Here is a 144,179-nt window from a genome sequence, read left to right on the forward strand (position 1 = left end):
ATTCCATGTCATTTATCTTAGCTTCTGTTAGCTATTGTGAGAGTGACATTTGTTGCACTTGTTCTTGTAATTTTGATATATCATGTAGCATTTCTTCCTCTTCTTCATGAGTCATGCTAGAGCTTTCAGGTTGCTTACTAGGTGTTTGCATTTTCTTTCCTCAGGGCATCAGTTACAGATAATAATTCTCTACTATTCCCTTTGAATTCCTTCAAAATAATTTTTCAAACCAAGCTTAAGCAAAACTTTAAAAAAATCTACACACCTTTTTTCACTTTGTATGAGCTCGATATTGTCTCTGATGTATCTCTATACTTTCTAATCATCTAGTTCTGAAATTGTGATCTATAGTAGCCCTCTGTGTCCTCTTTCCAATGCCACCAGTCTGACCCAAATTGGATTCTCCAAGGAAGAGTTATGCGAAATCTCCCACAGTGACTTGATTATAGACTAGTTCAGTAGAGCAAACTTTTACGACATGCCACGATTCACTGTTTTGACCTTTGGCTCTAAAGAATATCTACAAGAAACTAAAGTCCATCCTATTTCTATAACTTCTTATGAAATTTCAATCTGATGCTCAGAGAGAAAGTTATGACGATTTTCCCCAGGTCACCTGTTTGGAATGTAATTCAGGAGTCTGCAAAAAGACCAACTTCCTCAAATCATATCTCCGTAAATATAGCGCGCAAATCTTAGAAATTTGGACCCAAGGTTTAGTGTGATGTCTTCTCAAATGGTTTTTTTTTTAAGCTTCTGAAACATCGCAGAATAAAAGTTATAGCGAAAATGCCATGATGACCTATTTGGAGCAACGAAACCCTAGAATCCAAAGCTCTGATACCAAATGTTATGAAACTAGCTCAAGAAAAGATAGAAAAGATAGAACAACACCTTAGAATTCAACCTCTTCGAGGGCAAAACCTCCTTTACATTACGTAAATGAAAAATTCTTCGATGATTCAAATGATAAAACCTCCTTTCTATATATAGGAGTCTAAGGAGTCACAATATAACCCAACCAACCTAACAATAATAATATAAAGCCACAAAAATAACAATAGAGGGATTTTATGGGGCACTGTGATAACAATATGGGGATAATAGGGGCACAACAATATTAATAATGGTTGCAACTACAATAGTAATGGGGTAATCACTAGTATTATAGGGACCCAACAGCCTACAGAAAGTCACACCCATAGGGAGTGAAATCATCCATGTAGATCTCTACAGAGTCATGAAACGGCTTAGCAAAGATGCTTAGAACATCAATTTGAAAAGTGGTAGGGGATTTACATAAACCAAAAGGAAGGAAATTTTAAGAAAAGGTACCCCAAGGATAGGTGAATGCAGTTTTTTCTTGATCCTCACAGTTGATCTGGATATGATTGTAACCACTGAACCCATCCAGGAAAGAGAAGAACTTCTTCCCTGGAGGACAATATAAAACTTGATCAATGAAAGGTAGAGGGAAATGGTCTTTCTTGGTGCCTTTGTTCAACTCTCTCTAATCCACATAAATCCTCCACTTCCCATTCTTCTTTGGGGCCAAAACTAGAGAGGACACCCAATCACTATCTGAGATGGGGTATATGAATGCTGAATCCAACAACTTTTGCAACTCTTCCTTTATTATGTTCTTGATGGCCAGGTTCATTCTCCTCTGAGGCTGGCACACAAGTTTTCATCCCTCCTTGATGTAGATGTGATGAGTACAAACCGAAGGATGCACCCCCTTCATTTCTTTATAGCTCCAAGAAAAACCATCTAAGTGTTGGGACAGGGTCCCCTGCAGTCAATTTTGGGACAAAAGCCCAAGTTTGGGGTAGAAAGCCCAACTTTTTGTTATTTAAAGCGTAAAGTTTCTGCAAGTTGTGGTCGTGGAGAATGTAGATAGTAAGTGTCATAAAGGGATTTTCCCTTCTTTTATGTATGTTGTGTTGGCTTTATATAAAAAGGAGAGTCTTAGAGAGTCTAAGGATAGTAATGAAGAGATCAATGAATGTAATGGGTCATTAGAAGTGAAGAGTGAAGAGTATTAGAGTAGAAGAAAGGCTCTACACCTGTGTGCACAGAGGCCTAGAGTAGAGTCTGCAGCTAAGTGCGCAGACCCCTGCAGCTGAGTGCACAAGGTAGTCTTGAGTCTGTAAGCAGAACATAAGCATTAATAAAGAAATTCTTCTGGAAATATATTTTTTTTGTCCATTTACTTCTGTTATGAATGATTGCATTTATGTTATGATAAATGATGGGTCTATGATTTAATACTGTATTGATGTGCGATTTTGCATGGTTTACATTGTTATATGAACACAAGTACTAATATCTATTTATGTGAACAATATATTAATACATGTTAAATATATCTGATACTTAGGCCAATCTAGGTAAATATAGAACTAAGGGTAATTACAGAAGCACGTAAGTGGTTGATTCACCTGTTTAGGGTCCATGAAAGACAGTCGTAGACCTTCACGAAGGTCTAGAGGCTGATAAAAGGAAGTTATATTGATAAGCCTTAAAGTCTTATCAATCTGCACGAAGGTAGAGTTAGGGCACAAAACGACATCATAATCGTCTTTGGGTGCAAAAAATTGGTTCCAGCATCCCCCCATACTGCTCTGGGTGAGACTTCAGTCCACGCTCTGCGGATTGATGCCAAAAGGGCCAGTAGTGTAGGGATTTGTTGGCTTAGTGGGTACTGACCCAGGTTCAGATTTAAGTTTTCCAAACAACAGAACCATTTGTTGGCTTAGTGGGTCCTAACCCAGGTTCACAACTAAGTTTTACGTACAAATCCTTACACTACTAGCCCTTTCAGCATCAATTCCTTTACATTTCAACCTTGCAACCATACTCCCCCCGGAATCCAAACACTCAAATTTCTTAAAAGGTGTAGGGTAGAGCAATGTAGCATCAACTAGTTTTGGGCTAGGGACCACTCAAGCAGAAAAGTTGCTTCGATCCTTGGATCTCCTGATAATCGCACTACTCAATGGAGCTCTGAGTGTGGAGGTGCAAGCTGACAAGGCTAATGTCAGCGCTTTGGGGAATGTTGGCCTCAACTTGGCCATGCTCCCCAGTGAATTCCTTCACACGCTACAAATTAGTGTGATTACAAAGCTTAAGGTCTGAGAGAAGCATGCACTGAGCATGATCAACAACCAAAAAGTCAACAACGAACAAATATTCATCAAGAAGACAACAACACTTGAAGTATGGAAGAGGGTTCAGTAGAAGAATGAGTGAACTGCAGCAGTGGTAGCCAAAGCATGCAGAACTGTTCATAACTACACATACCTGAAAAAGTACCATTGAAGGCTAAGATTTGGAAATTGGCTATAGGTGTGTGCGATGCAAAGACATAGATGGCCAAGTTTAAGTTTGAACGAAACCTTAAAATCACATATCTTGAGTTGAAGTCACAACCTTCAACTCCACCAGAGGTTAGAGAATAGCGCGAGGCAGTTGCAAAGGATGTAGTTGCACCAATAGATTCTGCGGTGATAGATTGTACCACACTCTTTGAGCAGACTATGGAGGTCGTTATGACTCTCCAAGACAATCTTAACTTATAGAGGTTGAACATAAAAGCCCATGACTTGGCGAAACAGTATGACAAAGAAAGGGCAATGACGCGCACTGTCGCTATATCATAGCGATTGGATAATCTGCATGAGGTAAAGTAGTTGCTTGAGCAGGTTGAGGCAGTGCAAAGGAAAGAGGCGGTCCTCAAGGCCAGACTGGGGCCTTGGCTAGACAAGGCCTATGTTATCTCTGCCACCATTGAGGAGAAGCTGGCGAACCTACAAAGGACACATCATAAGGTAAAGGAAGACATCGCAAGACCAGAAACCGAGCAGTTGGTGGAGCAGATCAAGCATGCAACCACACAGAGCGTAGCTGAGACATCAGTGGTTCAAGTCCAGCTGGGAGGTCTCCGCACTAAGATCTCTACACCAATAGAGTGACTCGAGGGTGAGTCATGATATTTGTGTTGGGGTCCTATTGGGACAGGATCCCTTGAGATCAATTTTGGGGCAAAAGCCCAAGTTTGGCGTAGAAAGCCCAAGATTTTGTTATGTAAAGTGTAAAGTCTCTGCAAGTTGTGGTCGTGGAGCGCATAGATAGTAAGTGTCATAAAGGGATTTTCCCTTCTTTTATGTAAGTTGTGTTAGCCTTAGTAGATCTACACATGGTCTGTGGACCATGGGATTGTATAAAAAGGAGAGTGTTAGAGAGTCTAAGGATAGTAATGAAGAGATCAATGAATGTAATGGGTCATTAGAAGTGAAGAGTGAAGAGTCTTAGAGTAGAAGAGAGGCTGTAAAAATTTGTGCACATAGGCCTAGAGTAGAGTCTGTAGTTGAGTGTATGGACCCCTGCAGCTGAGTGAGAAAGGTAATCTTGAGTCTGTAAGCAAAAAAAAAGCATTAATAAAGAAATTATTCTGGAAATATATGTGTTTTTTCCATTAACTTATGTTATGAATGATTGTGTTTATGTTATAATATATGATGGTGATGAGCCTCATAAATGGGTAATTATATGGGCTCATTTTACCTCCTAACCTAGTCAAATCAACCATTCTCTTAGCTTATTGTATGATTTTTTGATTATATTTATGCTTAAAGGGTGAGTTGAGTTAGTTATTATGCCAGGTGGTCTAACATGTATTTAATGCAGATTATTAATGGATTTCAAGGTCAAAGTCAAGGATTAAATGGTCAAACTGCAACAATAACTCGAAGTAGATAGAGGAGAGGACTTATAGGAGGGAATCCCCCTCGTTTATTTCTCCTCACTTCAAATTCCCCTTCATTCATCTCGGAGTACAAGTAGTCGAATCATGCACTAGAAGGCAGTCGAGCAAGTGGAAGATGATTGATAGTTATCTTGAGTTTTGGGAGCAAAGCCTCCCTGATTTCAAGGAAGTTGTTGATAGCTTTAGATGTATAAGTAGAGAGGCCTAGGGCCTCACTAGGGTCAGATTTTTTTTTGCTTATGTAAACTCTGCTCAAATTTCGAGCTTACTATTTTGTGACAGTTTTATATAATCTTGCTATTTTTTTTATAATGAAAATGGAACCCTTTTTGAGCTAGCACCGAGTTACCTCAGAGGGCTAAATCTCTTGGGTTAGGACCCAATCCAAGCAGCCAAGCTCTCTTTATTTTTATTTGTATGATTTACTTTAGTCGGTAGATCAGTTAGCTATTAGATGTATTTCTCTTATGGTTAAGAATAAGTTGCTTTTGATGATTTAGTAGTTTGCTTCCATTTGTGCTTTTTGTAGCAGGTTCAGCAGTGATCAGAGAAGATTGAAAAGGCTATAAATAATTCCTTGACCTCTCTTCCTCCCTCTAGGACTATGATTTGAGGAAAAGACTCTCTTGCTACCCCAAAAACACAGATTTTCCTCATTCATAGGACTCCTAGTGTTTGCAGCTCTCTAGTAGGTTGATAGTCCAGTTTTGATTTACTTTAGATATTGTTTATCATGTTCACTTCCTGATTTACAATAGCCCTTTTGCATGCTTTCCTTTCTTACAGCATTTCCCAGCATTTCCTTCTATACATCATAGTTTAGGCCATTGTAATGCAAAACTCTGTTTTTCCTAGGATGCACTCATTTCATGGGTTGCTTGATTTTCTTGATTGACTGTCAGTTTCTATGTAGTAGTAGGCCAGCTTACCAAAAATCACACCCTCTATCTGATCCATGCCCTATAGGTCTCCCAAACCTCACCTCAATTCTGCCCTAGTTTCCTGCATTTTTCATAGAACTTTTTCCTCTCTCCTTGAGCAAACCCAATCATCTTTATCTCTCTTGGTGATTCATGGCAGACCATAGGTGCCCTAACACCTCATTCCAACCTTCATCCACCTTTTCCACCAACACTCACACCCTTGAAACAACAAAAATTGCTCTCGGCCTCCTCCCATTGGCCTCCTGTAGTTTCCATGTTTTCCTCCTTTAGTTTTCCTGTGTCCTCCTGTAGTTTTTACTGTAGGCTTTCTTCTAAAGGCTGAGTGTGGGAAAAGCCTCCACAAGGCCACCTAAAACCTACTAGGACCCATCCACACCATCCTACATCCTCCCAAGCTCCAAAATGGCCCTCTAACGCCGCCTGTTCGCTGCCACACTTACACACAATAAATTAGATGCATGTTGAATTCACATAAAAACACATAAAAATCCAAAAATATGTTTTTTGCTTATTTACTTCTAGAAATAGCATGGTTAGATGTTGTTTATTTCATTGAGTAGGTAATGGAATCTCTTTCATGGTTTTCATAGTGCTTTTGGCAAAAGTAGAATTAGCTTGTTAATTAGGGTTTACTAGGTTTTGCTTTACATTCCAGTCTTTCTCCTTTCTACAGTTAGAATAGCATTTGTAGAGTAATATTTATTTCCTTTCATCACACATAGAGCTTCTTCTGAAATATATAGAAGTTGGCTTGAGCTCCTAGTGATCTTGCGCCAGCTAACCAAGTGACAACTTGCAGTGAGAACTAGTACTTATGCATACAGCATCGACGCTTCCAAGTTTGTTATGAACTACCGGGTTGATAAAAGTAAAGTTGGCAGCCTAGGAGTTGCAGCATTCTTGTTGCAATACTGGCGTTCACCACTTTTTGGTGTCGTTTCTAGGGAATCATCAGAGTATTTTTTGATTACTTCTTTCTTCTATTTCCTATTACAACATTCTGCTAATAGTTTATTTTGGCAAAAGTAGACTAGTCATTTCTTTTCTTTCAGTTCTGCATTTCCTTGCTTTTGTTTTCAATTCTGCAAATTTCCATTCAACAAGTTCATTTCAGCTAGTTGCAATTTGTTCTGTTCAATCACAATTTCAGTTTCTGCAGGTATTATCAGTGTGGGGAAAAGAAACAAAAAACCAACCAAAAGGATTTCCTTTCATGCGTCGTAGGAATAGAGATAACTCAGGAAATGTTTTGCCCAACACCGCCACTGCTTCACACAACCAACCTTCTCTCTTCTTCGATGGCTGCAATCAAGAAGAACCCTTAGGTGAATAGCCAGATATATTTGAAGAACCTATAGGGGAAGAAGAAGAAGAAAACATTCCTCTGGAACCAATGGCTGAAAATAGAAATGCTAGGGGAAATGGAGAGAGATTAGAGGGTACCTTCCCCACTCAGGAGACCAATGGGGACACCAAAATGAAGAATATAAGTCCTTCAACCCTAACTCACTTCCATGGTATGACTATAGAAGATCTTGACACCTTCTTGTTTGAGTTTGTTGTCATCTATCTAACTTATGACTATGCAAAAGACAAGCAAAAGTTGAAACAGTTCCCTTCTACTCTCAAGGACGCAGCACTGCGCTGGTTCATGGGATTACCTGGAAATAGCATCACAACTTGGGCTTAGATGCAGCAAGCCTTTAACAACAAGTATCAAGACTATTGTAGGTCAAAATATACTAAAGAAGAAATCTTTCGAATGACCATAGGAAGTGATGAGTCCCCGAAAGACTATGAAAAGAGTTTCCAGTTCAATTACAAAAGGGTCAGGTGTACACTTGACCCCCAGTCTCTAAAGTTGGTCCTGCTCAGGGGAATTCGGGAAGACCTTTTAGACACCCTCCATCTACTGGCCGGGGAGAGATCTACCAATTATCCTATGAATACATAAATACTATTTTTAGAAACCATTCTAGAGCAGCCAGAAAGAAAGGTAGGGGGAGTCAACCCATAGCCAGTGCCTCTTCTTCCAATTCATCCATTAAAGGTGAAATTGGAAACATGCTGGAAGAATTCAAGAGTGAGATGGTGCAGACTCTTGCCATGCAAATGGATACCTTACATATCAAAAGAAAACAAGAGGAAGCAGAGAGGGCTTTGGCCATTTTTTGCCCTAGATGCATCAAGAGGCATCCTAGGAATGAATGCCCATTGAAGTCTATAGAGGTTTGTCCAGTATGTGAAGAAGATAATTCTATAGATAAGTGCCCTTCCTTGCCCAGACTTAAAGCTGTGTACCAAGGGGCCGAAGGAGTCACTAAACAGATCTATTACATGAACCAAAGGAGGCTGCATGGACCTAGACCATACCAGCAAGGGATGCAAGGGACAACTCAGGCATACTACAACCCCAACCAAGTCACCCCCATACCTTCTTGGGGCCCCCCTGCTCATCCTTCCTAGTCCACACCTCCTCCTTGGTCCTTCACATCTCAATATCATGCCCAACCAGCCACCCATTCATTTCAATCCTATGCTCAGTCACAACTTTAGTGGAATGCATCTCATCAGGGGTGGAGGCCCCAATACAACTCTCTTCCTACTCTTCTACCTCCACCACCTGCCCAACCACAACCGTTACCTTCTACTCCACTAAGGCAACCCAAAATTCCTACCCATCCAAATCTGAACCCGAACAACAGACAAGCTCAACAAGTGTATAGTGGGGAAACATCATGCCCAATTTATGGTGTGGAGATTCAAGAAATTAACTTGTGATCCAGGAAAATTCTCCTAGATAGCCAGCCTCCACCTAGGGAGGTTGAGGAAGATAAAGAGGAAAGAGAAACTAAAGAAAATCCACCCTTTCCTGAGAGACTATCCATGACAATCCAGCCTACCCCAGAAGAGACTGAACTCCTGGGAGAATTGAAACACTTATGTGTGAAGATACCACTTCTCCAAGCCATAAAAGATGTGCCTATCTACAATAGGTTGATTAAAGAGAAGTGCTTTAGGCATCCAGGAAGGTGCAAGAGAGATGCCCCAAACATCAATGTCATAGGACAACTGTCTGAACTGATGTCAGTGCAGATAATCTGTCAAAAATATCTGGATCTTGGAAGCCCAGTAATTGATGTCCACATCAATGACACAACAGTCCCACATACCTTGATTGATATAGGAGCTGCCATTAATGTGATAACAAAGGACACAATTCTCAAACTTAACCTCCAAGGCTCCTTGAGGAAGACCACAACAGTGTTGTAGCTAGCAGACCTCTCCAAAGTGTCCCCTAAGGGGATTGTGGAAGATGTGATGGTCTCCATTGATTCTTGGGATTACCCTACTGATTTCTTAGTTCTCCAGACAAAGGCAAAGCTCATGGGGTATCTTGTCATTTTGGCAAGACCCTGGTTGGCTACAGCCGACACCTACATCAGTTACTGAGTTGGGAATATGACCATAAAGAACGGGCACATGTCCAAGCAGTTAACACTCTATCCTCCTGCCCAACCCTTGCTAGAACATGATCTACCTCTCTGGTTGGAGGAGGAGGATGAGGATGAAGTTTATTCTGCACCACTTTGTACATTAGGAATCGCTATTGAGGGAAAACCGCAAGATGAGGATGATATGATTGAAAATTTGATTTAGATTCCAACTCCCAGTGTATCACCATTAGAAGACATAGCAAAAGAAACCCAAAACAACCCATCAGATGATCTCTGTGTGGCCGATCCTACTTCTCTCGGTGTTAAAAATATAGAGTTCGACCCACAAAGAACATTGAAAATCAGTCCATCCCTATCTACTTCCCAGTTGAAGGAGCTATGCAACATACTGAGAAAACATCTAGATGCCTTCACTTGGAGTTATAAGGAGATGAAGGGAGTGCACCCTTCAGTATGTACTCATCATATATACATCAAGGATGATTGCAAGCCAGTTAGGCAACCTCAAAGGAGGATGAACCCAACACTTAAAGATATTGTTAAAGAAGAACTGCAGAAATTGCTTGATGCAAGATTCATTTATCCCATCTTTGACAGTGAATGGGTCTCTCCTTTGGTGCTAGTGCCAAAGAAAAATGGTAAGTGGAGAATCTGTGTCGACTATCAGGAATTGAACAAAGCCACTAAAAAGGACCACTTTCCTTTACCTTTCATAGATCAAGTGTTAGATGGTCTGGCAGGGAATTTTTTTTCCTTCTTAGATGGGTTTAGCGGGTACAATCAGATTCAAATCAGCCCGGAAGGCCAAGATAAGACCACTTTCACTTGTTCTTGGGGTACCTTTGAATATCGGGTCCTTCCTTTTGGTTTGTGCAATACTCTAGCCACTTTCCAAAGAGCAGTATTGAGTATATTTTCTGAACTAGTTCATGATGCAGTAGCAATATACAGGGATGGTTTTACTCCTTATGACTCTGACTTTCAAAAAGCTTTATCTAACCTAGGAGAAGTTCTAGATAACTGTATTGAGATGAACCTATCCCTCAGTCTAGAAAAATGTGAATTTTTGATGACTGAAGAGTCTGTGCTAGGTCGTGCAATATCTCAACAAGGACTGCAGGTGGACCCCAAAAAAATTGCCATCATCCAAAGGGTCCCACCTCCTCAAAAGGTGAGAGATGTTAGAAGTTTCCTAGGCTTAGCTGGATATTACAAGAGATGCATTAAAGGCTTCAGCAAGATAGCCTCTCCTTTGTTTGGCCTCCTAGGCAAAGATGTTGAGTTCATATGGTCGGAAAACTGTTAAGAAGCCCTAGATACCTTGAAGAGCAAGCTAGTGACTGCCCCAATTCTCAGAGGCCCAAACTGGGCCTTACCCTTCCACATTCACACAGATGTCTCAAACAAAGTAATAGGAGTAGCCTTAGGACAATTTGATGAAAAGTTACCATATGCCATATACTTTATAAGAAAAAACTTGTCGAAGGCAGAGCTAAACTATACAGTGACCGAGAAGGAACTCCTAGCTGTCATGCATTCCTTAAACAAATTCAGACATTATATCACAGGCTATCAAGCCTTTTTTCACATTGATCATGCTGCAATTAGATATTTAATGAACAAACCAGATGTAAATGCTCACATTATTAGATGGTTTCTTTTACTGCAGTAGTTTGATCTGACCATTATTGATAAGCCTGGTAAAGAGAATGTTGTTGCTAACTTTTTGTCTAGAATAAATTTGCCTGCAGGTGAAGAAGGAATGGTGGATGACCAAATGACAGATGAACACCTATTTTCTATATCAGTACTCTCTCCATGGTTTACTGATATAGCAAACTACTTGGTTTCAACACAGTTCCCACCACACCTATCCTCAAAAGAGAAGAGCAAGATAGTAAGGAAAAGTGCCCCTTTCACCTGGATTGGAGGCAATCTCTTCAAACTTGGCCTAGATCAGATCTTGAGAAGATGTGTCGGGGAGGAGGAAGTCTTTGACATCCTCCTGACCTGTCATGATGGGCCTTGTGGAGGTCATTTTGCAACAAAAAGAACTGCCATCAACATATTGCAAGCAGGCTACTACTGGCCCACTCTTCATCAGGATGTGAAGAGATACACGAGACAGTCTGATCGGTGTCAGAGGATGGGGAAGCCCACTCCAAAGGATGAAATGCTCATGCAACCTCAAGTAACCTTTGATCCATTTGAGAAGCGGGGCATGGACTTTGTGGGGCCTATCAACTCCCCTTCAAAGTAGAAGCAATACATCATTGTGTGCACTGACTACCTGACAAAGTGGGCAGAGACAAAAGCAATCAAAGCAGCGACAGAGGAAAAATTAGCTAAATTTTTGAGGGAAAACATATTCTACAAGTTTAGGTATCCGAGAGAGTTGGTCACAGACCAAGGTAGCCAGTTCACTTCCAACTTGATTGAAGACTTGCTCACACATCATAAGATCAAGCACAAGACTTCCACCCCTTACCATCCACAAGCCAATGGGCAAGTGGAGGTCACTAATAGAGCATTGGAAGGGATCCTAACCAAGGTTGTGAGTAGCAGCAGAAAATATTGGGCGGACAGATTAGTTGAGGCCATTTTGCCTACAACACAACATGGAAGACCACCACTGGGTTCCCACCCTATGAACTGGTCTATCAGAAGAAAGCTTTGTTGTCAATAGAGTTTGAATTCAATACCCTAAGGATGGCAGCTTAGCTGGACCTAGACCTTAGCCATGCACAGAAGGAGAGATTACTTCAGCTCAATGGATTGGATGAATACAGATTGCAATCCCTTCTCCATACAGAGGTAGTTCAACTTCAGAGAAAGATATGGCATGACAGAAATATCAAGGAGAAGCAATTCCAAGAGGGATATTGGGCACTACTCTCTGATTCAAGATACAACGATTTCAAAAGCAAGCTGAGGACAAGATGGCTGGGACCCTATACTGTGGAGAAATGCAATGACAATGGTTCAGTTCTGATCAGAACCATTGATGATGAATCCAACCCCATGCTTGTCAATGGACTGTTGAAAATGGAAACAAGAAATGCTAAAAATAGAAGTGCGAAAAATAGTACTGCTATAAATAGCAGTTTGGGTACCAGTGCTGGATTGGGAAACAGGGAATGGAAAATGGAAGTGCTAAAAATAGCATTCTATTTTTAGTAGTTTGGGATGGATTCCTATTTTTAGTTAGTTCCTGGACTAAAATAGGAAGTAAAATTAGAAGTTGAACTTAACAGCTATTTGAAAATAAATTAATTAATTCTCCATGAGTTAATTAGTTGAGAAAATTCAAACATGAAGTCTATGTGAGGGCATGCAACAGTTTCTCTATCAATTGAGGAATTTATCCATCATTTAAAGAGATAAGGATGAGTTCTAATTTGAGTAGTAATTAGTTGGATTAGTTAACTGAGTCAAGTCCAGTTATAATTGATTTAAATAGTTTTTTTGAATTAAGTAAGTTCAGTTAGTTAATGCATGCTTGCATATAACTACTGCACTTTAGATAACTAATGATTCTCTCATGAATAACTCATGCATGTCAGTTCAGACAGAGACACAATTGAGATTAGAGAAGAGACAGTGTACTATCAGTTGGATGAATATTTTTCCTATAAAGGAAGCTCATCCATGATGATGATTTATCTTCTTCAGGACTGTGTGGTTGGATTAGAGGTTAGTTGTTATAGACATTTTTGTGCCTTACAGCATTGAGCATGAAATTTCCATAATCTAAGGGATCCAAAGTCCCTAAACATGTTGTTCCTACCCCTAGAGGAACAAGGCTAACTAACCACAGCAATTCACAGAAGTTCTCCACCTGAAGCCACTCAAAAACAAGTCAATTCAGGATCATGTCAACTGCTCCACTGAGCATCTGCGCTGAATGTCAACTGCTACACTGGCTACCCGCGTTGAATGTCAACTCCAACACTAGCTACCTGCGCTGAGCGAGTTTGGACATGTGGCAGAGTCATTCCTCAAGGTGTCAATACTCAGGAAGCTTCCAAAATGACACTTGTATCAGGGAATTCGACTGGTGATGAGTAGGAGGTTCCAAATCTCCAAGTGGAAGCAAGAACCTCCAAGTGGACTCAAGAACTGACAGAGGGAGAGGACACTAGTCAGATCTCAAGCTGACTCATCCTCTCTCCAAACATCTATATATGGATCTCACCTCCATGAGATCTAAAGGCTGGAATTTTGTGAATGTAAAGAATTGTTGTTGGTTTGAGACTGGAAACATTGGGTGCTTAATGCTTTGAAGGGAGCTGAAGAAGGAATTCCATTCTGCTGGGAAGGAGATGCTGGATTGGAGCCCTCTGGGTTGTATCTCTTCCTGAACCTTGTTATCAATCAATAAAGCTATCTTGGTTTTCTCCTATATACTGGTGTATTTGTATGATTGCATTAGTGTATTTGATTTACTTCTAATCCTGAATCATTTATGAATATGTATATTTGCCTTTGTGTTGTGTTCTTCTCTTGTCGCAAGTAGCTGTTCTCTTGTCACAGGTAGCTGTTCTCTTGTGATCTCGTGGGAATCAAGTAGTTGTTCTCTTGACCAAGCGAGGAGGCAAGTAGCTGTGAACACCCAAAGAGGAGAGGATCTAGATCGAGGGACAAACGGAAGACAACGGTAAGTCTATCGATCTCCCCTCTTTCATATTTCATAAAGGAAAGAACCAGAATAGCTGTATCTGTTTGTTGCTAAGGCACTGTCACACCTTAGGTTGATAGGATCATCCTGCATAGGCATTTTTCCCCACAACAAATTGGCGACTCCACTGGGGAAGAACTTGTTTATTCATTTCATTTGTGTTTCCGTCATTTTTGTTTACTTCATAGACTTGACAGCAACAATCAAACTACATCTTTCCTGGATGCAAAGTAGAAAGTTGCTACTTTGATCCAGTTGCTGGACTTGTCTATGGTCTAAACAATAGATCCCCAAATGATGTGATGATCCTTTGTGATAGTCTTTAGTACCCTCTCAAATCATCCCTCTGTTTATACCTTGCTTGTGTTTCTGATTTGGCCTGAAACAGTTGATTTTTGAGCATTTTATGACCCAGAACCCAGGGGAAACGAGAGTTTCTCCTTCAGCGCAACTACTATGAAGGCAGTCTGCATTTCAATGCAGGTCCCGTGAGCGATACCTTGCTGAATGTCAAGTCCTCAGTGTTGGACTTGCGTTGAACCAGTTTAGCCTTGTGCAGCTGGGGTTCTCTGTCCTCTGTTGCCCTGTTTTGATCTCTGTTTTTTGCAGCCTTTAACCAGCATAGGTACCAGTCTGATAACTCCTTTTCTTTGCTTAGATTCCACCTCCTTTTGTACAAAAAGACTGTAAGTGTTTTTATGTGTTTGTGGAGTCATTTACAGTTTTCCTTTGCATGAGTAAAGTGGTCATCCTGTAGCCTTTGATTCAGATCTGATTGATTGTGATCTTAGAAGAGAGTTCATTGGCTGTTTGCAGATTGATTATAGATTTACTTTTGCTTATTGGTTTGAATTTGTCTCTTTTAAGTGTCAAAACAAGTCTTTATTTTGAAAGTAGCAAAGTGATTGTAATCTCTTCTACCCTTGTTGTTTTCGAAAGAGTGAACTTGTTTGTATTGATTATTTAAAAGCAAATTCAAAGTTGTACAAAAAGCTTTCTTTGTAGGCATATATACTAAGAAAGTGGAAAACAAACACCTGCATTGTGCATTTGCATTTGATAAGTTTGCATGTTGGATTTAGGAAAAGTGCATTAGAGTGTGCTGATTGCTCTTTGAGAAAAGATAGTTCCTTTTCCCTTAGTAGCTAGGATTTTCAAAGTTGAAAAGATTATAAAGCTTGCTTATCATCTTTAGACTGCATTTAGGAATTTGTATCATACATCTCGTGGTGAACCTTGAAAGGCAAACTTTAAAAAGATCAACCTAAAATAAACTGAATGAACCTAACAACGCTTTGTAACATAACGCACAACATAGAGGTCTAGGCTAGAGACGTGTTCCGGCGTCGTTAAGCCTAGTGACTGTCGATCTCGTGGAAGGTGGGTGATTCCTCCTGAGGGACGATAGCGCTAGTACGGATTGTGCTCCCACGTATCGTCTCATATATATTGGGAGACCCCTATAGGCATATATCTTTTATCCTTAGGAAGCCGTGTTGGCCGCCCTACTGATCGCAATGCAGTGAACACAGCATTCACGAAGATTGACCGCCTGTACCCTAAAAAGTATTCTGCGGTTTTGCGAAAAGTTTGGCACACCCTCTGCCTAGAACTCCAGAGCAGTTTCTTTTGGCCTTTTTCAGACTCTATAACAGAAAAAGTCCATCCGAGCATTTGTCACTTCGGGCTCGTTAAAACATCGAAGGAGACTAGAGTCATCTTTAGCTTTTTCTCGACTCTTTAAAAGTGAAAAAGCAAGTTGTGTCTAAAGCGTCGTTAACAATTTATTTTAAACGGAACAATCACCCTTTAATCCTACGTTGATCTTTAGGTTGAAAAGATGGAGCACACCAACCAAGGAATTCCTCTTGGTGGAAATCCTAGTCCCTTCTCCTCTTGGGGAGATGTTGGTGCACCCCACATGGCCACATTGTCGCTTCCAGGACTGACGATTGGCCTACCAGTTTGGCTCTTTTCAACCAATGTCGTTCAGAATATCGCCATTCCTGAACAGTCGAGTCAACAGTTAGATCAGACAAGAGTTGCCTCCCAGCCTTCCACTTCATCTTCCTCCCCTCCTTCCTCTTCGCTTGACGGAACTGGTAAATCAAAAAACCGTGTTCCTAAGGAGAAGAAGGAGAAGAAGAAGAAGGAGCCTAAGGCGACTGGGGGCAAACAAGTGTCATCTAACAAAAATCCACACACAGCACTCGTAAGGCCTAAATCGCCATGCGTCATATGCAAGGGAGACCACTTCCATAGAGATTGTCCCTGTATCCCCCGGATACTAAGAAACTGGTCCCCCCATTTGCACAATTCGGTAGCATCGACCTCTGATAGCCATGTCGACTACTCACCATCAACTAGCGGGAGTGAAGCCCCAGGACAGAGCGGGAAAGCTAAATTTCCCTGCAGACTGTGTGAAGGCGATCACGCCATCCACCGTTGTCCCTTCTTAGATGAGGCAAAAAGAGTTCTGGAAGATCGCCCGATTTTACGAGCACAACTTCCTCTTGGATATCAAAAACTCTTGCCAAATCCCTCGCTAGTTGAGAATCCGACTAACCCACCCAGGTGGTCAGCCGAAGCACCTGTCATTGAAGATGAACCGTCTGGATCCATGCCTGACGAAAGTCAAAAGGTTGATACGGCAGTTGACCCGGTTTTGCCTTCAGAGGCTCTATCTTTGAATGACACCGTCACAGAGGAGAATCAAGACGACACCGTCCAGATTCTTTTCATCAGCACTGACTCTGATGATCAAGGGGGCAATGCCACCATTCCTTTATCGCATGAAGGAAGTTCATCAGAGCGCTATCCGGCCGTATATTCGGTCCCACCACCAAGCAACCTAGTTGTGTCCTTTGACTGGAACCAACTAGGCAGACCCTGGTTGCCAGCCAGTATACCATTCAGAATTATTTGTCAAATATACAGAATGGTAATGGCTGGCACTATCATTGATGAGGGGGCATTTGTGAGTATCCTTTCCTCTATTGCTTGGAAAGCGCTTGGTTTTCCAGCGCTTTTTACTGAGATGAGAAGTCTATCGGGCTTTGATAAAGGAACCAGTCGACCTTTAGGGATCCTCCCCAATGTGCCTATAACATTGAAAGGGAAGACCGTTCAAATGAACGTGATGGTCGTTCAAGGACCCTTGGATTATAACCTACTCCTTGGACGAGACTATATATATTGCATGGGAGCTGTAGTCTCCTCACTCTTTAGAGTAATGTGTTTTCCGCATGAAGGAAGAATGGTCAAGCTCGTGGACCAACTTTCGTTTCCCGGATCACGCATCGCAAATAGTCATGCACCATCCCTAAATGGTCTATTCATGCAAGAAGTGTCTCAACCCACGGTCCGTCCTCCTGATGAGCGCGAGTAATCCGAGAGGATATGACTGGAACCCATGGGGCATGCGTCCTGGCCTGCTTCGGCAGGAAAACTTTGGGTATAGGGTAGGTTTCCGCGGGAGAATATGACTAGTCCGTACCCCGTCCGTGGATGGAAGAGGGGTTGTTCTAGAATAGGATTCTTTTGTCAAAGTTACGTGTTTGGCACCAGAGTCATTCACCCTTGTCTATTTCGGTAGACATTGCCGAGGAAGTGTTTTGTTTGAAAGAGTAACGAGACAATCTTTGGGTAACCTGAAAGAGGTAAGCCTCTCTCGATTAAAACAAATGTTTTGGCGGAAGAGAAGTAGAGGTAACCTTGAAACTCTGTTTTATACCTGGGGGCATGCAAACCTTTTGGAATGCAAGCAAGGGGCAACTATTTATTTTTTAAATTTTTAGGACCTCTAACCCTTTAAACTCGTAGGATTAGTCATTTCCGAACTTGCATAAAGAAAGGATAGGGAGCAAAGCTTAGTGAGATGAAGCTCCATAAAAAATAGAATCTTGATGAGACACTCTTATCTTATGACTAGGTAATCGAGCAGTTTTAGCATAAAGTTCATGCTCGTTAAAAAATAAACGCAAGATCCGAGCAGTTTTAACGCGGTCTTCATGCTCGTTAAAAAATAAATATAAGCAGTGAGCAAGAGTTTCCTCCAGTGTTTAAGCTCATTTTAAAATAAAAAATGAACCTATCCCGGTAAATAACCACTGTGATCGTAAATTTATCAGCCATTAAAGCCTTGGTCGTGTTTGCACCTGCCACCTCCACTTTTCATTTGGCCGATCGTTCACCTCCATATGATTGTTTACCCATTTTTGAGGAACAACTACGAAGAGTGATTTCACCTAGCCATCCTTGTGACACTGCCGTGATTGGAAAATTCCAACTTGTACCTGGAATCTGCTGCTATCCCTGTTTATCACTCGTTCCTCAAAAGATGAGTCTTCTTTAAGCTCTTTTCAACTGACTCGTAAAATATGAAAAGATTGCCGAGTCTTGGCCTTCCAGCTCGTTAAAGGACCGGAAGTGCTATCCCTCCTCTAGATTTTAATCTTTTTGGACCTGAGGGATTATTGCACAAAAAGATCGAGCGCTTGTTTTGTTCGGCTCGTTAAAACTATCGAAAACTCATCCCTTCTATATTGTTTTATACTTTTTCGGACTTAAGGGATTAGATGACGAAAAAGGAATTTTGGAGTTGACTTTATGTATCTTTTCAGACTCTCTAAAAGTGAAAAGAACCGAGTCATCCTTGTCGTTAGACTCGTTAAAATTATTAAATAGCGACAAACTTGTCTTTAGACGAGAACGAGTTTCCCTATTGCTAGGCTCGTTAAAACATAGCGATGGGCTTGCCCGAAGGGCAGGTTATAGAACAAGCATATGTTCTCCTCCTCAAGCTTGACAAAAATAAAGAGGTACTGATCAGCAATGACTGGGGAAAAATTGGGAGAAAACTAAAGAGAACTTTGATGGTAGCAGGTCGCTCTTGAACATGAAACTTTTCCTCCGTACCACAATCAGGTTGGGTTGTCTCATTCACCGGTCACATCACCATGGTCTCGCCATACCATCCATATTTGGGGTAATGCTACTGATCCATCGCATCAGTGTCGCCATATGTTCAAGAGAAGTCATTCAGAAAGAGTCAGTCGGGTCCCATCCACTGCCATACATTATCCTTCATCCATTCATGACCGCCACCCTGAATCATATGTCACAGATCGTTTTCACCTCCATTAAAATCATTAGCTCCGTTCCGTGTCACTGATGTGGGATTCATCAAGGCCCTCCTTTGACGGATCGCTTCTTGTCGACATCAGCTCATTATCCAAGAAGTTGATCTAGGAACAACCCCTTCAGTACTTTGAAGCTTGCATGCCTCAATGGCAAGTTTCTCACTTCCGGCGATAGGTATACATCAATGACCTTCGACTAGAAGATTTTGCGTGGTGTTCGACACCAAGTCCTTTATTCACACCACGTGAATTGTACTGCAGTACCTTGAGGGTCATTATCATGGATCGACTTGTACTTAGAGTGAAGATCGAATGAGTTTGAAGACCCCGGATCTAGTTTCTTCCATCCGGGCTGCGATATATATTCAGGAAAAATAAAGACATTTGAGATGTACATCATTGCAGCAGATGATCATCCTATTCAAAGGATGATAGTTTCGCCAAAATTATCAGTCTACCATCAGACGATCGTCTGTTCTATGTACAAAAATGAATTTATAAAGCTGAGCATGGGAATGCCCGACTCAGCTAGACCATGAAAGCAGTATGAATCATAAAGTATTGTATTGTATCTTATTACAGGTCTCCTCCCAGCAAATGGATGAACTTCGGACCCTCCTGGATAAAGCATTTCACCCGATAAACGGCCTCATACTTTAGGGGGCAACTGTTATAGACATTTTTGTGCCTTACAGCATTGAGCATGAAATGTCCATAATCTAAGGGATCCAAAGTCCCTAAACATGTTGTTCCTACCCCTAGAGGAACAAGGCTAACTAACCACAGCAATTCACAGAAGTTCTCCACCTGAAACCACTCAAAAACAAGTCAATTCAGGATTGTTGACAATAATACTGAGAGGGGGGGTGAATCAGTATTATCTAATTCTTTTAATAAATCTTCCTTATTTGTTCTTTGAATTATTTTTGCATGTCAGTACCATAAAATAATGAGCATGAACAAAGAAAAACAGATAGTCACACCAAAGAACACAAGATGTAAGGTGGAAACCCAATGTGGGTGAAAACCACCTGCTGCAATATGTCTCTATCTTCTTTCAAATTAGAAACTTCTTTTACAATGGTTTTATACTGGTGCAGTCCTTTACCAGTACGCAGGCTGCAACCTGCAGAGAGCTACAACTCTCTCTCTCTCTCTTGTTTTCCAGTCTCTCCTGGAAGGGAGCTACAACCCCCTACTTCTTTTCATAAAGCATCAAATGATCATCAAGTACATAAAAGTTACAGTCCACTACAGTTATCAGATCAGCAATAACAGAACTAACCCAGAATCACCTTATCAACAGAAAAATTCAATCAACAGAACAGATACGCAGTTTTCCCTTCTGTGGCCTGCGTCGCTACGCAGTTCACCTTCTGCTTCCCTGCGTATACCCGCAGAGATCCTTCTGCTGCACTGCGTGCCCACGCACTGTTCCTTCAACCGCACTGCGTACTATTACTGCAGGGACGCACCTAGAAACATTATCGCGCCACGTATTGTTACTGCAGGGACGCACCCAAGAATACTATCGCGCCGCGTACTTTTACTATGCGGACGCACCTGAACCTTAGTCGCTCTGCGTACTGGCAGCTCTCCTTCTTCTGCTCTGCGTACCGACGCGGGTCTTCTTCTTCTGCTCTGCGTACCGATGCAGGTCTCCTGTTTCTGCTCTGTGTACCGACGCAGATCTCTTGTTTCTGCACTGCGTACCCACACAGTTCTTCTGTTAAACACCTGCGGCCTTCTGATTAGGGCAAAGTAGGCAGTCCACCAGAGTGGCACAGTTGCTCAGATCTGATCATGCGCTCGAGAGATCACCCTTCACAGATTCGCCTTCAACTTCCCTTTTATATAGATCAAGCTTTTAAGACCATAACCCAATATTTCAGATCTAAAGATATTCAATTGCAAAAGATGCTTAGCCAAGTGATCTCCTTTGCTTTATATAGGCAAGCTCCTCCTAAAATCATGGAACAATACCACGAGCCGACACCATAATAACCCAATACCGTCGGCTAAATACCAGGATTAAAACATAAGAAACCCCACATGTGCTTTTCTCTGCCTTGAAATGTGTGCACTGGGGGGACGCACCTCCTGAACGGCTGGCCTGCGTATCTGGACACGGTCCCTGCATGGTGTACCTGCGGGTACGCACCTTCTGAACTGATTTCCTGCGTACTTCTTAATTTTCAATAAATTGAGAGCCCTGCCACGGGAGTTGCCATCAAGTACAACATCTGTAACATATAGCCATACCAGTAACATAATGCCAACAATCTCCCCCTTTGGACTTGATGGCAACCTCACAAACTTCAGCTTCATTCTCCCCCTTTGACATCAAGGGCAAAGGGGTATGCTCCCCCTAAGATCATGCTCCCCCTGAAAATGAACCAGATCTGCAACAAAGAACCATAATCCACCATGAAAGAGATAGAGACATATTGCAGCTATTTCCAAGATCTCCTTCTGACCATCCTCCATAATGCCAACAATGCATTATATGCTCCCCCTGAACCTGTACCATCAATCAGAAGAGGTTCAACAATAAGATGATGCATCAACAACCCCCAGCTTTTGCCTGAGGTATTCAAAAGTGTCCCTGGGCAATGGTTTGGTGAGAATATCAGCAACTTGTTCCTTAGAAGGAACATACTCCAACTTGACCTTCTGTTCAAGTACTTGTTCCCGGAGAAAATGGTACTTGATTGGTATGTGCTTGGTTTTCGAATGCATAACCGGATTCTTTGAGATGCTGATTGCACTTGTATTATCACATAAGATGGGGATAGGTGGTGTACAAGTGATTTGAAAATCCTGCAAAGTCTGCATCATCCAAAGGAGTTGAGTGCAACAAGATGCAGCAGCAACATATTCCGCTTCAGCTGTAGACAGGGCAATCGAACTCTGTTTCTTGCTGAACCAAGATACCAGTCTGGAACCCATAAAGAACGCACCACCACTTGTACTTTTCCTGTCATCCACGCTTCCGGCCCAATCTGCATCTGTATAAGCATGAAGTGTAAGATCTGTATCTCTAGGATACCATAAGCCATAATTTTGAGTCCCTTGAAGATATTTGAAGATTCTCTTCACTGCCTGAAGATGAGTCTCCTTCGGATTTGCCTGAAATCTTCCAACTATTCCAACTGCATGCATGATGTCCGGTCGGGTACCTGTCAAATAAAGTAAACTTCCAATCATAGATCTGTAGGTTGGTTGATGTACTGCTGCAGATTCATCATTTGCACTGAGGCTACATCCTGTGACCATGGGTGTACGTACGGGTTTTGCATCTTCCATACCATATTTCTTCAAAATCTATTTGAGATACTTGGTTTGAGATAAAAAGATTCCTCCTTCTTTTTGTTGGATTTGCAAACCAAGGAAATATGTCAGTTCTCCTAGCAAAGACATTTGAAATTCTTTCTGCATGACCGAGGCAAAGCTTTGACTCATAGCTTCTTCATTGCTCCCAAAAATAATGTCATCTACATACACAACAAGTATTAGCAATTTGTCATTTTCAACTTTTATGTAAAGATTGCTATCTGCCGATCCTTTTGAAAAGCCTTGTTGATGAAGATATTTGTCCAAACGGTAGTACCAAGCCCTTGGAGCTTGTTTGAGACCATAGAGAGCCTTTTTCAATCTGCATACAAGATTTGGATCATTTCCAAGAATGAAACCATCTGGCTGTTCAATGTACACTTCTTCTTCCAAGTCTCCATTCAGAAAGGCTGATTTCACGTCCATTTGAAATACTTTGAAGTTTTGAAAACTTGAGAGAGCAAGGAACATTCGGATGGCCTCAAGTCTTGCAACAGGAGCAAAGGTTTCTTCAAAGTCTATTCCTTCTTGCTGCGCATACCCTTTACAAACAAGTCTGGCTTTGTTTCTAATTACTTCACCATTTTCATTCAATTTGTTTTTGAAGACCCATTTTGTCCCGATAACATTCTTATCTTTTGGTCTAGGAACCAACTCCCAAGTGTTGTTCTTTTCGATTTGCTCAAGTTCTTCATCCATTGCTTTCACCCAACATTCATCTTTGCATGCCTCTTTCACATTTTGTGGTTCAGTAGAGGAGAGTAATGCCAAATAGCTTGAAGCTTCTGCAACTGTTCTTCTTGTTTGTACACCTGCTTCTTTCTGCCCCATAATCTGAGATTTTGGATGGTTCTTCTGAACATATCTGGATGGAGTCTGTTATCACTGAAAATATTTCAAAGGAAAAGGAGAGCAGAAATCTTCATCAAATTCAAGCAAGGCAGCTCCTCAATTAAGCAAGGTATTTTCTTCCAAGTTGTTTTGTCTAAAGAAATTTCAAAGGAGAAAATGTCAAAAGAAAGGAAAATATCATCATCAGTACAACCATCACCAATGTACAAGAATGACAGAAACAAGGCAGCCAGCAGTCAAGAAGAAAGACAGAGCTTTGAGGAGGATAAGGAGAAATTTTGAAACTAGCTACGAATCCACGTTTTCGTAGCGCAGACAGTGTAAAAATCCTGTTTTGCGCTACGAAATCAGTGTTTTCGCAGCGCGCTGCGAAACCCCTGTAGCAGCCTGTTTCAGCTGAAGAAACTCTGTTTTCTGCTTTTACTAGTCAATTTCTAAAAGCTTTCCTGAGCAGCTGAGAACTTAATTTTTCAAACTGAAAGAGGATTTTCTTCCTAACATGCTTCACTACAAAAACCTCTTTTCGTTTCTTCAAATTCGTTCTGAGGTGGGAGTAATTTATGGTTACACTTGTGCTATGAAACTGCAGAAAGTCAAGCTTTGTCTACTGGTTTTAGTAGTGTTTTTCAAAATCAGTTTCTGGTCACATGAAAGGCTATCCTGGAATTCTGAAGGAGGTTTCTCTTCCTAACATGTCCAGCTACAATAACCTATCTCACTTTATTCGTATGTGTTTTCAGTTGGGAGATAAGAAGCTTTCATTGAGACCCTAATTTCAGAAAACGGATTTTTCCCTGTTTGCCACGTGTTTTTCAAGGACAGGTTCTGGACAGCTGGAGAAATATTTTAAAAAACCAGGAGAGGTTTTTGTTCTAGACATCATGGGCTACAAAAACCGCCTTCATTTTCGTAAAATGTGTCATGGATGAAGAGATAAAGGCTCTGCAATTTTCAAGGATCTAACCCTAAAAACAGGGAAACATGTTCCCTAAATTCTAGGGTTTCTCATCAACAGTTGGGTGACCACGTGGGAGGCTTCATCAAATTCGACCTCATGGAGTATTAGGTGTCAAAGAATGCTTTAAATGTTTAGATAAGTTTGTTGTAATCATAATAAGGAGTTACACTCCTAGTTGTATTAGGTCTCTAGGACTACTAGTTAGGTGTCAAATACATTTAATGGTTTGTTTTATGGTTAGAATAGGTGTCACTGATGGCAAATTCGAATTCTCTTGAGGAGGGATGATGGAATCCTAATTGTAAATGCTTTATATAGAGCAAGAGGTCGAATTAGCAAAGGGTTGGAGACTTTTTGGCTCAATTTCTGCTCTATGTGCAGACTGTGTATATTTTTAACCTAATGCAGAATTTCTACTTAGACAACTCAAGATTCATGAAAAGTTCTTGTATGTTCTTGTTTTGATGGCATATTCCAATACTTACATTGCAGTGAGGTTTACTTATGATACTCAGAATTCATCAATGATGCTCTGACTTCCTTCATAGATAAACTAATTGTGTTTCACTGTTTTATATTTGCATTTCTGCACTTGAACTCTATAATGCCTTGACTTCCATGCTAGGTAGAATGTTTTGGCTTCACTACTCAGGATTCAAAGAGGGTTTTTAATGTCCTATTGTCTCATGGCTTTCCTCTTTCACTTACTTGCAGTGGTATGAATACATGTTACTTAGAATTCATCAATGATGCTCTAACTTCCTTCATGTATTTATAAACTGTGTTTCCTTGCATTGTATCTTTTTTTTGTTGATGTATAAAAACTCTCTATGCCCTGACTTCATGTTAAAGCTGATCTTGCTGTGGTACTGAACATACTTTGACTCCATAGCCCAATGGTAGCCAACCTTCATCTTTCAACCTATAAACATATACAATCACAAACTATAGAGTTAGCCATCTATCTTATTCTTTAATCAAAATCTTTAACCCTTTGAGAGAGCCCTCTCAGGCTGAGGAGGCTAAGCCTCAGCCAAAAGTTTGGTTTGAAATAGTTACTCAAAGTCTTCCTGATCAACAGCCTATCAGGGGCATGATTTTGTGATAACATTTTGGTGCGTCTGCCGGGAGCCTGAAGATTACTCATTCCCGAAATTTTAAGATTGAACTTCTGAAGGTAGCAGGAGCTCAAAAAGGTTTTCGAGGCTGCAAAACTACCTTGGCGACTCCACACATCAAATAAGAAATTAGAAGGTGACTCCACTGCTAGAAGATCAGTAGCTTGATGAAGTTACAAGATGAGTTCCACTGCAAGAATGAATGCCAGGTATGCTCCTATGAATCGGTCTCATATCCCTGGTTTTCCAAATCCTATGCCAAAGGTTGATTGGTTAGAGGATCTTCCGATATTCAAAGATGAAAAGAAGGACAATGCTGCTCTTCATTTGGTTAGGTTTCATATGCATGTACGCAGTCTTAAGGTTCACTTTCCTGAGGATTGTCTCATGAGGATGTTTATGGCCACTTTAGAAGGAAAAGCATGGTCTTGGTATAAAAGTTTGGAAAATGGTTCATTATCTTCTCTTGCTGATTTCCATAATGTGTTCTATGACATGTATAAAGAGCGCCATCCTTCCTTATTGTTGCTCAAAGATTGTTGTAGACATTCTTTAAATCTCATTCAGTACTTGGAGGATTGTTATGATGATGATGAGTTTATGGATGAAGAAATTTTAGAGGCTCTTCATAACAATGCATTTCAGCATCAAGAAGAAAGTACAACATCTCATGAAATGCAGCATGAAGATCAGCAGGGGTTTACTTATGAAAACCATGTTCAATCCTCTGATATTGATGTAGAGATGCAGCAGACTTGTCAGTCTTCGGATCATTATCAAAATGAACATGATTACAAACACCAAGAAGAAATGTTGGAAGAAATTTTTTATGACCCTCAGGCAGAGGAAAAGATTGTTCATTTTTGTAATTTCTTGCAGCAGCTTACACCAAAGAATGATGATAATAATGAGGAAAATTTCATTGTTTGTTGGAATGATTCAGAAAAGCAGTTGGATAGCTTGTCAAATAGCAAATTGGATAGCACATCAAAGGGGTTTTGTGTGGCTAAGGATCAGTTGTCTAAAGAGATAGAATGTTATGATGATTATCAAACTAACCATGTGTTTTTTGACCCTATAGCTGACTACATGGAAAAGATTTACTGTTCAGGCTTCCAATTATATGTTCATCTTGAAGAACAGTTGCACCTCATGCTTCCTTGGTTATTTCAGTATCTGGTTTATTTATGCTTCAAGCACAGTAAGGAGATCCAAGTTTCAGATCAGATTGATGACTGGATTTATTGGAAGTTTCATGTTCCTTGAGCTACAAGTGGAGCTTGCAGCTGATAGGGTAGGTAGGTAGGAAAGTGCAAATAAGCTCAAGGTGACTGAGCATTTTTATTTTTCAGTAGATATAGACTTCTTTCTCCTACAGTGATCATCAAGCTTAAGCCAGAGGTGAAGGCCCAAGGAACTTAAAGAAGATGTTTGTCAAATAAATTTTTGTTCATGATAAGAGGATAAGGCACTGGAACTGCAGGTTCTTAGTGTACCACAAGGGCACACTATCCCAAGTGGAGCCACTGTTATCACTGAAAATATTTCAAAGGAAAAGGAGAGCAGAAATCTTCATCAAATTCAAGCAAGGCAGCTCCTCAATTAAGCAAGGTATTTTCTTCCAAGTTGTTTTGTCTAAAGAAATTTCAAAGGAGAAAATGTCAAAAGAAAGGAAAATATCATCATCAGTACAACCATCACCAATGTACAAGAATGACAGAAACAAGGCAGCCAACAGTCAAGAAGAAAGACAGAGCTTTGAGGAGGATAAGGAGAAATTTTGAAACTAGCTACGAATCCACGTTTTTGTAGCGCAGACAGTGTAAAAATTCTGTTTTGCGCTACGAAATCAGTGTTTTCGCAGCGCGCTGCGAAACCCCTGTAGCAGCCTGTTTCAGCTGAAGAAACTCTGTTTTCGGCTTTTACTAGTCAATTCCTAAAAGCTTTCCTGAGCAGCTGAGAACTTAATTTTTCAAACTGAAAGAGGCTTTTCTTCCTAACATTCTTCACTACAAAAACCTCTTTCCGTGTCTTCAAATTCGTTCTGAGGTGGGAGTAATTTATGGTTAAAATTGCGCTACGAAACTGCAGAAAGTCAAGCTTTGTTTACTGGTTTTAGTAGTGTTTTTCAAAATCAGTTTCTGGTCACATGAAAGGCTATCTTGGAATTCTGAAGGAGGTTTCTCTTCATAACATGTCCAGCTACAATAACCTATCTCACTTTATTCGTATGTGTTTTCAGTTGGGAGATAAGAAGCTTTCATTGAGACCCTAATTTCAGAAAACGGATTTTTCCCTGTTTGCCACGTGTTTTTCAAGGACAGGTTCTGGACAGCTGGAGAAATATTTTAAAAAACCAGGAGAGGTTTTTGTTCTAGACATCATGGGCTACAAAAACCGCCTTCAGTTTCATAAAATGTGTCATGGATGAAGAGATAAAGGCTCTGCAATTTTCAAGGATCTAACCCTAAAAACAGGGAAACATGTTCCCTAAATTCTAGGGTTTCTCATCAGCAGTTGGGTGACCACGTGGGAGGCTTCATCAAATTCGACCTCATGGAGTATTAGGTGTCAAAGAATGCTTTAAATTTTTAGATAAGTTTGTTGTAATCATAATAAGGAGTTACACTCCTAGTTGTATTAGGTCTCTAGGACTACTAGTTAGGTGTCAAATACATTTAATGGTTTGTTTTATGGTTAGAATAGGTGTCACTGATGGCAAATTCGAATTCTCTTGAGGAGGGATGATGGAATCCTAATTGTAAATGCTTTATATAGAGCAAGAGGTCAAATTAGCAAAGGGTTGGAGACTTTTTGGCTCAATTGCTGCTCTATGTGCAGACTGTGTATATTTTTAACCTAATGCAGAATTTCTACTTAGACAACTCAAGATTCATGAAAAGTTCTTGTATGTTCTTGTTTTGATGGCATCTTCCAATACTTACATTGCAGTGAGGTTTACTTATGATACTCATAATTCATCAATGATGCTCTGACTTCCTTCATAGATAAACTAATTGTGTTTCATTGTTTTATATTTGCATTTCTGCACTTGAACTCTATAATGCCTTGACTTCCATGCTAGGTAGAATGTTTTGGCTTCACTACTCAGGATTCAAAGAGGGTTTTTAATGTCCTATTGTCTCATGGCTTTCCTCTTTCACTTACTTGCAGTGGTATGAATACATGTTACTTAGAATTCATCAATGATGCTCTAACTTCCTTCATGTATTTATAAACTGTGTTTCCTTGCATTGTATCTTTTTTTTGTTGATGTATAAAAACTCTCTATGCCCTGACTTCATGTTAAAGCTGATCTTGCTGTGGTACTGAACATACTTTGACTCCATAGCCCAATGGTAGCCAACCTTCATCTTTCAACCTATAAACATATACAATCACAAACTATAGAGTTAGCCATCTATCTTATTCTTTAATCAAAATCTTTAACCCTTTGAGAGAGCCCTCTTAGGCTGAGGAGGCTAAGCCTCAGCCAAAAGTTTGGTTTGAAATAGTTACTCAAAGTCTTCTTGATCAACAGCCTATCAGGGGCATGATTTTGTGATAACAGAGTCTTTTCTTCTATTCTTGTTTGCTCCTCTGGTTCTTCTTGAGGTTCTTCTTCATCATTCTGTCATTGGGGGTAGCCTTCATCTTCTTCGATGTCTTCATGATGTACTTGCCTAGGAATGTATCCCTTCTCATCAACCACTACATCAATGTTGTCAACAATTCTGCGAAGTCTTTTATTGTAGCATTTGTATGCTTTGCTATGTGGAGAGTAACCAAGAAGAATACCTTCATCTGCTCTAGGTTCAAGTTTGCCAAGCTGCTCATCAGTATTCTTGATATAGCATTTGCTCCCAAAGATTTTGAAGTGCTTTACTGAAGGAGTCCTACCACTCCAGAGCTCATGAGGAGTTTGAGTGTTGTTCACCCTAACATTTGTTTTGTTAAGAATAACAACCGCAGCATGTGCAGCTTCACCCTAGAAAGTTGCGGGAGTTCCTGATTCATCAAGCATAGCACGAGCCATTTGTTGGACTGTTCTGTTCATTCTTTCCACAACTCCATTTTGCTGAGGAGTTCTAGCTGTAGAGAATTCTCTTCTAATCCCATGTTCTTCACAGAAATCGAAAAATTCATTTGAGGTAAACTCCCCACCTCTGTCGGATCTGAGGCACTTAATTTTGTGACCTGATTCATTTTCCACCAAGGCTTTGAAGGATTTGAATTTTTCGAATGCTTCATCTTTGTGCTTCATAAGTCCTAGCCAGACAAACCTGGAGAAATCGTCAATGAATAATATCAAGTATTCTTCTCCTCTAGGTGTTCTTTTCCTGAATGGACCGCATGTATCTGTATGTACTAGCTCAAGAGGCATGCTAGCTGATCCTTCCTTCTCTGGAAAGTTAGTTCTGGTTTGTTTTCCAAACTGACATGATTTGCATATGGTGTTGTCAAGAATTTTGATATCTGGAAGATCGCGAACTGCCTAATATTTGCATGCTTTCCTTATTTGTGAAAAGCTTAGATGCCCCAACCTCCGATGCCATAACCAGTGCTCATCATCCTTGCTCAGATAGCATTGTTGTTGTCCTTCTTCAAATATGTACAGATTATTTGGAGTTCTTTTGCCTTTGATCACTGTTTTACCTGTATCAAGATCACGAACAAGACATCCATTTGATCTGAATATAACCTCGGTTCTTTGATCACACATCTGGCTGACACTTAGAAGATTATGCTTCAATCCATCAACATACAAAACATTTCCAGCCTTGACCTTTTCTTTTAACTGAGCAATGCCTTTTCCTTTTATAGTTGCAGGAGTATCATTTCCAAAAGAGACTTTCTTTCCCTTTTCTAGAGCAGAATAAGACTCAAGTTTTTCTTTATCACCTGTCATATGCTTCGAACATCCACTGTCAATGTACCATAGATTTTCCTGTCCCTCTGCATAAAATGCTATCCCACATCTTTCTGTTTCTGGTTCCTTTATTTTCCATGTTTTGGTGCTTGAGGCTTGTTCCTTTTTCTGCTGTAACCTGCTCCTGCATTCAGAGTCTTCATGACCAAAGTTATTGCAAATAGAGCACTCAACTTCATTTTCAAGAACCGAAAAGTTGTTATAGGTTCTTTTTGTAATTCCTGTCATACTTCTTTGTTTTTGAGCTTCCCTAGTCATGATCGTTTTATATGCAACACATTGAGCTGCTTTGTGACCAAAGTTATGGCAAGAAAAACATTGTCCATTGAAGAAACTTCTGCGGTTATCGAATCTACCAGCCAACTGATTGTAATTTCTATTTTCATCTATTCTTGAACCAAACTGAGAAGATTTAACCTGTGGCTGGTTGTAGCTTTTTTTCACCCTTAATATGGATTGCCCCTGATAGTTTCTGTTTGTAATTCATCCCTGCTTTACCTGATGATCTTCATTGTGCTTTTTCTCATTTCTTCTTGCTGCATCAAGATAACTTTTTGAGGTGGATGCTTGAGAAGTTTCTCCATTATAGCCCAGACCTGTTTTGTTTAGTGGAGACCGCTGCACATTGATAATCTCATCCAAAGTTTCAGATCCTTTGACAAACTTGAGATTAATAGCTTTTGTTTTCTCAATCTCTTTTCTAAGACCAACAATTTCACCTTCTAATTTTTCAAGATGTTTTTCCTTTTCATCAATTTGAAATTGTAGAGTATCAATGATCATGTTCTTTTCTTCTATACATCTCTTGAGTCTAGTAATTTCATCATAAAGATTATCCACATCTATAGCATCCATATCATCATCATCTTCAAATGCCATTAACAACTTATATTCATTACCTTGTTCATCTTCATCACTGTTTGATAGACCATCACTATCTTCATGAGTGTAGTAGCTTTTCTTATTTGCGTTCTGTTTCTTGTTCCATCTAGCAGGTTCCTTTCCTTTATCCTTATAAGGACATTTTGCAGCATAATGACCTACTCTTCCACAAGAAAAGCATTTAAAAGGTAACTTACCTCTGAACCTTCCAGAACCCCTTTGAAGATTTCTGACAAAATTTGATTCTTCTTCCTCTTCTTCTGGGACGTGGCTTGCTTCATAATAATCTCCTTTGCCTGATGCCTTGAAAGCAGCTTCTCTTCTGTCTGATGGACCTCCCTTTCTCATTTCATAAGCAGTTAGAATTCCATGTAGCTGAGACATAGTAAGAATTCGTAGATTTTCCTTTTCTTCTATTGCAGATACTTTAGATTCAAACTTGGGGGATAATGATCTTAGGACCTTTTCAACCACAATAACCTCTTTTATTTCTTCACCCAAATTTTTCATACAATTAACAACCTCATCTACCCGAAGAAAATAGTTAGCCACACTTTCATCATTATACATTTTGAGAGTCTCATACTGAATTCTGAGAGTTTGAAGTTTAGCACATTTTACCTGTTCGTCTCCTTCATAGCTCGTGACAATTTTGTCCCATATCTCTTTTGCGGATTTATAGTGCATTACCTTCATGAATTCTGATTGAGATATACATCCTAATAGAGTACTGACTGCTTTCGCATTTGTTTCATACTTCTTTTTCTCGGCTGCATCTGTAGGAGTAGCTGAAGGAAAAGCATAGCCTGTCTCTACGATGTCCCAAACTTCTGTACCAAGAGATTGAAGATAGGGAGTAACTCTTACCTTCCAATAATTGAAGTTTGTCCCATCAAAAACCGGTGGCCTAATTGATGCTTCTCTCTCGTAGTTGCTCATGATGAACGATCTACCTTCAAGCGATCAAGCTTCTTTGAAGGACCTGCTCTGATACCAATTGTTGACAATAATACTGAGAGGGGGGGTGAATCAGTATTATCTAATTCTTTTAATAAATCTTCCTTATTTGTTCTTTGAATTATTTTTGCATGTCAGTACCATAAAATAATGAGCATGAACAAAGAAAAACAGATAGTCACACCAAAGAACACAAGATGTAAGGTGGAAACCCAATGTGGGTGAAAACCACCTGCTGCAATATGTCTCTATCTTCTTTCAAATTAGAAACTTCTTTTACAATGGTTTTATACTGGTGCAGTCCTTTACCAGTACGCAGGCTGCAACCTGCAGAGAGCTACAACTCTCTCTCTCTCTCTTGTTTTCCAGTCTCTCCTGGAAGGGAGCTACAACCCCCTACTTCTTTTCATAAAGCATCAAATGATCATCAAGTACATAAAAGTTACAGTCCACTACAGTTATCAGATCAGCAATAACAGAACTAACCCAGAACACCTTATCAACAGAAAAATTCAATCAACAGAACAGATACGCAGTTTTCCCTTCTGTGGCCTGCGTCGCTACGCAGTTCACCTTCTGCTTCCCTGCGTATACCCACAGAGATCCTTCTGCTGCACTGCGTGCCCACGCACTGTTCCTTCAACCGCACTGCGTACTATTACTGCAGGGACGCACCCAGAAACATTATCGCGCCGCGTATTGTTACTGCAGGGACGCACCCAAGAATACTATCGCGCCGCGTACTTTTACTATGCGGACGCACCTGAACCTTAGTCGCTCTGCGTACCGACGCAGCTCTCCTTCTTCTGCTCTGCGTACCGACGCGGGTCTTCTTCTTCTGCTCTGCGTACCGACGCAGGTCTCCTGTTTCTTCTTTGCGTACCGACGCAGATCTCCTGTTTCTGCACTGCGTACCCACGCAGTTCTTCTGTTAAACACCTGCGGCCTTCTGATTAGGGCAAAGTAGGTAGTCCACCAGAGTGGCACAGTTGCTCAGATCTGATCATGTGCTCGAGAGATCACCCTTCACAGATTCGCCTTCAACTTCCCTTTTATATAGATCAAGCTTTTAAGACCATAACCCAATATTTCAGATCTAAAGATATTCAATTACAAAAGATGCTTAGCCAAGTGATCTCCTTTGCTTTATATAGGCAAGCTCCTCCTAAAATCATGGAACAATACCACGAGCCGACACCATAATAACCCAATACCGTCGGCTAAATACCAGGAGTAAAACATAAGAAACCCCACGTGTGCTTTTCTCTGCCTTGAAATGTGTGCACTGGGGGGACACACCTCCTGAACGGCTGGCCTGCGTATCTGGATGCGGTCCCTGCATGGTGCACCTGCGGGTACGCACCTTCTGAACTGATTTCCTGCGTACTTCTTAATTTTCAATAAATTGAGAGCCTTTCCACGGGAGTTGCCATCAAGTACAACATCTGTAACATATAGCCATACCAGTAACATAATGCCAACAAGGATCATGTCAACTGCTACACTGGCTACCTGCGTTGAATGTCAACTCCAACACTAGCTACCTGTGCTGAGCGAGTTTGGACATGTGGCAGAGTCATTCCTCAAGGTGTCAATACTCAGGAAGCTTCCAAAATGACACTTGTATCAGGGAATTCGACTGGTGATGAGTAAGAGGTTCCAAATCTCCAAGTGGAAGAAAGAACCTCCAAGTGGACTCAAGAACTGACAGAGGGAGAGGACACTAGTCAGATCTCAAGCTGACTCATCCTCTCTCCAAACATCTATATATGGATCTCACCTCCATGAGATCTAAAGGTTGGAATTTTGTGAATGTAAAGAATTGTTGTTGGTTTGAGACTGGAAACATTGGGTGCTTAATGCTTTGAAGGGAGCTGAAGAAGGAATTCCATTCTGCTGGGAAGGAGATGCTGGATTGGAGCCCTCTGGGTTGTATCTCTTCCTGAACCTTGTTATCAATCAATAAAGCTATCTTGGTTTTCTCCTATATACTGGTGTATTTGTATGATTGCATTAGTGTATTTGATTTACTTCTAATCCTGAATCATTTATGAATATGTATATTTGCCTTTGTGTTGTGTTCTTCTCTTGTCGCAAGTAGCTGTTCTCTTGTCACAGGTAGCTGTTCTCTTGTGATCTCATGGGAATCAAGTAGCTGTTCTCTTGACCAAGCGAGGAGGCAAGTAGCTGTGAACACCCAAAGAGGAGAGGATCTAGATCGAGGGACAAACGGAAGACAACGGTAACTCTATCGATCTCCCCTCTTTCATATTTCATAAAGGAAAGAACCAGAATAGCTGTATCTGTTTGTTGCTAAGGCACTGTCACACCTTAGGTGGATAGGATCGTCCTGCATAGGCATTTTTCCCCACAACATTAGTGAGTGTGTAAAGAGGCCAATTCACACAAGTGACTGCACTCGACCCCAATAAAAACTGCGCAAAGAAATAGGAGGCTTGGAGGGCAGAATAGAGGTTAGATAGAGGCCTTTGACTATCTATGAGTAGCAGAGGTATTGCAGAGAGAGTAGGATAGCTTTTGAGCTGATTCTTTTCGTAATACTGGCTATATTTCCACTTGTATGATAATATAGAGTTGGGGTTTTAGGCTAAGGCTTTGCCCAGGTAAATTCTTCTGTGTTATGTGGTGAGCCCCAGTATTGTAGCAATAATGCTGCAACTCCTGGAACTTCCTTCTCTATCTTTATCAACCCGGTAGTTCGTAACAAACTTGGAAGCGACGGTGCTGTATGCACAAGTACTAGCTCTTGTCGCAGCTGTCACTTGGTCAGCTGGCACAAGTCCGCTAGGGCTCAAGCCAACTTCTATGAGCTCTCAGAAGAAGCTTTTTAACCGATGAATGAAAGCTAACTCAAAGGAAATTAACCTACTTTGCAAAAATGAACTGAAAGCCAACAAGAAATGAAAACCCTAGCAAACCCTAATTCTACCAGCTAGTCCTACTGATGCAACGGTGAGAATGCAAACTACTGAAAGTGATGCCATTACTTCTAGGAAGGTGAGATGCATGTGTCTAGACTACTTTGATCTAAAGAAAACATATTTTTGTATTTTTGTTCAAGTTGTTGGAATTATTATGTGTGTGCTTCTAACTGGGTCTTGACTGTGCAGGGATAGATCAAGGAGGGAAATGCTTGGAAAAGGTCAGGAAGGCTCAGAGAGGGTCTAAGGAATCCCTAACATCCTTTCAGAGAAGTTCACCAAGTCTGGGTGCCAAGCAACCGTGGTTATGAGCTTCTACAGGAAGTCTGCAGGGGTTCTACAGGATGTTCAGGATTTCTACAGGAAGTTCAGTAATTCCTACAGGATGTTCTACAATCGGGTTTTTGGGTGATGGATGAGTGGAAGAGGTTGTATGGATGGATAGGGAGGTAGGAGGGGAGCTTGTGATGGCTTATGGACAGAGAGATGAGATGAAGAGGGGGTGTGCAAAGCTGGTTGGTCTAGAGGAGGGTAGAGGAAATGGAACGCCAAAAAGGTAGAATCACGTGGGTGATAGAAGAGTTAGGAGGCAAGTGGTCTAACTGAGAGATGAGTGGATGGCCTAGGCACGCTTAGAAAGATAAGGGAGTGAGGGAGTAGTACTGCACAGTGTAAATGAAACAAATCATTCATGTCTTGCACATAACCGAAATTTCATCAACCTATTCTAACTGTTTTTATAAAACCAATGAACAAAAACGTGATTTTGTAAGGAAAATCATGCATGGTACTGAAGCAAAGATTCATTCCACAAGATCTAAATGCATGGACGCTGCTACAAACAAGAACATTGCATCAAAGCTTGTATGAACATGTAAAACAGTGTTTTTGGTGGGTGGCACGGTCTGCAATTCCAGTCCCTAAACAGAGGTGGAAGTGAGTGTGCAGTCAACCCTTTTTGGAACTCTGATTAACTCCAATCTCCTTACTCTAATCTAAACTACTGAAAGCAACTTTGTTCATAAAACTAACCTACTTAACCACACCAAGAAATTCAACTCAACAAACTGTGTTTCCAAATGCATGTAAAGGAAAAGAAATACAATGCTGAAAGAAAGGTAACAATACAAAGGAAGGAGGCCTATTGCTCTCAGGTTGGGCCCAACCCCGAGAGCTATGGCTCCTCTAATAACTCAGAGCTGAACTCAAATCTGTCTGCTTTTCATTAAAAGATAATAGTCATAAGTCGAATAACATGCCAAAAATGGCTTACAAAGAGCAAAACAGAGCTATCAGCTCGTAGTTCAGAATATGCAACAAGGTTTCAAAAGTCCCCATCGAAGGCTACAACCTCATCATTTATACATTACGAGGGCCAAGCTGGCCTCCTAAATTAGTGGGGTTTGGCTGACCAAACTAAGAGTAATCTGTTGGAGCTCAGAGTTGGGGGTGAAAATCACGAGGAAGGCCATTCAATGTTGTGGACAACCTTCTTACAAAATCTCGATCCCATATTGGCTGTCTCCTAGCCCTCATCTGCGTGGTTTTGCTCCATTAAATGTCAAAAAAACCTGAAATAAACATGTGTTAGCCACCTAGGAATAGTGACTGCCCTCATTCGTACAAATGACATAAATATACTAAAAAATGATGCATAAGTTATGAAAAATGAAGGGTTGAGCAAGGGTAGTTAGGCCAAATGAGCCCAAAATGTTACCAAATTTGGGGCTCATCATCACCCCCCAGCTAAAATGATTGCTCATCCTTGAGCAACTAATCCAGCTCCTCATCCTTCATTGCCTTTACTGCCACCCTCACATCCCAAGCTTCTGCAGTAGTGTCCTCCTTACTGACATGGAACCCAGCCTTTCTTTCCACCTCTTCCCACTGTTCATGCTCATCTTTCTCTGTGATGCCTTCCATCAATCCTAACAGCAGATGTGGGCTTAGCTTGAGGCCAATCCAGCTGGCCTAGAGGTTTTGCATGGATTTCTTATAAACGGGCACCCGTACTAGAGCTTCCATCATTCGAGTTGGAGTATGATATTCTCTGATTTTTAGACTGTGGGCCAATGTATTCCATCGTCGGGTGCAAGATTGAACACAGTTGTCCCCTAACAGTCTCTCCATATCCTCGAAATGCGCTATGGCCTGGGCCTGCTGATCCATATATTTCAATGAAGCTTGAGGGTCGGTGGATAAGTATTGGTGTGCTGATATTAATGCAGTTGGATCCCCTGGTTCTGCTCTAATTAGTAATAGCTCATTCAGCTCTCAGTTCATGACCGCTTTGGCTTCTGCTGCTCTTTTGTCTTCATGGTTCAACCATGAGGCAAATGCCATTAACTGCATATCCCCTAAGACCGTGTTGGGATCCCATGAAGTCACATTAGGAAGGGCCAAATTATGGAGGTAGAACTCCGATAGTTTGGCCTTATCCTCTGATGAACTGGTATTGCATAATTCAGTGAACTGCTGCGGGTCTTGGAGCTGAGAGATACCCCTTTGTGCCAAGGTATTGATTTGAAATTGTAGCCATTGGTCTCTCAGGTACAAGCCATAGGATTTGGCCGGCTGTCTACATTGTATAGCATCCATGGCCCAACTGGCCATCCAGGCCAATTGTGCCTCTTTCTGCTGCAGCTGTTGTTTGAGAGCTTGCACCTCAATTTGTGCTTGCAGTTCTGTTTCCTGTAGATGCGTGGTTGGCTCCCCAAGATCGATTTGCAGTTCCTTTCTGCCTTGCTGTTCTGCTGTGATGTCCCCTGAGGATGTGCCTGTTCCTCTCCTCAGCTCCTGTAGCTGCAGTCTAAGTTTTTCGTTTTCTTCTTGTAGGAACACCCGCTGGCAATTTGCCACGTGTTTAGCCATAGCTAATTCCCTTCTTGCCTCCTTGAGTTTCTCCTCCAAGGGGCCTATGTCTGCCACACCTTTTGATTTGGCTATTTTCATCCACGTGTGTGTTTGTACTCTCTCTTCCTCCAATGCAAAGAACAGTGGCACAGTGAATTTCTGTGGTATAATTTTGCCAACTTCTAAGAAGTTATAGTATGAGCTCAGACTTTGCTGAGGGCTAGGCTCTAGAATATGCTCTTTCTCTTCCTCTCTTGGTGGCTCTACTTCGTCCTCCCTCGGTGGTGATGAGGGTGCTTCTCCTTCCATCCTCTCTGTTTCCTTAAGCCGGGCTAAGGTTTCCTGTAGAGCAGCCTCAGCATCCTGTAGCCGGGATTTTGAAGCCAATTGGTCTAACCTTTCTTTCCAAGTAGTTTTTTTCGGGCTCCCCCTCTCATAGGTGACTAATATCTTTGAGGGGGACCTCTCCCTAGGCGAAGTAGGGGCATCCTCTATAGTGATTGGGCTGCTGGATGGAGGCTGTGGCTTGCCCGTTTTTATTCTCACACTTCTCCGAGCTTTAAAATATAGAGGGGCCTCCCTCTTTCTCTTTTCCTTTGGCTTAGGAGGTGTACTGAGGGCAGCCAGCACGGCTGCTGCCTCCCTTGCAAGAATGTCGGCTTTCTTTTCCTTGGGTTTTCCTTTCTCAGGGCTTCCTGTAGAAGGCCCTTTTTCAGTTGATTTCTGGCTTCCTGTAGAAGCCGGTTTTGGTTTTCCTATAGAAACAGGTGGCACCGCTTTATTTTTCTTTGCTGAGGGTGTTTTTCTTTTTAACTTTGTCAAGGCTGCTGTCGAGGTGCCTTTGCTGACGTGGACTGGCTCAGTCCTGTCCACCCTACTTTGTAATCTTTTCTCTCTGGGCGTTAATATGGGTGTGTCATCCTTCTCTTTGGCACCCTTTTTCTCTTGTTTCTCCTTTTGCTCTGTCTTTGGTGCTTTGGCCATGGGTCTCTGGCCTTTTTCTTTCTTCCCTGCGGGTACTGACTCCTTCTCCTCGCTGCTGGAGGAACCAAGCTCTTCAGTCAACATTTTTATATCGCCATCCTTAGTCAAATTTCAGAAGGCTTCCCACGAGAGAGGGACTTTGTATGTGTGGAGTGCATCCTCCACGAGGAGCTTAATGAGCCCGTGATGAGCTACCTGGTCTGGTGTGCCTTCTCTCAACTTGGTGGCACATTCAGTCATAGACTGCAGTAGAAAGTAGGGAATACTTAGTTTGTTCTCTGCAGGTAGGTCCATCTGATGCCTTAATTCTGTGAGTAGCCGAAAATGGTACCCATACACAATGCTAAACCGTCCTTCGCAGGTGATGTATTTCATAATTTGGAGGCTGACTTCGCTCCAAAGTGGCAGTAAGCTGGTTCTGCGAACCCCGTTCTTATCCTCTGAGAATTGCTCCTCTGGTGGAAAGAATTCCTTCTTAGCCTTCTGGCCTAATTTCCTCTCTTCTTTGTCCCATGGTACCCCCATTGGGAGCTCAGTAACTCGGCTGATGAACTGTGGGGTGAGTCTGAGACTCAAACCCCTGAAATTGACGGTGGCTAATGTCTTTGATTTTGGCTTCAGAGCCCGCAAGAACTCCTCTGCCACCTCATCATCATACCCTTGCAATTTGTTGTAGAATGACATCCATTGAGCGCGAGTGAACAACTCTACCACCTCAGGGTTCTCTCTTAGTTTCTTTGAGTCGGTTGGTTCCTTTCTGATGAACCCACCCGGCATGGTGAAAAACTGCTACGTTAGCTGGAGGTGGCGGATGCGAAAAAACTAGCCTTTTGGGACAGAGCGTAGAATTACGCCTCTGCCACGCATACAATTCATGAAGACTATCTCCATATGCACCTTAACAGGGCTTAATTACAAATCATATCCTGTAGGAAACCTTACATACCTTTCGACGACAATTCATGCAAACGGTAGACAACACTTGCAATTCTTTTATGAGCAGACTGTAGAACGTCGACTCCGCCACCCTCGAAACCAATTGCATGGGAGGCAAGGTTCAGGCTTACCTTTTTAATTCGCCACCTTTGACGTGAAGAGCCCAATTTTCCTCGTGGCAGTGAGCTTCCTGTAGCGGAGCTTTCCTGTAGAAGCAGCACACGGGTTCTGGAGAACACTGCAGTGGTTCTGCGCCCTCTGTGCTGCTATCAGATGTTCGAACAGGCTGAAGACTTGGAGTGTCGAGCTTCAGAGGAATCCGGGTGCTCACTCGACTTCTAAACGACTGATGATAAATGCGTGGGGTGGCAATCTAGCCGATAGATTTGAATCCGACAGAATCCGTGGCACGGGGGTGAGCTGTCCCTACCGGACCGTTGGACGACGTCACTTAATCATTCTACTGCAAGTTCCCTGACTGCCGCATCATTATCCGCAGATCCGCCGCCGCCATTTCTGTTAAAACGCTCTTCTCCCCGACTGGATGGCTCTCACGTGTCCACTACCCATTCTTCTTGCCACGACCACCTTTTACACATCCGACTAGCCCATCTGACTGGTCGATGTGGCCAGTCGAATGGCCATACGACCGCTCAACCCATTCATTTCATACTTGCAAACATTTCAAAGTAGTATTCATGTAATTCGATGAAAGAAAGGGCGAGGCACTTACCTGTGCGGCCGCGACATGATTTTCCAGGCTTCAGGACGACGATGACTAGATTTGCTTGCTGCTGCTTAATTGCACAGGCCCAGAGGTTCCTCTTCACAGGCTGCTGATGATGAAGCTTGTGACTCGGCTGCATGTGCCCGCTTTATTATTGCATGTTGCAGGCGATTGAATGGTGTACACTCTAGTTGGCTTAACTGCTACGGGATTCCTGTAGGATGTCCTGTAGCAGTTTTTTCTCCTCGGGTGCATGTTGAACGGTGAAGACAGTTGCATCACGATCACGCTCGCAGGGCCCTTGGATAACTGTGATGGGTATTGCATGGCATCTCGGCATCTTTTTTCATTTAAGAATCACTTCCTCTTGATAATTCAATGATCTATTTTGATTGTGCAGGTACTTTTATTGCATGTCAACTGGGGTGGTAGAAGGAGGTGACAGCCGTGTGCGATGGAGAAAATAGTAGCTTGCATGCCTCCATGCCGAACCTTGGCCATTAGATCTCCCCACACAATTAGTTCTGGGCCGTCCGAAACTTCTACAGGAAGTTTCCTGTAGAAATACAGAACTTCCTGTAGAAAGTCTGCAGCTTCCTGTAGAAGACTAAGCTGTGATGAAATTGTGCCCATACCTTGGAGAAGATGAGTGTTTTCGGAGGAGGTGCTGGTGAGGTCACCTGGTAGCATGATAAGGACCCTTGACTTTGAGTTGAGAGACCTCCTCTCCTTCATAGAATACCTGCAACCTGCATGCATTGCCACATTGGGAACTTGCTGTCCCTGTTTTTTTTGTTTATTGTTTTTTTCTTTTTTCTTCTCTTTTTTTTTTTTTGAAAGACAGCAGGGGTGCCTCAATGAGGTTTTCATCCTTGCCATCTGCCTTAAGTGCCTCAGAGAGGTTTTCACTCAAGGATCTTTTTCAAATCTCTTTCCTTTTTCTTTTTTTTTTGAAAGACAGCAGGGGCGCCTCAATGAGGTTTTCACCCCTACCATCTGCCTTGGGATCCTCAGAAAGGTTTTCACCCAAGGATCTTTATTTATTTATTTATTTATTTATTTTTAAGATCTTTCAGGGTATGCCCAAAACAGAGGCATAACCCTTCTCTATGAACAACACTGATTTCTCCACAGTTTTGATGAACTCTTGTCTTGAGAGAGGTTTCCTGTAGATCTTCAGTCGATGCCCATTGACAAGCATGGGGATGGCCGCCTCATCAATGGTCTGAATAAGAACAGATCCATTGTCATGACATTTTTCCACTGCATATGGTCCCAGCCATCTGGTTCTCAGCTTCCCCTTGAAATCTTTATTCCTGGAATCATACAACAGCGCCCAATCTCCTGGCTGAAATTGCTTGTCATTGAGGTGTTGGTCATGCCACACCTTTCTCTGAAGTTGAACCACTTCTGAGTGAAGGAGGGCCTGCATTCGGTGCTCGTCCAATCCATTCAGCTGCAATAACCTTTCTTGTTGGGCATGGCTGAGATCTAGGTCCAGCTGAGCTGCCATCCTCAAAGTGTTGTATTCAAACTCAATTGATAGCAAAGCTCTCTTCCCATAGACCATCTCATAAGGTGTGAAGCCGGTTGTGGTCTTCCAAGTGGTTTTGTAAGCCCATGTGGCCTCAACTAGGCGATCTGCCCAATCTTTCCTGCTGCTGCTCACCAACTTAGTCAAGATCCCTTCCAATGCTCTATTGGTGACTTCCACCTGCCCATTTTCTTGAGGATGATAGGGGGTGGAAGTCCTATGCTTGATTTTGTGATGAGTTAGTAGGTCTTCAATTAAGTTGGAGGTGAACTGGCTTCCTTGATCAGTGACTAGCTCTCTTGGGTAGCCAAATTTGTAGAAGATGTTTTCTCTTCAGAACTCAGCCACCTTTTCTTCTGTCGCTGCTTTGATTGCCTTAGTTTCTGCCCACTTTGTCAGGTAGTCGGTGCACACAATGATGTAAGACCTTTGCCTCGAAGGAGGGTTGATTGGACCCACAAAATCCATACCCCACTTCTCAAATGGCTCAAGAGTCACTTGAGGTTGGAGAGGCATCTCATCCCTTTGAGTCGGTTTCCCCATTCTTTGGCATCGGTCACATTGGCTGATATACCTTCTGACATCTTGATGAAGTGTGGGCCAATAGTAGCCTGCCTGCAGGATTTTGAAGGCAGTTCTCTTTGCTGCAAAATGTCCTCCACAAGGCCCATCATGACAGGTGAGGAGGATATCAAAGACTTCCTCCTCCCTTACACAATGCCTTAAGATCTGATCAGGGCCAAGCTTGAATAGGTTGCCCCCGATCCAAGTGAATGAGGCACTTTTTCTGATGATTCTGCTCTTCTCTCTTGAGGATAGGTGCGGAGGGAACTGTGCTGAAACAAGGTAGTTTGCTATATCAGCAAACCATGGAGAAAGTACTGAAATAGCAAACAGATGTTCATCGAGCATCTTGTCATCCACTGTTCCATCCTCATCTGCAGATAAATCCAATCTAGATAAAAAGTCAGCAACAACATTTTCTTTACCTGGTTTGTCAACGATAGTCAAATCAAACTGCTGCAACAAAAGTAACCATCTAATAATACGAGCATTCACATCTGGTTTATTCATTAAATATCTAATTGCAGCATGATCAGTATGTACAAATGTTTGATAGCCAGTGATATAATGTCGGAACTTGTTCAATGCATGGACCACGGCCAAGAATTCTTTCTCAGTTACGGTGTAATTCAGTTCCGCTTTGGATAAGTTTTTGCTAACAAAGTAAATGGCATACGGAAGTTTTTGTTTAACTTGTCCTAAGGCTGCCCCTATGGCTTTGTTTAAGGCATCAGTGTGGATGTGGAAAGGTAGGGCCCAGTTTGGACCTCTCAAGATTGGGGCAGACACCAACTTGTCCTTTAATTCATTCAGAGCCCTCTGACAATCGTCAGTCCATTTAAACTCCACATCTTTTGCCAAGAGGCCAAACAATGGCGAGGCTAGCTTGCTGAAGTCTTTAATGAATCTCCTGTAATACCCTGCTAATCCTAAGAAACTCCAAACATCCCTTACCTTTTGAGGAGGTGGAACCTTCTTGATGAGAGCAATTTTGTTAGGATCCACCTGTAACCCTTGGCAAGAAATGGTATGGCCTAGCACGGTCCCTTCAGTCATCAAGAATTCACATTTTTCAGGACTAAGGGACAGGTTCATCTCAATGCATTTGGTTAGGACTTTTCCCATATTGGACAATGCTTCCTCGAAGTTGGACCCATAAGGAGTGAAGTCATCCATATAGATTTCCATCGCATCATGGACCAGCTCAGAAAAGATGCTCAAGATGGCTCTCTGAAAGGTAGCAGGAGCATTGCATAGCCCAAAGGGAAGAACTCAGTAGGGAAAGGTACCCCAAGGACAAGTGAAGGTGGTCTTATCTTGGTCTTCCGGGCTGATTTGGATTTGGTTGTACCTGCTAAACCCATCTAGGAAAGAGAAAAACTTTTTTCCTGCCAGTCCATCCAACACTTGATCTATGAAAGGTAGAGGAAAATGGTGTTTCTTGGTAGCTTTGTTCAGTTCTCGGTAGTCCACACAGATTCTCCACTTCCCATTTTTCTTGGGCACCAACACCAGAGGGGACACCCATTCGCTATCCGAGATGGGGTAAATGAATCCGGCATCCAACAGTTTTTGCAATTCTTCCTTGACGATGTCCTTAAGGGCTGGATTCATTCTCCTCTGGGGTTGCCTAACCAATTTACAATCCTCTTTGATGTAGATGTGATGGGTACAGACCGAAGGATGGACTCCTTTCATCTCCTTATAGCTCCAAGCAAAAGCATCTAGATGACTGGCCAACAGACTACACAGCTCCTTTTCCTGGGAAGGAGATAGGGAGGAGCTGATCTTTAACGTTCTCTCAGGGCCGAACTCCACATTTTTGACTCTGGGAGTGATAGGGTTTGTCACACAAAGGTCCACTAAGGTGCTGGCTTGGGCATCCTCCACCAACTCCTCTAAGGACAGTGCACTGGGAGGTGGATTCTGGATCAAGGTCTCAATCCAATCATCCTCGGTTGGGGGGTCTCCCCTAGTGGTGTCTAGGGTGCACAAAGGTGCTGAGTACACCTCATCCTCTTCTCCTTCCTCCAACCAAAGTGGTAAGTCATGCTCTAATGAGGGTTGGGCAGGAGGGTATAGGACTAGCTGCTTGGACATAGGACCATTTTTGATGGTCATGTTTCCTACACGACAGCTTATGTAAGCATCTGCAGTGGCTAACCAAGGCCTTCCCAAAATAAGAGGATATCCAGTGAGCTTTGCCTTTGGTTGCAGCACCAAGAAATCTGCAGGGTATTCCCAAGAGTCAACAGAGACCAAGACATCCTCCACAATCCCTTCGGGAGTCACGGTGGAGTGATTTGCTAGTTGTAGGACTGTCGAGGTCTTCCTCAAGGAACCCTGAAGGTTAAGTTTGAGCATGGTATCTCTGGTCATCACATTAATGGCAGCCCCCAGATCAATCAAGGTGTGAGGTATGATGGTGCCATTGATGTGGACGTCTACTACAGGACTCCCAGGATCTAGATACTTTGGGCAGATGACTTGTCCCAACATAAGGTCAGACAGTTGTCCTATGACATTGATGGTTGAAGCATCCCTCTTTCACCTGCCTAGGTGTCTGAAACACTTTTCCTTAACCAGTTTGTTGTATATTGGTACATCTTTGATGGCTTGGAGAAGTGGTATTTTCACACACAACTGTTTGAGCTCTCCCAAAAGCTCATCCTCCTCTGGGTTGGGTTGTGTGGTGGCTGTTAGTCTCTCAGGAAAGCGTGGAATAGCCTTTGGTTCACTTTCCTGTTTGTCTTCCTCGTCCTCTGGGGGAGGAGGTTGGCGATCCGGAAGAGTCTTTCCAGACCGCAGACTGATCTTTTGGATCTCCACAGCATAGGTAGGGCATGATATTTCCCCAGTATATACCTGCTGGGCCTGTCTGTTGTTGGGGTTCGGGTTCGGTTGAGCAGGCATTTGAGGTTGCCTTGGAGGAGCAGGAGGTAATGGTTGTGGTTGAGCTGGTGGTGGAGGCAAAATGGCAGGAGGAGTGTTGTACTGGGGCCTCCACCCCGATTGAAGTGCATTCCACTGAGGCTGTGGCTGGGCATGTGAGTGATACGAATGAGTAGTGGGTTGAGTATGGTACTGAGGTGGGTAAGACCAAGGAGGAGGCATAGACCAGGAAGGATGAGCAGGGGGACCCCAGGAAGGCATAGGAGTAGATTGGTTGGGGCTGTAATAAGCTTGGGGTGCCCCTTGCATCCCTTGCTGGTAAGGTCTAGGTCCTTGTGGCCTCCTTTGGTTGAGGAAATAGAGAGGCTCGGTGGGGGCTTCTGTCCCTTGATACATGGCTTTAAGCCCAAGTAAGGTTGGACATTGGTTTGTGGGGTGGTCCTCCTCACAAACAAAACATACTTCAACCAAATGTAATGGGCATTCATTCTTAGGGTGTTTCCTTGTACACCTAGGGTAGAAGATAGCCAAGGCCCTCTCAGCTTCTTCCTTCTTCTGCTGGATCCTGAATGTATCAAGTTGCATGGCAATGGTCTGTCTCACCTCACTCTTGAGATCCTCTAATTGATTTGCAAACTCATGTTTGGAGAAAGGAATACCAGCTGAGAGGAGGTTTCCTCTACCTCGTTTCCAGGCTGCCCTAGAGTGGTTTCTAAACATAGTCTTTATGTCCTCATAAGGCAGTTGGTAAATATCTCCTCCAGCAAACATGTGAAGGGTATCTAAGAGGTCTTCAGGGACTCCTCGGAGCAGGACCAACTTGAGGGATTCAGGGTCAAGTGTGCACCTGGCCCGTTTATAGCTAAGTTGGAACCTTTCCTCGTAATCCTCTAAGGACTCATCATTTCCCATGGTCATCCAAAAGATTTCTCCCTTGGTTTCCTTGGATCTACAGTAGTCCTGGTACTTGGTATTGAAAGCTTGCTGCATCTGAGCCCAAGTGGTGATACTGTTCCCAGGTAAGCCCATGAACCAGCGTAATGCTGCATCCTTAAGGGTTGAGGGGAAGAGTTTCAGCTTCTGCTCATCTTCAGTATAGTCATAGGTTCGACAAAGGACAACAAACTCAAACAGGAAGGTATCAGGATCTTCAGTAGTTAGTCCATGGAAGTGAGGTAAAGCAGAAGGGCTTATGTTCTTCATTTTCATGTCTCCATTGGTCTCTCGGATGGGGAAGGCACCTTCTATTCTCTCATCTTCTCCCCTATTGTCAGCCATAGCTTTAGATGGAATGGTCTCTAACTCTTCTTCTACTATAGGATCTTCGTATATCTCAGGAGGTTCACCTATAGGTTCTTCTGGGTCACTGTCACCAAAGAAGAGAGAAGGGTGACTCAGTGATGTAGTGGGGGTGTTGGGTAAGAATTTGTCTGTTTTATCTTGATTCCTACGAGGCATGAAATGGAAAGACTTTTGATTGCTTTTGTTTTTTTTTCTCTGGTACCTGCAAAAACTGAAACAGGTTGATCTACAACTAACTATCTTGCAGAATTGAAATGAAAGCAGGAAAGAACTAATCTACTTTGCTCAAATGAAATTGTAGGAATGGAAATGCTAGTCTATGCTTGTAAAAATGAAATTGCGGAATTGAAATGTTAATCTATGAAAGCAGGAAATGTCTATGCTACTTTTGCAGAATGGAAATGAAATAAACTACTTGGCAGAAGGCGAGAGTAGGAAAATAGAAGAAAAGCAACAATTACTAATACTCTGATGCTTCCCCGGCAACAACGCCAAAAAGGGATGGTGAGCCCCAGTATTGTAGCAATAATGCTACAACTCCTGGAACTTCCTTCTCTATCTTTATCAACCCGGTAGTTCGTAACAAACTTGGAAGCGACGGTGCTGTATGCACAAGTACTAGCTCTTGTCGCAACTGTCACTTGGTCAGTTGGCACAAGTCCGCTAGGGCTCAAGCCAACTTTTATGAGCTCTCAGAAGAAGCTTTTTAACCGATGAACGAAAGCTAACTCAAAGGAAATTAACCTACTTTGCAAAAATGAACTGAAAGCCAACAAGAAATGAAAACCCTAGCAAACCCTAATTCTACCAACTAGTCCTACTGATGCAACGGTGAGAATGCAAACTACTGAAAGTGATGCCATTACTTCTAGGAAGGTGAGATGCATGTGTCTAGACTACTTTGATCTAAAGAAAACATATTTTTGTATTTTTGTTCAAGTTGTTTGAATTATTATGTGTGTGCTTCTAACTGGGTCTTGACTATGCAGGGATAGATCAAGGAGGGAAATGCTTGGAAAAGGTCAGGAAGGCTCAGAGAGGGTCTAAGGAATCCATAACATCCTTTCAGAGAAGTTCACCAAGTCTGGGTGCCAAGCAACCGTGGTTATGAGCTTCTATAGGAAGTCTGCAGGGGTTGTACAGGATGTTCAGGATTTCTACAGGAAGTTCAGTAATTCCTACAGGATGTTCTGCAATCGGGTTTTTGGGTGATGGATGAGTGGAAGAGGCTGTATGGATGGATAGGGAGGTAGGAGGGGAGCTTGTGATGGCTTATGGACAGAGAGATGAGATGAAGAGGGGGTGTGCAAAGCTGGTTGGTCTAGAGGAGGGTAGAGGAAATGGAAGGCCGAAAAGGTAGAATCACGTGGGTGATAGAAGAGTTAGGAGGCAAGTGGTCTAACTGAGAGATGAGTGGATGGCCTAGGCACGGCTTAGAAGGATAAGGGAGTGAGGGAGTAGTACTGTACAGTGTAAATGAAACAAATCATTCATGTCTTGCACATAACCGAAATTTCATCAACCTATTCTAACTGTTTTTATAAAACCAAAGAACAGCAACGTGATTTTGTAAGGAAAATCATGCATGGTACTGAAGAAAAGATTCATTCCACAAGATCTGAATGCATGGATGCTACTACAAACGAGAACATTGCATCAAAGCTTGTATGAACATGTAAAATAGTGTTTTCGGTGGGTGGCACGGTCTGCAATTCCAGTCCCTAAACAGAGGTGGAAGTGAGTGTACAGTCAACCCTTTTTGGAACTCTAATTAACTCCAATCTTCTTACTCTAATCTAAACTACTGAAAGCAACTTTGTTCATAAAACTAACCTACTTAACCACACCAAGAAATTCAACTCAGCAAACTGTGTTTCCAAATGCATGTAAAGGAAAAGAAATACAATGCTGAAAGAAAGGTAACAATACAAAGGAAGGAGGCCTATTGCTCTCAGGTTGGGCCCAACCCCGAGAGCTATGGCTCCTTTAAGAACTCAGAGCTGAACTCAAATCTGCCTGCTTTTCATTAAAAGATAATAGTCATAAGTCGAATAACATGCCAAAAATGGCTTACAAAGAGCAAAACAGAGCTATCAACTCGTAGTTCAGAATATGCAACAAGGTTTCAAAAGTCCCCATCGAAGGCTACAACCTCATGATTTATACATTACGAGGGCCAAGCTGGCCTCCTAAATTAGTGGGGTTTGGCTGACCAAACTAAGAGTAATCTGCTGCTTCCTCAAAATCCGTTTGGCTGCCTTCTAGCTCGGTGGTGGTGGCCGTTGGAGCTCGGAGTTGGGGGTAAAAATCACGAGGAAGGCCATTCAATGCTGTGGAAAACCTTCCTACAAAATCTCGATCCCATCTTGGCTGTCTCCTAGCCCTCATCTGCGTGGTTTTGCTCCATTAAATGTCAAAAAAACCTGAAATAAACATGTGTTAGCCACCTAGGAATAGTGACTGCCCTCATTCGTACAAATGACATAAATATACTAAAAAATGATGCATAAGTTATGAAAAATGAAGGGTTGAGCAAGGGTAGTTAGGCCAAATGAGCCCAAAATGTTACCAAATTTGGGGCTCATCATTATGTGTGATTGGTTCCTTCTTATTAGTTATATGTGTTCTAATTTATGTTGCTCATGTTCGATTAAGCTTCTGCTAAATTATTTGTAGAAGTAGATCACGTGTTTTTCTTTAGTACATATCATTACCAAGCGATCTACAGTGGGAATTTCTACATGGTATCAGAGAAAAGGTGATCAAAGGAGAGAACAATACACTGAGAGGAGATATCAAAGTTTTGAGTTTTGGGCCGACATTTTGCAGCGTAGATATGAAAATTTTTGTACAAAATTTTTAGAAACAAATAGAATTTTTGGATTCCTTGTGGAAAAATATGCAAATTCAAAAAAAAATTGGCTGAATCAGAGTTCGGATGAGGGAGATATCACTGATTTAAAATCAACTATTTTTCCAGAAAATTTCGTGACAGTAGGAAAGTGGAAACAGATTGGTGTGCTAGCTAGGAACCTGTATGCACTTGAGGTACAAGATGCATGAAAATCCTTGAGGAGCAAGGAAAAGGTTAGATACTTGGTGGTTGAGAGGGAGAGTAAATTACCTCTCAACATGTAGCTCCAGAAGAAGTCTCAGACGATTGTGGAGGAGCCACAATTGGTGAAGTAGCTTCAGGAGGTTGTGGAGCAGCAACAACAGGGGAAGCTGAGAGGAGATCGAGTAGAGACATCTACTCATGTAGAGACCTCTATTAGGGGGAAAATTGGAGCTAGGTGGGAAGAGGGATCACATGCAACCATACCTCTAGGTAGGAGGTGGGACAATGTGCAGTGATCATCCCATGGAGGCTGATATGGGGGCAGGATCCTTGAGGTACACAACCTCTTTGATTCGACTTTGCTAAAGGAGACCTGATGAGGAGTAGCAGGACTGGATGATTGGGTTGAGACAGATGTGGATGGAGCGGCAGAGAGAGCTACAGTGCAGGAGTCCCAGGACTGTGTAGAGCTAGTAGGCTGCAACGAAGCGAGAGGCACAGAAGTGCTGCACTAGTGCAAGATGGCACAAAGAGGTGTGCAATAGTGTGAGATGCATGGAGTGTTGCAGCAGCTCAAAGGCCAGAGAGGAAGCACTTGGTAGCAGCAGGTAGAGCTTCAACATTAGAGTATGTTTCTAGCCCAAAAGAGAGGTTATTTGGGAGTTTTTTTTGTTCCGAGAGTTGTTGGAGCAACCACACTTGGTAGGAGTGTTGCATGCAGAACATTCCACAGGTACAGGATCGGGTTCGAGTTGAATCCCTTCTTGTTGAGAGGGAGTGTTGAAAATGGCAATAAGAAATGCTAAAAATAGAAGTGCTAAAAATAGCACTGCTATAGATACCAATTTGGGTACTGGTGGTAGATTGGGCAACAGGGAATGAAAAATGGAAGTGCTAAAAATAGCATTCTATTTTTAGTAGTTCAGGATGGATTCCTATTTTTGGTCAGTCCTTGGACTAGAAATAGGAAGTAAAATTCGAATTTGAACTTAACAGTTGTTTGAAAATAAATTAATTAATTCTCCATGAGTTAATTAGTTGATAAAATTCAAGCATGAACTCTATGTGAGGACATGCAACAGTTTCTCTATTAATTGAGGAATTTATCCATTAGTTAAAGAGCTAAGGATGAGTTCTAATGTGAGTAGTAATTAGTTGGGTCAGTTAACTGAGTCAAGTCCAGTTATAATTGATTTAAACAGTTTGTTTAAATTAAGTAAGTTCAGTTAGTTAATGCATGCTTGCATATAACTGATGCACTTCAGATAAGTGAAGATTCTCTCATGAATAACTCATCCATGTTAGTTCAGACAGAGACCCAGTTGAGATTAGAGAAGGGATAGTGTATTATCAGTTGGATGAATATTTTTCCTATAAAGGAAGCTCATCCATGATGAGGATTTATCTCCTTGAGGACTGCGTAGTTGGATCATAGGTTAGTGAGTGTGTGAAGAGGCCAATTCACACAAGTAGTGATCTACAGGTGAGAATTTCTACACGGACATTGAAAGTCTACAAGAAACCCCTCTCTAAGAGAGAGTTTATTGAATATTTGAATAAAACATTGATGGTAGTGGAGCATGTCTTAGCTTCCACTTCACCCACTCACTAAAGGAAAAAGAAAAACATAAGGACTCAAGTGAAAACCTCCATGAGGCACTTGAGTCCCATCATTGGGTTGAAAACCTCTTCTGAGGCGGCCCAGTGATCTCAAAAAAAAAAGAAAATAAAAAGGAAAAGAATAATATCCCTAGGTGAAAACCTCCCTTGGAGGCACCTAGGGCAGGCAATTAAGGTGAAAACCTCTCTGAGGCGCCCTAGTTGTTATATAAAAAAGAAAATGAAAAAGAAAAAGTGAATTTTTATTACATTGCAAGTTTGCAGGAGGACTACAGGGAGCAAAAGAAGGTGCCAAGGGGACCCTGACATTCATACCAGCATCCATCTCATCTTCTCCACACCTTCCTCCATCATCTTTGGCATCTCTTTCACCCCGTTGTACCACTTCTTCCAAAACTGTGTTTTCTACAGGAGGCCCCTGTAGGAATTACAGAGAGGCAAAAGTGTCTACAGGAGGTAGTCTGATGGACCAGGAAAGCTTCATGAGGAACGTATAATCCCTCTTACCATCTCCAAACCTCCTTTCCATCATTTCCAAGCATGCATCACACTCCAATCATCATTATTATTTTTTTCCCTTTCAAAGGAAAAACACAGAAAAACAGTTTTTCAGTTTTGAAAAAAAAACAAAAATAAGAGGAGAAAAAGGAACCATCAAATTTACTTGAAGCTTACCTACTATCCCTCCATCATTCATCTCCACCTCTCGCATCATTCTTGAGCTCCAAGCACAGGAAAATAGCTGAAGTTTCAAGGGGAGCAGCAGCTGTAGGAGCTCCTGTAGGAATTGCTGTAGCAGCTGATCCCATAGAAGTCTAGCACCAGTAGCAAGAGAGTGCACATCTGTAGGTTGAAAAGGCACATGCAGCTCAACTCTAGCAGAAGAAGAACCTGAAAAAACAAAACACATCAGCAAGCAGAGACATCATGCATGAAGGAAAATGAAGGCATGCAGTAGAGGAAGCCACAACACCTCACATTCGATGGCAATAAATACAGTTAGATCACAGGAGCACCTACAGGAAATATACAGGATCACCTACATGAAATCTACAGGAGGGACAACGGGCTTCTATAGGAGGGGCAGTGAGTCATTTTGAAGGGAGAAAACGTGATTTTTGGCACAAATTCTAGTCTGAAGAGGTAGGGTTCATGAATTCCCTCTGTTGAATATCAAAATGTGAAAGAATTGGCCTCAATTTGAGGATGAAATGAGTCTTTAGGAGCGTAGAAAATACATTAAAAAAAATAAAAATTGTTTGTTTAAAAAAAACACAATCTCCTCTGTTTTTCTATTTCACTCAAAATTCTTTGTCTCCACCTCCATACTTGGTTTTCAAAAGAAGTAAAGGTAGTATGACAGGGGGGTTTATGAGAAAGGAGCCCACTAACTCCACTAGGCTCCATGCACATCCTTAAGTGGTGGACATATTTACAAGGGCAAACTAGATGAATTTCTTTGAGAAGTTTAGAGGGTTTAATGATGAAATTGCCTAAGAATCCTCTCTCTCTCTGCTCCCTCACACAAGAACTCATGCTACTGTAACCATTAGAGGCCTCTCCATTGAAATAACCCCTGAATTCATCAGTAGGGTCACTACCCTTCCTCTTGGGCTGTCGTGGAGTAAAGATGAGAAACCAATTGGCAAGGCTGCCAAGAAGAAATTTTTCCAAGATAATGAAACCCCTGTTGAAGACAAAAATGGAATTAGAAGGGCTAGTATACCATATCCCTGGGATGAGGTTAGCTACCAAGTAGTCAAATACATTTCTTGTGAGGGGAGGCACAACATTGTTTATGGATATCATTTTAGAATCCTCCATGACTTGAGATATGGCATGGATACCCCAGCACTTCTAAAGCTCAGTATCCCTTACTTTCTTCTTCAGTCCCTCATTGACTCCATCACCAAGGTACAAGCAGGAAATTCACAGCAGCTAGCTCACCATGGCCTAATCAAAATCCTAGTAGAAGAAGCCCTCCATACACTTACAATCCCTATAGCATGGGAAGTTTTCAGAAATATGACAGCTGAGGATGACATAAAGGCATTAACCTATGATGTCAGTCCTGCTGTCAGTGAGGAGAAAGAACAACAAGGAGGAGAAGATGAAGCCAATGGTGACATACTAGGGCAAGAGACAGAGCAGGAGAAGGAAAAAGAGATAGAAGAGGGAGAAATGGAGGCAGAGAGGGCAGAGCAAAGAGAAGAGTCCTCTGAGGCTATGGAAAGAGAAGAAACAGCTGCCCTCACTGACCTCAGTACACTAAGAAAGCATAAGTAGAAGAAGAAAAGAAAAACCTCCATGTATTTCAGGGTAAGGAAGAGTACCAGAATTAAAACAGGTAAACCTCAGCCCTCATCAAAGATTCCCATTACCATTGAAGATTCACCATCTGCCAAGGTGAAAGAATCTCATTCCAAGACACCCTTAACCTATGAAAGGGGGACTCCATGATCTTCTACATGGAAGGGAAAGGCAATTCTATAGGACCCCAAACTAGACCTACAAGAAGCTAAAAAATTCCTACAGGAGACACAAAAACTTGAGGAAAATATAGGAGGATAGCCAGAGGTGAAAGAGGAAGCACAAGAGATACAATAACCTAACCCCTAGCCTAATCCTGCCTCCTATTACAATCTACTCGAGGGAGGCAAGATAATCCCACAGAAATTTGCAATTCCACTATTTTTCTCATTGGAAAAAGAAAGAGTGAGAACGCATAGGTGGATGCAGATAGCCATGTCCAAAGGAGTTGAGTATATTGGGCATATGGAGAACAAACTCAGGGAAATGAGAAGGGAATTGAGTGCTCTCAGAGACAGAGAAGCCATCACAAGAAGCCACCTTGAGAATGAAAATGAAATACTAAGGGGGCAGCTGCAGGAGAAAGAGGCTCATTTGGCATACATGTCCAGCTTATCCATGGAAGCATTACAATGTAGAACACCAGCCAAATCTTATGGCCTCTATCTGAAGGATCAATGGCTTCAATTCCAAATAAAAACTTTGGCACAAAGAGGCACAATGCCTTTCCAAGACTACAGGTAGTTCATGGATTTTTGTGACAAAGCACCTTCAAGGACAAAGTAAAGATGGCAAAATTCTACCTACATATCATGGCCCTCACACACCTGAATGTGTGGGACCCCAATGCCAAGATAGGGTATCTACAATTGATGGCCATGGCATCATGGATGAACCATGAAGAATTGAGGGCAGCGGAAATGAAAAGACTGTTGATAAAAGAGCAGAATGAACCATTAATTATAAGAGCTGAGCCATCAGATCCTATGGCACTCATCAGCACACACAACCTGCTTACCAATGACCCTCATATTGCCCCTAGATATTTAGCCAATCAGGCACAAGCCATTGCACACTTTGAAGATATGCTTAGGCTATTGGGGAATGACTGTGTGCATGCATGCATGAGAAGATGGAACACCCTACCCCATAGCTTTCAGATCAGGGAATACCATTTGCCCATTAGGCTGAAGGAGGCATTGAAAAGAGTGCCAATGTGCTCCATGCAAAGGCTGAAGGTCAACTGGATTGGCCTCAAACTGAGTCGTCCACTCCTATTAGGCATGCTAGAATGTAGAAGGGAAGAAGAAGAGGAGGAGCAGTGGAAGGACATAGACAGAAAGGCATGATTTTATGGCAAACATGAGCAGACCACATCAGAAGTCTGGGATGCTAGGGAGGCCACCAAGGCCATAAAAGACGAAGAGATTGACTATGTTGCTCAGAGGATGAGCAACACCTTTAGTAGGGGGGTGATGATGAGCCTCATAAATGGTTAATTATATGGGCTCATTTTACCTCCTAACCTAGTCAAATCAACCATTCTCTTAGCTTATTGTATGATTTTATGATTATATTTATGCTTATAGGGTGAGTTGAGTTAGTTATTATGCCATGTGGTCTAACATGTATTTAATGTATATTATTGATGGATTTTGAGGTCAAAGTCAAGGATTTAATAGTCAAACTGTAGCAATAACTTGAAGTAGACAGAGGAGAGGACTTATAGGAGGGAATCCCCCTCATTTATTCCTCCTCACTTTGAATTCCCCTTCATTTAGCTCGAAGTACAAGCAGCCAAATCATGCACTAGAAGGCAACCGAGCAAGTGGAAGATGATTTAGATTTATCTTGAGTTTTGGGAGCCAAGCCTCCCTGATTTTAAGGAAGTTGTTGGTAGCTTTAGATGTATAAGTAGAGAGGCCTAGGACCTCATTAGGGTCAGATTTTTTTTCGTATGTAAACTCTGCTCAAATTTCGAGCTTACTATTTTGTGACAGTTTTATGTAATCTTGTTATCTTTTTATAATGAAAATGAAACCCTTTTTGAGCTAGCACTGAGTTACCTCAGAGGGTTGAAGCTCTTGGGTTAGGGCCCAATCCATGTAGCCAAGCTCTCTTTACTTGTATTTTTATGCTCTACTTCAGTTGGTAGATTAGTTTGCTGTTAGATGTATTTCTCTTATGGTTAAGAATAGGTTTCTTTTGATGATTTAGTAGTTTGCTTCCGTTTGTGCTTTCTGTATCAGGTACAACAGTAATAAGAGAAGATTCAAAAGGCTAGGAACAGTGCCTTGGCCTCTCTTCCTCGCTCTGGGACTATGATTTGAGGCAAAGATTCTCTTGCTACCCCAAAAACACAGATTTTCCTCATTCATAGGACTCCTAGTGTTTGCAGCTCTCTAGTAGGTTGATAGTCTAGTTTTTCTTTGCTTTAGATATTATTTATCATTTTCACTTCCTAATTTACAATAGTCCTTTTGCATGCTTTCCTTTCTTACAACATTTCCCAGCATTTCCTTCTATACATCATAGTTTAGGCCATTGCAATGCAAAACTCTGTTTTTCCTAGGATGCACTCATTTCATGGGTTGCTTGATTTTATTGATTGAATGTCAGTTTCTATGTAGTAGATCTCTTCCAGTAGTAGGCTAGTCTACCAGCAACCACACCCTCCATCTGATCCATGCCCTATAGGTCTCCGAAACCTCACCTCAATTCTGCCCTAGTTTCCTACATTTTTCATAGAACTTTTTCCTCTCTCCTTGAGCAAACCTAATAATCTTTCTCTCTCCTAGTGATTCATGGCAGACCTTAGGTGCCCTAAAACCTCCTTCCCTTTTCCACCCACTCTCACACCCTCAAAATATTGAAAATTTCTCTCATCCCCCTCCTGTAGGCCTCCTGTAGTTTCCCTATTTTCATCTTGTAGTTTTCCTGTGTCCTCCTATAGTTTTTCCGGTAGGCTTTCTTCTGAAGGCCGAGTGTGGGAAAAGCCTCAAGAAGGCCACCTAATTCCTCATAGGACCCATTCACACCATCCTACATCCTCCCAAGCTCCAAATCCACCCTTTAACGCCACCTGTTCGCTGCCACACTTACACACAATAAATTAGATGCATGTTGAATTCACATAAAAACACATAAAAATCCAAAAATATGTTTTTTGCTTATTTACTTCCAGAAATAGCATGGTTATATTTTGTTTACTTCCTTGAGTAGGTAATGGCATCTCTTTCATGGTTTTCATAGTGTTTTTGGCAAAAGTAGAATTAGCTTGTTAATTAGGGTGTACTAGGTTTTGCTTTATATTATAGTCTTTCTCATTTCTACAGTTAGAATAGAATCTGTAGAGTAATCCTTCTTTCCTTTCATCACACGTAGAGCTTCTTCTGAAATCTATAGAAGTTGGCTTGAGCTCCTTGTGATCTTGCACCGACTAACCAAGTGACAACCTGTAGTGAGAACTAGTACTTTTGCATACAACACCAATGCTTCCAAGTTTGTTACAAACTACTGGGTTGATAAAAGTAAAATTGTCAGACCAAGAGTTGCAACATTCTTACTGCAATACTGGTGCTCACCAGATGGTTCTATTATTCAATATTGTATTGATGTGTGATTCTGCATGGTTTACATTGTTATATGAAAGTAAGTACTAATATATGTTTACACGAAGAATATCTTAATACATGTTAAAGATATCTGATACTTAGGCTAATCAGGGTAAATACAGAACTAAGGGTAGTTACATAAGTGTGTAAGTAGTTGATTCACTTGTTTAGGGTCCATGAAAGACAATTGTAGACCTTCATGAAGGTCTAGAGGTTGGTAAGAGGAAGATATATTGATAAGCCTTAAAGGCTTACCAATCTACGTGAAGGCAGAGTTAGGGCACAAATCGACATCACAATTGTCTCTGGGTGTCGAAACTTAGTTCCAGCATCCCCCCATACTTCTTCAGGTGAGACTTCAGTCTGCACTCTACAGATTGATGCTAAAAGGGCCAATACTGTAGGGATTTGTTTGGAAAAATTAAATATGAACCAGGGTCGGGGCCCACTAAGCCAACAAATGGTTTCATTGTCAAGACTAGGATCTGCATAAAGATATGTGTGATGTTGCATCACTGGAATCCAACTAAGAAGGAAATTAAAGATTAGCTAGATAGGAAGATCCACGAATTCTCGGTGCAAGAAAACAAAAATATGCGATTGATGAAAGAACAGTGGTTGGACAGGTATCTATACATAGAGATACATGAAATTTCCTTATGTTCCTTCCCAATTGAATTATATGATTAGATCGCTAAATTAGCGGATGGACAGGGAAGTTGGAGACTTGACAGTCCAATAGTGTGGACCCCGGAGTTAGTGCAAAGTTTGGAAGCCTCTAAAGGTAAGATCGTGTGCACTATCAATAACTGGCTTGATCATGTTATCGAAGGATTTGTGACAGAGTTTGCGGTCGATACCTCACTCAGCTACAACAAAGCAAAGCAACGCTTCTTCAAAGGATTGTGAGGTACTTATTTGGGATCTTTGAATATGTGGATTAAAATTATCCTGTGTGAAAAGCAAATTATGAAATTACCTTTATGTTTGAAGCTATGTGAAGTGGAAAGTTGTTCAGGGACAGAAGGAGAACAGGTCCTGAATATAGCCTGTTGATTGAGCCTCCTCTGGTTGATGACGAAGGAAAAGCACAGGCTTCTCCATAGAGTGTTGTCCAGTTAAAAAGGCAAGGGTTTTGGCAAATACCTCACCCACCCACACCACCTCCATCTTCACCTCCACCACATACAACTTTGCTCACATCGCCACCATCTCCACAACCGTTCAATATGGCGAGTACAGTGAAGTTGCTCGTTTTCAAGGGCTTAAGAAATGAGGACCCGGACCAATTTTGGTTAGTTGCGAAGGTTGTGGGGCAAGCCCAGAACATTATAGATGATCAAATGAAGAAAGAAATGTTGGTTACTACTTTACAGGAGTGCGCGCTAATGTGGTACATTAAGTACTGCACCAATAACCTAACAGCTACATTGGCAGATACTTAGACTTCGCTGAATAAGGAATTCAGTAAACCCAAGTCTGAAGTGCAATTGATCGTGGGATTCAAGGAAATCATGATGAAGCCTGGTGAGACACCCTAGAGATTGAAATGCAAGATCCATGAATCCAACATGAATCTTATAGATGGGTAGCACTACGAGTGGTTTGTGGCTTTGCTCTTGCCTCATCTAAGGGTTTCTTTATCACAGCAGAAGATTGGGACCCAGGCGAAAGCCCTCGAGATTGTGACGAGATTACATGAGACAATGATTCAAGATGTTGCTTTGCGAGTTCAGCAGATTCATGTAGAGTTGCAGAATCTTTGCCTAGAATTCCAATGTCTGAAGAAGGATAAAGTGGCTTGGCTAGAGGTGCGCAAAGAAATTTGGTGTTTCAAATGTAAAAGTGAGGGGCATGATAAATATCATTGCTCTGTCTTCACGAATTAGTTGTAGGAGGAGGGTCGATGCCTCTAAGGCTGGAAGCTCAAGCTACGCCAAGTATAGGGCTTGCGTTGTGGTGTGCTATCTATTAGGTAGTTGGAAAACATGTCATAGATAATTATAACTTGTTGCAGAAATTTGTATAGACATCGCAACAACTCTTCTACAACTTCTGCAAATCAGTAGGTGATGATAAGCACAATTGTCGTAGTTATGAGTTAATGATGGAGAGAATGCCCACATATCGAATGCAGATAAAAACTCGGCCTTTGAATCAAGGCACTAGTGGAGTGCGTTGAGGATATTAGTGGCGTGGATGGGGTCGAGGCGGAGGAGGACCTGCGAGAGGTCAAGGGAAAGTTATCCACTACAATTGTGGAGGGCGAGGACACTATGGATGAGAATGTACAAAACCAACGTGCTTGTCATGCCGATACTGTACTCAGTTTGACGACGTGACAGAATAATACCCTATATTAATAGCTAAGATGGGAGAAAAGGGGACATAGCTTTAGCAGCCTACACAAAGCCTTTAGATGATGAGGGATGAACCTTGCGAAGAGGATCCTAATGTGAATACTATGTTGCGTAGTGGAATGACAATTGGTGAAGATAAGGGAAAGCATCCTGAAGAAAGTGAATGGTTCCACAAAGCTCCAGAAAAAGAGGTTGGCTTTGATTTAGAGCACGTGAAAGAAACCTTCATGGAAGCGGAGAAAAGCTTCACTGAGGCTTCCACCTCAAGAAGTCCGGATAGGAAGTCTAAAGAAATGGACCCATCCATGCTTACTACCATTTTCGAGACCTGTATGAAACTTATACGTGATAGCAAGGCCATAAAAGGATTACACGAGTTGATCAATAAATGTGTTGGTAAAGAAAATACGCTTGAGGGACTACGTGTGGTTAGAAAAAATGGTAAGTGTAAGGCAAGAACAAGTCATGAGATGAGGCTCACTATGCAAATAGGAGAGTATGAAATGGACCAAGTTATTCTAAATCTTAGGTCAGATGTGAATTTTTTTCCTAAGAAAACATGGGAGAGAATGGGGAGACCTGTGCTGCAATGGTCTTCGATTCAATTGAGGATGGTGAATTAGCAAAAGATTATCCCCATGGGAGGATTGCAGGAAGTGATAGTAGATATTGAAGGTGCAAGTGCGTTGGTGGATTTCGAAGTAATATAGATTGTTGATGACAACAATCCCTACCTCGCACTCCTCAAGATCGACCAGGCTATTGACATGAATGGGGTGATCAATTTGAAGAAGCAAACAATGTCATTTGAGACGAAAATGCTCTGTGTAGTAGTACCTTTAGACCATGCAGAAGGACCACGTTATAGTGAACCGGTCCACTGTTATGAAAGCGACGATGATTTGGACCAGATTTATAAGATAACATTGTGAGATCAAGATTGGGTGAATCTGACAGCTAATGGATGTATTGCATGGGATCATGAAAGCTCATGCACATCAGATTCATATGAGGAATTGGAACACTGGTAGAATCGATTCCATGAAGTGTCTATGCTGCGTTATAATATGATGACCAAATCGATGCATTGTGTATCATCGAACATAAGAAGTTGCCTTATTATGATGGTTTAACTGATGTCGATAAATTTTTGGATGCATTTGAAAGGGAAGTGCTAGAGAAACATCACTTCCAAGCCTTAGATTTGGCGCTGCATGCTACACCTGCAACATGGTGGGGTACACATAAAGACAATTTTGATGGATGGCACGAGTACAAAAAAATGACGAGGGTGTAGTTTGGTCGCCCAAAGGTGCAATTGACAGAGAAATATGATGGGAGGAGTGATCTACGTGATCACTTAGAAAAATGGATTGATGCTTATGGAGCAAAACTACAACCAAAGTGGGTGCATTTCTTCTGTCACACTTTGGATGTAATACCAATGAATTGGTACTTAGAGACAGAGCTTTGTGATGGCACGGATGAATGGGATATTTTGAGACAGGGATTCTTGATGACATTCATCTTTGAGGATGGATTCAAGTGTATCGATGAAGTGCTACAGGAGTTCGAAGTAGCGATCTTCAGAATCCCATAGGATCCCTTGGATTTGATTCAACCAGATTCGATCACCCAACTATGCCATGCATTGGAGTGAAACAATGTGACTAATAAAGAAGAAGAGGATGATCCAAGCAACATTAATATCCCCGAGGCAGAAGGTCACCTTGAAGTTGAGGGGCTACAAATAGAGAATCTAGATATCACCACACCACTGAAAACTAGACAAGTCAACATTGGAATAGAGGCGGAGCTGAAGTTTTCAAAGATAGGGGACTACTAGGATGATGCTACAGTGGATAAGGTCATTGTGTTGCTCTGTGAATACCAGGATTTGTTCCCTACAAAGTTTTGAGACCTAAAAGGGATAATAGGCGATTTAGGAGTGATGAAGATAATGTTGAAACCAGTTGCAAAGCATGTGAAGTAGAGGCCATATTACCTTAATCCTAACTTCAAGGAAAAGGACCTTTTGGAGTTGGACAAGATGTTGGAAGCAAGTATTATTGAACCAATAGAGGAGTTTGATTGGGTAATTCCTATGGTATTTCAGGAAAGGAAGCAGAAGGATGCTTTCAGTATACTGTAATGCCTTTTAGACTAAAGAATGTGCCGATGATCTTTTCACGCGTAGTCATTACGATGTTCAAAGAGTTTATTCACAAGCTTTTGGAGGTATACTAAGATGATTGGATGGTGTTTGGATTGGTCAAATGCCATGTATCTAGTTTGCATTTGATGCTGGATACGTGGCGAAGGTATCAAATCATGCTAAAATTGAAGAAGTGTTTATTTTGCATCCCATTTGCAATATTGTTGGTTCATGTAGTGTGCATACAAGGATTAATGGTGGACCCAACTAAAATTGCAGTTATAATCAATTTGCGGGCGCTAAGGAGTGTTAAACAACTACATGCAACAATGGGTCATACTGGTTACTATCAGAAGTTCATCAAGGGTTAGGCTTAGATTACCGCGTTGATGGAAAAACTGTTGAAGAAGGACTATACATTCTGTCGGAATGAGGAATGTCAATAGAGCCTAGATGTATTAAAAGAAAATATGGTCACCACGCCAATCCTAGTCTTCCCAGATTGGAAGAAGGAATTTCGTGTGCATGTGGATGCGTCATGTATTACACTGGTAGTGCTGACATAGACTGGTGAAGGAGAACTAGATCACCTGATAGCATTTGTGAGCAGGAAGTTGTCTAAGGCTAAAAAGAACTATTCGACGACAAAGCGTGAAGAGTTGGCTATGGTCTAAGTGCTCTAGAAGTTTAGACATTACTTGATAGGTGAACACTTTAAGAAAGTGAGCGAGTATTCTATTTCCAGTATTACTGATCCCGCGGTGAAGGTTGCCACCCAAATTTTGGCTGGCAAAATAATGAGAAAGTGTCGCATGGATGAGGTGTCGGCACCAGTGGTTTTCTTAGCGGCTTAGTGCACAGTGGTCGTACGGTTCAACTGGGCATGCTACCTATGCAACGAGTTCCTCATGAACTACCGTTAGGCATAGGACCAAAGTAAGACTTTCCATTATTCCTGGATATTACTGCCAATTGTGCTAGTCACGTTAGAGTTGCTAGAGGACAGCCAATTTCCTCCAACTGAGACAGATTTACTAGAAGTAGCGAAGTTTTCTTCTGTATGGGCCACAAAGGATGTTGCGTGGGTTCAAGAAAGTAAAGTTTTTTGGGTATTGATGGCCATCAACCAAAAGCCATGATTGTCACCAACCATCTTTGAGAAGTTTTCTAGATACGCAAAGTTCAAAGCGGACTTCCACCATGTTTACATCTGGGCGTTGAAGGATCCAGATCAAAAGTGGCATGATCTTCTCTACAAGGCTACAGATGATGCCATTGCAGAGGTCCTCAAGTGATGTCCAACAGATTGGCACACACCATCGGATTTGGCCACCGAGACTAGAAAGTCCACGGAGAAGCAGAAAAAGGAAGTGGCCTGACTAAAGATTCAGTAGTTGGAAAAAAAGAGTAAGAAGGAGACTGAGGAGAAGGCCCACGCAAAAGTGGAGCATGCTACAAAGGAGCAAGCAGAGTAGGAAGAGTGCAGCTCTCATAGAAGTCAAAAATCTCCTTTGCCCCAAATGAAGGAAGAAGAATAGTCAAAATAGGGTGACAAAGATCAGGAGAGCACTCCTTTCCGCGTAAAGCAACATAGAGAATAAGCAAAGGAGGGACAGCGAAAGAAGACCAAATCCTCCAAATCGTCACTCGATCCAATCACCTTGACAAAGGGTGACTTGGAAGATATTGGAGACAAGGTAAGGGACATGGCAGTGGAACTACTGCAATAATTTGAGCAGCAGCAGAAGTAAATATTGGTCTCTATAAAGACGGGTCCACACAAGCTACAGATCCAAACAACTAGACTACAGGTAGGTGCAGGGCAGAGCATCATGACATCAACTAGTTTGGCGTTGGGGAACACTCAAGCAACAAATTTGGTTCGATCCTTAGATCTTCAGGTAGTCACTCTGTTGGATGGAGATATGAGTGCGGAGACAGAAGCTGACAAGGCTAGTTTCAGTGCTTTGAGGAATGTTGGCCTCAACTTGGTCGTGCTCCCCAGTGAATTCCTTCACGCACTGCAAGCAGGTGTGACTGCAGAGCTTAGGGCCCGAGAGAAGCGTGCACTGAGCATGATCAGTGAGAAGAAATTCAATAATGAATAAATGTTAATCGAGAATACAACAACACTCAAAGCATGGAAGAAAGTTTAAGAGAAGAATGAGCGAATTGTAGTCATGGTAGCTGAAGCATGCAGAACTGTTCTAGAACTGTACATACCCAAAGAAGTGCCATTAGAGGCTAAGATTAGGAAATTGGTTGTAGGTGTGCATGATGGAAAGACAGAGATGGTGAAGGTTCATTTTGAACTGAACCTTAAAATCATAGATCTTGATTTGAAGTCACAACCTTCAACTCCACTAGAGGTCAGAGAACAACACAAGGTAGTTGTAAAGGATGATGTTGCAACAATAGATGTCGTGGTGACAGATTACACCACACTCTTTGAGCAGCCTATGGAGGTCATTACGACTCTATAGGAGGATCCTAACTTGCAAAGGTTGAACATAGAAGAATGTGAATTGCAGACGCAGTATGACAAAGCAAGGGCAACAACACGCATCGTCGCTATATCACAATGACTGGCTAAGTTGTATGAGGCAAAGCAGTTAGTCGAACAGGTGGAGGCAACACAAAGGAAAGAGGTGACCTCCTCAAGGCCAGATTGGGGCCTTAGCTAGACGAGGCCTATGTTATCTCTGCCACCATTGAGGAGAAGTTGGCGAGCCTATAGAGGACATAGCAGAAGGTAAAGGAAGAAAACACAGGACCAGCAACCAGGCAGTTGATTGAGCAGATCAATTAGGAAGCCATGCAGAGCAGGGCTGAGGTAGCAGCGGCACAGATCGAGCTGGGAGGTCTCCACAGTAAGATCTCTGCACTAAAAGAGTGACTTGGGGGCGAGTCACGATATTTATGTTGGGGGACCGTTGGAACAGGGTCCCCTACGGTCAATTTTGGGGCAAAAAACCAATTTTTTGTTATGTAAAGTGTAAAGTCTCTGTAGGTTGTGGTCATGGAGCATGTACATAGTAAGTTTCATAAAGGGATCTTCCCGTCTTTTATGTATGCTGTGTTGACTTTAGTAGATCTACCAATGGTCCACAGACCATAGGATTGTATAAAAAGGAGAGTCTTATAGAGTCTAAGGATAGTAATGAAGAGATCAATGAATGTAATGGGTCATTAGAAGTGAAGAGCGAAGAGTCTTATAGTAGAAGAGAGGCTCTCCAACTATGTCTGCAGATGCCTATAGTAGAGTCTGCACCTAAGTGCGTGAACCCCTGCAACTGAGTGTGTAGGGTAGTCTTGAGTCTATAAGTAGAACAAAATAATTAATAAAGAAATTATTCTGGAAATATTTGTGTTTTGTCCATTTACTTATGTTATGAATTATTGCATTGATGTTATGATAAAGGATGGGTCTATGATTTAATATTGTATTAATGTGTGATTCTGCATTATTTACATTGTTATATGAACACAAGTACTAATATATGTTTATGTGAAGAATATCTTAATACATGTTAAAGATATTCGATACTTACGTCGATCTGGGTAAATACAAAACTAATGGTAATTATAGAAGAGCATAAGCAGTTGATTCACCTATTTAGGGTCTGCAAAATACATTAGTAGACTTTCACGAAGGTCTAGAGGCTGGTAAGAAGAAGTTATATCGATAATCCTTAAAGGCCTATTGAACTGTGTGAAGGAAGAGTTAGGGCACAAACTGACATCACAATCGTCTCTAGATGCAAAAACTTGGTTCCAACATCCCGCCATACTGGATTGGGTGAGACTTCAGTCCATCGTCCATGGATTGATGCCGAAAGGGCTAATAGTGTAGGGATTTGTTTGGAAAACTTAACTCTGAACCTGGGTCAGGACCCACTAAGCCAACACTAAGTTCTCTCTCAACATTTTTCACAACTTTACTTCTTGGTTTGCTAAGAGAGAGGGGTTAATATTCAAGGTTCTAGATGGACTAAATTCTACAACTTTGACATGTGCAGGACTTGGGTCAACTAGGCATAACTAAGTTCAAGTATTACCCTCAGATTCCTTCATAAGCTCAACAAGAGGCATCATATTGGGGGCTTGGTTCTAGAGGATTTGGTCAATGAGGTCATATTTGTTAGGTTACCCCCTTGTTATAACAACATCTATGGTACATATTGGATGGGATGTTGTATGATACACTTCATATTACTCCTCCTCTTTCAAAACTAAGGGTAAGTTATGCTCAATGGATGGCTGAGAAGGAGGGTACAATACCAACTATTTGGAAAAATTCCTATTCTTAATGGTCATGTTCCTGTCCCTGAAACTTATGTAAGCATTAGTAGTGACTAGCCATGGCCTTCCCAGGATGAGAGGGTAACCATTGAATTTGGTTTTGGGTTGGAGAACCAAGAATTTAGTAGGATACTCCCAATAGTCAATAGACACCATTACATCCTCAACAACTCCCTTGAGAGCCATTATGGATCTATCTGCAAGATTCATCATTGTAGTGGTCTTTCTCAAGGATCCTTGGAGGTTCAGTTTTAGCATGGTTTATTTAGTCATCACATTGATTACAGCCCCAAGATCAATCAAGGTGTGAGAGACAATGATGCCATCAATGTGCACATCTACCACTAGACTTCCAGGGTCTAGATATTTTTTAAAATTCACTCTCGCCAGCATCAAATCAGATAATTCACCAATAACATTGATGGTGGGGGTGTCTATTTTTCTCCTCCCAGGGTTTTTGAAACATTTATCTTTGATCATTTATTGTAGATGGGAACATCCTTAATAGCTTGGAGGAGGGGTATCTTAACACAAATTATTCAATTACCCCAAAATTTCAATCTCTTTTGGGTTGTGCTAGTTAGGATGGATCAATCTCTTAGGAAAAGGAGGTGGATTTACTGGAGGGTTACTTTATTCCTTTTCCTCTTCAAGCTTCTGAGGTGGAGATGGAGGTTGGTTATTTGGGAGCCCTCTTTTAGATCTAAGGTTGATTTCTTGAATCTCCATAGCATAGGCAAGGTAAGATGTATCTCCATTGTAGACCTATTATGCTTTCTTGTTATTCAGGTTTGGATTGGGTTGAGCAGGCATATGAAGTTGCTTGGGTGGAGCAGGATGAATGAGTTGTGGTTGAGATGGAGGTGGGTGCAGTAAATCAAGAGGTTGGTTGAGTTGAGGCATCCACCCTTGTGATGGTTTATTCCACTGAGGATGTGTAGAAGCATATGGTTGAAATGGTTGATTGACAGGTTGGGGAGGATATTAAGGTGCATAAGGCCAAGAAGGAGGTGTGGACCATGATGGATGAGTGGAGGAGTATCAAGGTGGAAAGGGTGCATTCTGGTTGGGATGGTGTTACACATTATTTTATTATACCTCCTGTTCACTTCCCATGCCATATCGTGAAGTGAAAAAACATTGAATATTGTGTAACATATCCATCATGATATACAGATCATAACCTCCATGAAGATTGAAAGGAAAACTACCCTGAATCTATTCTAGAGAAGGCTGCCTAAAAACCTATTTTTTTGGCATCAGCACATTTTTCTCCACTACCTGCCTATGTTGATGCTAGGTTTCTCAGTTATAAAGTCACGCTACCAACGTGGGCTTTCATAAGAAAACCCACACTGAACCTCTTCTGGCAGGCTTTCCCAAACCAGAGGAGAAGCTTCGCTCACCAGAACCTTTAGGAACAATGAGTTGGATATTGGTTTTTTTTATATGGTCAAGCTCTCTCATTTGGGCCTCTTGATCTTCTCATCATGGGTTTTCCCCTTGATATTTGGACCTTCCTTTCTCCTTTTTGGATCTCTAACTCCCTCTCCCTTCCTATAAATGCACTCCCTTCCATCCCCAAATCATTGGTCATTCATTGCTCCATCCATATGATGATATTATACTTAGATGCTACACATTCTAGCTTGGAGAAGGAGTGATTGAAGAGTCTTTTCTTTGACTTGGACATCCACCAAAAGCAGGGCTCCAACATCAAGGCATAGGTTGTATTCTTCCCTTTTTAGTTTCTTAATATATACATCTGATGTTCACTTTCCATAATTGTGTAAATTATTATGCTATTAGCTTAATGTTCCTTGATCTATTAAGTATTTTATGCATTATGTATGCTATATATTCTCTGGTATCTCTCATAGTGCTTTTATCTTCCTTACAAGTATTCGGACGTGAACCACAGCTAAGGAGCGAGGCTAGGAGTGAAGGATTCAAAACCATCTCCAAGAATCGAGAGATTAGCATTAATGCGAGGTAGATTTCTCCTTCTCTCTACATCTATTAAACATAAACTATGAAAGTGTATGTTAGTTTGTTTAGTTTGTTGCTAGACCCATGCATTGGACTAGAGGGATCACCTTTGTCCGCAGAGGGGATTTTCATTCACAACAAAATTGCGACTCCACTAGGGATATAGGTGTCATGAGGATAGTTTCTTTTCTATCTCAACCTTGTTAAAAAAATGAAATAGGTCCCCATGAGGATAGTTATTTTACTATGTCAACCTTGTTATAAAATGAAGTACGACCCCATGATGATTTTGTTTTTATTACGATAACCTCATTAAAAAATGAAACAAGGTGTCATGAGCATGGTTTTTTTCTTGTGCCAATATTGGTAAAAAAAGAAACAATGTGTCATGAGCATGGTTCTTTTCCTGTGTTAAGCTCGCTAAAAAATGAAACAAATCCCTTCCAATCCAACTCTTTGAATAGATCTCGTAAAATCCCAGTTGATTCTTTCACTTGATCTTGTAAGTGAACCTTCATTCCATCCACCTGTTAATAACCAATAGTGTAATTAGGTGAATGAAATGAAGCTTGGGGGGCATGTCAAAATCGAATTGATTCATTATATTTGGGGCATGCAAACTCATCTCAAGCGTAGTTTATCTTTGTTTCAAGCTTGTGTAAAAATTAAACCAAACCCAAGCATAGTTTGTTTCAGTTTCAAGTTTGTGTAAAAATGAAACCAAATCTAAGCATAGTTTTTTCTCATGTTTCGAACTTGTGAAAAAATGAAACCATCCTCAAGTATACTCAAGCATAGTTTCCCATGTTTCAATCTTGTTTAAAAATGAAACCATTTCCTTTTGTAGCTCTCGTGATTGTCATTTTATGCCTGTTTTTTCCAAATAAGCCTTGGTTTTTTCCTTTCAATCGTCACCAACTATTTGCCCGATCATATGATTTCACTTTGTTGTTTTACCCTTGCCTAAGGAACATCTACAATGAGTGGTATTATTAGCCAGCCCCTTGAATTTTACATGTTTTGAGCAGTTCCACCATGACAAGAACTAGTTGCTATCCTTTTATAGCACTCGTTCCTCTAGGTGGAGTCATATTTAAGCTCTTTTCTGACTCTCAAAAAATCAAAAGATTGTTGAGTACTTATCGTTTCAAACTCGTTAAAGTAAATGAAATGATGTCTACTCAATATAATTTTACCCTTTTTCGGACTGAGATAGACTATTGTACGAAAAATGAATGCCTTAGTTGAACATGGCTAAGAGGTTCTCTTGGATATTGTTTTCTACCTTTTCAGGTTCAAGAGACGATTTATGAAAAGGGACCTTTGGAGTTTTCTTTTTTGATTCTTTTTAAAACTCTCTAAAAATGAAAAATATGTCGACTTTCACTTTCATCAGACTTGTAAAACATTAATGACCAGGGACTTGTCAAAATGACGAGACTGAGTTTCTATTTTCTAAGGCTCATAAAACTTACTAGGATGGATTCATCAGATGGGTGAACTTATATGGCAATCATATGCTATCCCCTTCAAGCTTGTGATAAAAAATGAATGGGGTTCTCACCAGAAATGGTGGAGGATAAAGTGGAAGCGATCATCTTTTGTATTCTGTAAAGGAAAAATGTCGCTCTTGAACATGACAATCATCTATTGCTCGTGTCAGGTTTGGGACATCCTCACTTAGCCACATGCCTTCCAGGGTTAGGGAAATCCATTTTTTCTCTCATTTGATTATACCACATTGTCATGATGACCTCTGATCCTATGTTGAGTCAAATGTTGCCAAACTCTGGAGTTGTGTCACTGATATGTTCAAGACAAGTCCTATCTGCAGTTCTTTACTTCTTATATATTGTTTGAATTTTTTCTACAGTCTTGGATCACCTATTTACTGTATTACATCCTTTTGTTTCGTTTTGATGATGTGGAATCCAGTATGGGACTCCTTCTACGGATCGCTTCCTGTCGACTTTAGCTCATTATCTGGGAAGATGATCTAGAAACTCCCCACCAATACCTTATAGCTTGCATGCCTTAATGGCAAGTTCTTCACATTCAACAATATGCTTACATCATTGACCTTCGATCACGTGATTGCATAGGTGTTCGACTTTAGCTTCACTTTTCATAGTCGTGGATTGTACTAATTGTACCTTGAGAACCATTGTAATTATTGGTGGTTTCTCTCATTCCTATTAACAATTTACATCATTGATAAAAAATAAGGTGGTTTTCTATCATGTTCAACTTTGACACATCTATTCACATGTTAGAATTCGTACATTGATTGAGTCAAGACAAAGCACAAGACCATAGAGTTTGCCTGATAAAATCCAGGTTGCGTGGAGTTATGAGTCATTCATGATTGTACAAATGTTTCCTCTAGAGAAATGGTTTCAAACATATCGTGGGTCCTTATTCATGATCCTTTTTATTCTGATGGTTGCGACCATACCAACTATCTTTGCACATGATCCCTTTTATACAGATGGTTGTGTCAATACCATGGATTCATGTATTATTAGTTGCCTATTCCTATATTGTTAGGCATGATCATTAGAGCTCTCATATATGTATATGTATATGTATATTCTTGATTTACACATCTCCTAATGGTGTTGTTTGCATCCTTGTATTGACTTGTAAATCAACTCAACCATCACTCCCTATTCTGCCTTCATCCTTTAGGGGGCATTTGTTACACAATATTTTGTCATACCTCTTATTCACTTCCTATGCCATATCCATAAGGGCAAAAACATTGACTATTGTGCATCATATTCATCATGATATATAGATCATAACCTCCCTGAAGAATCAAAGGAAAACTTCCCTGAATCTATTTTGGAGAAGGTTGCCTAAAAACCTATTTTTTTGGCATCAGCGCATTTTTATCCATTGCATTCTCATGCCGATGGCAGGTTTCTCAGTTATACACTCGCGCTTCCAACATGGATTTCATGAGAAAAATTGTGTTGAACCTCTTCTAGTAGGCTTTCTGAAACTAGAGGAGAAGCTTCACTCACTAGAACCTTCGGGAACAATGAGCTAGATATTGGTGGATGTTGATATGGTTGAGCTCTCTCATTTGGGCCTCTTGATCTTATCGTCATGGGATTTCCCCTTGATATGTGGACCTTCCTCCCTCTTTTATCGATCCCTAACTCCCTCTCCCTTCCTATAAATTCACTCCCTTCCATCCCAAAATGGATGGTCATTGATTGCTGCATCTGTATGATGTGATTATTCTTACATCCTACCCGTTCTAGGTTGGAGGAGTTCTTGAAGAGTATTTTCTTAGACTTGGACATCCACCAAAAGGAGGGCTTCAAAATCAAGGCATAGGTTGTATGCTTTCCTTTTTAGTTTCTTAATATATACATATGATGTTCACTTTCCATAATTGTGTAAATTGTTATGCTATTAGCTTAATGTTCCTTGATCTATTAAGTAGTTTATGCTTAATGTATGTTATATATTCTCTTATATCTTGCGTAGTTCTTTCATCTTCCTTGCAAGTATTCGAACATAAAGAAAAACTAAGGATCAAAGCCTATAGTGAAAGATTCAAAGCCATCTCCAAGGATTGTATTCAAAGCCATCTCCAAGGATTGTGTGATTAGAATCACAACAAGCTAGGTTTTTCCTTCTCTCTGCATTTGTTAAACATAAACTAGGAAAGTGTATGTTAGCTTGTTTAGTTTTTTTGTTGTACCCATTCACTGGGCTATAGGTATCACCTCTATCCATAGAGGGGATTTTCCTTCACAACAGATGGTAATAAGAGTAGGATGCACCTTACATGTCCTGCTGGTATGGCCAAGGTCCTTGAGGCATCCCTTGATTGATAAAACATAGTTTCTCAGCCCTGCCTTATGCCCCTTGATATATAGCTTTTAATCTAGGCAAAGAAGTAAATTTATTTGTGGCATCGTTTTCCTCCCAGAATGAGAAGACCTCTATGACATTTAATGGACATTAATTTCTGGGGTGCCTTCTAGTGTACTTAGGGTAAAAAGTGGCTAAGTCCCTATCTAATTCCTCTTATCTCCTATTGATCTACATGGTATCCATTTGCAGAGGAAATGTATGCAACATTTCACTTTTAAAGTCCTCCAACATGCTTCCAATTTCATTCTTGATGGATGTTGTGGAGGGAGAGGAACTGACCAAATCTTGGCTATCCCTACCCTTCTTCCTAGCATCCCTAGAATGTCTTCTGAACACTATTTTGATGTCTTCATAGGATAAATGATATATGTCTTTGCCAGAAAACATGTTGAGGGTTTCTACCATGTCCTCCCAGATCTATTGAAGAAGAACTAACATGAGTGATTCAGGATCAAGGGTGCATCTGGCACTCCTATAACTAAGATGGAATATTTCCTCATAGTCCTCTACAGATTCATCAGGTCCAACAATCATTCTAAATAATTATTCTTTGGTTTCTTTGGACCTACAGTAGTCCCTGTACTTGTTGTTACACTGATGGGCCTCTAAATTAGACATAAATTAAGACCCATGCCCCTAAATTAAACATAAATTAAGGCCTATGACCATCCTTCAACACATTAAACCTCTCTTTTTGGATTAGATAATGTATTTTAAAATTTAATATATTCATTAGGAAGGTTTATGAATAATTGCATATTTGTGCCTAATATTATTTATTTTTCTGCAATATTATGAGAATATTGGGCAGATTATGAAGATTTGGAGGAGGAGATAATTTAGGGACTTGCTCCCTACTATAGGAGGATCACTATTAAATAATAAATAAACAAGATATTATGGAATTATGGCATAGACTGTGGAACTCCAATGATTGAGAAAATCTCGGAATTTGTTCCTTGCCATTTAATGCAGATTCCTAGTATTGGGAACCAGAACCACTAATCAAGGGATTTTGGTTGGGAAATATTCCTCCATTCATCGGGCATAATTCCTAATATTTTTTTATAAATACCAAGTTGAATTTTCCTCTAGCGATAGATTTTCATTAGTGTTGTTATGGAGAGAACTTGTATTTCTGTAGCTCTATTGTATTTTCTTGCAGTGATGTAATTGTATTAATTAAAACAATGAAGATTGGTGTCATGATCAGCTTATAAATATTGTTATCCTCCATAGGTATTTGAGTTTCCTTGGGCTTGGCCATCCTAGAAGCCTCAGAGCCCTTTTGCATCATTTTATTTCCTTCTTTTCACTTCTTATTCACATGCAGCTCTTGTTTTTATTTCTTTCTACTTCTGCATTTAGTATTAATGATTTCTTGTTGTAGGATTGGGTTAAATGGTTGACATAAGTTCTTTTTCAGGATCACAAGCATCATTTTATACTTGGAAAATATTTGGAAGGTCATATTAATAATTGAGCTACTTGGATTAACTTTCTTGTTCCCAAATCTAGATTTCCAGAACTCCTTTGTGGCAAAGAATAGTAAATTTCTGCTAGTTTTTAGAGCATGCTAACGAGCTTCAATCAAGTTGGCTCCACTTGAATTAGATCAAAAGAACATTAGTTCATAAAAAAAACTATCCCATTTCATTTGCACTTGATTAAGTTATGAATTTTATAGATTTAGTAGCTCATTAGTTCTCGAATTTCTAGATTTTCGACTAGTAATTTTCTGCTATTTCTTAGCATGGGTCAACAGAGGTCTTCTTGAGTGATTCCACTTGGAATGGATACCTAAGACATCCTAGTGAATAAAAAAATTGTCCCATCCAATTTTTATTTAATTTCCTTGGTCATTCGATGAATTATAATTTCATATATATAATCAGTAACATGCTATAATAAAATAGGGGATCTTGTAGGAGAACTAGGGGATCCTGTAGGAGAACTAGTACATCCGGTAGGAAATCCTGTAGCAACCTGTTTTGACACCAAATTGAGAAAAATCATCATTGAAGCTATGATTAGGCCTCTACTTGACTTCCATGCCATCAAGACCATTTTAACCCTCTTCCTCTATACCTGTCTCCCCTGCCAAAGAAAAAATGAAGATTAGCATTTGCATTTGTAAAGAAAATAGATTAAAAAAAAATGAGTTCTTTTATATTTACACATGCACACAACATTTAGTACTCTCTAGATCATATTTCATGCTTAGATTAAAACATCACACATGACAAATAGGGTCAAAATAGGGTTCTTTTGCAAGAAAAGTGTGTTAATAAGTAGATAGAGGATTTCCTGTTACTTTAAATACTATTTTTCAAAGACTAGCCGTTTAATATTGCCATTACTTAATAATATTTGATTTTAATATATTAGTAAATTAATTTAAATAGTATTGTTCAAATATATCCATTACTTGAAATTATGACTCTACATTGCTATCTATTTAAGCCTTTTCCCTAGTCCTCCTCTTCATCTGCTACTAATGATGAACCACACTTGTTGGTTTGAAATGCGTTAGCCAAAAATTTCTCTTATGTGATTTCTACGAAAAGACTTTTCTTAAAAGGCTTATATTCTTCATCCTAGCCTCTCCATTAGTCTCTCTGATAGGGAAAACCTTCTCATCCCAGTTTTTAGCCATGGTTTCGGTAGGTTAAATGAGTTCTTGTTCTTCCCCAATAAGCTCTTCAAAAATATCAAGGTGCTCACCTAAGGGGTCTTTTAACTCCCCTGTAGTCAGAGAGGGAAGTTGATAGTCACTGAAGAAGAGTGAAGGTTCATTGTTTGATGGTGTCAGTGTGTTTGGTAAGATTTTTACTTGAGTATCTCTATTCCTACAAGGCATGAAAGATTTTTTTTTCCTTTTTTATGTGATTTTTTAAAATTGAATGCAAAAAAGAAAGAAATTCTTAAGAATAAATAACATCCACCTAGACACCTCCCCGGAAATGGCGCCAAAAAGTGGTGAGCCTTTGTATTGCACCAAGAGTGTTGCAACTCCCAGGGGCTCCTCAAATCTATTTTTCAACTTGGAGTTCATACAAACTTCAAGGTGATTGTGCTATATACACAGTATATGTAATTCTACTCATACCACCCTCAACTATGTCATTTGATCACTAGGGCTACAAAACCATTCTTCTACTAGATTAGGGGGATATTAACTACTGAAAGTGAAATTCAAAATCTAGCTCTAATGTAGAAAAATTAAATGCTTTTCAAATCTCACTTGTAGATTCTACCAACTTGGAAATTGTATTGGATCAATTCATGAAATAACACCAAAGCTATGCTACATGTAGAAAGGAAACTACACTAATTGCACTCAACCATCTAGCTATCAAATTCACTTGTAAACATGAAATTATTCTATCAATTCATAACTCAATATTTCATGCATCATCTATCTAATTCACGCTTGCATGTAAAGTAATGTTCTACTTTTCCAAATATGAGATAAAAAAACTAATGTTGTTCTCTCTTGCAGCGAAGGAAAAAGGATGGATGGAATGGTCTAGGTGATACGTTTGATCATGAAGTCCAATATGGGGGGTAAACCTACTCCTAAACGAATTAAAACTTGCATTACAGGTCAAAACAAGGGAAAAACAGGCTACTATAGGCATGCTATAGGAAGCTGCTACAAGATCCCTATATTGCTACAAGAAGATCTATAATGCTACAGGAAGCTTGTCGAGAGGGTTTGGAAGGTAAGAAAAATGTGATCTAGGGATGGGAAGATGAATGAATGTTTTGGTAGATTAATGGAAGATGACCCACACCCCTAGCCAATCTCATCACTTCAGGAAGGCCATTTTTGGACTAAGAGGGTTACTCAGGGTGTCCTAAAAGGTAGAGCTTAAGAACAAGTGTTGAGATTCGTCAAAAGAGAGTGGAGAAGTCTTAGATAGAAATGGTGAAAAGGTCCGTGGACATAGGTCCAATAGTCCTACAACATCACATGCACTTTCTCTTCTTATCATTCACAAAATATCATAACCAATGGTGGAAAAGATGAGTTGAATTTAGAAACTATCTAACTTATGCCAAAAACTTTGATATATGCAAGGAATCAAATTCTAAACTACAAAAATTATATGAAAAACAAAATAACCAATGTAGACTTTCTAAGAAATCATCAACATAGTGTTTTTGAGTCTTGATTGTAGATTCCTCTAATGAGGCTCTTGTTGAGTCCCAAACTTGCATCTTCCCTATAAACCTTTTAGCCTTTTTTTTTCCATTTACCTGGACCTCCTAAGCTGTCAAATCATTTCATATTATTTTAAAAGGAGCATATAAAATGGTTTCCTAACTATGTCTTGTGACTGTTGTTTGATCTAGATTTTTGCTCAGTCAGCTGCGGAATGTTGTCACTTTCCGTAGCCAACCCAACTTTCCGCAGCCTTTTTGTTGAAGTCTATGTTACAGGTGTCTACAAGAGAATCCGACCACATGGGCAAGTTGCAAATGATGTGGACATGGAACGTGTCCTCTTGGTTCAGCCGAATCCCTCACAGAAGGTCGTGGTCAAAGACAATCAAGCGGTGGTCAACCTAAGAGTTTTACGGTGGCAGAACTTTGTTTTTCACCACGTGAAGACTTACGTGGCAAATTCCTAAATCTCAGGAGACATGCTAACACCTGTGGACTTCTCCATGAACCGAATCTAACAGCCACCCTCCTTGGATTTAATTTTCACGGCTACCATAATGCTAGATTTCTGGATGTGGTTATTCACGTGTCCGTTTATCAGCACACATTTTAGGAAAGTAGTTGTGTCATCCTCTGTTATAAATAAAGCTTTATCATATGCATATTAGCTAGATTTTTGAATGTAATTTTGACTATTTACGAACCCATTGTGCCATGACTTGATCCTTAGGTTATGACTGCATTTTAATACATGAGAAGACACTGGTTTAAGCTCAATTCCTAGTTGATTGTTGATTGGCCGAGGTTGTGCAGAGGGCCCCTGTACGCACCAAGGTTCTGTAATTGTTGTATAGTTTCATGCTTTCTTCCTTTACGTTTCTGATGCCATAATTGTTTGCTTGTATATATTACACTGCTTATGGTATTCATGTTGATTGATGTCCATAGTTTTTTTTATGCTTTCTAATGTTGTTAACTGATTAGTGTCTTTATTTCAGGTTCTAATAGACAACCCGGGAATTTGCACATAGCTTTTTAATGACTAATGACATGGAATTATCTTGTCCTTTTGTTGATTTATTTTCTTAGTTCTAATTCCAACATTGTTTATTTCTTTCAGTTTTGTTTTGTTCATTTACTTTTATGCAAGATAGATATTAGATTACTCATGTCATTTTCAGTTACCTCCTATAGCCAAAGCGAGTCAAATGGTGAGGGATTGAAGTATGAATGCGTAGTTTGATATTAGTTTATTTTTCTGCAAGTTAGTTATTGAATTGCTCATGTCATTTTCAGTTACCTCCTATAGCCAGAGCAAGTCAAATGGTGAGGGATTGAAGTATGAATGCATAGTTTGATCTTAGTTTCATTTTATGCAAATTAGATATTAGATTGCTCAATTTGTTTATGATTACCTCTTATAGCCAGAGCGAGTTGAATGGTTAGGGGTCAAAATATGAGTTGATGTAATATGATTTAGTTTACTTTGTTTGCAGTTTTGAATTTCTTTGACTTCAGTTTCTTTTTATATAGCAGCAAGGATACTGCGTTTCATAGTCACTATCTGACTGTTTGGTTTAATTAGAATATAGGTACATTTTTATTTTCTCTTAGGAATTGATTTCATCATTGCAAGTTTTAAAACCTTTTTGAAAACTTTGAAGTTTGGAAATCATTTTAAAGGTCATCATTGTCTTGAACACTTATATCCATACTTGACTTTTAGAATTGCCATCTCACATTAGGGAATCAACAAAAGATAAACCCAAAAACAAACCAAAAATAAAAAACAACAAAGAAGTAAGAAATCGATTATCTTGCATATATAGTGCACCTCACTTCAGTAGTTTACGACTCTCGGATTGACAATTTATATAGCAATTTAGGGCACACTAAATTGACCAAACAGCTCCCGGGAGAGAGATGAGATAGATGCAACAATCACGATATTTTTGAGGAACTATATTCTACTAAAATTCAGCAACTAATATTAAACATTCTAAGCTATAAGGAATATAAATACATAAGAGGGACCTAAGCTACTGGGGTTGGGCCCAAACCCAAGAGCCTCAACCCTCTAAACTAACTCAATGATGGATCAATAGGAAACTTCTCATTATCATTGCATAAATGTCAAATACATCACATATTAAGTCACAAATAGCAACCACAAGTGATTGAGCTCAAAAGCTTCTTATATCTAAAGAAATTTTGAATTCTAATGAGTTCATTGGCATGTTTATTTATACAAAAAGGTAGCTACCAAGAGCTCCCTAGAAAATAGAGATGATTTTCTCCCAAAGCTTGAGAAAGGCGGACCTAGATCTTCCTTGAACTGCACTGGCTTGGTTGCCAATGACCTGATCCTTCTTGGTTTCCATTGGCTTCGATGTGATGAGAGATAAAATAGTGATCTTGGCTTATTGAATGAGTTAAAGAGGTGGATAACCTCTTAGAATCTCTCCCTATTGTCTACTCCAAGCTCCTGCATTGAAATTATCTCAAAGTTTATCCAATTCCCACATTTAAAGCATATTAGGCCACATGACATAGCAACACATCTTTCACCCCTCTCACTAAACATAATATAAAAGAAAATTGTAAATAAATGTGAGAAATAGATAATTTTAAAGCTGGAGGATGGCATTATGACCATTATGATAAACCTATTGATGAGCCTCATCAAAGACCATGGCCAACTTGCAGAAGTATGTGTACTGGCCCAAGGTGCAAGAATAGGTAGCTAGGTCCATAAGAGGATGCGTGCTTTGTTTTATTAGCAAGTATAGAAATAGGAAATAAGGTATATATCATACCTTACCTATACCCACTTGTCCTTGGTAGAGCATTTCCATGGACATTGTCGGATGATTACTAACAACTAGGAAGGGATGTGACTACCTATTTATGGTAGTTGAAAAGTTAAATAAGATGTGTGTTTTGATTCGTGGTAAAAATACCATAAATGGGAAAGAAGAAACAAACTTGTTGTTTAGATAGATCTGTGTGCATTTTGAGATAAAAACAAGCATCGTTTCAAATAGGGACACAATATTTCTGAGTGCATTATGGACTACACTATGGGAGAAGATGTAGACAAAGTTGAATAGATCTACAATATTCCATCTGTAGAGAGATGAATAGATAGAAGTAGTCAACAATTTTGGTGTAGCTTCTGAGGGGATACATTGAGAAGCATATGAGGATCTGGGATGAAAATCTAGCATATATACAACATTATTACAACGTAGCATTCTACACTTCTACAATAAAGTCCACTTTTGAAACTTGTTATCTATATTTTTGTCCTTCACCTTTGGACATTACATATGGGCAGCAAGGAGGAGTGAGGGAATATCTTACAGGAGATACCTTGAGGGTTGAAACATTTATAGAGAAGATCAGGAAGATCAATATATAGGTACAAGGGACACTACATAAGTCACAGGAGAAATATAAGGTTAGGCATGATAAACATCGAATAGAGAAATCATTCAAGGTGGGAGATAGAGTATGGCTATAGTTTAACAAGAATAGGCTACAAGGTCCAAGTAAGAAAATCAAGACGCTAAGGTATGGCCCCTTGAAGATATTGGAAAAGGAAGAGGAAAAGGTCCCATCTTATGTGGAGGAATTGGCACTAGATGCTCAGGAAAATTTGGCAGAAGATATATTTTTGAAAACGAGGTCCAAAACTAGAAGACAATAGTATCATAACATATGGTGGATTGAGTACAAATGACAACTTCTAGGGAAAGCTAAATGGTACACCCGAGAGAAGGTGGAGGAAATATTTCCTCACCTCATTTAATAGAATATTTGGGGGACCAAAATCCTCCAAAAATGGGGAGGTGTGATATGGATTGGATCATTATGTTATTTTGCATGCATCTAAATCTTTCAAAGTGGAAAAAATGGAGGAATCATCTCACAAGACCCCTTTTACCACTAGGGCCAAGTTTGGAAAAATGTGGTCTAAAACCTTCCAGGAGTGTTTTGAGGCATCAAATGACATTTTTTGGGGTAAAAATTTTCTTCTTTAGTGAAACAAATTTTTTTCCTATTCTACACACAAATACCTTTCCAAGAGTGTAAGAATAGATCAATTAGAGTCCATATGTGAAATTTATGCCACTCAAAAGTTGACGTTCCTATTTTCACCATCGTAATTCAAGAGGATACCACACTAGCCCCCACTATTCATGAAGAAGGGGCTAGTTAAAATATTATGATGAAGAAAATTGTAGAAGATTCTATATTGTAACTCTATTTAAGATTTGAGGCAAGCCAACCTAACCACTAGTCGGCTACTGGGTTGTGTTATAACTGAGCCACAAGGAGGAAAAGGGATTCCATTCTTTCGAGTGAATTTGTACTATAGTTGAGCAAAAATAGCCAAGAGGGATAGTATATAGAGCACACAAAGAGGATTTATGCATTGTAGTAGCTCATAGGACACATGCCATACTTGCTTGTACTCATAGACATTTTCTATTCAAATAAAGAGAGTAGAGCGACCTTAGCTTCCAACTAGTTTTTTCTCTTGAAATGTTATTCACATCATATCTTGTGTGAAATGTGTGTGGGAGATCTTATTTCAACATTCTATATTTTATGCATAATTATAATTAGCATGCATAAACTATTAATAGTAATATAAATATCTAGAAATTTAAAGGAAATAAAACTATAATGATGCAAATTTTACATTTTAGGTATAATTGTGTCATATTTGTTGTGATGAACCGTCTAGTAGAATATCAACATCAGTTTGCAGATCAACAATTCTTCACCAAATGCATTAATAACCCAAAACTACTAATTAATTGATTAATATGTAGTTTTATGTGGACATGATATGTGTGGTAGAAGTGTGTAGACAGGGAATGTATGCAGAAGCATGAACGTCACAAATGAAAGTTAATATAGCAAGAGTTATAGTTGCATAGTATCATACACGTTAAAAACACACTTCATTTAATATAACTATTTAATTGACAAATGGGAAATCAAAAATTGACTTGATATTTGAGAATCTCAAATAAAATGAACTTACGTCAACATAGTAGTTGAGACAATTAATTGCCGGCCATTATTTTTCATCCAATACACACATAACCCAATCTTTCCATAACCCAAACATTAATAAGCCTAAACTATTGTTAATTGATTAATATGTAGTATGTGGAAATGTATGCGGAGATAGAAAACATTATGGAAAAAAGTTTATGTTCCTTGCTCAACAAAACTCTTCTTTGACAGATGCATTAATAAGACAAAATCACTAATTAATTAATTAATTAATATGTAATGTTATGTGAAAAGGAGGTGTGCGCTAGAAGTGTTTGGAGGCGGGGAGTTTCTATTACTTACTTTGCACACCTGTTCTCCTACACAACACATCTTCCTCGCATGCCTTAATAAGCGCAAACCACTAATTAACTGATTAATATGTAATGTTATGCAAAAGAGAGGTGTGTGATACAAGTGTATAGGGGGGATGTAAAGTATTTGTACCTTGTTCTGAGCAACCGTTCTCCCAAACAACACTTCCTCCTTATACACATTACAAAGACATTTTATCTAATATTGGATAATAACTATTCAATTGAAAAACGTTAAATCAAAAATGCATTTGTATTCGAGAAACTCAAATAAAATGAGCACGCATCAACAAAGTAGTGGTGAAAGTTAATCTCCTACCCTTATTTCACAGCCCTCTACACATAATTGAAACTCCTCATTCCCTAAAATTCATTAAGGAAAAATCATCAATTATTTAATTAATATAGGAGGAAAGTTGTATTTGGGAAGTGTGAATACCAACATTTTCCATTTTACCACAGTTCCTTTGCATCTCGATATCAAATAAAACATGAATGTAAACCAAAATTTTCATTCCCCAAAATTTAATAAGTCAAAACCACTAATAAGTTCATTAATATGTAGTCTTGCCTAAGAAGGAAATACGCACAAGAAGTGTGTGGAGAGGAAACGTATTCAGAGTTATCGAACATTCTGGAAATTAAAATTTTTCATTCCTTGCTCCACACACCCATTTCTCCGCACAACACTTCTTGTCTTCATGCAAACTTTATTAAGGAAAAACCTCTTATTAATTGATTAATATGTAGTGTGAATAGGGAACATTATAGAAGAAAATAGTATTCAAAAATCATAAATAACAAAATTATTTGTTTTTCCATAGCCCTTTTGCATATAGATATCAAATGAAGCATACACGTAAACCAAAATTTTCATGCCCCAAAATTTAATAAGAGAAGACCATTAATTAATTGATTAATATGTATGTGTGTGTTGGAGATACATATACAAAAGAAATGTGTGGAAGGGGAATGTATCCGTAGTTACGAAACATTTTGCGAGAAATATTTTATTAATTTCTCTACATGCCCATTCCCATGCACAATGCTTATTCCTTTCACGCATTAAAAATACAATTAATTCAATATTAGATAATAAGTATTTAATTCACAAATGCACATAGTATTCAAGAACCATGGACACCAAGCTTCAATATTTCTACTTTGATACATTTTTTAAATGATCAAAGAATTCAAACATAGTTTGAAAACCTTACATTAAATATTTGAAAAATCAATGTTGCTAAATAAAACAAGTCAACAACGACATAACCCAATATACATGGAAACAAAACTTTTCATGCTCTAAAGGGGAAATGCGTGTAGAAATGCAGAGAATTGTGAATCAAAGTTTATGTTCCTTTCTCTGCACCATCATTCTCCTACACAACACTTCTTTCTTACCTGCATTAAAAGGACACTTCATTCAATATTGGATACTACACATGTTCTCCTACACATAGCCCCTCTTCCACACTCTTAATTCTACACACACTAACAACTCCATGCCAATGTCAATTTCCATGTTTTTCCTTCTGCACTTTTGTACACATTCTGAACATTGCATTGCAAAAACATACTAAACTAGACTTTTCATGCCCCAAACTTAAATAATCCAAAATCACTAATTAATTCATTAATATGTAGTGTTGTGTGGCAAGAAATGTGCAGAGAGGTAATGTATGAAGAGTAGAAGAACATTCTGATAGTTTTTTTTATTCATTTCTCCACACACTCATTTCCTCACACAACACTTCTTCCTCACACAAATTAGAAATACACTTCATTTAGTATTGGATAATAAGTAGACCCGAGATGCACACAGTATTCGAGAACTGTGAAAAGCAAGATTTTTTGTTTCTAGCTTGATATTGTTTTCAAATGATCAAAGCCTTTGAACAAGGTTTCAAAGTTCCAAGTTCCCTCTATAACCTTATTCTCCTACTTCATTTTGCACACATTAATAGCTCCATATATCTATTCTCCTACACATACTCCTTTTTCTGCACACCTTTCATTTCACACACACAAATGTCTCCATACACATTTTCTCCCCTCCATACAAATATTTTAATCAAATATATTAAATTTTTAACTTTACCATCACTTGCACTTCCGCACTTTATATAATGAAAGAGATAGTTGTGTAGTAGAAACATGTGGTAGGGAGAAATTTTATGCTCCTTGTCTCAGACATCTATTCTCCCACACAACACTTTCTTCTCATACACATTACAAAGACACCTCATTTAATATTGGATAATAACAATTTAGTTAGAAAATGTCAAATCACAAATGAATTTAGACGAGATTCCTTTGCATACTTGATCAACCCCCCTTCCCCCTCCTCCCCCCATGCTTACATAAGTGACCTGCAACCTCGTCAATCTTGGCATAATTAGGTAGGGCACTAGTAATGTCAGTGTTAGATCACTCACTAACGGAATGACCAATTACAAAATTAACATTTTTTTTTATTTTAAAATGATATGTGAAGCACTAACTAATACAAAAAATAAAAATCCCTCCACCAAAGGACTTATGTCATATTAAGGCTCGTTCAACCAATGGAAAATTAGAAATAAGATTTCCAGAAATTAGATATTATTTCTTGAAACTTTAATTAAAATTACAAAAGTTGGATAGAATAATTGTGAATCAACAACCTTTAACTACAAGTCATTGACTACAAGCCGAGAACTATAATCCGTGATAGAGGAGTTTCTTATTCTCTTTTATTCACCTATCACATTGTATCTAATATATCTCATATAGATAGCATATGTGTTGATTGTTTATATAGTATAATCGTAAATCAAATTATTTGAGTACACTTTGTAAGTTATGAAAAAAGAAAAAAACATACTTGTCTTCTAGATAGTATGACTAGAAATTGCACCAAATGTTGCAAAGGAAACATCGTACGACAATAGCATGTAGCACTAACTAATGCTTCTTTCACAACTGTTGAAAGACAGAAAAATATGAACAAACGACAAGGATTATGCTACTATGAAATCTTAGTGTAATACTCTTTCATTGATATTTATGAATCGCGAGCCCTATGTTGAAGTTAAATATGCATGAAGATTTTTTCTCTTGAGAATATGTTGTTCTATGTTTTCTTTTCTTTAGGTACTCTTCTTGCCATCCTGAAGAATCTTAAGATTGTACTATAATGAAAATAGCTTTTGTAAAAATGCTACTTCCATATTGATGAGGATTTTATATGGATGTCGTTAACAATTTTATGCACATTTGGTTTCATACTCACTGCGTATGTTTTTTTCTTTGTGGGTTCTTAACATATTATATATTGTTTAATATACTAAGTTTTCATTCTATTTCTTAGTATCTCAAAAGGAAGTGATTTATATTTTAGTAGTTGATATGAAGTTGGTCACTTTTTTTCTTGTGCAGAGACTAAAAAATACATGGAGAGGTGGCTTTTATCGCTTCAAGAGCAGTAAAAGGAAGGATACTGAGAAAAAAAATCTAGCACCGAAAGAGATTTGGTAGTAGTTGTGGAATTGACAAACATGTCATGCTCTATGGTGTTGGCTACTAGGCATAACTTTCTTGATCTTGTATAGAATAAAGTAGAAGTTATATTATACTACATTAACCATGAAATTGCCAACATTCAGGGCACACATGCCATCACATTTATAAAGAAAATTATAAGATAATATCACACATCAAATTTATTATCATATCTAAATTCTCCTATATGCAACGATGGTGGCTTTAATCACTTCAAGAGTCGTGAAAACAACTATATTAAGAAAAAAAACTTCAACACTAAGAGATATTTGGTAGCAACTATGGAAATGGAAAACATTTCTTTCTCTGTGGCGTTGGATATTGGTCATAGATTTCTTGATCTCATATAGAAGACTGTAAATTTGCATTTAGTTTATACTAAATTAACCATGAAATTTCCAACATTTAGGGCACACTTTCCATCAAATTTGTAGAGAAAATTAGAACATAGTATCATGCTTTTATTATCAAATTTATATGCTCCTATATGAAACAACTACCTTTTTCCTCATAGTTTAAATTTTTGCAAGGAGGAGGAGTGTCAAGGTGCAAGCTAGAATAAGAAGAGGTGAAGTCGGGATTGAGGAGTGTATGATGAATCTTGTTTGGTATTTGAATATAATAGACTAGAAAGAATGAAATCTTTGGTGAAACTTGATGTATGAATGTTCTTAAATTGGTTGAAATTTGAAAAGGATTAACAAAAGACTAATCAAAAACCTATGTTTCACATTTTGCAAATAAACCTCACTTGCAAAATTTCAGGTGTTGCAAGGTAGGCACGGGTACTAAGTTGAATCTAACAAACTAGAAAGAATTAAATCTTTGGTGAAAGTTGATGTATGAATGTTCTAAAGATGTTTGGAATTTGAAAAGAAATAACAAAATACTAATTATGGACCTATCTTTCACAGTTTGCAAATAAATCTTACTTGCAAAATTTTAGGTGCTCCAAGGTAGGCACAGGTATCTTTATTACTACACCCAAAACCCTTGAAATCTTGTGTTCATTTTTCTACCATGTGTTCATTTTCTGCACCTCTAGGATTGAGCGACTTTAATCTTTAATGGGATGTTAAGATAAATATAAATGATTATACAAACACTACCTCTAAATTACATTTTTGTTCGACAACGAAGCTTCAAATTTCAGATGTCACAACATACAAAATTTTCAGTGTCTCAAAGATGAAAATACAAGTCAAGCTCCATATCTTCAATCTCAAGGAAATTTTCAATCTCTACTAGCATTCTTAACCCTTACAGGTAATTTCTGGCATCTTATCTATATTAATTCATGAGAATGTTCATAAGAAGCAAAACGAACTAAGAAGCTTCATACATGAGGTTTTCAATTTCATAAACAAATTCTTGGAAACTTGACAAGTTTGATTGAATATTATTTTGAACATGAGAGAATAGGCCCTAATAACTATTATCCAACTTAGGTGTCAATTGATGAAAAGAAAGGTAAGAAATTTGCAAGTAATGAATTCTAATAAAAAAGGATGTTAAGGGTATGCTTTCATGTAGATTGAACATCTCATGTAATGTACTAAAACACAAGATAAGAATATACTCTACTCTGAAACAAAAGAAACCATTGATCGTTGAAAAAAAAATCAACAAGAGGAAGAATATCAATGGCACATAACACAATATTTATCTGGGGAAAGCCACTGCTCAAAATGCCTACTATCTATATTGCATTAATCAGAAATTTGAGTGAAAATACAAAGCTTGTTCTCACTAGAACAATTCCTACACAAGTATGATAAACTCTCTGGGCACAAGCTACCTCAAGCCAAACCTTAGCATATTCTAATTCTCTCTGTTGACACCTAATCCTCTACGGTTGGGTGAATCTGGAATGTGAACAGTCATTAGAATATGAACTGAGCAGTCACATTCTTTGTATATAACAATAGCTACCTAATGTAATAAATCAAATCATCTTTTCTGCCTAACGGAGTTACTGCCTATCCTGACATGGTATCAGAGCTAGGTTCCTGTTTAGTCTTTATGTCTTTGTAACTCCATATCTGCGTTCTGCCACACCTGCGCTGCCCTGACATATTCTATCTATGGACTCTGAGCATATTCAATTGAAGAGGGCGCATAATCTAAGAAACTGTGCATAAACGTTTCTGTCCATAATGCGCTGCCCCTGCCTGTTCGTCCATAGCATCATTGTTGAACGCTGCTTTTTTTTCATTATTCCTTTCTGTCCATCAGTACAGGCCACCTTTGAATGTTTGCATTAACAATTTCACATAACATTGGCTGATTCTTTGTTGAGCGGTTTCGAGGCTCAGGACTATCATATCGCAGAGATTAATGGTGAATTCAGTAACGACCCTTAGTGGCACGATGACCACTATGGTCACACACAGAACCGAGAGCTCGTTCTAAGTGGTGGCGCCACCGGGTCGAGTTCTACGGAAGTTCCTGAAGCCGAGTCCAAAATATGCTGACGCTGGTAGTCTATCCCCTCGCCTTCTTTCGGTCTCCATATCTTTAACACTCTAATTCACCTGTCGATATATATTTAACATTGTGCCTGTAATTCTGACTGCGCTTGTAATTGTATGTGACTGCTCTTGTTATTCTGAAGCTGATTTTTTTTCCAATCTACCAAGTCTACGATTCGAACCAACGCCTTAACGCACAGTCCATTAACCATGAAATAGGCATCCTTAACCTGTGGGTTTTGGTGTAGTGGGTGTCTCAGGATCGAATCCCAGGGACCCGCATAAAGAAGTTACAAAATATGACCTCCGGGCGATGTGAAATAATGGTGGTGCGGTGCTCTTTTTTGAGATGGCTCGTGGTGGTGCAGTGCTCTTTTTTATTTGAGATAGTGGTGCGGACATGGTATCATGGTAAACAGTGACATGGTATCATGCGGTGCTCTTCTTTATTTGAGATAGTGGTGCGGACATGGTATCGTGGTAAACAGTGACATGGTATCGTGCGGTGCTCTTTTTTGAGATGCCATCAGAATTAATGCGTGTAAAAGCAATAAATGTTGTTGTGGCTTATATATATATTAAAGCTGTGGTTTATATGTGCGCTGTGGCTTATATATATTAAAGTTGTGTGTTGTATATGCATTGTGGCTTATATAAATTAAAGTTGTGTGTTGTATGTGCACTGTGGTTTATATATTAAAGCTGTGCGCTGTGGGTCTATGCGTAGAAAGATATACATTGACCAATATATATATATTATGGTTTTCATTTGAATGCGTTATGAACTGAGTTTGTAGATATTTGAATGCGTTGAATGGATGGAATATGTTGGATGTATTATATGAGGATCGTTTTATAAACATTGGAGGGATTTGAAGAAACATAGTGCATAAAAGTATTTGAAATCTTTTTTCCCTTTTGAGTACAATTTCACTGTATATCAGCAGAAGTATTTTTTTCTATCAGCAGAAGTTTTTTTCAGAATGCATTCAATCATCTCTATGGTAGGAATAGTTCTCACTGGCAAGGAGAACTATCCTGAATGGTCCCGGATGATAAAACACACCCTCATCTTCAATGAGTTGTGGAAAGGAATGTGGCGGAGAAGGAGACAAAGACCCAGTACAGCCTACCTCAGACAAAGAGCTCGTCACTTGGGAAAAAAAGAACAGCAAAGCTTATGCATTAATCATAGCATCTGTAAATGAAGAGGTGAGTCGCCATATTTTGTCATATTCAACTACCTTTGAAGCCTTAAAAAAGCTGAAAGAACTCTATGACTCACATTCTGCACTTGAAGTTGTTCAGCTCATGATTAAACTCTTCACTCTTGAATTGAAAAATAATGATCCTCTTGCTCTTGCATCTGAAGTAAAGTCTATAATGCATGATTTCAATTCCACTAAGGTTGAGCTGGATATCCCTCTTATTGCTTTTCTCAAGGCACTCTATCCTACCTACTCCAATTATCTTGAGTCTTTACAAGCAAATGGAAATCTTAAAGATATAACCTTTGACTCTCTTGTGAAAAAGTTTGCTGAAAGAGAGAAAGCCTTTGGAAAGAAGACAACCCCTGAATCTTCTGAAGAGACTGTGTGCCTTTCCCATAAAGAAAAGCATCCTGCTCAAGATTCTACAAGAGGAAGAGGTGGACGAAGAGGAAGAGGAAGATATTTTAGAGGCAGGGGGGCAGACATTCTCAAGGAGAAAAGGCAGACTTACGCTGCATTCACTGCAAAAGAAATGGATCACATGATGCCTCTACATGCAAGCTACCATGGGACAAAATTGAGCAAAAAAGAAACCAACAGAAAGGTAAAAATGATGATACAGATAAAGGTAAAGCCCCTGAATCCGCTCACTATATTGAGGCACAATGTAACATTGGAGTAAATGAAGATTTGTTTAATGCTTCACTTGCTTCTTCGAAAAATGATTGGTTGCTTGATTCAGGAGCAACCTGTCACATGACTCATAGAAAAGATTTTTTTGAAGATTTCACTGAAAATGTTGATGGAGCAGTATACTTTGCAGATCAGTCAAAAATCAAGCCATCAGGGCTTGGCACAATCAGGCTTAAACTGCCTGGTCTTCCAGACATTCTTCTGGATCATGTTCTATATCTCCCACAGCTCAAGAGAAACTTGTTGTCCTTGGTCCACATCCGCCAGCAAGGTCACTCCATTCATATGTTTGATGCAAGCTTGAGGAAAGAAAAGCATCTGACCACTCACTTGTCATGAGGGGAATAGAAGAATAAAGGCTTCTCAAACTACAAGGAACCTCTGCTCATGCACAACATTTCTCATATATCTCTCATCATGAAGAAGGTACACTTCCATCAAGTTTATTACGGCATGCTTGATTTTGACATTTAAACTATGGCAGTCTCCGCTTATTGAAGAAAAATGGTGTTGCTGGTTTGCCTACAATTCTTAGGAAACATAAGCAATGTGATGCTTGCATTTTAGGAAAGCATAGCAAACAGTCTTTTCATGATTCACATTCAAGAGCACATAGGAAGCTTGAACTCATTCATTCAAATTTATGTGGTCCAATGCCTGTTCCTTCTGCAAATGGAAATAAATATATCATGACATTTATTGATGATTACACCAGGATGTGTTGGGTTTATTTATTGAAGAACAAATATGATGCTTTTCAAACATTCAAGAATTTTCATAAATGGATTGAAAATGATGCACAATCTCATATTGGGTCTATTCGCACTGGTAATCGAAAAGAATATACATCAAATGAATTTGAAAACTATCTCCGCCAACATGGGATCAAACATCAAACAACTGTGCCTTATAATCCCCAACAGAATGGTGTAGCTGAAAGAATGAATAGAACAATCTTGAATATGGTACGATCCATGCTTTTCTTCAAAAACGTAAAGATAATGTTTTGGGCTGATGTTGTTCTATGTGCTGCATATATAAAGAATAGATGTCCATCTAATGCTATAAGAAACAAGACTCCTTATGAATTGTGGTATGGACATGTTCCTTCGGTAAAAAATATCAGGATCTTTGGTTCCACCTGTTATGCTTTGATACCAAAGGTACATAGAAACAAACTTGGTGCTAGAAGTCGTAAGTGTATCTTCCTGGGGTATTCAAACACCTCCAAAGAATACCGCCTCTATGATGAAGTAAATAAAAAGTTTGTTGTATCTAGAGATGTAATTTTTCTTGAATCATCCAAATCTGACAATGTTGTTGAGCGGCAACTTGATCGCTTGGATAGATTCATAAAAACGAAATCATTTCAAGAATTTGATAATCAGATTCCACATCTTGAAGGGGGGATTCCTATACTAGATCAACATGTGGAATCTTCTTCTGAAGAACACTCTCCCCCGAATGAAACTCCAACAACGGATGATGCTTTAAGTGATGTAATTGATAGAATTGGGAGACTCAATCTTGATTCAGTCCCAACTCAATCAACAGAGCAGCCCGAACCATCTCAGAAAGGTCCCCCAAAGTGGCTGACAAAGACACTTGAAAGTGTTCATCGTGATGAAATTGGAAAAACGGGAACCAGAAATTCAAACCGACAAAATGGAGGTGATGTAGATGACTCTAATTCAGCTGTTGATATGGATGTTTCTTATGATTGTGAATTGAACTTGTCTACAGATTTTGAACCAACTTCCTTGAAAGAAGAAGCTTCTCATGATGAATGGAAAGAAGCGATGCAAAAGGAGTATGATGCCCTCATAAAGAACGACACTTGGAAGCTGGTTGATCCTCCATTTGGAACCAAACCAATTGGCTGCAAGTGGGTCTACAAGAACAAGTACAAAGATGATGGCTCACTTGACAAGCACAAAGCTAGGCTTGTGGCAAAAGGTTTTGCACAGAAGGAAGGGGTCGATTATGAGGAAACTTTTGCCCCCACAGCAAAATGGGCCACCATCCGGACACTCTTTGCACTATCAGCTCAGAACGGTTGGAAAGTCCGTCAAATGGATGTAAAAACTACCTTCTTGAATGGAGACCTAAAAGAGAATGTTTTTATGTCCCAGCCTAAAGGATTTGCTGTGAAAGGACATGAACAAAAAGTATGCAAACTTGTGAAGTCCTTGTATGGCCTCAAACAAGCATCGCGAGCCTGGTATGAGAAACTAACTGAGCATCTTCTGAAACTCAACTTCAATCATTTTGATCTTGATGATGCAACTTTATTTGTCAAGAAAGTTGGAAAAACAGTTGTATATCTTGTGGTATATGTAGATGATCTTTTAATGACAGGGAACAATGAAAGCTACATTGCATCCATAAAGAAGGAATTGGGGAAAAGTTTTGAAATGACTGATTTGGGCTATGTTCATTACTATCTTGGCATTGAAGTAACCCAACATCCAAAATCCATATTTATTTCTCAAAAGAAATACATTGGAGATTTGTTAAACAGATTTAGCATGACAGAGTGCAATCCTCTTTCTACTCCAATGGAACAAAACTTAAAGCTCACATCTATTGAAGGAAAGGAATTTGAGGATGCAACAAAGTATAGACAGCTTGTAGGAAGTCTCATCTACCTCACTACTACCAGACCAGACATTTCATTTGCTGTTGGAACTCTCTCCAGGTTTATGCAAAAGCCTTGTGAGGGACATTGGTCTGCTGCAAAAAAAGTTCTAAGGTACTTGAAGGGAACTCAAGACCTTGGAATCAAGTATACACAGGTGGACGACTTTAGCTTGATTGGATACTTTGATTCAGACTTCGATGGAGACAAAGAAACTGGGGTATCTACTTCAGGATATGCTATGATTCTTGGATCAGGAGCTGTCTCTTGGAGATCACGCAAACAATTAGTTCCAGCAGATTCCACAACAGAAGCAGAATACGTGGCAGCAGCTGAAGCAATGAAAGAAATTGTGTGGCCAAGGAAAATTCTTGAAGATTTGTAGGTAAAACAAGTACAATCAACTCCACTCATGATTGACAACTCCTCTGCAACAAAGTTGGCCAAGAACCCAAAGTTCCATGATCGTACAAAGCACATCAATACTAAATATCATCTGATCCGACATCATGTTGAGGCCAAAACAATCCATCTCCGTCATTGTTCCACAAATGAGCAAATTGCAGACATCTTCACCAAAGCACTTGGAAGAGAAAAGCTTGAAAGATTCAGAATGATGCTTGGACTCACCAACATCCCTTCAGATTAAGGGGGAGAATGTTGACACCTAATCCTTTACGGTTGGGTGAATCTGGAATGTGAACAATCATCAAAAGATGAACTGAGCAGTCACATTCTTTGTATATAAAAATAGCTACCTAATGTAATAAATCGAATCATCTTTTCTGCCTAACAGAGTTACTGCCTGGCCTGACACTCTCCAAGCCCTTATTTTCTTACACCCTTTGTCAAATAATTTCGATGAATAAAATATGCTATGCTCAACCTTGAGCTTAACCTCCAGAAGTATTTCCTATCCTCCGCCTGATGACTTCCTTTGTTCAATACTTAGCCAAATTTCCAAGCCTCCAAGATTCTAACTCTTTGTCCAATTCTTGAGAGAATTAGCTCGTATTTAAAGGGAAATTCCTCATCCATAATTGTGCAATCCAAAATTAGGTCCTTATCTGATTGCATGCATGATATTTACAACTCAGTAAATCATACAATTGATAGTACACTATCCCTGCACTCTAGTCTCAACTAGGTCTTTCTCAGAATCGACATGCAGGAGTTTCTGATGAGGGAATCTTCAGTTAACTAGAGTGACACTTGTGTATGCACTAGTGCACTAACTGACTATTAAATCTCTATTAGTTCCACAAACATTTTGGAACTAATTTAACTGAACATAACTCAGTAAACTGAGTTATCTAATTACAACTCAAAATTAAACTCATCCTGGACCCCTAAAACTTAGGGAGAACATATAAATGACTTCAGAAATACTTCCAACTTGAAATTCATAAGCTAATTAAACTTAATTAACTGTTTACAAGTTTCTATGAGAATATAGTTAGATTTTAATTCACAATTTCATTCAAGGACAAATTAAATTAGAATTTCTCGATTTTATTTTTAACATTTCTTATTGAAATTTTCAAAACTCCCTCTCAATAGAAATAAATTCAACTCGATCCTGATCTTTAACCTTTGGAATGTTCTACATGTAACAGTTATCTCTAGTGTTGTTTCGACAACAACTCCTGAAACTGAAAAAAAAATCCAACCTGAATCAATATGATGCATCTGTCATAAAAGTCTCTCACTATTATTTCCTCTGTCGACTGAAAACTCTGCACTTCTGTTGACTTTGCGTTTATACATTGTTTTCAACCCTTCTCTGCGCACTCCAATAACTCACTGCTCTAGTGTATATCACTATGATCTCTCACCACATCAATCCCATTGATATCTTCCACTACTATGTACTTTGGGCTCCCGTAGTAAGGTATGATGCATGAGATAAAACCTATCAATGGAGCTTGCCCAATTTCAGCTCTCTTGGGACTATCACTTCACATCACCCCACCTCACACCTGGAGATATAGTTGCATGTGATCGCTCTTTCCACTTGGCTCGAAATTTCCCCCTACTAGAGGTATTTGCATAGGTGGGTGCCTCAGCTCAGACTCCTCTTAGCTTCTCTAGTTGTGACTACTTCACAACTTCCTGAAGTTGCTTCTGAGGCTGCTTCTTCTGGGGGTTGCATGTTGAGAGGTAATCCACTCTCTCTCTAAACCATCAAGTCTCTAACCTTTTCCTTTCTCTTCATGGCTTTGAATGCATATTGTATCTAAGAGCATACAGGTTCTTGGTTCGCACACTAATTTGTTTCATCTATCCCATTGTCATGAAATTTTCTGAAAAAAAAGTTGATTTTAAATCGGCGATATCTCCCTCACCTGAACTCAAATTCAAATGATTTTTTTTTTTTTTTTTTTTTAATTTGGGTATTTTTTCCAAAGGAATCCTTTAGCAATCTGTCCACTAGCAACCTTCTAGCTCTATTGAAGTCCTCACATAGGACCTTATGGATCTACCCTAAACTAGAGCTCCATCAATATACAAGGACAAATTCGAATTCTTATCTTATATACTATAATCAACTCTGGTACCATGTAGATAATCTCTACAAATCTAGCTCTCATACCATGTAGATTTTCAGGTAGATTTAGGAGCTTGTGTAATGTACTAAAACACCAGACAAAAATCTAATCTACTCTCAAACAACAAAAACCAATGATCGATGAAAAGAATAATTAGCAAGAGTAAGAATATCAATGGCACATAACACAATATTTATCTGGGGAAAGCTACTCCTCAAAATCCCTACTATCTATATTGCATTAATAAAAAATCTAAGTGAAAATACAAAGCGTGTTCTCACTAGAACAATTCCTACACAAGTATGACAAACTCTCTCCTCAGAGCTAGCTCAAGCCAAACCTTAGCTTATTCTACTCCTCTCCAAGCCACTATTTCCTTGCGCCCTTGGTCAAAGAATTTGGATGAATACGATATGCTCTTCTCAACCTTGAGCTTAACTTGCACAAGTATTTTCTATCCTTTGCGTGGTGACTTCCTTTGGCGAATATTTAGCCAAATTTCCAAGCCTCCAATCTTCTAATTATTTTGCTGAACCTTGAGCTTAACCTGCACAAGTCTTTCCTATCTCCCGCGTGATGACTTCCTTTGACCAATAATTAGCCAAATTTCCAAGCCTCCAAGCTTATAATTATTTTCCCAATTCCTGCGAGAATTAGCCCATATTTAAAGGGAAATTCCTCATCCATAATTGTGCAATCCAAAATATTTCATTCTCTTATTTCTCCACTCTAGTCTCAACAGGGTCTTTCTCATAATCGAGATCCATGAGTTTCTGATGAAGGAATCTTTAGTTAACTAGAATCAAATTTGTGGAAGCACTAATGCACAAACTCACTGTTAACTCTCTATTAGTTCTACAAACAGTTTGGAACTAATTTAATTGAACATAACTCAATAAAATGAGCTATCTAATTCCAACTCACAATTAAACCCATCGTGGACACTAAAACTTAGGGAGAACATATACATGACTTCACAAAGACTTCCAACTCAAAATTCCTAAGCTAATTAAGTTAATTAAACTTAATTAACTATTTACAAGTTGCTATGAGAATATAATTCGATTTTAATTCACAACTTAATTCAAGGACAAATTAAATTGTCATTTGTGGATTCTATTTTTAACATTTCTTGTTGCTATTTTCAAGAGTAGGAACCTATTTCCACCAAAACATATTTCTTGTGGATTTGTATTGCACTTGAACAGTGAGGCTTGAAAGGCTTGAAATCCAAAGGATTCGTCCACATTTTCATCCACTGCTTGCAAGATAAACAAAAATAAATGTCGAGATAAATGACAATCCCTGAAGATATTTGTGTAGGAAAAGTGTTTGGAAATGGAAATTTTGATATATTAATTAAAGAATATATGAGATCCAAAATCTGATATCACTGTTGGGTCATTCCAAATAGTTGTTTTTGGATCTCCACTATCAATATGATTCAACCATGCAAATTATTTTAATTGTCTAACACACAAATAAAAAATGCACAATGAGACACAATGGCATCAAGGGGAGTTATTCCCAAAGGAACGCCTTAAGTTGGTAAGAAAAATAATTATTTAAAAAATCCATAATATTAAACTATAAATTTTTTGATATTTTCAAAATTGTTTGTGAAATAAATTTATATAGATATGTCATATTCTAAAATAACTCTTATTTTTCAACTATTACAAACATTGTAATAAAAAAAATATTATATACCCAACAACAAACTCATTAATGTTATATACTCTCTAATATTTATAGTGGAATCTAAAGGTATATCTCAATAATTGGTTAAGAGAACAATCCCCCTTTCCACCTATGAGTCTCAATATTATAAGAATGGAAATACCCGTGACTTGAAAAATAAGGGTTTTTGATGAATTTTATCGGCCCACTAGAAGATTCTTTTGTTCTTATTTTTCAATCATCTCATGGTATGAGTGCCTTTATTGTTTTTGTTGCAGCAATAGTTCAACATTTAAGTTAGAGGAATATAGTGAACAAGAATATTGTTAATTGTGTTTTTCTTACAAACATGGAACTTGTTGACAACAATTTTTTGACATGCTAATTTGTGCACATAAAAGTGGATCCAATTGCACCTCCATGTTCTCCAATATTTTTTTTTTGTTAATTGGGTCTAGCTTAGGTAATAGATTTAGAAGAGGTTGTTATTTTCCCCACTTGGATTCAAAATTTATGTAATAACTATTTATTCCAAAATTAGTCATCTCCTCGAAATTTTGACATTTTAATCAGAAATATTATTCTTAACTCAATCATGACTAATATTATGTGTGCATGGTGAGTTGCTTCGAGCTCTTAAAACTATTAAAAAGAAGTGAAAAAATGTCTTAACAAGATGTGTGTTCATAATGTTGACATTCTACATATGTCTTTCGATCAAATAACTTTTCTTAAAAATAAAAATTTAAACAAAATACACTTCAAAAACTAATTGCAACATGATTCTTAACTGTGGGAACACCCATTCACAAAAATTCATAATTAGAAAATATAAGATTTGTTTATGAATATAAATATTTAACCTTTAAAATGTTTAAACTTATTCTTGATATTTTTCAATAAAAATAAATGAAACTTCATTAGTCCCATTTCAACCATAAATAATATTTTTCCTATATAATGAGTTACACATATTTAAATTGTGAAACTTTGAATTTAATATTAACTTTCATTAGTCCCATTTCAACCATAAATAATATTTTTCCTATATAATGAGTTACACATATTTAAATTGTGAAACTTTGAATTTAATATTAACTTTCATTTTATAATTTTTTTAGTATAAAATTTTTTAATCTTATTTTTCAGTCTTTTGTATCCTTGTATATAAACTTATTTTCTTAATATAATAATAGTTATATTTATTTAGTAGAGTAACTATTTATTTCCAAAAGAAATATCCCAGTATATCACAACACTCTTCATTCAACTATAAATCAAAAACTTTGATCCCAACTCAACTCAGGAATAGTATTCTATATGAATAGTGAGACTTTGATCACAACTCCTAAGCACTATTCTATGTGAATAGTGAGTTACTGCAACGTGATTGAAGTGGGATTGTTAAAGTGTTCTAAAGTGTTCTAAAAATTTTTATTTAGTGTGCAACCATAGTGTTGTAATGTCATTCTGCATGTGTTTCGATTTAGTGTGTGTGGAACAAGATAAATAAATCCACAATTATAAAAATATAAAATTCTGTGATTTTTTAAAACTGAAATTTTCAAAACTTAGCAATCTGCAGTTCGCTTACTTGGAAGGATACTTTGTCTTCATTTTTTTTTTATATTTTTTATTTCAAATTGACAAGCATACAAAGATTTTTTAACAACTTCATATATAAATATACAATTTTTTTGTGAGTTCCAAAAGTAAAATAATTTTTCGGAAGTTTATATATACAATTAACTTTCAGGTATACACAGATTTTGTAACAACTTCATATATAAATATACAATTTTTTTCTTAGTTCGAGAAGTAAAATAAGTTTTTAGAAGTTTCTATATAGAATTACTCCATTCTTTTCGAAAAAAGAAACCCTTATAATGTGGCAAACAAGAATGAAAAGCTGAAATTTCATTGAAATTTCATTTCGAAATCATAAGATGATGAAGATTTCAGTAATGATAAGGATACTGATAGATTTAGTAATAACTTTCGAAGGAATTTGGTAAATAGGTTTAGTTGGTTAATTGGAAAGTTGGTAAGATACTTGGTTGATTGTTTGGGGAGTTTAATTGTATTATACTTTTGTAATAAATAAAAAATAGAATATATTAAATTTTTAAAATAATATATTATATTTGAAGAAGTTGTAAATTTAAGAATCTGAATTAATATACTTATTAAAAAGACTAAATTACATTTTGGAATATAACCCTCTTCACATTAAGAATTTATGGCACTCTTTTTTCCATTTCATATTAAAAATTGTACATTAGTATCTTCCGGACATTACACCCACCTGTTTTCACATTACTGAAGCTTCTAGGAATTATTCACTATTCTCACAAAAAAAATTCAAACTACTCATTGAGAGAGAAAAAAAAACCTAGAAGTGACTAAACGTATATCAAAATTATATTACAAGTTTGTCTAATCTGCCCATGCTACATCTCCATCTTGTGGTACCATAGCAGCATGTGGGAACATTCAGACAAAAAAACAATAAGCAAACAACAAACGCTAACTAGGACAATTTGCTTCCTACAAATTCAACAAGTTATTCATTTTTTTCCATACAAATTTCTTCGCCAACCAGACTAGAGTCTGACAAAAAAAAACCAAACTTAGCACCACTGAAATTTTTTATTGGAAATGTTTCAACTATATTAAATTGCACCAGATATCTCAGATGAAGGATATGCAACACTAGAGCAAAAATTCATGAAATTATATTTTGTTGAGGAACATTGTCGGTCTCCTCATTCGCACTGCTTAATTCCCTGCAGTCGTTATCAACACTTGTACGCTTGCCAAAATCAAATAAAATATATCAGTATAGTCTTCAAAAAATGGAAGTGTGCAAAAAATACATAAGTTATATGAAAAACATCACAATAAAGTATGTTTTCCAAAATCAAATAAAAGATAAGATGGAAATGTGAAAAAAAATGCATAAGTTATATGAAGAAATTCACAAATATGGACATGAAAAGTATGTATTTGGTAGAGCCATAAATAATCATGTACAACACATTCTAATTCTAGAAACTAAAGGAAAAATGGAGTCCCAAATTACTTCTCATTTTCAAAGGAATCCATGGCAATAAATTTAACATATGCTTGAGTAACATTTAAGAGGGAAAAACCATAAGAGTACTCTTGGAGAACAGAATGAGGGAAAGTCCACGGAATCACTACAATATGTTCATGGCTTATAATAAAGATCAACAAAGTGAACTGTTGGGAAAATCAAGATTGAGTTGACAGTTAAAGTGGTGGATCTAATGGTGAAAACACTTTCAATCATCTGGCATTGGATCTGAGGGTACACAGGAGTACATAGTGGCAACTACATTAAATAGTAATCTGTATTTTCGTTATCTAAACAGTATAGAAACATGTCAACTTTAGTCGTTATCTATGTACATTATATGTTTACATTATAGTGGAAGTGGTAATGATATTGTGGATAGCTGTATGTTTAAAAGATGTGTATTTTTAAGAGATGAAATTATGTGATAAAATTTTAATATTAAATTTGAATACTCATTATTTATTAAAAGTGAAATAATTATATATATATTATTATTATTATCCAATTTTAAGGTCACTACCAACTGAGACACCAAATTAGTGTAAACATTGGATACATAGGTGTAGAGTGGTAACTTGAAATAATGTTAGACCTTAATTTTTGATATCTAAACAATATAGGAACATGTCAACTTTATGTGTTATCCGTGTACATTATAGTTGAAGTGGTAATGATATTGTGGATAGTTGTATGTTTAGTGGTAATGATATTGTGGATAGTTGTATGTTTAGAAAATATGTATTTTTTAGAGATAAAATTATGTGATAAAATTTTAATAATTAAATGTGAATACCCATTATATATTAAAAGTGAAAGAATTATATATTATTATTATTATTATTATTATTATTATTATTTTTTATTATTATTATTATTATTATTATGCAATTTTAAGGTCACGACTTATGGGACCCACTTGTTTGTGGGACAAGGACGCACCTCTCACCCTGATTTGACTATTAAGTTTACAAAGGCATACATAGTCTACCCCATGTGATTTTGAGCCTATGACCTTTTAGAATGAAACACATGCTATTAACCATTAGGCCTACCAAAGCTCTCTCTCTCTATATATATATGAGACTAAATTTTTTATTTAGATATTTGTATTTATAATATGTTTACTTTTTAAAAGTAATATTTATATTAAATTATAAAATATTATAATACTTTAAAGAATTAGTTTAATTGGTTATTTGATTATTGTGTGTTATCAAATAATTTAATTTACGAATTTGAATCCTTCTCCATAGGAATAACTAATTTATATTGAAAATTATCTAGTAGATTTCTATATGATTAATAGTACAAGCCATAACAACTTATTTACTAAATTTCTCACGATCTAGGGGAAGCCATCACAACACATCCATTAATTACCAAACTTTCTTAATTAATTAAAATAAATCTATTTTAATAAATATTTAAAATTTTAGCAATATGGACTAGTTAGGATCCATTTCAATGAAATGTATTTCAAAATATGTTTATTCTCTCCATTACTTATATTGTTGCCTCTTTTGTTGTTTTGTCTTTCTCATCTCTTTTAGTTATGTGAGCAAAATGTCACAAAAAAGAAAGATTGAAAATTTATATATATATATATATATACAGTTTACCAAAATAGAACATAAAATTTTGTCAAAATATTTAAACTTTTCTATTAATCTTTACCTGGCTAGGGACTATAACATTGGTTTTGAAGTCAAAGTATATAGATTCTCCATTATTTTGTAGTTTCTTGCAATTTTAACCAAAGTTTCCGGAAAATGTTGAATATTTCTATTTTCCATAAATTAAAAAAAAATATATGTTTTTCTAGAAATCTTATTTCTAATTTTTGATTGGATTAGCAACCTCCGATGGAACATAATTCCCCGAGTGGAAAGCATTTTATTTTTGGTATTTGTCACTGCCTCATAAAAAATAAAAAAGGTGAGGCACGGGGGCTAAACAAATGTCCACTTAATCTTTTGCTTATGCAGAGATGACTATTGCTTCTACAAATTTCCACATCATATATCACACTAGTAATGGCATTATTAAAACTATAGCTTTAAATTTTTTTATTAAATTCATGAAATTATCCATATTTTTACTTGATAAACCTGTTTCAGAAATTAAAAATTTGAGTATAGTGGAACTTTTTATGTAAAGCAGTGTGAGGAGCTTTGCTTGTGAGAATACGGATACAAATGTAGCTTTAATTAATTTAACTATGAACAAAATTTTAATTAGTATTTTCATGTTTCATTGTGTGGAGCTTTTAGGGATAATGTCTCAGAGACACTTTCACTTTTATGGTATTCCTTTGCCTAATGATGATAGAACTGATGTTGTCACAAGTGGTTTAAATAGGCGGTAGGGGAGCGGGGATGGGAAAGGAAGAGGGTAGTAGGGGCTAAAGAAATATCCAATTAATATTTCCTTGTGGAAAGATGACTATTACTTTTACAAATTTCCAAATTGTATATGGCATTGGTAATGACATTATTGGAATGGGGATGCAGATGGAGCTTTAATTAATTTAACTATGAAAAATTTCGAATTAATATTATTGTTTCATTGTGTGGAGATTTTATTGTGCATATGACCACGTATGTGCACGAGAATGAGGGTGCATAGGGAACTTTCTTCCGGATGAACGAAAGTAATATTATTGTGCAAAGGACGAGGCATGTGTAGGAGAGCAAGGCTAAATAAATCTCCAATTAATATTTCCTTTTGTAGAGATGACTTCTACTTTTACAAATTTCCACATCATATATCACATTGTTAATGGCATTATTGGAAAGGGGATGTAAATGGAACATTAATTCATTTAACTATGAACAAATTTCAAATTAATACTCTTATATTTCATTGTGTGGGGGTTTTATTATGCACAGGATGGGGTATGTGCGGGATAAGTGGAATGCATATGGAACTTTGTTTAGCAGAGATGAAATTAATGTTAAGATATTTCCTCGTGTGGGGCTTTTACTGTGAGGAGGACACATATTATGATGATGATGATGATGGTTAACTTCCAGTGAGACCAAACTTTGGTCTAACAGACCTAAAGAAACGAATTATTTATTTTGATTTAAGATTTTATTCCTATGCTTAAAAATCTTGGAGAGAAGCATCTCGAGCTCATTGTAATTTTGACAACGTAGAGATCTAATTTTATAGCGCTATGAATCTTTACAGAGGATAGGGTAGATGCGGGAAGAACATAATAATTAATATTATTATGTTTCATTGTGGAGAGATTTTGCTATGCGGAAGACGGGGTATGTGTAGGAGAATGGGGGTGCATAGGGAAATTAATGTTTCATTGTGTGGAGGTTTGACTATGTAGAGGATGGCATATGTGCATGAGAATGACGTATCCATAGGGAACAATATTCAGTGGGGAAGAAACTAATGCTAAACTATTAATGTTAATCTATTATTATTATTATGTTTCATTATGCAAAAGCAATAATCGTTATACAATGTCAATTTTCCAAATAAATTATTACGCTAACGAGAAAGGGAAATAGAGAACTCTGCAAGTTAAGTTACAAAAATATTTTGAAATTAATTTACTGAGAGCAAAGCAAGGACTAAAACAACAATGATTTACTTTGACATGTGGTATAGCCTACGAATTAAATATATAAATAAAGATAAATGTGATGAATGGACATTAATTTTTTTTATTTTTGAATTCATCTGAAATTTCTTCTTCTAATGTCCAAAAACTCAATGAAGCATTGACACAGTTCACAATTGGATAATAAAACTATTATGAACTGATTTGCTCCATACAATTTCCAAAACACGCCTACAAACACAATTCATTTTCATAACAAAACCAAAAATAAAAAACAACAACTATCTAAACTACTACATATCCTCAATAATAGAAGCGACCTGGACTTCATTAACTTCTTCCTCAAGCTGAGTAGGGGGGGACCTTGATCAGTTGCAGAGTCAAAGCTAATTTTCTCGTGTTGCGCTAAAATCCCATTCTACACCATGATATCATCATCTACTTCATTATTGTCCTCCTTAACATTGATGTCCTCTGCCTGAGCTAAATTATCCACACTAAAAATAAAATTTCATTTGCTAACTACAGCCATTGTAGCTTCAACTCCAATATTTCCATTTTATGATTAAAAATATCCAAATGGACCCACACTTTACATAGAGTCATCTCAACATGATTTGTGACCAATTTGATGAAAATTTTGAGAGCACTGGCCATTTAAACTAAATAAATATTGAGCTATTTCTCTGCAACTCCGGAATTGCACTCCATAAACTTCAACCTCTACCACACCTACTAATAAACTTGCCTAATTATGTCTCTAACCCTTGGCTGCAGCAATCTAAAGATACCATCGATCTAACTTTCATTGATTTTAAGCCTCTATATTTTCCATTCATCTCAACTGAGTCCACATATACCAAACAATTAAGAAAATTAGAGGTGATCACGGAAACTCTGCACAATGTAAATATCCATTATTTGAAGGACATGTAGAGGATGGGCTATATGCGAGAAAATGGTCGTGCAAATGGGAATTTATACCGTCAACACATAATTAATTTAACTATGAAAAAATTTCAAATTAGTATTGTTATGTTTCATTTTGTGAAGCTTTCATTTTGTGAGGCTTTTACTGTGTGGAGAACAGGCAATGTGCACAAGAATGAAGGGTGAAGGGAAAATTAGATTTAGCTCTGTGGGATGAAGGATGTGCACAAAACGAGATATGTGCAAGGGAATGTGATCCGAACTTAAATGGGAATGAAAAAAAATACAAAAATAACCATAAATACAGAGATGCCAAAGAAATAACACTTCATTTCATTAATATCAAAGAATTGAAATATGTTTGCAAACATAATGGAAATGAACTAGCTTGGGTGATGGTAGCTTTTCTCTGAGATGATATGTGGTGGCTACATGCCTCTAAACTATGTTAAAATGAGGCTCGAAGGCATATTTATTATTGAGAAACAATGGAAAACCCTAAACATCCAAAAACCTAACCATGGGACACTGAAGCAACAAAACTATGGGCCCCATTTGGGTAAATTTGTACATCAACTTCACAGGGTCGTAACTTTGGCATACAATCTATGCTTGATGCACAATACCTCCTTATAAATATCTATCTGAAGAATACAAATTTACACTACAAACATCAATTAAAGGATCATGTTTTCTCATTTTCCAAAAAAACATCGTTTAAGGCCTCAAAACGGCTCCAAAAGTTCACGACCCGAAAAAAATGCCAAAAATAGTAAATTGTGCTAGAATTAAGGAAACTGAGACATTGTAAGAAACAATGGTGGGGTCCAAGTGGAATAAGCAAGTGGCCACTTGTATCCACCTCGATCAGTCCTCTCCCTTTAGGAAGCAATGGTCCTCATTGTGTTGAGTGCCTCCATGAGATGGGGAAACTTCTATTGAACTTGGTCTCTAGTGAGCCACTTGCCTTAGTGCAGGAGTTCGACAAATTTGACAACTAGATACATTTGGATATTCTGTTGTCGAGTATTATTGACATATGTGTCCGTGATGCAGTTAGTTGTGGTTTGTTCCATGCAATCTGGGTTTAACTCTGTTGGTTTGAGTTGCTCTACAATATCTGTTGTGCCTAGTAATGGAGGAAAGTATGGATGAAGGCAGTCCACATTAAAAAATAGGTGCAAGCCAAATAATGGTGGAATGTTGAGCTCGAAATAATTCTCCCCTACAACCCTAGCGATGGTGTAAGGCCCATATTAGAGCGGGAAAATATTGCGCTGGGGCCTAGCGAGGTGCTTCTTCTACAAATGTAACCAAACTTTGTCGACCGCCTGAAACTTGTGTGACACCTAATGTTGAGCATGATGCTTCTTGTGCTTAGAATTGGCTCTGTCCAATATGTCATGGGCCTATTGGTGGAAGTGTTGAATGTGCTCAATTAAGTTATTAGCGTTGTCAGCTTCAAGCACGACATGAGCTGAATTTGCCTAAATAGCTACAAATGGCATGGCCACATCAATGGGACATAGTGGCTCGAATCCCAACCCCACCTGAAAGAGGTTGTGTCTAGTTAAGCTATGGAGAGCTATGTTGTAGTTGTGATGGACATAGGGGAGGCTTTCATCCCATATGTGTGGATGCTTCAAGTTGTACATGCGTAGAATGTGCATGATCATCTTGTTGATGACCTTTGTTTGGCCATCACTTTGGGGGTGGAAATGCATGGACTTAGTGAGCTTGGTATCCAGCATCGACTAGAGACTTAACCAAAATGTACTTAGGAACCTTCTATCCTAATCTGAGATAATGGAATGTGGGATCCCAAAGTGTACCCACACTTGTTCAAAGAAGATACTAGCAATGGTTTCTATTGTGTTACTATTCTTGCAGGCTGACATAATGGCCATCTTAGAGAATTTTTTCACGACCATGAAGATGCAATTGTTTCCATGCTTAGTGGAAGGAAGGTCCCACATGTAATCCATGGAGATGGATTTCCAAGGTCAATTAGGAGTAGGTAGAGGAGTATATCAGCCTTTCTTCTAGATGGTTGGTTTGGCAATGGAGCAAGCAATGGAGAATCTGATGTACTTGCCAATATCATGTCGAAGGTTCAGCCAACAAAAATACTTATACAAAACTGCCATTGTTTTCTCTACTCTAAAATTTCCAGTGACTCGACTGTAGTGCGCCTCCAAAATCATCTTGGCATGATCACTTGAAGGAACATAGATGTGTCCCAAGTGGCATAACATTGCATTCTAGAGGTGAAAATTTGGAACATGCTTGCCTTCCAGGAACATCTCATATGCATTGTCAAATTCTAGATTGCTCTTGTAAAGATGTGGCACCCCGAAGTCTCATGCTCATAAGAGTCGAGCATAGTGATCAACGACGTGACCGGTGGTCGGCTAATGCAATATGTAACATTATTGGTGTTGAAATTCTTGTACTTAATGTTAAAATGGAATTATTGCAATTATTTGGACCATTTCTCATGGCGATCATTTTGCAACTTCCCTTGTGTTTGTATGACCATTTCCTTCCCCAGAATGTAATTCTTCCATTGTCAGTAGGAATGCATAATGGAATACATCTCTTTGTCATATATGGGATACTTTTAGACTATGTCTGAAAGTGTATCACTGTGATATGACACAGGATGCCCCTGTTGAGTAAGAACTGCATCAATATCATAGTCGAAGGCATCCGTCTCAACCTCAAATTGTTGTTGTAGGTCTGATAATGTGAGCATTAGTGCAAAGTAGAGGCGATGCTTCAACTTAGAAAATTCCTTCTATTGGGATTCAGACCAAAATAATTTTTCTTTTGCTATGCCCTTGGTGACTTGACTCAAAGGCCATGTGATATGAGAGAACCCCAACATGAACCTGCATTAGAAATTAGCAAGACCCAAAAAGTTACGGAGCTCCGTTAAAGTGGTTGGGGCTAGCCAATCTCGAATGACTTGTATCTTGGTTAGGTCCACATGCACACCCTACTAATAAATAATGTACCCTAGATATTGAACCTCATTCATACCAAAAGTTCATTTCTACAAATTCGCACACCACTTATGTTGTCACAGAGTTTGGAGGACTTATCGAATATGCTGGAGGTGCTCTTCCCAATTCTCTCTGAAGATCTAGATGTCATCCAAGCATGCCCCCATGAATGAGTTATTGAATAGTCTCAATATGTCATCGATCAACCTCATGAATGTTGTGGGGGCATTCATTAACTGAAAATCCATGACTAGCCATTCAAAAATGCCCTCCTTGGATTTGAAGGCAGTATTATACACATGAGAGGGTTTGATTGTTACCTTGTGATATCTAGACTTCAAGTCAATATTTTTGAAATATTTTTCCCCCTTGAGCTCGTCCAGAAGGTCATCAATCTAAGGGATTGGATACCTATTCCAAACACTGATCTTGTTCAGCACAAAATATTCAATATAGAATCTCCAGGTCCCATCCTTCTTCTGTACCAACACGGTCGGGTCCCCGAAGGTGATGAACTTGTCGTGATGTTCCCTCTCCGTTACAAATCCTAAATTTACCTCTTTATTTCATCATTCTCCAGAACAAAGTGTCGATATATCAATCCATTGGGAAACATTTCACCCGAGATAAGAACAATGGAGTGCTTGACTTGACAGTGTAGAGGTACCCATGTGGGTGAGGTGAAGATGTCCCTATAATCCTCCATGAACTTGTCCATCTGCTTCTATCGTGCGGAGGATCCCTATTGGAAGGCCACGACCACAATATTCCTCTTGCCCTAAGGGCGAATCATAAGGAAAACAAATTTATTAGTATGGGAAATGATATTATTGCATTGCTTCAAAGTGATCAAAGAGATGGTGGTAAGTGACACTACATCTGGTATCATGTAAAACTTAATGCCAAAAGTAATAATAACAATGCGGGGCCTAGACTCATACACAACATGTCACTTCGAAAAATATGGTTGTCCTAATAATACATCACAAAATTCAAGACGAGAAACATCACAAAGTACCTCATTTGCGAAGGGTTTAATGTGGTACGGAAGGCGGAACTACTGGGTGACGCATAGATCTTTCCCTTGGTGAAGAAGTTATGCAACCATCTCACAAAATATATAAAAGATAGATCAACACCTTAGAAATAATCCTCTTCGAGCGGGCAACCTCATTTACATTACACAAATGAATAATTCTTGGATGATATAAATGACAAGAGCTCCTTTCTATATATAGGAGTCTAAGGGGTCATAATATAATCAGAGCCGACATAACAATAATAATGTAAGGGAAAAATAATAACAATAGCGAGCTTCTTTGGGGCACAATAATAAAAATATGGGGACTACATGGCACAACAATATAATAAGGGGGTTGTGCTGATAAAAATAAGGGGTTACACTAGTAGTATAGGGACCTAACATGCCCCTCCTTCAAAAATTGTTGTCCTCAACGCTTGAGTAGTTCTTGATGCTTCTGTATAAAATTCTTGTCCTCCTCTGTGGAATCTTTAGCAGGTAAGTTCTTCAGCTTGATGAGATACTCTGAAATTGATCGATTTTGTAGCTGTCAAGTTCTTGTTTCTATGACTGCTCCAGGTTCCAATATGATTTTTCCTTCCTCGTCAAGTTTTCGCAATATTGTTTGAACTGGGATCTTCTACAACTTTTGAATGAGTGGCCACACTTCTTCTTCCATTCATCCCTTTCTTCATTTATCCAATTTAGTTGGATAATAGAAATAGCACAAAAAAATACTTCCACATCCTCATCATTTCTTGAGAGTGCATATGCAACAACATTTTTCTTCCCTTTTTTGTAGATGATTTCAAAGTCATAACCCAACATATTTGCGACCCATTTTTTTTGTTCTTCTAAATATAATATTTGTTCTAAAAAGTATCTAAGACTGTCATGATCCATTTTTACCTTGAAGTGTATTCCCATTAGGTAAGGTCATCATTTATTAAGTGCATGTAGTATTACCAACATTTCCTTCTCATAAATAGCTTGTTTGAGATGTAACCGTAAAAATACCCAATCGCCTACATCAAAACTTCTTTCACTATGATGTTGATTGGTCTGTTGTTTCATTTGATTCTGCACCAAAGTGGCATTATCTTTTAAAAATTGGAGAACTTGTTGTTGATGCTCGATATGATCTTTCACTTCTTGAATATTTTTCTTCTTGATATGTCCTTCTATCTTGAGAATTTGAGTGGTAATTTCTTCAATGCATTACAAGATCTGGTCAGATTCATTTCTTAATGCTCAATGTGATCTTTCACTTTTTTCTTCTTGATATGTCCTTCTATCTTGATATTTTGAGGAGTGGTAATTTCGGCCAATGCATTACAAGATATGGTCAGATTCATTTCTTCTTTCTCAATGTGATCTTTCACTTCTTGAACCTTTTTCTTCTTGGTATGTCCTTCTATCTTGAGAGTTTGAGGAGTGGTAATTCTTGCCAATGCTTTACAAGATATGGTCGGATTCATTTCTTCTTTCTCTAGGGTTGGTTCCTAGTGTATATCCTCTTCTTTTGATGTTTCTTGATCCTTTTATTCCTCCTCTTCACAATCAATGTAAAATAATTTCTTCTCAGTACATGTATGACCATTAATGTATTTGTTATCACAATTGTAACAAAGTCCTTTTGCTCCTTTTTCTTCCAATTGTTGTGGTGTCACCCTTGTAGGTTGTGGAAGGTAAGGAGAAACAACACTTCCATATTTATAGTTGTGAAGGGTAGAATTCCTTGTTGCCATAATTTTTCTTTCCACTTTTCTTGCCAACCTGAATGCCTTCTCCAATGAATCAGGTTCCTAAAGATGAACCTCATGTTGAATTTTATCATTTAAAGTCCCTATGGAGACATCAATCCTCTGCTTCTCTGGAATATCATTTTCCCTTATATTCAATTTTTTGAAATTCTTCAATGTGCTCTGCCATTGAACACTTTTGTTTGAGATTTATCAATTGGCTAAAGAAGGTTTTACTCTTTACATCCTCATAATGTGCTATCATTTCCTCCATGAAAATTGACCCCGTAAAAAGTGGTTTTCGAGAACGAAGCCCTTTATACCATAAAAATTGTTCCAATTATAAATATGAAGATGCATTATGTACCTTTTGTAACAGTTGCACCTCATGTAGATCAAAATATTGCTCCATCTGTAGTATCCAATTTATCGGATCCTTGCCATCAAACTTCCTCATATTTCCTTTTCTTTATTTTGGGAGCTCAATCTTGAAACGAATGTAACTATTTAATTTCACTGGCTGTAGCCCTCTGCGTCCTCTTTCCATTGCCACCAGTCTGATTGAAATTGGATTCTCCAAGAAAGAGTTATGCGCAATCTCCCAAGATGACCTAATTATATACCCTTTCAGAAGAGTGAACTTGTATGAAGTACCACGTGTCACTGTTTTCACCTTTGGATCTGAAAGCTATATACAGAAAACTACAATCCGTTCTCTTTCTGTAACTTCCTATGAGATTTCAATATGATGCTCGGAGAGAAATTTATGACGATTTTCCCAAGGTCACCTGTTTAAGATATAATTCGGGAGTCTGCAAAAACCCTAACTTCCTTAGATCATATATCCGAAAATATAGCAAGAAAAGATCTGAAATTTGGACTCGAGTTTTAGACCTTTCTTTTCTCAAATGGGTTTTTTTTAGCTTCTTCAAATTTATAACAAACATGTTATAGCGAAACTTCCATGATGACCCGTTTTAGATGAAATTTTGGAGCTTGCAAAAACCCTAACTTCCTTAGATCATATCACCAAAAATATAGTGAGACAAGACCTGAAATTTGGAACCGAGGTTCAGCGTGATGTCTTGTCAAATGGGTTTTTTTGTTAGCTTCTGAAACGTTGCAAAAAAAAGGTTATAGTGAACAATGCCATGATGACCTGCTTGGAGAAAAGAAACCCTAAAATCCAAAGCCCTGATACCAAATGTTATGAAACCAACTCACAAAAAATAGAAAAGATAGATCAATGCCTTAGAAATAATCCTCTTCAAGGGGGCAACCTCATTTACATTACACAAATGAACAATTCTTGGATGATACAAATGACAAGAGCTCCTTTCTATATATAGGAGTCTAAGGGGTCATAATATAATCAGAGCCGACATAACAATAATAATGTAAGGGCACAATAATAACAATAGTGGGCTTCTATGGGGAAAAATAATAACAATATGGGGACTACATGGGCACAAAAATATAATAAGGAGGTTGTAGTAATAACAATAAGGGGTTGCACTAGTAGTATAGGGACCTAACAGAAGCCACCCGATGGTGTACGACTGTGGGTGTGTTGTGGTCGGTATGCCCATCCGGTTCACCACCGCTACTGAAATGAGGTTCCTTTGGCTCCCACTATTGACAATGAACTCCAATGTAGAACCCTTAACCCACAACTGGGAGTGGAAGAGAGCTCCCCCTCCTTTAGATCTTCGGGCTCATTATTTTGGATATTGGTGGTGGCAATGGTTGCATTGGGATCCACGTCAATAATTCTCTTCCATTTTTCATTCCCCTTGTTGGTTTCTGGCTTAGAGTTAGAGCATGCATCTAATTTGGAAGCCTTCAGGGCATCCACTAGTGCTTGCTTGGCCCGACACTCACTTGTGTTGTGAGTGGGGATCTTATGTAAATCACACCATTTCTCCGTGTCTGTCTTTGTCTTCATGCTTCTATCCTTTTCTTGCAACTTCAACAAGTCATCCTAGGTAACACTGCCTTAGCTTTGTCCTATGTTCTGCGGCCTGGGGGTGCATTTCCCTTGCTTCAGATTGACATATCCAAAGTCTTGCTTCTCCTATTTAAATATCTACTTGATGTTGACAATGTATCGATTGGCAGCACAGAGAAGAGAGATTTATAAGAATTCCATCTTGTCCTAGATGTACTTTTGTAGAGAACAGATCTAAATCCTTAATACCCAACTTCATGTAGAGGGTATGAAAAATATTTGTGAACTATGGCACATCTTGGTCCCTTCGCTGCAGCGGTGTGGTCCACTTTTTGTATTTATCTTCATAGCTACCGAGAGGGCAATACTGCTCCTTCAAGGTGTCTTGGAAAGAATTCCAAGTGGGTGTGGCTGAGAATAGTGAGGTTTCACCCTCTTCCCTCTTATTACAGTAGGTTTCCTACTAGTCCTCAACATGGGGGGTAGCTTTAAGGAGTGAAAAAGTAATTGTTTCTTGGTTGGAAAAGTCATGAAGAAAGAAATATCCTCCTATAATATTTAACAATTTATTTATGGCATCTTCATCTATCTAACCTTCAAATATGTTGATCTCAAAGTTAACTTGTACCTTAAAGGGGGTGGTGCTGTTAGAGTGGTTTTCGGAAGAAGATGTGTCTCCTGTGGGTAGCTGGTGAAGGATTTGGGCAAAGTTGTTCATCATCGTGTTCCTCTCTCACTCAAGGGCTTCTTCGAGAAATATTTTGAAACTTAATCTCTTGCTCCCTTGTCTTTGCTTTATTCTGCCATGGGAGGTCATCCAGGTTTGTGAGTCTGGTCTTGCAAGGGTTCAACTAGTTCAAGCCCTAACTCCTTATACCCCGACCTTGTTTGGGACAAGCAAATAAAAATAAAGAAAGGGAAGATCACTCTGATACCACTGATCTGAACTTAAATAGGAACAGGATAAAATACGGATATGACCATAAATACAGAGAGGCTACAAAAATAACAATTCATTTCATTAATATCAAAGAACTGAAATATGCTTACAAACTGAATGGAATAAACTAGCTCGGGTGATGGTAGTTATCTCTAAGAAAGATGTTGTAGAGACATGCCTCTGAAGTATATTACAATGAGGCTTGAAGGCCGATTTATTATTCAAAAATAATGGAAAACCCTAAACATCCAAAAACCTAATCGTAGGAGATGAAGCACAAAAATTATGGGCCTCGTTTGGGTAAATTTGTGCATCAACTTCCCGGGGTTGTAACTTTGGCATACGATCTTTGTTTTACATGCACAATATCTCATTAGAAATAACTATCTGATGACTAAAACGTTCGACTGCAAACATCAATTAAAGCTTGAAGTTTTTTATTTACAAAAAAACGTCGTTTAGGGCCTTAAAATGGCTCTGAAAGTTCATGGCCCAAAAAACTGCCAAAAATAGTAAATTGTGGTACAATTAAGGAAACTGAGAAACTAAAAGAAACAATGGTGGGAATCCAAGTGGAAAAGGCAGGTGGCCACCAATATCCACCTGGATCAAAATGAAGGTGTAGAGGTTTTGTAAGAGTGCAGAAAAATCAATATTCTCTATACTTCCGCACTTCCTTGTAAAGCTAGCTAATAACAGAGTAGTTGACACTGGCATTGTTTATAGGCGTGGACCTTAACAAAATTATTTTTGTAATTTTTGTGATTTTTTTGTGATTGTAATTTTTATGAATTGTTTCGAAAGTTTGTCATTGTGTAGAGTGGGGGTGTTTACAGAATGAAATCTTGAAAGCTTCCTTCGCGCAATGGCCTTCTTATTTACACAAAGATAACGATAAACAAAGATTTCACTATGCGTAGAGCACAACCTTTAATCAATTAATTAAAAAAATATTTAACATAGAAGAATCGTATTCTACTGGAGTGCGGAAAAGTCATTATTCTCCGCACTTTTGCATTCAGTCTCTGAGAGGTGAGAGTTTCCTACTGATAAATTTCATTGTGCAGAGAGCTTTCATTTGATGGAGTTCCTATATTATCAATCCATTATTTCATAGTAATCATTAGCCCATTGATATTGCAAAAAATTCTAGCATACTAATCTTGTCAAAATTCCATAGAAACTAAATAGATATATATATTTTACGTTGTGTTTCTTATGTTAGTGCTCTCACAATGAGAGTAAGACAGTAGTTTCTAGTGTTGTTATCTTCTATTGTTTGATTTTGAGCTCTTTTCCATTGAAATGTTTTGTAGAAATAATCGCGAGGGACAAGATTTGGATGTTTGGAGGTTAGTATATGTGTGTGAAATGAGGATGTAAAGGAAAATTTATTCTGCAAACATGAAATTAATTTAAATAACAACTAAAAGTCTAATAAACATTAAAGAAAAAACATTAATATTTTCTTTTAAATAAGGAAAATTATTTTTCTACAATAAGGAATTTAATAAAAATTAAATAAGAAACATCATTATTTCATTTAAAATAACATAAAAACTATTAAACATCATTGAGTTTCAATTTCAGGAAACTTACTTGCATTCATTCAATACAATGATTCATTGACCAAGTTGTTCATTTTTTCAATTATAATGTTATGTGTTGAGAATGTAAGCATATGGTATCACCATTAACAACAAGTTAATCAAAATGTTCATTTTTTTGTCGAACAAGATTTTTGGTGCATTCGCAGTGCATTATTTCCCCATATTGTCGATGTAGAACATTATGATAAAATAGGGCCTCCTGATAATCATAGGGATTTTCTTTGGAGCCACCTTGTGTGATTGGATCATAGCACACCAGTAAACAATATAGGATCTTCTTCGTTGTGTACTTTTCATCAATGTCATTTCTTTAACTTCTATTTTTATCAATAGTGTGGCTTTATCTATTCCCGATGTGATTGTTGTGTTACTTTTCTTGTCGCAATTGTAGAATATTATATTATGTTGATCTATCAGTTATTTTGTTGGGTTTGTTCCATTAGCTGTTTTTTTTATAACTTTGGCATATTCACAGTGTTTTCCATTTTTGATAGATGATCATTCCATTAGCTTTATCATTAGTCCTTGCATATCTAGATCGATAAACTTATGTGTGGAAAATGCATGAAATATTTTTCAATTTATTTCGAAAATGATAGCATACACATGCCACCTCTAAAACCGATACCAGTTCTTGCTAGTGCAATGCTTTTTTGGTCATATCATCCCAATAACCAATGACTTCAAATGGTCATCTGCATGCTGTGTTTTTTCTATCAACATGTTATTAGTGAATAATTTTGGTTGATATCTTTCAATTCAATTGCCATTACTATAGATATTATGATAATTCCTTCATGTTCAAACATGGTTTCTATCAAATTGCTTAGTGTCACTCTAGTTGTTTCCTAAGCTCTTAACCAAGGTAGATTGATTTATGTTGTCAATATTGCATCGAAGGCATTGGGATGATAAAAAAATATACATAAAGATCTATATATCTAGGGATGTGTTATAAATTTGTCATTATGTTCGCTTTTCTATTAAAGTATATACTTTTCATTCTACATTTTTGACACTTTAGTTATCCTTTTCTCTTATGATAGACTATGCAAATGAAAAATAAGTGTGTTAGCAATATGTGTCCCTTCTGCACTTCCATTCTCCTGCACATACTCTATCTTACGCACATTCTTCATTGCGCATAACAAAAACTATTTTCTCGATTTTGTATTAGCTAAGAGCACAACCATTGATCAATTAATTAGTTATGTGCAATTGTTCTTCCACATATCTATATCTAAAAAAAAAGTAAATGGAAAAGACTTTAAAAATTAACCAAATAAATGGTCTCCCTAGTGTGTAAAGGACATGCATCTCTGTATAGCTATTAAAAAATTCTTTTGTGCATAACTTTCACTTTGCAGAGAGTAAAAACTATGGTCGTTCAAACATTGGTTGTTTTTCAAATTCATGATTTCACGGTAAAATACATCCTCAATTTCCAATTAAGCTTGAACAACATATCCAATTTGTATTAGCTTTTGTTGCTTTATGTTCACCATATAGTACTTTAAATACAATATTTAGAGAAGCCATTTAGACCCAACTAAAATTTGAAGGTTTGTTCATCTATGCATTGGCATCTTGTGCAGATTTTCCATTTTGCATAGATTTATAGATCTATGCAATTTCTCTTTTGGATAGCTAAAATTTTAAAACATTTACATGGAAAACAACTTAAAATGAACTAATGAAAAAATAATGCACTAGCAACACGTGTCAAATAAATTTGTGTAATATAGTGGAGCTATGGAAATTTTAGGTGTCATAAGGCTTCTCTATCGATAACTAGAGTAAGCATGGCTCAACAAGGCAAAAGCCTAAGGGATTCAATTAGGGAAAGACTCATTCAGTTTGAATTGCATGGGAGCTTGACGGAAAGGGAAAATTGTAATAGTTGAAGCATTGATTGTTTTTCATATCTATGATGTATTGTAAAATACATAGTCAATTTCCAACTCGGCTCGAACAACATCGCAAAATTCAAGAGACATTATACAGATTTTACAATATGCATATTAGGTACATTGTGGTTCACCTTTTTTATGATTCTATATCTCATTCATAGACAAACTTTTTACATGAATTAGTTGTATTTATATCATTTTACTCATTTTGATGTACATTGTCTATGTTGTGCTTATTGTTGAGCAATATCTCATAGTGAGTTTATTTTATTTTTTAAGCATGATTACTAAAGCATCAATGAACAAGCATGTTTGAAGTGTGATTGCTAAAGCATCAATGGAGAAGCATTTATTTACTATAGAAAGAAATGGTACAAATGCAATATTAAGGCAACATAATATACTACGTTTAAACAATTTGGCATATGTTGTAGGATATTTCTTGTTCGATACTATGCGAGCTTTATTTCATTTTAGATACATGCCAACAAAGTTACATGAAGGAACAACAGAACATTTTAGGAATTTTTTACATGATCGGAAATTAAAATCCATATTATCTTATGAACATGAACTTAATATAGATGCATTAATACAAATTCATGGTATAAATAACCTAGATTTTTACTTGGAAAGGATGACAAAATTAGCTTCAAATACTATCATTGGGGAAGAATGAGGACTTTAGGGTGACATATTTGTATACATTGGTTATCGGACTCGCTAAAAATTCCCATAAGATTTTGGTCAAAGAAAACAATGAAAAAATATTTGCATTTTAATTGAAATTTGTGTTAAGAAAGTTATGACACATCGTTCCATGAAAAAAACATTTTGAACCACTTTTGTGCAAGAAAAGATGTTCAATAGGAACTAATCATGAAACTATAATAAAAATAAAGAAATATGGATAAACAAAACATGGATGGATGTAGATAGAAAAAAAGAATGGGTAGTCATATGTTCAAGAAATTTTTTAGGTTCAGGAGTATTTACGGTGATTTTTTTTTTTTAAATAGCAGGCCAATTGTTTACGGTGGATAATTGCATAGAATTTTTTCAATTCAATCATGCATAATGATTCTTTTGCATTAAAATGCATAGAAAAATACATGAACGAAAATGCAATTAGGACATTTACTATCATAGTAGATTGGAAAGGATACATTATACAATTAGCAATTACAAATGAAGAAGGGAAAATAGACAACAAACTTTTTGTTTATGACTAGATATGGTATATCTTGAACATAAATATATGCATATGGTCTGATGAAACTCTACTAATTGTGTCTAAATTTCATGGTTTGGAGAAAGACACAATGATATTCCATGTTATGCAATTTGGTACGAGTATATGTTATAGACATATTTGGGCACTGCAACCCCAAACTCATATGTCCATAAACTAAGGGCTCCTTAAGTCCCTAAGAGTGTTGTTTCACACCCTAAAGGATCATGGTCAACTAATTACATCATTTCCTAGAAGTTCCACCTAAAAAACTACTCAGAACTGGCCAAAACTAGACCATACAGACTACTCCATGGGCAAGGTGCGATGCATATTGACTGCCTAACTGGCCAAGTGTGATGCATACTCAAATGGCCTTCTGTGGGGCGTGATGAGAGAGAATAGACAAATGGTAGAGATAGTTTGCAAGGTGGATGATCATGGAATGTTCCAGAAACTTCTCCTGTGACACTTACTTATCTGAATTTGCCCAGGGATGAGTAAGAGATCATGAAATCTCCAAGTGGAACCAAGAACTATTAGTGGAATGACACTAATCGAAAACCCAGAGCTGACTCACACCCTTGCAAGACATATATAAATGGATCCCTCATCTAAGAGATCTAGAGGCTGGAATTTTGTATTTTGTAAGGAAGTGTTGTTGGTTTGTTGGTGAGAAGAGACATTGCATTGTTGGGTGAATTGCTTGTTCATGAGGTGAAGAGGGCTTCTACAACTGGGAGGATGATACTGGATCAGACAGTTGGGTTGTAATCCTCCCTAACATTACTATTAATAAAGTTCTTTGAGTTTTCCTCCATATGATCTTGTATTTGTGAATCTTATTGTTTATGAATGCAAATGCATGGTCAATGTGTTTCTGATTCCACATTGTTTATGATGTTTTAGATAGAGATGCTTTGATAGTTTGTTGTTACTTTGAATCTACAGGTACTCTTTGAAGCGGGAAAAGTAGGAGAGGAGTGGAAAATCCTATCAAGGAAAGGAGAAATCAAGCTAGGATCAAAGTGAAAGATCTAGGTTGGTCCTCTCTTCTTCTCTTCCATATATCACACCTAAGGGAACTCTTGAAAATCTTTCATTGTTTGTTTTTAAGATAGATACCCATCATAGTGGGACTAGCAGTTTGAATTGACACTAGTTTTCCCTGAAGCAAAATGAAAACTCCAATGGGGAATGAATAGTTTGTTTTGTTTTCTTATTTTTTTCTTTATAAACTACAGATGGAGCCTAAAGTTAGCCAACTAGCCTTCGAAACGCCTTTGCTATGCAATTGCGAAGTAGATAAATGCTGCTTCAGTCAATCTCCGGGTTGGTTTATGAACTGAACATCTGACTTACAAAGCATTCTAAGTGCCCTTATGGTAGCTCAGAACCTCATTAGATCCTACCCTTATGCTTTGTGTTTAATATCCATCATTACTCAACTTAAATCAGTGAACTTAGCTGCAAGTTTTGAGAAAAAACCAAGCTCAGTTTCACTCCCTAACCCATCATATTATCTGTAATAGTGCAACCTGGATGCATCACACCTCCCATGTGTTGTAGGTGAGATGCATCCCTGTTTCCTTGTGTTGTAGGTGCGATGATTGAGTGACACTGTTTTCTTCTCTGAAATTTGGCTTTTCCTCCTTTCTTTCAATGTTATTCAGTAGTTTTGTTGTTCATGATCAGTGCCTTCTTGCTGAAACCATCTTCCTTCAAATTATTTCAGCCTCCATTAGTTAGGAATTGTAAATGTTTTTGTGTATTTGTCAATCATTTATAGTCTTCCTTTGTCGAAAGTAGCCTAATCGAACTGTCATTTTTGATGCAAGTGTCGTAATTGTCATTCTGAATCAAAAGAAGAGTGTCGTAAAGTCTTCCTCTTCTAGATAGTTTCTTGTACTTTTGTCATTGTACATGATTTGAAATTATTAGTATTTGAAGTGTTGAAAAAAGTTTTCAATTCAAAATCGAAAAGTTTCGTCTAAGTCTTCCTTTCATTTGGAAAAGAAATTTTTTAGTATTGCCGCTTTGAAAGAAAATAGTTCAGATCTGTACTTAGCTTTCTTTTTTGGCATTCACACGTTAAGAAAGTAGAAAAAAAATACGTGCATGTGCATCTGAATTTTGACTGCTTGCGAAACTTGATTTAGGAAAAGTGCATTTAGTGTGTGCTCTATGCTCTCTGCTGAAACAAAATCGTTATCTTCTTTCATTTGTAGCTAGGATTTTCATTGCTAAAAGAACATAAACGACTGTTTATCATTTTAGATTGCATATTTAGGAATTTCAAATCTACATCACACGGTGAACCTTGAAAGACAAACTTCTAAGCAAGATCAACCATAAAATAAATCTCAATGAACATAAAAACGCTTTGGAACCTAATGCAACACATCTAGAAGTCTAGGCTAGAGACGTGTTCTGGCGTCGTAAAACCTGGTAACTATCATTTTCATCGAAGGTTGGGTGATTCCTCGTCTTTGATACGACAAGTGACAGTATGGAATTGTGCTCCCCGTACCATCGAGTGTATATCGCGAGACCACAATAAGCTAATATCCTTTATCCTTAGGAAGCTGTGTCTGTCGCCCTATCAATCGTAATGCACTGAACACAACATTTGGGAAGATTGACTGTCGTACATAAGTCCTTGGTAATTTCTCTATCATTTATCGCCAAGGTTTATTTTTCAGTTTTATGATCGATTTGGTAAACTCTATGTCTAGACTTCCAGAGCAGTCACTTTCGTTCCTTTTCGACTCCTTAAAAGAAAAGGTCCATCTGAGCATTTGTCACTTCAGGCTCATTAAAAATCGAAGGCGACTAGAGTCACCTTTAGCTTTTTCTCGACTCTTAAAAATTGAAAAAGCAAGTTGCGTCCAAGTGTATTTAAAATTTATTTTAATCGGAATAACATCCCTGTTCCTTCATTGATCTGAGGTTGAGATAATGGAGTCTACCAATCAAGGAATCCCTCTTTGAGGGAATCCTAGTCCTTTCTCCTCTTGGGGAGATATTTGTTCTCCATATATGGCTACATTGTCCCTTCCAGGAATCATAATCAGCATGCCAGTATGGCTTTTCTCGACCTCTGTCATTCAAAACACCGTAATTCCTCAACAATCTAATCAGCAACCAGATGATACTGAAGTTACCCCTTCGCCTTCTACTTCATTTGTTTCTCCTTCCCCTTCTTCCTCTTCGCTTGGTGAAACTAGTGACACTAAAAACCAAGTAACTAAGAAGAAAAAGAAAGGGAGGGAGAAGAAGAAGAAGCCAGCTAAACAAGGGGACAACTAGACATCATTTGGTGAAAATCCGCACACTAAAAATTCCAAACCAAAACTCCATGAGTAATTTTCAAGGAGAGACATTACCATTGAGATTTCCCTTGCATCCCGCAGATCTTGAGGGAATGGTCTCCCCAGTTGCACCATTCAGTGTCATCAACCCCTGAAAGTCAGGTTAACAGCACACCATCAACTAGTGAAAACGAAGTCAATAGAGAAAAAGCAAATGTCAGAGTTTCATGTAGGTTATGTGAAGGTGATCATACTCTTCACCATTGTCCTTTTCTGGATGAAGCCAAAAGAATTTTGGATAACTGTCCTACTTCACCATAGTAGCTTCCACCTGGATACAAGAAACTCTTTCCAAGTACTTCACTAGTTGAAAACCCGATTGACATAACTCAATTGTCGATCGAATCGCCTATCATTGAAAGTGAACTTTCTGAGTCCATACTAGACCAAAGTCAACTAGTCAAGATGGCAATCAACCCAGTCTTGCCTTCAGAAAATCCACCTTCAGATGATATAGTTTCCAAAGAGAATGAGAACAACACTGTTCAAATTCTTTTTGTCGATACAAAGTATAATGAACTTGGGGGCAATCCGCTCATTCCTTCATAATAGGAAGAGACCCCCCCAGTTCATGAAACTTATCCAGACATTTATCTGGTACCTCCTCCAAGTAGTCTAGTCATTTTCTCTGATTGGAATCAGCTAGCGAAACCTCGCCTTCTGTCTAATGTACCATTCTGAATCATAGTACAAGTTTACAAAATGATCGTGTCTGGCACTATCATAGATGAAGGGGCTTTGGTGAGTATCCTTTCCTCAACTGCTTGGAAAGCGCTTGGTTCGACATCGTTTTTGCCTGAGAAACAAAATTTGTCAAGCTTTAACAAAGGAACCAGTCAACCATTAGGGATCCTTCCAAAGTTACCGATAACTTTGAGAAAGAAAACCGTTTATTTGAATGTGATGGTAGTCCAATGTCCACTAGATTACAATCTACTCCTTGGACATGATTATATATATAGCATGGAAGCCATTATTTCCGCATTCTTTCGAGTGATGTGTTTTCCACATGAAGGCAGATTGGTGCAACTTGTTGACCAGCTTTCATTTCCTAGTTCTAACACAGCTATAAATCAACCATCGTCCCTAAATGGTCTCTTCACATCAACAATGTCTCTTCAAACTTCATCCCATCCACCTAATTACCGTGAGTAGTTCAGTGAGTGTGATGAAGGTTAGCGGGCATGCACCCTAGTCTATTGGGTTGTGTTATATTCTTTCCGCATAGTTAATAGGGGGTTTGAAGGGCACCCGTAACCCCACTTTATGGGGTTTGGGGTAGCGCACTAGAAAATTTTGGTTTTCGACCCTATGTTAGGTTGGGCGGACCCACCTATGGTTTTGTGCATGATTTTTGCACATGTTTTTTTGGATGTGATGGTTTTTCATTCCATGGTATTGGACGCAATGGCTTTCAGTCCATGGTATTGGATGCTTCGGCATGTATAAACATGTATTGTAACATTGAAAGGAACATAATGAAAAATCAAGCTGGTAGTCCCGGTTTTGGGATCCAGTGGGAAAATCTCTATGTATATGTGTTTTATGTGTTATGCTCTCGCATTGTTTATTTTTCTGTGTTTTAGAATTCATATGCAGGTAATTTCTGTATGGGGTTAAAACCTACATTTGGTATCAGAGTTGTTTTGGCTTCAAGGGGACACCTTTGTCGCTGAGGGGTTTCACTCGGGCCTGTGGTAGACCTTGTTCAGTGGGAGATCTGCAAGATCGATTCTAGTGGTGAAAGAAGATGAGCAGTGGAAAGATAGAGATCGAGAAATTTAATGGTCAGAGTTTTAAGTTATGGAAACTCAAGATGGAGGATCTGTTGGTGGATAAAGACCAGTGGATCGTGATAGATCCGGGTACTAAACCAACATGAGTGTCTGATGAAGAATGGAAGAAGTTGGATCGGAAGGCAAAGAGCACAATACGATTGTGTGTCTCAGATTTAGTATTGCTAACTGTATCATGGGAAGCTACGACGAAGGCTTTGTGGGACAAGTTAGGGACTTTATACCAATCTAAGTCTCTGGTGAATAAACTGTTCCTGCGGAAAAGGTTATATAACCTGAGGATGAAAGATGGAGACTCGGTGACAGAGCATTTGAACGCATTTAATACTGTGGTAAGTCAGTTAGCATCTGTTGATATTAAAATTTCAGATGAAGATAAGTGCATCAGTTTGTTGTGTTCTCTACCAGATTCATGGGATAGTCTGGTTATTGTAATAGTTAGCAATGCAACTGCCTTGCATTTTGATGAAATAGTCTCTTCCTTGCTGGCAGAGGAGATGAGACGAAAAAACATGGAGAGCCAAAATGGTGATGCCTTGTCTGTATGAGGGCAGACCCAAAACAGAAAAAAAAAAAAATTCATCGAGTGGGAGATCTAAATCTAAAGGGAGATCTAAATCTCTAGGAAAACCTGTAAAGGTGGTGTGCTAGAAATGTGGGAAGGAAGGGCACCACAAAAGGGATTGTAAATCTAAAGCTCCTGACAAAGGAAAGGGATCTGATGAGGCTCCTTCTGCAGAGGTGAAAACCACCTTAGATGAAGGTGGTAATGTGTACTTGGATTCTTTAAGTACACATGTAGATCATGAGGCATGGTTGATTGAATCAGGTGCATCCTTTCACTTCACTCCCCATAGAGAGTGGTTCTGCAAATATGAGAAATATGATGGTGGTGATGTCTTCTTGGGGGATGACAAGAAGGCTAGAATCATTGGTCGCAGAAAAGTAAAGTTGAAGTTGCAAGATGGAAGGGTTAGAACACTTCTGGGTGTTCTACATATTCCTACATTGACTAGAAATCTGATTTATGTAAGCTGTTATCACTAAACAAATTTCAAAGGAAAAGGGTAAGGTAAGAAAGATTTGGTCTTGGTTATTGTCATGCTCCTTTCATGCATAAGAAGCACTTGGCAAACTCAAGGTCAGCATACATAAAGGTTCTTTGAAGGCTCAAGCAAGGCAAGCAAGTTTCAAGGCAGATGAGAAGGACATTTCAAGATAAAAAAGCTCAAGACAGTCAAATTTGGCATGTAAGCTATGTTTTTGAAATTACACAGCAGTTTCGTAGCGCGCTACGAAACTGCTGTAGGTGATGCCTAATACACAGCAGTTTCGTAGCGCGCTACGAAACTGCTGTAGGTGCAGTTTTATGACTTGATGGACCAATTTTGAGAGACAAAAAGCAAATATTTGTGAAGAAAAATTTCTGAAAGGGAGTATTTACAAGGTTTAAACATCCAGCAAGGGCAAAACAAGTAGCAGAAGGTCGAAGACAAGAATAAAAAAGAAACTCTAGAAAAGAGGAACTTTGTCTCCTAGTTTCTACCAGTCAACTTCTAGAAGAGTTTCTGAGCAGTGGAAAACTAATATCTGAAAAGTGAAAGAGGTTTACATTCCTAATATACTAAAGTACAAAAACCTCTTCCACTTTCTTCAAATTGATTATGAGCTGGGAGAAAAGGGTGACCAAAGTTGCGCTACGAAACTGCTGTAGGTGCAGTTTTTCATCTCCTGTTTGAAAACTGTTTTTCAAAGACTTATTTTGGGCGGTAGGAACGATGTTTCAAAAAAACAAGAGAGTTTTTTGTTTAGAATGGATTGATTCAAAAAAGCCTCCTTCAGTTTCCTCAAATTCATTATGAGCTGGGAGAAACGGGTGACCAAACTTGCGCTACAAAACTGCTGTAGGTGCAGTTTTTCAAAGAATCAAAATTTCCTGTTTTACACGTCTTCTTCAAGGATCGATTCTGGGCAGCTGGAGTAGTGTTTCAAAAAACCAAAAGAGGTTTTTTTTCAGCATGGATTTTTTCACAAAACCCACCTTCCGTTTTTCCAAATACATTTTTTACAAGAAGTTATGACCTCTATCCCAAGACCTATTTTTCAGCTAGAACAGAGCAAGGGACAGTTTCCTGTTTGACACGTGTTTTTCAAGGACAGATTCTGAACAGCTGGAGGAATGTTTTAAAAAACCAGGAGAGGTTTTTGTTCTAGACAACATGAGCTACAAAAAAATCCTTCAGTTTAGTAAAATGTGTCATGGATGAGGAGATAAAGGCTCTGTCCCACGTGCCATTTTCAGGGATTCTAAACCTAAAAACAAGGAAACATGTTCCCTAATTTCTAGGGTTTCTCTTCAGCAGTCAGATGACCACGTGGGAGGCTTCATCAAATTCAACTTCATGGAGTGTTAGGTGTCAAAGAATGCTTTAAATGTTTAGATAAGGATGTTGTAATCATAATAAGGAGTTACACTCCTAGTTGTATTAGGTCACTAGCACTCCTAGTTAACAACTAGTTCTAATTAATGGTTGGTTTTATGGTTAGAATAGGTGTCACTGATGGAAAATTCGAATTCTCTTGATGAGGGTTGATGGAATCCTAATTGTAAATGATTTATATAGAGCAATAGGTCGAATTAGCAAAGGGTTGGAGACTTTTTGGCTCAGCTGCTTCTCTATGTGCAGACTGTGTATATTTTTAACCTAATGCAGATTTCTACTTAGACAACTCAAGATTCATGAAGAGTTCTTGTATGTTCTTGTTATGATGGCATCTTCCAATACTTACATTGCAGTGTTGTTTACTTATGATACTCAGAACTCATCACTGATGCTCTGACTTCCTTCATAGATAAACTTACTATGTTTCATTGTTTTGTATTGTCATTTCTACACTCGAACTCTATAATTCCTTGACTTCCATGCTAGGTAGAATGCTTTGGCTTCACTACTCAGGATTCATGAAGGATTTCTTATATTCAGAATGTGCGTTGTCCTTTCCTTAGTTTTGTTTACAGTGGTATGGATGTATAATCACTCAGAATTCACTGAATGTGCTCTGATTTCCTGTATGCATCTATAAACTGTGTGGTTCCATATGAGTGTATGTTCTGAATATTCAAATGCTGAATGCCCTGACTTCATGTTAAGCTGATCTTGTTGTGGTACTGAAACATACTTTGACTCCATAGCCCAATGGTAGCCAGCCTTCATCTTTCAACCTATAAACATTTACAATTACAAACCATAGAGTTAGCCATCTATTCATATCTTTATCAAAATCATTAACCTTTGAGAGAGCCCTCTCAGGTTGAGGAGGCTAAGCCTCAGCCAAAAGTTGGTTTGAAAGAGTTACTTGAAGTCTTCGTGGTCCGCAGCCTTCCAGGGCCTGATTTTGAGATAACATAAGCAATCTGGATGATGCAGGTGTAAAAACAGTGATCGAGAAGGATACCTGCAAGATGGTTCAAGGAGCATTGGTATTGATGCAGGGAGTTCAGATTGGAACTCTGTACAAGCTGCAAGGTAGCACTGTTATTGATGGGTGCAATAGTTCTGTGGTTCCTGAAAGTGGAGCAAAAAATCTAGTGGTCTTTGGAGAGAAGACCATGCTGTGGCATCAAACGCTTGGACATATTGGAGAAAAGGGCCTTTGGATACGTCATGGTAAAGGTATGATAGAAGGTATGAGTAATAGCTCTCTGGATTTTGATTTCTGTGAAAATTATGTATATGGGAAGTAGAATCGGGTGAGTTTCCCCTATGGTAGTAAGAGGGCAAAATAAATATTAGAACTTGTGCACAATGATGTGTTTGGACCTGTGAAGGCTCCATCACTAGGTAAGTCTATGTACTATGTATCATTTATATATGACTTCTCAAGGAATACATGGATATATTTCCTTACAAAGAAATCTGAAGTCTTTGACAGGTTTAAAGAATTTAAGGCTCTGGTGGAAAACCAAACAGAGAAGAAGATAAAGGTGCTAAGGACAGATAATGGTGGAGAGTTTTGTGGTAAGGAATTTGAAGAATTCTGTAACAAGTGTGGTATATCACGACAGAAGACTACTCCATATACACCTCAGCAGAATGGAGTTGCAGAAAGAATGAATAAGAGATTGATGTAAAGGGCAAGAAGCATGCTCAGTGGTGCTGGGTTAGGACAAGAATTCTAGGTAGAGGTGGTGGATACTGCATGTTACTTGGTCAACAGGTCACCTTCCTCATCGTTGGAGGATAAGACTCCACAAGAGGTATGGACTGGTAAGAAACTCTCTCTTTCACATCTGAGGGTATTTGGATGTGATGCATATGTACATGTTCCAAAGGAGAAATGAACCAAGTTGGATAGTAAATCTAAAAAGTGCATCTTTATTGGGTATAAGGATGGTTTAAAGGGTTATAAGCTTTGGAACCCAGTCACACGGAAGGTTGTGTATAGCCGAGATGTGGTGTTCAAAGAGGTGAAAGATGTTATTAAACATGAAGTCCAATGAAAGGAACTTCAAAAGATAGAGTTTGAGCTAAAGGATGAAGAATCAGACTCTACAACAGAGGAGGAATCAAAAGATGAAGAGCCACAAACTCCGGCTGTGAGAAGATAAGTTCAAGAAAGAAGGTAGCCTGAAAGGTATAGTCCATCTGCTTTCTGTTCAAATTTTGCTTTATCTATTACTGACGATGATCCCAGAACTATGAAGGAAGCAGTAGATATAGAGGATGGAAAACTCTGGAAAGAGGCCATGGTTGATGAAATGGCATCTTTGGACAAAAATGAGGCTTGGGATTTGGTGGAGTTGCGGCTGGAAGGAAACCCATTAGCAGCAAATGGGTGTTCAAAAGGAAGACAAATGCAGAAGAAAAAGTGGAGAAATAGAAAGCTCGGTTGGTAGCAAAAGGTTATTCCCAGGTGCCAGGAATAGATTTTGGTGATATTTTTTCTCCTGTTGCCAAGGTAACTTCTATTAGATTACTTTTGTCTATTGTTGTTGCTTTTGATTTTGAGGTAGAATAGATGGATGTGAAGACAACATTTCTTTACAGGGATCTAGAAGAGGAAATCTACATGAAGCAACCTGAAGGCTTTGCAGTGAAGGGTAAGAAAGCATTGGTATACAAGTTAAAGAAGTTTCTGTATGGGTTAAAATAGTCACCAAGGATGTGGTATCAGAAATTTGATACATTTATACGAGGACTTGGCTTCACCAGAAGCAAAGCAGATCATTGTGTGTATTTTAATTGGTGACTATGTTATTTATCTAGTCTTGTATGTGTATGATATGTTGCTGGCTGGAAATGACAAAGAAATTATCCAGGATTTGAAGACCCAATTGTCCTCCGAATTCGACATGAAAGATCTTGGTGCTGCAAACTATATTTTGGGCATGGAAATTAAAAGAGATCAGGCAAAGAGGAAGCTCTGGTTAAACCAGAGGAAGTATGTCAAGACAATACTATAGAGGTTTAATATGCAGGATAGTAAACCGGTGAAGGTTCCTATTCCTATAGGTGTGAGGTTATCTACTGAACAATGTCCCAAGACACAAGAAGAGGAAGAGGACATGTCCCGTGTTCCATATGCAAGCGTAGTCGGTAGCCTGATGTATGTAATGTTCTGTACTCGACCAGACATTGCACATGCAGTGGGAGTATTGAGCAGGTTTATGTCAAAACTAGGAAAGGAGCGTTAGACAGTAGTGAAGCAGGTTTTCAGGCATTTCTGTGGCACTAGTGATTATGGTTTGTGCTACCAAGGAAGACCAAGATTGGATAGAGTGTTGGATATTCATGGCTTTGTTGATGCAAACACGGCTGGAGATCTAGATCAAAGAAGATCTACAAGTGGGTATGTGTTTAACCTATTTGGAGGTACAGTCAGTTGGATGAGTAAGAAACAATATATAGTGGCACTATCAACTACAGAGGCAGAATACATGGTAGCCACTCATGCAAGCAAGGAAGTAGTTTGGTTGCAAAGATTGTGTTCACGTATGGGGTTCGTACAGGAAGCTATAGAGATAGACTGTGACAACCAAAGTGAAATTTTTTCGAAAAAGAACCCTGCATATCATTCAAAGACAAAGCACATTGATGTTCAGTATCACTTTGTGAGGGATATGATAGAAGACAAAAAGGTGTTGCTGGTAAAGGTGGACACTTTGAAGAATACTGCAGATGCATTGATAAAATCTATGAGCTATGAGAAGTTCTCTTGGTGTAGAGAGACAATGGGCATTTCAGGGCTGGGAAAATGATTAATCTCTCTTGTGGCCCCCTATGGAGAGAAAACAACAAGTGGGAGAATGTTGGGTTGTGCTATATTCTTTCCACGTAGTTAACAGGGTGTTTGAAGGGCACCCGTAACCCCACTTTATGGGGTTTGGGGTAGCGCCCCAGAAAATTTTGGTTTTCGACCCTGTGTTAGGTTGGGCGGACCCACCTATGGTTTTGTGCATGGTTTTCGCACATGTTTTTTGGACGTGATGGTTTTTTGGTCCATGGTATTAGACGCGATGGTTTTTAGTCCATGGTATTGGACGTGATGGTTTTCGGTCCATGGTATTGGATGCTTTAGCATGTATAAATATGTATTGTAACATTGAAAGGAACATAATGAAAAATCAAGCTGGTAGTCCTAGTTTTGGGATCCAATGGGAAAATATCTGTGTATATGTGTTTTATGTGTTATGCTCTCACATTGTTTATTTTTCTGTGTTTTAGAATTCGTATGCAAGTAATTTCTGTACGGTGTTAAAACCTACATAGTCTGCTTCGGCAAGTGAACCCAGAGGAAAAGAGAGATTTTCTTGAAAGGTTATAATACTTGGACAAAATAACATTCCTATATAGGTTATGTGATCAGTCTGACCTGATTATTTCCTTTGTACGATTGTGAATGGAAGCTCACAACATTCAGCTTCGTACATTATGTGATTGGAAGCTCACAACAATCACCTTCATCTATTTCGATGGACAAAGCAAAGGAAGAGTTCTTTTGTCGGTTGACAAAAACAATCTTGCCTAACCACAGGAACTTCCATTTGGTAACCTAGAAACTCTCCTTTTACTGAAAGACCTGGGGGCATGCAAACCTTTGCATGCAAGTGAAAAGCGACCTTTGATTTTCTTAGTTTGTAGGTTCTCAACCCTTTAACCTCGTAGCTCGGTCGTTTCTAGCTTGCATAAAAATGTCATGAGCACATGTTATAGTAGTGTTCAAGCTCATTAAAAAATAAATCTACCAAGAGACATTATCAAAAGACTGGTAAGAGAAATGTTCCCGCAAGGTTCAAGCTCATTAAAAAATCAACCTGCACTGAGCACATGTTGGCACAAGGTTCAAGCTCATTAAAAAATAAACCTGCCTTTGGTAAATAAATTTTGTGATCGCTTTGCTATCTACCCTTTTTGAACTTTGGTTCTGTTCCTTCCAACACCTCCATTTCATTCAGCCGACCATACGCTTCCACTTGATTGTTTACCCTTTTAAGTAACATCTATGATGAGTGATTCTGATTGCCACCCTCTTCACACTGCCATGTTTTGAGAAGTTCCAAACTTACCTGGAACCAGCTGCTACCTAGAAATACCAGTCATTCCTAAAAAACGAGCCTCTTTTAAACTCTTTTTAGACTCGTTAAATATAAAAATATTGTCGAGCTATTGGCCTTTCCAGCTCGTTAAAGTAAGGGGAACGCCATCCCTCTCATATATTTTAATGTTTTTTGCTTGAGGGATTATTAAACAAAAATATCGAGCACTTTTCTTTTTCGGCTCATTAGAACTATCGAAAAGTCATCCCTTTCATATTATTTTACACTTTTTCGGACTTAAGGGATTATGCCACGAAAAAGGACTATTAGAGTCTCCTTTTCGTCCATTTTCAAACTCTCTAAACATGAAAAGGACCAAGTTATATTTGTCGTTAAACTCATTAAAACAATAGCGACAAACTTGTCCACCCAAACAAGAACGAGTCTCATTGACGCTAGCCTCACTAAACACAAAGCGACAGGTTTTCCTAAAGGGCAGCTTATGGACCAAGCATGTGTTATCCTCCTCAATCTTGTCAAAAATAAAGAGGTACTGGTTAGCAATGACTAGGGAAAAATGGGAAGAAAACTTGAAGAACTCTATTGGTAGCAAGTCTCTCTTGAACATGACAACTTTCACTCCACCACCGTGATTGAGTCGGGTTGGGTTTTTCCGTTCACTGTCACCATTGGTCCACTGAGCCATCCATGGGGTTAGCGCTACCAGCCCATATCAATGTCGCCAATATGTTCAAGAGAAGTCATTCAGAGAATTCACCATCCAGCAAATGCCTCATCCACTACACTACATCCACTCTTCATTTTTCATGGCCGCCATTCCTGAACATTATATCATCAGATCATTTTCACCTCCACAAAAAACATTTGCTCCGTTTCGCATCGTAGATGTGGGATACATCAAGGCCCTCCTATGACAGGTCACTTCTTGTTGACATCAGCTCATTATCCAAGAAGTTGATTTAGAAACAACCCTTTCAGTACTTTGAAGCTTGCATGCCTCAATGGAAGTTTCTCACTTCCGGTGACAAGTTTACATCAATGACCTTCGACCGAAAGACCTTGTATAGTGTTCGACATCAGCTCATATATTCACACCACATGAATTGTACTATAGTACCTTGAGGGTCATCATCATTATCGGTGACTCCTCTCGTGTCTATTAACAACTTACATCAGTGGCTAGTAATGAGGTGATGTCTTTCCATGTTCGACTTTAGAATTGCTTTTCACATTGATCAGCTTGTACATTGGGTGAATATTGGATGAGTTTTGAAGACCCCGGATCTAGTTTCATCCATCCGGGCTGTGATATTTTCAGGAAAATAAAGACATCAATTGTACATAGAAGCTGCATAGATAGTCATCTAAGCCAGGGAAGATGACCCTTCATGTGAAGAATCACCAATCTACAACAACAGACAATTGTTTGTCCTATGTACACGAAAATGAATTTATAAAGCTGAGCATGGGAATGCCTACCTCAGCTAGATCATGAAAATAATATGATGATGATGTATTGTATTGTATCTTATATAGGTCACCTTCCAGTACCAATACCTTGGATCCTCATGAATAAAACATTTCACCTGACATCAGAATATTTACGACCTCATGCTTTAGGTGGCAGCTGTTATAGACATATTTGGGCACTGCAACCCCAAACTCATGTGTCCATAAATTAAGGGCTCCTTAAGTCCCTAAGAGTGTTTTTTCACACCATAAAGGATCATGGTCAACTGATTACATCATTTCCCAGAAGTTCCACCTGAAAAAACTACTCAGAACTGGCCAAAACTGGACCATACAGACTACTCCATGGGCAAGGTGCTATGCATACTGACTACCTAACTAGCCAGGTGCAATGCATACTCAAATGGCCTTCTGTGGGGTGTGATGAGTGAGAATAGACAAATGGCAGAGATAGTTTGCAAGGTGGATGATCATGGAATGTTCCATAAACTTCTCCTATGACACTCGCCTCTCTGAATTCGCCCAGGGATGAGTAGGAGATCATGAAATTTCCAAGTGGAACCAAGAACTATCAGTGGAATGACACTAATAAAAAACCTAGAGCTAACTCACACCCTTGCAAGACATCTATAAATGGATCCCTCATCTGAGAGATCTAGAGGCTGGAATTTTGTATTTTGTAAGGAAGTGCTATTGGTTTGTTGGTGAGAAGAGACTTTGCGTTGTTGGGTGATTTGCTTGTTCATGAGGTGAAGAGGGCTTCTACAACTGGGAGGATGATGCTGGATCAGACAGCTGGGTTGTAATCCTCTCTTACATTACTATTAATAAAGTTCTTTGAGTTTTCCTCCATATGATCTTGTATTTGTGAATCTTATTATTTATGAATGCAATTGTATGGTCAATGTGTTTCTGATTCCGCATTGTTTATGATGTTTTAGATAGAGATTCTTTGATAGTTTGTTGTTACTTTGACTCTACAAGTACTCTTTGAAGCATGAAAAGTAGGAGAGGAGTGGCAAATTCTATCAAGGAAAGGAGAAATCAAGCTAGGATCAAAGCGAAAGATCCAGGTTGGTCCTCTCTTCTTCTCTTCCATCTATCACACTTAAAGGAACTCTTGAAAAGATTTCATTATTTGTTTCTAAGATATCTATGCATCTTAGTGGGAGTACCAGTTCGAATTGACACTAGTTTTCCCTGAAACAGTATAGGTCAGTTCCATTATGAACCTATGAAAGAGATAGTATGACAAAAAAACATTTTGCTTCCTATTGAAGTTTTAAACGAAGAGAAATGTATAGAAGAATATAATTAAAACCATAGTGGCATTAGTACAAATGAGTTCAAAAACATGAACGTGAATTAAAATGGAAAGGAACTTGACACAAAATTTATCAATGTGAACAAGAGATCACGAATATCAATGCATCAATTCAAAAAACATATAATAAACAAGGATGTTTTCAAAGCAAGTGTTCTTAGAAAACTATGCAAGCCATTAAATTCTAGCTCTAAGAACATGGACATTGATGAACATACTATGGAATTTAATACAAATCCTATCAATGTAAAATAGAGATCGTGTTCTTCATTGCATGAAGTTACTCAAAAAATAGATAAGAAACAAAAATGTTATCAAAACAAGTCAGATTATAAGATGGTTGAAGCGGCAAAATTCAATGAAAAATAACATATCTGCTAATGAACATAAAGAATTGTTACAAATGTTCAATTGAAAGAGTGGCTGAACAATAGTATTTTAAAAAAATGCAAGATGTTCTAGTTTATGGTTGTTCAATATGCAATAAAACTTGGTTTAAAAAAGATTCCATAGAACAACAAATTAGCAATGTGTCCAAAATCAAGTACACATGAAAAAAATGTAGAAAGGAATTAGACAATGACAAAGTTATCAAATTTGTAGTTCCATAGTGAATTAGACATAATAGAAAAATTTGATAGTGAAAGAACTTCATGAATTGGAGGAAAGACAAATATAATTAAGATTACCATTTTTGTGAATACACGAACTTGGACAACATTTTATATAACCATAATTAGCATTGACTGCTGGACTAATCAACATACCTACTGACATATCTCAAATTCAAATTTCACTTCCTCATGACATAAATGAATTTAGCATTCTGATTGTGGCAATTAAAATATGTTTAGTGTTTAAAAGAATATTTTTTGTTGGTAAAATACATGTTCATAAGATCGTGAAGGCATTGAGATGATTGTATAAAAATTCACTCTATATACTAGAGAATGTCATGATAAATGAAAACTAAAAGGAAGTCTTTGATCAAAACAAATATTCCTATGCATGTGAGATGGAGATAGATATATAAATAAATGATGATAATTATTATTGTGATCAAAAGTTGGTAAAAAAAACATTATTACATGGATTGAGCGATTCGTATAGTATTATGATCTTTGTAATAATCAAATAAACATTTATTTAGGTGGAGGCTATAGGCCTTTGGTAATATTCAGATATAAGTATTCAGAAGAGATGAAATTTCCCACATTGTTTTATAGAAAAAAAATGGTTAGACAGTGTTACGTGAAACTTTACATATCACAATATTGATCGGTTGGAATTTTTACATTAAGATCATGATTTATGTATCATATAAGGAATTCATTTTACAAAGTAGTGAAAATTATCCTCCATAAAATATTCACTTGTATTTGGATTTGATAAGAAAACGATAGTTAAAAAGAAAAAAACTAATAGCTAAAGATGTTAAAGCAATGGAAAATTTGAAATGTATTCTTGCATTGAACATTTCTTATATGGATCTTAGATGAATACGGACAATGTGGAACTATTTTTTGCATTTGCACAAGAACTTGTACACAATGATATGACAATTAGGTCCACCCAATTTCTTTGTTATTATTCAACAGTGTTGAACATATATGGGAGCCTTTAGTGAAATCTTTACAAAAAATACACTGTGAAAAAAATTGTCGACTGAAAATGAAGTAGACAAAGATGATATTAATATCATGAGAAAAAATGACCTTGTTACCTGTGTATGATATTATAGAACTAGAGTGAATGCTCTATGCCAATTAGATTTACATGAGCCCAAGTACTTTGGTGATGTTGTTTCCTATTTCTTTGTAATTGAATTCCAAAATCGAGGAAGCCAACATGAAGATGGATTGATCTGGATTAAAAAATGCACCAATCTATGGAGAAAGAACAAATATTGAAATCAAAATATTCATTGACAAGTACTTGTCCTGTGATTCAACTAAACTATCTAGAAATATGAAAACTATTTGATGTCATCGTCACACAAGCACTTGTAGGAAAGGAAAATAGATGCATTTTTGGTTCAATTTTCTAATACCACTAAGGCCAAGGACACAAATACTTGAGACTATGGAATTCGACAATGAAAATATAAAGGTGAATGAAAGAACAATATTTGATGCACTAGAGAATATTGAACATGATGAGACATATACATTTGATAGCTTTCTATAAAAAATAGGTATAACCAAATTTGATTATATCCATGTAATTCAATCTAGTCTGAAATGAAGAACAATTTTGTTGAAAAGAGAACTACTAGACATATGGGCTAATAGCTTTGCTCAGCATATTCCATTAACCTAGGGTGAAAATATTGATGCTCAATTTGTACTTGATTCATATGATACATCTATTTATTGTAGTTCATATATTCCACAACTCGATAAAACATTGACATCGATGTTTAAACTTGTGCGAAGTGAATGTCAAAAGATGACGAGGATATCATAGAAGCAATTGCAAGACTTGGAAAATATTTATTGAACTTAAAAAAAATGTCGACACAATAAGTGTTGTCAATGCCACTAAATACTAGTTCAAGAAAATGTATATTTTCTAATATTTTAGTAATACATGATAGAACATTTTTACGAAAGAAACCGAAAGACCTAGAGTGTGAACTAGATGGTTCAAAAAATAGAGCATGTTTATCAATTATTGATCACTATGTGCAACAACTAGAAAACATCAAACATCTATATTTAGCATAAATTGCATCGTGTTATACACTACAAGGAAAAAATGAGGAGTTGAGAGACAATATGTTATAAGGTACATAAATTATAATAAACATATTGATATTGATAACTATTACAGAGAAGGATTAATGTTTTATGCCCCATATCATGTTGATGAGAACATATTTAAAGAACAATATTCAAGTTGGGACAATGCATATTTATCATAAAATGTAACGAGAGAAAATTCATGAACAAAACAATGAAAACTTGGACTCATATTGATAGCAAAATTCTTGAGCTTGAAAACAAAAAGAGAGAATTGTTTGAAAGAAATGTACCTCCATATGAAGAAATAGAGAGTGAAAAATGTTATCAAGAATACGATATCGAGTCAGATTTTCCATATTCGCAAAAAGGATAGAAATGCAAAATTAATTGTTGAAAGACCTTATCAAATTGTAAAATAGCATAAGTATTAGAAGAAACAGAATTCTATGAAAGCATGATAATGCTTAACTCAAAAAAATAAAATATCGTGAAAGAAATAGTGGAAGATAAAAAAAATAAAAAAAATCTAAATGACCATTGTATGTACTTGTAACAGGTGGTGTGGGTGATTGAAAAATGTTTACTTTAATAGCAATATTCCAATTCCTAATTCACTTGTACAAAAACATGTTTTGATATGACTGGAGAGTTCAATTAAAAGGAATCATAAAAACATATAGATTCAAGGAAATGTTAAATGTATGTGGTATAACATTGCATTCTACATTCCATTTACCATTTAACAAATAGGAATTTCTTTCACTTAAAGGTGAAAAATTAGACACATTGACAAAACATTGTGAACAACTTCGTGTCATGCTCATTGATGAGGCATGTTTGATAGGTTCAACATTATTATACTAATTTCACTAACACATATGGGAAATTAAGAATACATCATTGGCTTATTTTCAGAATATTCATGTAATATTATAGGATGACTTGTTCCAAGTGCAACCAAAGATTCTCTAATTCTCTAGCAACCAAATTTAACAGGTGAAAATCTAGCATATGATTAGTTGAATGGAAAATTCAAATGAATAAATTGTGTACGAAAATGCATCAAAACAATAATAAATTCACTCAATCCTTAACAAAATGCAATTTTGTTATGCAGAATCTACGACTATGGACACAAGTATCTTCTCTGGGCCTGGTGGACTGACCTAGAACAACATAAAGACAAAGGGACTAATGATTTCCTTAAAGTAAATAGATAGTGGGATGAATCCTACTTGGAATTTTTCATATGATTCACTCCATAATTGGCTTGAATGCTCCAATCCTAGATCCGATAACTATTATTAGAACCTGCACGATTAGATAACACAAGCCAATGATCCACAAAATTTATGTAGCATCATCTAATCACTTTATTCAATAGATAAACAAGGTATTGAAATATATGAAACCATAACATCATATATAGGAAAAAAAAGAAAATTTTTCATTAATAGAAATGGAGGGAGTAATAACCAAAAATAGGTGTTGATCCTGCAAAAGAGATCCTCCAAGTTTACTTTCCCTTTCCTTGTCACAAAGTTCACATCTAATCACCCTAGTGCACGGAAAGATATTTATCACATTAGCAGCATAAGAGTAGAATCACTCTCCAAAAGCTAACCCCATTCCTATGGATGGGAGTAAATATATAGGTGAAGGTAGTTCATGAATTCTTATCCTTTTACCAGTCTAGGCTTGAGATCCACTCTTGGGAGGATGAGATCAAGGGATAAGGGATGAAAAATCCAAGGTATGATATGATAATGTTTGAGACTTTTATCTGAGGTAAATGGATACAATAGATCTTGGAAGATTCTGGGAGAAGACGCTTAAGGATTCTCTCTATTTTTCCCAAATTTCAAGAATCAACGTAGCCCCAACATTGAGCAATTTGTTGGTGATCAGTGTATGTGCATAGTAGGGAAGCCTAGTAGTGAATGTTATCAACTAAGAGTCCAAGGAGAATTGGTCCTTAGAATGACTAAAAACATGTGTTTCCAAGAAGAAACTCAGGGATTGGAATGAGTCATGCTTAGGTATTTGTGCAAGGATGATGAAAAGGAGGTCAAAGGATGTTGATTGATCCAATTGAAGGCCTATTCACCAGATGTGACAAAATGGCCTATAATAGATTGCCCCCTAAAGCAAAAAGTTAGAAATGATATCTTATGACTAAAGTGCTTTACCTTGTCACAAGTTGATTTCAAGAACAACCGGTGAAATCATCATATGTTACAATACATTTACATCCTGAAATATTTTATGAGGGAAGCATACCCATATTCAAACATAAGCTAACATTACATGCACACTAATCAAAAGACACATCTATAGATGAAAAATCGTGGACGCATGACTGGATGAATGCCTATATGATCATAGCCATCATACATTGTGATCTTGTATTACTCCTGAAATCACAACTAAGATGGATGAAACTAGATTTGGGGTCTTTTATCTCATTCACACGACCAACCAATGTATGAGTCTAACCATGTGAATCAATGAGTTTGAGTCGAACATTATAGACACCATATGATTATTGGACAATGATGTAATCCGTTAACAGATGAGAGAGTAACCACCGATGATGTTAATGGCTCTCAATGTACTCTAGTACAATTTTTATTGTGTGAATAAATGACTTAATGTTGAACGCCACATAGAATCATTCGATCGAAGGCCAATGATGTAAACCTGTAAACGAGAGCAAGGAAACCTGCCATTGATGTATGTAATCACCAAGGTACCAAGGGGTGTTTCTAAGTCAACTTCCTAGATAATGAGCTGATGTTGAAAGTAAGGGACCGTTGTAACAATGCCTTGATGTATCCCTCATCAACAACACAAAACAAGTATGTTGATTTGACAAATAATCTTCATATTGATGGTGATACAGAAATGTATTAGGAAAGGAAAACATGGAATGAAGGCTTATGAGTATTGTAGAAGATATTGACTGAATAACTTCTCCTGAACACATTGGCGAGACTGAATGGAGTTGGAAGCATTGACCCAAATCGAAAAGTGGAGGCTTTCAAATGGTATGATAAACAAAAAGGCAAGAAGATTTCCCAACCCAACAACCATGAAGATGAAGTGGGGGAGTGTTGTGTTGAAGAGTGACTGACTACCATTAACAAAATGGAGTACCTTGTTTTCTCAATTTCCCCAACCATACTGGTTAGTATTGTTATCACTCCTCTGAATCTCCAAGGCAAAGGAAGAGTACAACTGAGGTAACCATAGACCAACCTTTTGACTTGGTAGCTAGCCATACCAAGTCACAGAGGGCTCTCTCCAAAGAATCACATCCAATATTGTTGGATGGATTAGGGTTTTAGGCTAGTTATGATGTGCAGAGGTTGTTTGATTTGATTTTTGATGGGGTTATTGTTGGATGAGGGTATTAGGTCAAAGAGGCTAGGTTAGGGAAAATTAGATATGATTGCAGACATTCAAAGGGGCAAGGTAGGCATGAGGATTAGCAACTAAAAGGTGTTTTGGTGAGATGGTTTAAGACTGATGAGGATTTAGGAAGAGCATATGAGATGTATTCTTCCTAAACTGAAGAAAAAATGGACAAGTTATGATAACTTTCCTAAAACAGAGCATGAGAAAACATGTATTCTACCTATCAACTTGAAAATTACCATATAATAAACATGAAATGGTTTATGAACTTACAAAATATTCACACAAATGATAACAAATAAGAAACACTTCTAAACATCCATACCACATGTATCCCAAAGAAATAGTTGCAATTCATCTATTGAAACTGGCCAAAATTTGATACAATAGTGTCTTTAATCACTAGTACAATATCCAACTAAGTCCAACCTATGAAAAGAGTGAAGAAAGGGAAGATATAAGCATTAAAAAAACATTCTCTCATCCTCAAGGGTTGAATCCCTGAGTTGAGGAAGAGATCTGTAAAAGTCTGAATTGATACCTAGAGTGTAGGGAGCTCTATGTGACTCATCCCCAATTACATTGAAACTGATTCATTTGACTTGATGAAGTCTATTTACCTAATGTATTTACCCCTAGGTAATAGTAAAAGATCATAATTTCATCTACAACATCAGTAAAACGTTTATTTCCAAAGATGAAAATCAAATCTGGAGAAAAACAGTGAAAAATTAGGCAAATGGACAAGTGCACCATCTTTCTATCAAGTGTGCCCTCAGAGTGTCATGTGAACCCTCCATCTTGTAGGAAAATTTTTATTGCCTTCCTGGTGTCCAAATTGAGACTACGATAGCTCATTGGAAATATTGTCTTGTATAGTTTCCAAATCTGCCTTTAGTTTCCAAAATGGGCTTGATTTGACACTCCAAAAGTTGATTTTCCCAAGCCTAGTCTGTGTGCAACGCTTAGGCCAAAAATGAAGCAGAAACATGAATTTCTGCTTTTTTTCCCTTTCCACCTGCTATTTTTACAAACTAAGGCTGGAAACATGGTTTTCTTAGATGTATTTGTCATTATGAATCTAGTTGTGGTCTCCATTTGCTCAAAAAGTTCCCCAAAAATGTGTGTAGCACCTACGACGTTGCGCGTTTGACCATGTTGTTGATACAAAATTGCCTAAAAAATCACAGAAAAGACAAAATTTGCAAAAATGAGCCAAGAGGCTTCAAAATTGGCCAAGTAGATGATGTTGGTGTGGCTAGGCTTGGAGTGAATCCTCTACTAGTATATTAAGCTTCTTCTTCTCTTCTTGGTGAGTTTGGGCTTTAATTTCTGCCTTTGCAGCCTTGAGCTTTGCCCTTGCATTTTTCTCCCTGTTGGCATCGTGTTTTGACTCTTCCTTTGAATATCATTTTTCTGATTAGCCTTGTCTAGGAGCTTCTATAGATGTAGATTGACCTTATCAAGTCAATGCTCTTGGTTCTCATTAATCAATATGGAAAACTGCTCATTCCATGTGAGAAAATTTGCAAGCTCAGCCTCCTTTTGTTCCTCTAGTTCTAGAGCTCTTTTCAACGCTCTAGTCGTAGGTCTTATTTTTGGTTCTCTCTCTTCTTCAGGTTCACCATACCTGTTATAGGTCTCATCAATCAATGCCTAGCCTTTCATTGCTTCCCTTTTTGCCTTGATGAGCTGAATCTCCATGACATCATGTTTGGCTTGAAGCTTCTTATTTTCTTGCTCATAATATGAAATAATATATATTTTTCCTTGATGAAAATACTAGTGTCCTCATTGTCATCATGCTTGCCTAGCTCAACCAAGTCAAAATATTGCTCCATCTCATGGAGGTCCTCCTCCTCATACTAAATCTTTGTCTCTGTCATCTTCTCTTTGACTATGTGTACCTAGTTTGTTGGTGAAGAAGGTAAGGCCCCTCCCAGAATCTGTGGGGAAAACACCTGCCTATGGCCTCTCTGGTAAGTGTTTTACAATGTGCCCAAATCTGCCCTTTTAGGCTTGATGACCTCAACTTGCTCAATCTGCTTCGGCTCACTGATCTCATCCCTGCTAGGTGACTCAATATGCTCATCAAATGGTGATGGTGGAGGTGATGGTGAAGGCGACTAATATGATGATGATGAATGATCTATATGCTTAACTAGAGGAATGGAGGTGGAAGGATGAGATGATGAAGGGACATTTTGAACATTCTGAATATATGGATTAGTGAATATGGGATTGGCTATGAAGGTACTGCATGAAATGTTCAGCTCTTTGAGATGATAGAGAACTATGATTTTGATGAGGGAATGATGAAAAAGACTCTTCATTTGATGTTCATACTCCCTTTTCTGGACAATATAGGTCAGCTTATCAATGCTACGGAAAAGGTAGTAGGGTATGTTGAGAATTTTTACCCTAGTGAAATGCATTAAGAGTCAGATGTGATAGGAGTAAAGCCTAGAAAATCTACCTTCACATGAAAAGTATTTTATGAAAATCTTCATCATTGGGGCATATCTGTCGAGGAGGTGAGAAAAAGGAAAATAGCTCTTTCTCTCATTTCAGTACCTTGGTTTTATGAAAGGTTCATAGTAATGTTTCTCCAACTCACCTTGTTTAAACCATTTCTCCCCAACATTTGGGATCCCAGTGGTAGCTAATATAATGGCAGGAGATAAAGTATAAGTGACACCAACTAGAGTAACTTGGTTGTCATGGAGTTTATATATGAAGAGTCTAGTCAACATAGCATGGTGTTGGACTTTTTGAATTTTCTCACAGAAATCATAACAGCCAAGATATTTGAAAGATGTCACAGCCATAGCAGATGCCAAGAGTTCCCTGATATATGTTTGCTCAAATCTGAGTACTTTGCCCCCTTTGTGTGGTATCTTCACCTCTGTTTCTTCTCCCTTATTGTATGGTTTGTTTTCCTCTTCTTCCATGGTGTTTGAATATCAAACCCTAGGTTGTTATGATGTTGTTAGAATGTGGTTTTTTAGGAGTAAAGAATGGGGAAGGGAAATTGAAGGAGATGGGTTTATGGATTTATGTAATGGAGGAGGGGATAGTGAATATTAATATGATGGATTTTTAGGTTGGGGAAATTGTTTACAATGTTGGGGGTTTTGGAGCCTAGGTAGTTGTAGCATCTAGGGCTTAGGGTTTTGGGATAAAGGTTATAGAGTATTGGGATAAAGGATTTAGGAAAAGGGAATGAAATTGTAGGGGTGTTGAAATTTGGGAATTGAGAGTGCAATGGTGGTTTTGGGGGAGATACTAGGGTTTTGACATGAGAAAAACACCAAATATTTAATAAACTTTCAAAAAACCATAAGAGTGACTTTAAGAGGAAGAATAATGTTATCCTGAGTTGTTACTTACTTGTTGGAGGTTGAATACAAGTTTGGTGGAGCTTTGGAGACAATTCTGGCTTTCCTAGACAAATGTGCAGTGCCACAAGGAAGTGCGCCCTTTCTATGGCAAGTGCATAGCACCTGCAGGAAGTGTGCAACACTAGAAGGAAGTTTGTAGCACTTGGAAAGTGCACAGATCCTAAAGTGAGTGCGTAGCGCCTGAAGGAAGTGCGCAGTGCCTACTGAGTTTTTTCAAATTTGCCCAGAATCTTGAGAAATCCTCTCTTGGGGTTTTGTCAATTGATGGTAGGATGTGAATGAAGTTGATTTTGATGCTATGAAGGCTCTTATACTTGAGTGAATTTTATTTTTCAACTTTAAAACCCACTTTCTAATGTTTCAATTTACCTTTTTGAAAACTTTGCTAATTACCTTTTACACTCTGATTTTCTTCTTTGCAGATTGATGATGTTGGAGTTTGGCACTCTTTAGATTTGAATTTTCTTGGATGAAGTTGGCACATAGACTTTGAGTTAATAGCTTAGGAATAGTACTTGTTACATAAACTGAACGTAAAATTACATAAATTAAAAAATAATATTACATCTAGTTTTTTTGGAATAAAATTGCAATCTGAAATAAAACTCATACTTTGGAATGAAAATCAGAGCTTGGGAAACAATAGTTACATGTTTTCAAATCCTCTTTAAATTAAAAAGGGATGTTATTTTTCTTACTCTCAAACTTATTTGTTGGCCTTATGTAGTGAAATGGTGTATTATTGAACCTTGGAAAATGAAACCTAGTGACCTAATGGGAACTTGAATGACTAGACTCCATGTTGACTTGACCATAAAGACATGACAAAATGAGCTTTTATGATTGATGTATGCTCAGTAAGACATGATGGTGGGCCAGCAAGTATTTATTTTCTAAGGGAGAGTGAGGCTTTTGAGCTAGGCTACCATTACTGAATAAACTTTTGAATGAGGACCTTGGTGGAATGACAAAAATTTCAGAATGGGACCTTAATATGATATAAAAAGAGGATTTTTGATCACTGATGGCAGTATGCAAATACTAACTCTAATGTCGGCCTTTTTTGGGGATGGTAGCTCCTTGGAGGTGTCAAGAACACCATAGACCAAGTGCCTAACCATGTGGGCCAATACAGAAAAACTTAAACTGAAATTAATGACTAAATACTGAGAACTCAAATAACACAAACTAACTCGAAACTATCTTCAAATTGACTGAAAAAATGACTTAGAACTAACTTACTTAATTGACAACTGATCTTTGAAGATGGAAAAAAATCAGTGAAGCTCCATGGCCTTCACTTCGGGCTCCGAACTCCTGTGATTCTCTCCTTCACACTTGTAGAAAGTTAAATTGTTATGTACAATGAAACTCGAAAATTTCTGAGAAGCATATTTCAGAAAAGATAGTTCTGAAGGAGCCTACCATTGACTAGTCCTCCTAAGCATTGTTCTCCATTCATCTCATCTAGCATGAAATCATTTTTCCCTCAGAAAGTTGAAATCTGATAAGGGCCTTTCCACATATTTTCAAATTTACCATTCTTACCCTTGTCCTCGTTTTTGGCATCCCAATGGAGCACCACATCTTCCATTTTGAAATCATGATTCCTCCTTTGTCTTCTGGTCATAGATTTTCTTTATCCTGTCATGGAGCTTAGAGGTGTTCTGAAATACCTCATCTCATGTCT

This window comes from Pinus tabuliformis, chromosome 4_2, assembly GCF_031772625.1.
Source record: "Pinus tabuliformis cultivar Carrire ecotype Pingquan chromosome 4_2, CPIR1, whole genome shotgun sequence".
Taxonomy (NCBI): domain Eukaryota; kingdom Viridiplantae; phylum Streptophyta; class Pinopsida; order Pinales; family Pinaceae; genus Pinus; species Pinus tabuliformis.